Raw genomic sequence first — 144,179 nt, 5'->3', positions numbered from 1 at the left:
CCATCCCTGAGTCAGTCCTTACAACAACATTTCTTCAACTTGAACAATGATTTCGTGTTGTGGGCTTGCCTGCAACGGGCCGCTTTCTATCGACATCAGCACATTATCTGGAAAGATGACTTAGAAAGCGAGAGTACCTTGAAATCTGCATGCATCAATGGCAGGGTTCTTGCCTTTGACGACAGTTTACATCATTGACTTTCGATCAGAGGATTCCATGACGTGTTCGACATCAACTAATTCATTCACATTTCATGGATTGTACTGGGTACTTTGAGAACCATTGACATCACTGGTGGTCTCTCTCACACTTGTTAACGGTTTACATCATTGACTGGTAATCAAGTGGTTTCTACCATGTTCGACATCAACTCATTTATTCACATGGATAGAATCGTACCAATTCGGGAAGTATAAATGAAGACCCTGGATCTAGTTTCCACCATCCAGGCTGCGAGGAGTTTTGTATTCATTATACAGTAGACTAATCATAAACAGATGGCTGCATCCATACTGGGTCTACAAAAGTCTATGATTGTGATGTACTGCAAAATCATTCTTGTATCAGAGCAGTAGTTAGATCATTAGTTAAAGTTTTCAATCTGAGTATGGGAATGCCTACCTCAGTGATGATATCATCTTATATATGTATTTTGTGTTGAATATTTGCAGGTTCTGACCGGGTCCTCCACAAGATACTCCTTGAAATGATAAAGTACTTCACCCTTCCTAGATCATAAAAACCCTAATCTACTACAGGCTTTGCACTTTAGGGGGCAATCTGTTACACTAAAAAATGTCACCATGACTATTTGTAGTTAGTATGGCTCCATCCACTGTCATACTATCCTCCTTGGCAAGTCTCACGCCTGTGCTTTCCATGTCAAACTTCAAAAAAGAGAGAAAAGTCATTTAAAAGTCAATTATCTCTGGTACGCAGTTTCTCTTAGCCTCACCTGCGGGTACGCAACCCAAGTTCACAATACCTGCGTACTTGTACGCTCTGTATGTAAAGGGATGGGTGCGTACTCCTGTAAAGGTCAAAAGGCGCAAGTTTCACTCCAAAAAAGTTACTTGTGGTCATTTCTAGAGTCTTCTAGAAGCATGTTTGACGTGTATGAAGCGCCTCCAGATGGTTCATGTACCCCTACCAAAGAGGAACTTATCCCATCAATAGGGGATCTATCCCATCCAAAGAGGGACTTATCCCATTGATGGTGGACCTGAATAACTTCCTCTAGAGCACTATAAATACAGGCATTGGGCCAAAGGGAGGGGAGGTTGAAAGCTGAACATTCTTAAGGGTAGATGCTGCTGGAATTAGGACTTCCTTGTAGAAGCTTGTGAGGAGAGATTACCATCTTTACTTGCTTCCATTGGGAGGTGGGTGAGCTGATCAGAGTAAGGGAGAACTCTTGTGGACCCTGGGAGGAGCTTGCACAACACCAAGGCTCAGGTTGTAATGGTTCCTTTTGTTACCTTTTAATACAAATTAGTCCATTCTTCTCAACAATTTGTTATTAATGAGTTGTTTCATGTACTCCTTGGTCTACATGTTAAATATGTTTTATTTTATGTGATATTCAGGTGCTATTTAATCGTTTGATTGTTGGTGAATGCAGGTTTCGAAGGGAAGGAGGAGCTCATCCGGATCAATGAAGCTGGACTACTACAACAGCGTTGGATTACAGGTAGGATCTAAACACTTGATTTCTCATACTGTAAAAGCATATTTAGAGAAGGATTGCTCTTATTTGTCTTGTTTGTCATTAGAGAGTCTTAGGCTTTCTAGGAAGGTCGGTTGTGTCCGCACTAACGACTCTTTCCGCGTGACACAAACAAAACATTGCATGGTAAAACAAATCTAACACACATTAGATTTGTTTCTAGCGCAAACTATATTTGCTTCTATCACAAACACAAGGATTGTAAGGTAAAACGAATCTAGTGTAAGGAAAATGCAAAAGAATTGCAGGGTAAAACAAAAGCACAAATACAAGCATTGAAGGGTAAAACAAATATAGTGTGTGCTAGATTTGTTTCTAGCACAAACATCAATATTGCAAAGCAAAACAAATCCAACACATGCTAAATTTCCTTTTAGCATAAACACATGTATTGCAAAGTAAAACAAATTGAGCGTGCCACTAGATTTTCTTTTCGCACAAACACAAGAACAATGCATGTGTTAGATTTATTTCACCTTGCATTTTTCTTTTGTTTCTACTAGAAGGAAATCTAGCATGCATTGGATTAGTTTTACATTGCAATGTTGCTATTGACAACATGCTTGTGTTTGTGCTAGAAGTTAATATGGCATTCACTAGATTTGTTTCACCCTACAATATTGTTATTTACTTCTGTTTACGCTATAAGGAAATATTACACGTGTTAGATTTATTTCACCTTGTAGTGTTGTTATTGGCAATGTGCTTGTGTTTGATTTAGAAGGAAATCTACAATGTTTTGGATTTCTTTTGCTCTAAGGAAATCTACAATGTGTTGGACTTCTTTTGCTCTAAGGAAATCTACAATGTGTTGGACTTCTTTTGCTCTATAATGTTGTTGCTAGCAATATGTTTTTGATAGAATTAAATTTAACACACATATTATAGGGACTATTCCATGTATAAAATACAATCTTTGTCCAATGTTGGAGTTTATGAATAAATATATTATTGAAGTATGTTATCTTTTTGCTTTCAATGCACAAATATGCAACCATAAAGTGACAAGCATAATTTTTTTAGCAACGTTTATTGTTTTTCTTTCATCTCTAATATATAGCTATGAACTTCCAAAATCAATTTCACTAATTTCTAGATGCATAAGGCCACTTTTTCTTCATCGACACACACATCTGACAAAACTCAAATTTACACCTTTTGGGGACCTAGAGGTGTTTAACATCCCTATGTATTCATCCTAAATAGCACGTCCTCATATATGTAATGGTAGGAGGTCCTAACATTGGAACTAATGTTTTGAAATGTAATTTCAAAACATTCAAAGAAAAAATGAGAATTATCTAGTATATATGGTACTAAAACTTTTATTTGGAAGAAAACTTCTAGAATGACTTCCAAATATCAAGTTTATACATCAAATATCCTCACTAAGTGAGATATAAATAGAATTTATGTTTCACTTAGGACTTTTAAAAATCCTAGGTAGCATCAATTTCAGACATTCTTTGATGTTATGAAGGACCATGTTGTAGTTCTCCAACAAGTTCTACAATTTTCTTAGGAGCATTATTTGTACACATACATCAATAATACAAGTGCCATTTCCAAAGTCAAATAGGAACTTGGTGGTTTGATATGAGTTAATATCTATCATTCTATAATGCTACATAGATATCTAATTGTTAGGACTTCACGCACACAACACACATATGTAAAGTACATTTTTGCACCAAGCATTAAATGATAGAGAACAATGTTACAGTGAATACAAAATAGCTACCATAATATATTAAATTATTTCATTCATATTAATTTTTTTGAAAGTTGTGTTTTGACTAAAATATAAAATCACACTTTACATAGTTTAACCTTAATTACAAACTACAATTGATTTTTTACATAATTAATAAGAATTACAATGGAAAAAATAAATTTTCGTTGACCTCTTAATTAGTGGTCAAGTTATTAGGCTTGGAAGGGTTGAATCTACATAATTTGGAACTTTTTATGCATGAGAAATGGTTAATGTAGACTATGATACAATGTTGATAATTGATGTCACTCAACCACCTTTGATTGTGGAGGATGTTGATGAAGGGTACATTCATCAATGGGAGATCATGGGTTTGAGACCCAACATAGGTAAATCAAAATATTGAAGCATGTGTTAATTATTATCGAGAGTATACTAAATGTTTTGTTTGAGAAAATACTAAGCTTATTTACTTTGTTCTACAGGTGCAAATGGTTCTTCTACACTTTATCTTGGAGGGAAGGTAGATCATTAGCAAGATGGAGTGGAAGTGGGTGAGGGCCACATATTCAATATAGAGCTGGTGTATAAGGTGCATGGAAAGATGGTAAATAAATGACGCATAATGGTTAGAATTGAGAAGGTGTTAAAACATGATGCTTTTATAGCACATCCAACAGGATTTGAGCATACACTAGGGGGTGTATTGGAATCTTATCAGATTTAGCCAGAATTAGATTGGGAACCTCATTTTCATGATTATGCCATAAATATTCCCCAAGATAGGGTTACCTTCATATGCAAAAATGTTTATCTTACACATGATTGCAAAGAAATAAGCATGTGCATTGCCAAAGGAATAATAGTTAATGTCTATGAGGATGACATGGTTGAGGGTGAAAGACCATGTGAAATGGAATTTGGTGTTTTTGTGGAAGAGATAGAAATTTCCAAATATGTAGGATTGGGGATATGTATAAATATTTATTGATTAGATCTTTGGTAAATTTCTAGAAGATCTCTTCCAAAAAACACTAAATTTCCAAATATGTATAAAATTCTTGATCTACTTGAGAGAATATCTTGAGGTTAGGTGGAGATGATTCATGAATGTAATTTTATCTTTTGAATGATCTATTAATATATTTCAGAAATAATTTTCAATGCTTGTTGTATATCAAATATTCCATTCTTATTATTTTTTGAGGGTTTTTATATTATTTAGTACACATGCGCATTTTGGTTCAACTTCTATGTAATCATGTGACCATACTTTATGCAAATTACATGACAATTTCATTCAAATTTTACATATAAATTTTTTTTTTTTGGTTGGAAGGATTTATTGAATGCACTAGATTTCTTTGTTCTTGTGCCAAAAGGAAAACTATCAAGATTTCACCCTCACCAAGGTTAGTACTCTGATATTGTTCTTGGTAGTGCATTTGTGATTATGCAAGAAGGATACCTAGTAATTACTAACTTTCTTCTAGACACCATTACAGTTATGCAACCAATGCTCTAGGAGTGACATTGTCTCAATAATCACAATGGTTAGAGTTATATATTTTGATGTGCCCTTTTATTGAATTTGGAACAATTTCTGAAGATAAATGATAGTGCAAAAGAAGTGTATATAAATATGCGATGTTGTTGGCACTACATTTGTGCTTGAGTTGGAAGGAAATATAATTGTATAGCTTTCCTTTTGGCACAAACATAATAATCCAATCATAATTATTTGTTCCATGGAGAGTAATGTGATCTTTGAATAATTTTGAAGTTTATGAATAAATGTATTATTGAGGTATACTATATTTTTCTTCCAATGCAATTTCTTTGCTGTTAGAATAAAAATGAGAATTATCTAGTATTTACAGTACCAAAAATTTTATTTGGAAGGAAACCTCTAGTTTGGCTTTCGATTATCAAGTTCAAACATCAAACATCCTCACTAAGTGAAATATAAATATAATTTCTCCTCATGGTGATTTTAGACATTATGTAGCATCAATCTTGGAATTTCTTATATTTTCCAAAGGACCATGTTTTGGTTCTTCAACTTCTACAAATTTCTTATGATCATTATTCATACACATACATCAAAACTACACGTGTCATTTCTAAAGTTAAATAGGAAGTTGGTGGTTTGATATGAGTTGATATTTGTCATTCTATGATACTATCTACATCTCTAATTTTTTGGTCTTCATACATATTTTTTTTTGTGTAATTTGTATGTAAAGTAATTTTTAGTAGTAGGTACTAAATGGTGGGAAACAATGTTTCATTACATACAATATGACTACCATATTATTTAAATTATTGCATCTATATTACTTTTTCGTAAGTTGTGTGTTTTTGTGAAACTATAAAGTCACACTTTACATGGTTCAACCTTTTAATTACAAGTTACGATTTAGTTGTTGTTACAGAATTTATACAAGCTACAATGGAAAATATAATTTTGGCAAAAGGGGACTATGTTGATCTCCTTATTAATGATCAATTCATTGGGCTCGAAAGGGTCGAATCTACAGAGTCTGGAACTTATTATGTCAGAGAAAGGGTTAATGCAGGTTCATGTTACAATTTTGATAATTGATGTCACTCAACCACATTTGATTGATGAGGATGTTAATGAAGGGGACATACATCCATGGAAGATCATAGATTTGAGACACGACATAGGTAAATCAAACTATTGAAGCACGTGTTAAATATTATTGATAGTATAATAAGTGTTTTCTTGAGTAAATACTAACCTTATTTACATTCGTTTATAGGTGCAAATGTTTCTTCTACATTTTCTATTGGAGACAAGGTAGATCTTCTGCAACATGGAGTGAAGGTGGGCATGGGCTCCATATCCAATACAGATCTTGGGCATAAAGTACATGGAAATATGGTAAAGAAATGATGCATAGTGGTTAAAATTGAGGTGGTGTTAAAACATGATGCTCCTCTACCACATCCAACAGGATTTGAGCATACACTAGGGGGTGCATTGAAATCTTATGAGGTTTGGCCAGAATCAAATTTGGAGTGTCACTGTCATGATCATGCCATAAATATTCCCCAAGATAGGGTTAGATTCATATTTACAAAGGTTTCTCTTACAAATGAATGCATGGGAACAAGCATGTGCATTGCCAAAGGAATGCTAGTTAACGTCTACAATGATGACATTGTTGAGGGTGAAACGCTTGGTGAAATGGAATTTGGTGTTTTTTTGGAAGAGATAGATGGAAATTGTGGGATATGTAGAATTGGGGATAAGTCTATACATTGTTTGGTTATATGGCCAATAAATAAGTTGGTGGACAAAAAAGGTGTGATATTAAGGGTCAAGGAAAAGTTCAAGGAGCCACCCAAGGAAATGGTGATATGGGATGTTATAGAGGACACAAATCCCTTAAACAAATGGGATGGGTATCTTTGTAATGAAAAATATAGAAACTCAATTGATATGCATGTAACAAGGTCATATAAAAGGATTAAATGAGTTATGGCTATAAAAAAAAATGCAAAATGTCAAACAAAAATAGATGAGAGAAAGAAATTCGACCTTTGGCAGCAAATGTATGTTGTAGAAAATATTGTTTTCAACATGTGGATAGGAAGTCCATTGCAGGTGCTAGAAGGGATATGATACAAATAAATAAAAATGGTATTAGGGAATTTGCCTTGAATTCACTCATGTCAAAGGGCCATGGCCTACCACCTATTGCTAGAAATGTAAAGGACATGAGATTAAATGGGAATATTATTTGTAAGAAAGCATGGTATAAGATACATAAGATTCCTCAAAGCACATTCTATAACTACCAACATTATTTCCAACATGGACATATCAAAGCTATTCATGGTAACACCAACACATGCAAAACACGAGCTCACACAGTGGCAACCATAGAAATATTACACAAAATTGTAATGGATAATTCAGATTTTTCACCAAACCAAACATGTCAAGTTGAATAAGATGGAACATATGCTCCTTTAAGATTGCTTCCTTCGACTTATACACAAAATTCTTTGTTAAAAGAGATCAATGAGGCTCTTCAAAATCTCAATTACCCATCAATATCATAGTCAACAATGAGCAAGGTATGGAATACTAAGTTTCGAGATATGGAATTTTCAAAGAACACCAAATTTAGTAAATGTAGTGAATGTATTGCATTGAAAGCACAAATGAAGTCAGCAACTACAAAATAGTTGGAAGAAAAGGCATGAGGTAGGCTGAACAAACATAACAAGATTGTTATGTGTGGAAGATATTGCTACTATGCCCATAGAATTATGTCAGAGCAATTTCCAAAGGAGCATTTGAACATTATGCATGATAAAATGGACAAAGCAAAGACTTCGATCTCAAGGCTACGAGTCAAATCAAAATCTATTGTAGGAACAAATTTAGGTTTGCCATTGACACGCATGCTTACACATGAGCATAAGACAAGAGTTTTTGGTAATTTCTCCCTACCATTTGTAGATATGGGATCAAAATTTACTATTACATCCCTTGCAAAGTGCTTAAGGGATCTTGAAGACACATAAATGGATATGTATGGTCGTCTACTTTATGAAAGTGGAAGTTCAAGAAACCCACTTACAAATGCATTACTTGACACCTCTATTTACTCAAAATGTCAAGTGCACAAGGATGATTTTATATCTAATGGAAGATCAAAAAGTCAGAATGTTGATTTTAAACCTCTTCCTCCACATTTTTTGTTCCAGTTGGACAATGCAGCAACTAATAACAAGAATCAATACCTTTTCATGTTTCTATCACTTTTAACTACACTTAGTGTCTTCATCACTATTGTGGTTGGGTTCTTGCGTGTGGGGCACACCCATGAAGACATAGATGGAACCTATGGAAGAATGTCTTCCAACCTAAAAAGTAAAGATATTTATTCTTTATCTGAAATGATGGATACATATCGCATAATTGAAGAAAATCGAGTGTTTCCGCCTACACTTATTGGCAAGGTCTATGACTTCAAAACTTTCCTTAATGGATACATAAAGGAGGGAAAAAATGCACTAGTTGGACATCTTAATGTCCAATAATTCAAATTTCTTGTACTCAATGATGTTCCAGTACTAAGGTACAAAGAATCAATTAGAGATATTAAGTGGCCGGAACCAGTTGAGTTATGGAATATAGATGATGAAGGTCAAACTATAATTCCCATATGGAAGCCATCTTTCTTAGCTTCCAAACATAATGATGTCTCTTTAAAAGAACTAAAGGAAGGGATAACATCATACATAAAAATGTGGAAATACACTATTGGGAATGAGGATTCACTAATTGTTACAAAGGAATGGAAAAATAAAGTAGTGTATTGGGAAAGAGTTCATGATACATTAGATGGAATCTATAATGACCATAAAAAAATAAATGGAAGTGATTCACCTTCTGAGGATTTCTGGCCCAAGACAAGGCACATTGTTGATGTTGATCGTAATACACTCAAAGTAATATCAAGTATTATGGATGGAGATTTTGATAATGCGATAGATGAACCAATATATGTTGGACCCAAATGCAAAAAGCCAAAGCCAACATTCAATCTGATGATTGATGTTGAGAAAGGAAAGATGTTGCTAGTTAGATCAAGAAATGAGGATGCAAGAGAGATGATTTGGATGGAAAAATCCTTCTAAGATATCTTTACGGATAATGAAAGTGAGAATATTCATGTAAAGGTTGACTGGTGGAAGCTTATGTCAGGGAAATACAATGGAAATTTTTTAGAGCAATATTGGGTACCAAATCTTAATGACACAGAACTTGGCTCTATTCCAATTAATACCACAATGTGGGCATGGATGCCAAAGAAAAAACATTGCAAGAAGACCAAGATAAATAAATATGGTGTAGAAGCCATTCTTGATCTACTTGAGTGAATATCTTAAGATTAGGTTTATATGATTCATGAATGTAATTTTTTTTTTGAAGGATCTATTAATATACATGTAGACACACTTTTCAATATTTGTTGTATATCAAATATTCTCTTCATATTATTTTTGGAGGAGTTTTCTATTATTTAATATTTCAATGTAATCACGTGTTGATACAAATTACATGATAGTGCCATAAAATATTTAAGTTTTCAAAGCTTTATTTGACTAACATGACTTGTCACCATATCAAATATGCATAATCATATTCAATAATGCACTTAAAAACATATTCTAAACTTGGTCTATTAAAACAATAGTGGAGTACCTAACTAGTATTCTATTTAATATAAGCCATTTAAACACTTAATAAATAAATGCTAGACACTTGTAATAATGTTTGAAGTGAGTTTTCCTTAATACTCCTTTAATTGTTATAAATCAAATTTGCTATTTTGTTGCACCCTAATTTATAAAAAGATTATTTTGATCATTGAACAACACAACTAAAATTATAAAATATTTCCTCCTATAGATTTTGAAGTGGTGCCAACATTGTACTCGTATAATATACTTGTACTCAACGTAGGAAAAGTAGTTAGTGTCAATTTAAAATGGTCAATAATAGTGAAAAAAAAACAATATTAATATATTGTTAAATAACTTTATTGGTAAGAATTTTTTTACAAAATCTATTATTCATGAGTCAATTTAATACATAAATATAAATATAACTATTAATTATAATAAAATTAATGTAAGGAATCTAAGTTTTAGATTAATGTTAATATGTTATTTTCAATACAATATCCTTAAACACTACATGCATAAAAACTAAACATTTGTAATAAATAGTTTAGTCAATTTTCTCTCTTTCCTTTTGTATTTGAAAATAATCAAATTGTACTACTTTGTCACTATTCTAATTCATGATTGATTTTGATCATTAAAACAATTAGTAATTGAGTTGAGAGGCTCATTCTACAACCCAGTATGAGGGGGTGTGTAAGTTTGTCTATCCGTCTGTGCCCCTTTAAAATAAAAATTATGTTCTAAATAGAAAAATAAAAAAATAATATGTTTTAAAGTAATTAGAAGTAAAAAAAATGTGTGAATTAGATGTTTGAATCTTATACTTTTCAAAAATATTTCACCTATAGATTCAAATAAACTATTTGAAGATCTATGTTAACTAATTTATGTCAATGTCAACTTCATATATATATATATATATATATATATATATATATATATATATATATATATATATATATATATATATATATATATATATATATATATATACATATATACATATACATATATATATATATATATATATATATATATATATATATATATATGGTTAAAATTCTTATTTGGTCTTATATATACTCTATCTAGCATTCAAAAATACAGTTTGAACAATGAAAAACAACACATTGTATTTTGGACTCTAAAAAGTTTGCAGGTGAATAAATTTGCTCCCTACATCTGCACTTAAGATGGATCTATGATGGTATATATTGGACACATTACTATGATCATTTGTCATTAAATAACTTTATACTTAATATATATCTTGCATATTAATTTATTATTCATTAAGCCTCAATAAACTTAGTTTTTAACATAAAAGTACAAATAATAAATAATAAATAAATTATGCTACTACTAGCATTGAACATTTAATTTGATCCTAAAAAAATATTTTCTCCTCAACTCTAAAATGGTGCAAAATTCCTACAATAGTGTGTAATGATGATGATGATAATGATGATTATCATCCACTAAGACCAAATATGGTATATAAGAATGGCAAAAAGATATTACTCAAAATTATTTCGAATTTTATTGTTATGCTCAAAAAGAATTAAAAGAAGTGTTTCAAGAGCATCATAATTTTGTTTAGTTAAAATATCAAGAAGGTTGGTAGTGTCACAAATATTTTGAAATTTAAATCCAATATGAGCATAAACTGGATGATCTATGAGAGTTTTTTAATATTCAACCAAGTTAATAGTGTTGCAAAGGTGATAGACTTTTAAATTTTGCCAACATTATCTTAGTAATAATCGTAACTTAACAGATACATGATATTTACTGTATCGGATTATAATTAAATGGATTAATAATAGTAAAATACACATCATTATTTTCATAAAATAACCTTAACAAACTTATGTTTTAAAGCAAACCATACAAATATTAAAATAGATAATGTAAGGAATCCAAGATTAAGATGTGAAATATTTTCTCTTGCAAGTTTATATAAATTTGGGTTATAAAGTTTATCATGATAATTTTTACACAAAAAATGGTGAATATATACATTAACATTAGTGAACTAAGTGACTTTCTAATTCCTCATTTTGAAAAAACTTTATCTAGTTAAAGTTATAAATTCTATATCCACTGACTACTTCCAAATTTAATGAAATATGTGTTCTATGCGTAGTAGTCCTGCTAGACCCAGCCGAAGGACTACGGATGGGAGAATCTCGTGGGAGCGCAACAACTCCTGCACTTTGGATTTAGACGAGGAAGTAGAGCCCTGGCAGAACAGGTTACACGAGGTGACAATGCTAAATTGAAACATGATGATTAGATCATTTCACTGCGTGACAATAGAGGCGAGGAAACTGCCAACATATGATGGAGTGATAGCGGTAGATGAATTCTAGAACAAATTTGACAGCGCAGTGTCGAAACATCAACGGTTCGATGTGCTAAAATTGGCACGGCCTGCAACACCTGCACGATGGTGGAGTACACATCAGGAGAACTTTGTAAACTAGCACAAATGTAAAAGGTGGGTGTGCCTACGGTTTGGAAGCATCCAACGTCAAACAAGAGTTGGGTAGCCATACTGAAGTAGCTTGCGCACCTGCCTGTGTCGAGGGGTGCAAACATGTTCTGTGCAATCCACACAATCACACCCCAGACTAAGGATCGACAATCAAAACCAGTCGCAGCAGCAGGAAAAGCGATGTGCACCACAAACGTTCCATGTAGAAGCATTCAAGAGGGTATATCAGATCCTGAGCAAGGTTCACCAGGCCAGACGAACTAATTGGGACATGTGTGTACCAGCGGTCCGATGGGCCTCTAGAGCCATGTACAAGAATCTAAGCATGGAGATGATCTCGAAGATGATGGGCAAAGTCGACGCCATAGTTTTGGGAGGAAGAAATGCTCACATAATTGGAAAAATATGCAGGGACTAGGACAAATGAATTATGCAGCAGTGCGAAGTCAAACATATGCAGTTACAGGAAGCCATTCGGCGAGGGAACTTGAAACTTCCTGAACTCGAAGAAGATTAGGTATGCCTGAGGAAGAAAAGTAGGTTATTGGACGAAGAAATCAACAAACTAGAAATCGAAATCACACAGGTATCCTACGCTGAGAAGCTAAGCACAACAGGAGAAGATGTAGGTAGCCATACTACTGCATTAGAAGAATTTGTGGCTCTGCTACCATGGTTGTGACCGCACCTTACTAGACAAAGTAACCTGGGGAGCACACTGTATAAGGAAGAATGCAAAGCACTGATTGACACGAAGGTAAATGAGGGGTGCCCATAGACTAGGTTGGAAGGTAAATTGAAGCCTCGCATAGGTGGTGCGTCCACCCAACTATCTGTAGAGAGCACAGTCTCAACGCTCCAAGTAGTTTAAGGAGAGCGCATGACTATAAACGAGTCTATATGGGAGCTGCACAATAAGGAGGTTGCGCGCAGGATCAGTATGTCACAGGGGTCATAGCCACGCATAAGGGGTTGTACTGCTACGTGAGTAGGCTGGGAGGTGACCGTTGGTGTGACTGTTCATGACAAGAGGTCCAATTTAAGGCAAAAAGGAGCAAGCAACAAGTAATTAAGACACGAATTAAGTGCTAGATTTGGGATGATCTACTGCCAAGAAGGTATTAATGACTCAGAAGTGGGGGGAAGGGTCGAATGAAAATTCAAAAGTTGCTATAAAACCACCAGGGCTCACCACAAGGCAACACTTGGTTGTTTGAGAATTGAGCAAGTACTGAGCATTGAGCCTCGCGTACTCTTACCACCCTCAAGTGCAGCCACAATGACGACTGTGAAAACAAGAGTGCGATTCGCCGAAGTTATCGTGAAGCCCCGTATGGCCCATGAGGAGATTGGAGAGGTGGAAGCTGCACCAGAAGTTCCAAAATCACCATGCAGCCGTGGCCATAGAATGATAAGGAAACGATGGGGCCAGTCTGTGTATCCCCAAGAAACCCACAGTTTGTAAAATTGTTAATGGCAGAGAAGGGAAAATTCGTCACCATTGAAATAGAGGAGGAGGAGGAAGACTTGCAAGCTCTGATCGCCCAAATTGAGGCACAAGATGATGAGGCGGAGGGTGTTTACCAAATGCCTTCCGCGACAAAGTTACCTCCATACGTCCCCCCATGGAAGGGGAAAGCCAAGATACCAAAGGACAGTGCGCTCTAGACCCCGCTCCTCCCCAATGATATAAGTTTTGAAGGTCCACCATTGGGACGAGTAGCTACCATGAAGTTTGAATATTGGGACCTTGTGGATAACGAGAAGTTACCACAGTTGGCTGTGAAGAGGTTAATGAAGCAGAAATGGTTGCGTGGTGAGGAGAGGGCGGGGTTACTCCTTCTGCGATGGGTACCCCACTACCACCACATGCCCATCACCATTTTTGTCATTAGGCAACTATTGTGCCTAGTGCATGATGGGTATCTCTGGCTGGAGGAGCTGATTCCCATCACGGCCGATCTAATTCACCAAATTTCGCGACTACCAGTAAAAGGAAAGGACCCTGCGACCATAGCAGGAAAAAGTGGCGACTTGGCCCTCGCAGAAGTTATGAAGGCCAAGTATAAACTAGAAAAAAAAGTGGGGGTACGCAATAGCAAGCATTAAAGACCAAGGGATGCGCGTAGCCACCTAGCTACTGGCCAACAAGCTACTGAGGAAATGTCGTGCCGACGAAGTACCAGCGTTTGTGATTGCGTTGGCAGAGCAATCCGCAGAGGGGGTCTAATTCAACTGGGCGCAGTTACTCTGTGGCGAGTTTTTGACAAATTGTAGGGAGGCCCATGAGCAGGGTAAGACCTTCCACTCTGCGTGGTTTCTCTTATCCATCATGTTGGTTGTAGGGGAGCTACTAGAGGATAGCTAGTTTCCCACTATTGAGGGTGACCTGCCCGAAGCCACGAGGTACACCTCGCTCTGGGCTACAAAAGATGCGAAGAGGATTCACGAGATAAAGGTGTTCTAGGTGTTCGTGGAGGCGAGCATCCAAACATGGATCAACCACAGGCCGCGCTTGTCCCCTACAGTTCATAACATCTTTCAAAGCGCGGTAGAATTCAAGGTGGATATGCATAACCTGTATATCCGGGCACGCAAGGATCCAACACGAAAATGGGTGAAGCTTCCATTCATCACAACGGATGATGTGATCTTCACAGTAATGGAGTCATGGCCTTCAAAGTGGTGCGCCCTAGACTTGGCAGAAAGGGAGAAGGTTGCAACTCACAAAGAAATAAGGACACCAATTTGTGCATCGTGCAGTTGGCTAAGAGGAGGCACCAGGAACAAGAAGCAGCAACACAGCAGAAGGCAGTTGATGAAGCAGTAGCAGCGCAAACGGAAGAGACCACAACTGCACCAACTAGAGAGCCCAAGGAGAGCCAGGAGATGTCCACGGGGCAGCAGACCAGGGAAGGGGACAGGACAGAGGAACGCGTGGACCCTGGTTCTGCATCAACCCAACTCAAGTGGTCGGGCGGCCCTGAGAAAAAAACTCCTAGGAAGAAGGTAAAACCCACAAAGATGTCTGTCGACCCGATCACGCTCACAGAAGGTGATCTATTGGATATCAGTGCAACGATTTGTGAGGCCACAAAGGACACACTCAAGGAACTGAGGATGGAGCAAAACATTGTGTTGGGGGTGCTCAACGTGCAACTACAAGGCTTACAAGTACAGGCCCCCCAAACAAGTACAATGGCATAGTACACCACAGCAGGAACGTCGAGGCTAAACATACATTGCGCACCTATATGGCTAACACCTTCGTGTTGCCCAAAGGCATGCTAGCATCAGCAAGCGAGGGTGATCGAGCTGCAATGAGTAGCATGAAAGGCGTCGGCTTGAACTTGGCCGCCCTGCCACATGAAATTATGTACCAGCTGCAGGATGGGGTCATCGCAGAGCTTTGCGCCTAGGAAGACCAAGTGATCCAAGTCCTACATGAACAGAAAATCAACATGGACCAACTCAACATCCAGCTGGACGAGTTGGTTGCGTAGGCTTGCTAACTGGAACAGGCTATAGAGGATGCATGCAGGAGCATTCTATAGTTGGCCATGTCGGTCAAGCTCCTAGCAGTAGAGAGGTATATAGATTGGTGGCCAGAGTCTGTGAGGCTTGGGAGGAAACGACAAAGCTTTAGTTGGAATTAAACCTATAGGTCGCTGAGCTACAATTGAAGGCATAGCCCTCCATGGCCCTTGAAGTCAGAGAGTAGCACGCCCGAACTATACAAATGGGATTGGAGCAAATTGGCTAGGCAACATAGGATTGCACCGGGCTATTGGAGTAAGCACTCACCATGCTTACGCACCTGCAGGAAGACCCGAATATGCAGTGCCTAGAGATCGAGGCGTGCGAGTTGCAGCAAGAGTACGACAGTGTCTGTGGCACTGTGCAGATGGTTGTCCTTACTCAATGACTCGCTAGACTATAGCAGACAAGGGCACTGAAGGACCAATTAGATGTCGTGCGCCAAAAAGAAGCCTTGCTTAGAGAACGCATCAAACCATGGATCGATGAAGCTTTCGTAATTACAGCTACTATTGAAGGGAAGCTGGCGCAGATGCATGAACTTTATGCGATTGGACAGGAATGTGACCCTGCTCATGAAGGTTCAGAGATATGTGTGTAGTAGATACAACAGAAAGTCGAGCAGCGTGCTGCGGACACCCAAGTTACGCGGGACCTCCTGGATGGACTTTACGCAAAGATCGCCGCACCAACAGAGTGACTCGGGATGAGTCACGATGATTGTGTTGGGGGCCTTTTGGGAAGCAGATCCCCCCATAGCATGTTTTTGGGGCTTAAATCCCACGTTTTGGTCAATGTAATGTAAAGACCCCGCGAAATGTGGGCGGAGAGCGTTAGAGTCTAGGGTTGTCCACCCTAAAATAATGTAATTTAATGTAAAGTTTGTCGGCCTACCCATCGTCCGCAGACCATGGGATCGTATAAAAAGAGCAAGGCTCTAAGTGTAAGGTCTTAGTTTTTGAAAAAGCAAGCAATAGATAGATGTGAAGGCATGGTTAGAGGATAGAAGTGGATTTGAAGTTATTGGGTCATAGTAGTAGGTAGAGGCTCTGCAAATGAGTGCGCAGAGTCCTAGTAGAGTCTGTAGTTGAGTGCACAGACCCTTGCAGTTGAGTGTGTGGGGCAGAGTAGGTTCTGTATTGAATTGAACTTGAAAAGGATCAATAATAAAGCTAAGATGTTTCGGCATATTGTGCATCTGTTTCAAAGATCTATATTTTGATGTTCGGCATTAATGGTACCTGCTTATTTATATGTGCGCACTTTTATGTATGTTTATGTATGGAAAATTTCTAAGTAACTAACGAAAAGAACCTAACTAAGGAAGACTTGTGTAATTAATACTGGTTGCACTGTGGCTGGATCTGCATGAAGGCAGTCCCACAGGATGTAAGAAGCTCATTGGCGCACGTAATTTAGGAAGCATGAAGGTTGAATCGAATACCTATCGCCCATATCAGACATCCCCAGGGTGGAGAAACCTGGTTCCAGCACCCTCCCATACTACTTCGGATGAGACCTCAGTCCACGCTTCATGGAATGTTACCAAAAGGGCTAGTAGTGCTGGGAAAAGCAGATATCTGGTGGGAAGATGTGAAGCGTGTCAGAGACATCAGGGTATAGGAGCCGAGTTGGCTTAAGTTTAAAAGAATCTTCGAGAAGAAGTACTTGTCTGAGTAATATTATTATGGAAAGGCTAAGGAATTCTATAAGTTGAATATGGGTTCCATGATAGATGAAGAGTACATGACCAAGTTCTTGGAGTTGTTGAGGTATGCTCCTTTTCTTAAGGGTGAGAAGGAAAAGGTCAAAAGGTTCATAAGTTGATTTCCTTTATCATTTAAATATCGGATAAGGTATGATGGGCTTCAGTCATTGGACGAAGTCATCAGGAAGCTAGATCATTGTCGTGGGCAATGAAAACGCAAGTCTAAGCCTAAGTGGTATTGGAAATGTAATTAGTAGACTAAAGGAAAGTGGGATAGGAAGCAAGGAAGACCTCAAGATGCAAGTAATAAGAAAAATGTAGCACCTTATAAGAATTCCAATGCAATTGATAGAGGACATGGATTTAAACCTTAGGATCATAATAAGGGAAATGGTAGGAAGCCTTGGAGGTGTTAGACTTGTGGTGGAGAGAATCACATGACTGAGTTCCCATCACACCAGGGTGGTAGGCCTCAAATTTATAGTCGCAGGAGGTAACTGTTGGAGATGTTGGGCAGAGTGTTCCTTGGATTTATGTAGCGGTGGATAATTGGTAGGCTGATCATCAGGCATCCATTATCGAGATGGAAGGTAAGCTTCATGATCAAGATGTTTCCGTTTTGATTGACCTTGGATCTAATTATAGTTATATTAGTCCTAACCTAGTGGATAAGTGTTTCTTAAATAAAGAAGTGCATGCATAATCTTGGTTGGTGCAATTGACTATAGGGACCAATTGAAGAGTTCATCAATGGTTGAGATATTGTGCATTTGAGATGAATGGTATGACTACATCAAACACATCTAAATGTGCTTCCTTTGGGTTCATATAGTATGTTTTTTGGCATGGATTGGTTGTTCATTCAAAAAAATAAAGTGGATTGCTATGATAAGGCTATTGAGTGCCTCGATGATGATGGGGAAAGGAGAATTCTTCAGGGAAAGAAGAAGCCAGTGAGAACGGTTACAACTGTGCAGATAAAGTGTAGTTGCCAAAAGGGATGTGTATTGTTTGTATTTTACATTTCTAGCGATAAAGGGAAGGATGTTGAGGATGATGAAGTCCTGAAGAGTTATTTTTTTTACAACAGTTTCAGGATGTGTTTCCTGCAGAGATTTCAAAGTTTCCTCCTCATAGAGAGGTGGACTTTTCTATTGAGTTGTTGCCAAGAGAAACACAAAAATCTAAGGCAGCGTACATGATGAGTACTCAATATTTGGTGGAATTGAGGTTGCAGCTTAAGGAAATGATTTAAAAGGTATACATAAGGTTAATTTTTTCACCTTGGGGTGTACCAGTATTATTTGTAAAGAAGAAGGATTTTATTCTCAAGTTGTACATTTATTACAAGAAGTTGAACAAGGTGACCATCTAGATCATGTATCCACTGTTGTAGATTGATGATTTGTTTGATCAATTGAAGGGAGCTGCAACGTTTTCGAAGTTTTATCTGAGATCAATATATCATCAGGTGCACATCAAAGAAGAAGAAATTTACAAGACTGCATTCCATATGAGGTGTGGTAATTATGAGTTTGTGGTGTTTCCTTTTAGTCTTACTAATGCTCCAACCACTTTAACGTTTTTGATAAACAATGTGTTGTGTCCTTATGTGTAAAGTTTGTGATAATGTTTATTGATGATATATTGATATAGTCCGAGAATAAGGAAGAGCACGTAGAGCACATGTCAACAATGTTGATATTGTTGAGAGAATATCAATTGTATGCCAAGGTCAAGAAGTGCAATTTATTTTAGTCTCAAAATCATTACTTGGTACATGTCGTTTCCAAGGAATGTACAACACTGGACTCGGAAACTATTAAATCTATCATGGAGTTGAAAACTCCTAGGAATGTGGATGAGGTAAGATCATTCACGGGACTAGTAGGTTATTACAGGAAATTCATCTAGAACTTCTCAAGTATTGACTATCCTATCACATATTTGCAAATAAAAGGGAAGAAGTTTGAATAGATTAAGGAGTGTGCATCTAGTTTTGAGCAGTCGAAGAATTTGCTTAAAAATGCTCAATTTTTGAAGATTACAGGTCTTAATAAGGAGTTTGTGATTTGTACAGATGCTTGTAAGGAAGGACTTGGTGGAGTCCTTATGCAGGAAGGACATGCAGTATGCTATGACTCAAGGAAGTTGAACTACCATAAGTGGAACTATGTGACTCATGATCTTGAGTTGGTAGGTATCATTCATGCATTGAAGATGTGGAGACCTTATCTTCTTGGCAAGAGGTTCATCTTGATGAGTGATAAAAATGGGTTGAGGTACTTGTTTGACCAACTTAATATGAATGTCAGACAAGCTATATGGTTGGATACACTTAGTGAGTTTGAATTTTAGATCAGATACATAAAGAGTAAGGAGAAAAAAGTTGCAATGCTCTCAATAGGAGAGTGCAGGTGAATCACATTTCAACTGCAATTTATTATGGGATATATTTACATGAAATTTTTTTGCATGTAGGGCAGCATGATGAGAGGTATCAACAACAGAAGCCGACATTGTAGGAGCAGGGTGAGGGTGACAAAGATGAGGAGTATCAACTTATAGTATATGGCTTGGTCATATTCAGGAATAGGATTTATGTGCTAGACAGTAGTGAGATCAAGAAGCTTATTTTGAGGGAGTTTCATGTCAACTTGTATTTAGGACACTCAGGATATCAAAAGACTTTGAAAGTTGTTAAGAAGTTCTATCATTGGAAAAACTTGAAGAAAGAGGTGGCTGAGTTTGTTGCAAGATGTTTGGATTACTAGTAGGTGAAAGCTGAGTGTAAGCATTCAACTAGGTTGTTGCAGCCTATTCCGATTCTAGAATGGATGTGGGAGGTCATTTCCATGGAATTCATTACAGGTATTCTAAGGACATCAAGGCATCATGATTCCATCATGGTTGTGGTTGACAAATTGAGTAATGTAGCTCACTTCATTACAATGTACTAATTCAACTAGTGAAGTAGTGATGAGCGCCAATATTGCAGCAAGGATGTTGCAACTCCTAGGCTACCAGCTTTACTTATCAACCCACGATTCGTACAAACTTGGAGGTGATGGCACTGTATACACAAATAAAAGTGATGGTCCTACCTATTGTCACTGTTTAACCGACGAGAGACCACTGGGGTTCCAAGCTATACTTCTATAGAGTCAAAAGAAGCTTGATTCTTTGATGGAAGAAGGGAAAATCTACTCTAAGAGAGCTACTCTATTGCAGTAATGAAAAAAACAACATGTAATGCTAAATCACACCATACCCTAATTAACCATTTAAGCAGCTATGCTAAGCAGAATTGCTAAATCAACACTAAAAAAATTCTACTATCTAAGTTGTAGAAGTAAAAAGCATCAAACCATACTAATGTGCAAGCAAAAAAACTAAACTAAATCTGTTTTCACTTTTTTGGTTTTTTTAGGAAAAATCAAGTATGAAAACTAATTGTTCTTGTGGATGTGACAGGTGGATGGAAGGTGTTTGAGGATGGATAGAAGGTTTATGAAGTGTTTGGATGGTGTGGAGGGGTCCTAGGAGGCTTTTTGTGACTTCCTAGAGGTTTCCCATCAATTCGGCCTCAAAATAGGCCGTTTCAGGAAAACCTATAGGATGTACTAGAAACCTACAGGATGATCCTGTAGGAATTATAGGAAACCTATAGGATACAATCGAGAGCTAATTGTGAGGTGTTGGAGGTGTTGGGAGGCTTGGGAAAGGTGTGTGATGATTGGAATGGGGTATTAGAAGGTCTAGGAGCACTCATCTGTAAATATCCAAGATAAGAGATGGCTATATTCGCTCAATGTATCTAGGGGAATTTCAATGAAAAATGATGAAAAACAGGTGAGGGTGATGGTGAAACAAGAGATGGCTAAGGTGGATGAAGTGGAAGGTGGTTGCTGGTGATGAAGTTCGGGTCTCCTCATGAAGTACCTGCTCTGCTTAAAACATGTGTGTCTTGCAAGAACTATCACTATAAGAAAAAAGGTCATTGGTGAGGGTCATGCCTGTGACAGACCTTTAAGGTCAATCACCAATGTGACATATGGTGACGGTCTTTAAAAAAGTTTTGTTGTAAGTGTATATAGTGATGGTCCTTTAAGTTTTGTCACCAAAGCCATTTTCAATGACACTTTTGGTGAGGGTCATTAAAGGCCCGTCACTAATTCTCTCTTTGGTGACACTTTTGGTGAGGGTCATTGAATGCCCATCACTAATTCTCTCTTTGTTGACAATTCTAGTGACGATATTTTATTGACTGTCACCAATGATATTTTTGGTTACTTTTGGTGACGGTTAATAAATGCTCATCATCATTGATCATTCCAATGAGTTTTTTATGACGCTTCATTCTTGTAACCGACCTTTAAGGTCCATCACCAATGTTGCATATGGTTACGGTCTTTAAAAAATCGTTGTTGTAAGTGTATATAGTGATGGTCCTTTAAGGTTTGTCACCAAATCCATTTTCAATGACACTTTTGGTGAGGGTCATTAAAGGCCCGTCACTAATTTTCTCTTTGGTGACACTTTTGGTGAGGATTGTTAAAGGCCCATCACTAATTCTCTTTTTGGTGACACTTCTAGTGATGATATTTTATTGATCCTAACCAATGCTCTTTTTTCTTACTTTTGGTGACGGTCAAAAAATGTTCGTCACCATTGATCATTCTAATGAGTTTTTTATGAAGCTATGTACTTGTTACTATATTTTTTGTCAAAAGATAACGATTTAAGACCATTGTTGTGGATTATTTTTTATTATGTGTCCATGGTCATAGTGGTTATAATAGTCAGTCAATTTGTTAAGAATTAATTAGTGTGTATCATTTCCCTCAAGTCATAAGAATATAGTTTTCCTATGAGTCAACACATGATTTATCTCTGTTAGGTTTATTATCTAGCAAATTTCCTTTAAATAAAGTTCCACTAGTGTGTCTAGGAACTATATTATTTAATACATAATCAAGCTCTATCAATTCTATTAATGAGAGAGACCTAGAACTCCTCAACACTCATGGCACACCTTAACATGCTTTGGAACAATACACTAACATTCCTTGGCACCTCACATGTCTTGGAACATCTTTGTACCTAGAACATCTTGCCATGAGTAGGACACCCAAGCACATGTTAGCATGCCCTAGCATAGCATAGCACTCCCACATCATGTGTTAGCATTCCATGGAACACCGTGGCATAATCTTGCATTGAAAATCATTAACACTTGGCACACATTGGCACTTGGCATGTATTGGAACATATTATTAGCGTGCCTAGCTTTCCCATTTTGAAAAAGATAAAGTCTTGACATATTAACCCTCTTATGTGTTCATTTCCTTGCATTTTAGCTTGTTTATTCCTTTTCTTTCCTTGAAACTCCTTGATGCATATTGGCATACTATGGCACCATGCACATCCTAGCATGTCTTAGCACCTAGAATGCCTTGGCAGTATTTGGCACATGCTAGCACACCTCGAAAATACCTAGCACACTCTTGCACTTCTTGACATTCCCTGATATTCCCTGGCATGCCTTACTCATGCTTAACATACCTTGTCACTCCCTCCTTGGCATGAAAACTAGCACTCATTAACACTCCTTGACACACACTTATATTCATTCACTTCCATGAATTTTGACCTAGTGCTCCCTTGTGTTGTCCTAGCACTCCCTAACACTCCTTAGCATGCATTGGCACTCTCTAGCACACCTTAGCACTCTTCGACATGCTATTCCACTTCATAGCATGCATCACACTCCCTGACACACATTGGCACTTGGCACGTATTGGCACTTGGCAAGTATTAGCATGTTTAGCATAAGTTGAGATGACGGTATGATTTGGCATGGTTTAATATTAAAGTTATTTGAGATCAATTATTGAAAACTAGATGAGAAGAAACAGATGAAGATTTGACACTTAGAATGCATTCACAATTGGCACTTGGTAGCTATTGGCACCTAATGTTGATTTTCCTAGCATGCCCCTCATGGAAAAGGTAAATTTATGACTTATTAACCATATTATGTGCTCATTTCCTTGTAGTTTAACTTGTTCTTCCCTTTTGCTCCCTTGAAAATCCCTGGAATGCATTATCACACCCTTGTACATCTTGGAATTCCTTAGCACTTGGCATATCTTATCTTTTTTGACATGTCTTCGTACTATCTGGCACATTTTATCATGCCATAACATTCCCTAACATGTAGAATTCCTGCAGAAACTCCAATAGATCTAGAATTCTAGTTCAGTTAAACACAAGTAATTTGTTGATATTCAAGAGAGGAGAGAAGAATTCTCTCCATAAAATCAATGTATTAAATTATTGAACAATAGTAATTCATGAGAAACCAAACCTCTAATCCCAAAGGGAGGTGTTTATATAGAAATTGTTGAATCTAGAAAACTAGGAAAAAACTAGTAAAAAACTAGAAAAGGCTAAGAAAAGCTAAAGGGAGGCCTAAAATAGCAACAATGACTCAAGACAACCTATGAAAACTATTAGCCATGAGGAAAACGTCAGGAGGGGTGCATTTCCCAAGGAAGGCAACTTTAAAACATGCTAAAATGGTTCGGGGGACAAAATCCATTGATTTAAGGGGGAATCTTCATGTGGGGCACCAATCCTTAAATAGCCCAAGTGGATGAGGTGTGGTTACGTGTGAAAATGAACTTAGATGTCTAAATGGTTTAGGAAAGTGGTTGAACCAATATTTACATAATATTAAGCCTTTAAAGGAAAAAAACAAGGGAAGGTTTGTCCATCGAGCTAGTTTACCAAAAACCAAGTGTGAGCATGTTAGGATTATATTCCAACACCCCCTCTTCATCCTAACTCACTTATCTAAACTAAGTCCCCGCTAAGATGCCATGTTAGGTACTCAGGTACAATAAATAAAAGATCCTCATAAAATGAAGAAAGAGGGAAATCCTCGTGGGAAACCACCCCCCCAAAAGAGGAAAAAAGGGCTAAGTGGCCAGAAGGGCCTACTTAGCTGTCCCCACCACTCCAAGCATAGATCTTAGTTCTAAAAATTTCTTTTCAATGAAAGACTTGGTGAATATGTTTGCAAATTGTTGCTCAGTGGGGTAGTGCTACAGTGATCTGGCTCGGTCATGGATCAACTCGCAGATGTAATGCATGTGAATCTCGATATGCATGGTCCTATGCCTCTGAACTGGATCAATCGATATCTGAATGGACCCTTGATTTTCACAAAATATGACAGTTGGAAGTGGATACTGAATACCAAACTCAGAGAGAAGCCCCTGCAACCAAATAGCCGGTGTAGCTGCATTCACTACACCTCTATTCTCTGCCTCGGCTGTAGATAAAGAAATCGTGGATTGCTTCTTACTAGACCAAAAAAAAGGCCCTGAACCAAAGCTAAAAACATAACCAGAGGTGGACTTGCGGTCTGTACCATCGCCGACCCAATCAGAATCTGTGTACCCAATCAGTGAAAGTGCGCAATCTACAGTGTAAAAGATACCAAAACGGGAAGTACCTTTCACATATCTAAGGATTATCTTTGAAGCTTTCTAGTGAAGCTCATGGGGCTCCTACATATATCTAGAACAAACTCCTACTGCAAAAGAGATATCAGTTCAGGTGTGACTAAGATACAAAAAACTCCCAACCAATTGTCGATACAATGTACTGTCCACGAAAGGTGTAGTATCGATATCCTCAAATCTGATCCCTGAAAGAAAGCGAGATTTTGTTGGCTTGAATTCTGTCATTTGAAAGTGGACAAGTAGATCTGATGCATACTTAGACTATGCCATCTTTATCCCTAAAGTAGACTGATAAAATTCAAGACCAAGAAAATAGTGAAACAGTCCCAAATCTATCATAGAAAATCGATCGTGCAACACTGATTTTATCGAATCAATAGCTGAGTTAAGGTTCCATGTCATTAGTAAATCATCTACAAAAAGTACTATCAGAAAAAGGGAATCATCACGTTGCAGAAAATAAACATTTGGATCAGATTTGCATCGAATGAATCCAATGGAAAGCAAGAAAGAATCCATCTTTGCATACCAGGCTCTGGGAGCCTGTTTTAGGCCATACAAAGATTTCTTTAATCTGAAAATGAGGGAAGAGTTCTAAATGTTTCCATGTGGCTACTCCATATATATCTCCTTGTGTGGTATAAAATGCAGATGCAAATTAGAATTTAATTTAATGTCAACCCGGGAAGGTAAACTTAGAAGTGCTTATCTAAAATATATAGATCTAGAAAGATTCCTAATAACTAATCAAGCCTAGATCTAACAATTGTTTGAGATCTATGATTCTCTTACAAGAATACTTTCTACAAGATCTCTTCCAACATTAGAACATCTAATAAGAAATTAAAAGCTAAAATGAAATAAACCTAGATCTAATAATTGTATGAGATCTTACGGTTCTCTTACAAGAACACCTTCAAATAAGACTCTTCCAATATTAGAACATTTAACAAAACTTGAAAGCTGAAATCAAACAAAAACATAAAATACATTATAAACAAATAAGCGTGCAAGTGAGGCCATGGGGGCCCTCCATAACTCCACAAGCACACCACTTCAATGGAGACTCAGATATAGAAGCAAAATTGAAGTATGATCCTTTATTCCAAAATTCTAAGATTACAAAAACTTTCAAATTACAAATGGAGGAGATTGTACTCCTATTTATACAATGGGATGAGTAACAACTCATAATGATCATCCACTAATATACTTTCCCATTATTACAAAATATGATCCCACAAATCTCTCAAGCATTTTTAACTACTTTCCCATTATTACAAAATATGATCCCACAAATCTCTCAAGCATTTTTAACTACTTTCCCATTATTACAAAATATGATCCCTTTGAATCCTCCATAAATCTCTCACATATCTTGGATAAGATATGCCAACCAAATCCTCCATGATCTTCTCCTTAGGAATTGGATAAGATATGCCAACCAAATCCTCCATGCTTTTCTCCTTAGGAATTGGATAAGATATGCCAACCAAATCCTCCATGCTTTTCTCCTTAGGAATAGGCTTGCATAATTATCTCCTTAATATGGTGGAGGAGATATGGATAAGTCTCTTGGAATTAATTCTTCACATATTTCCTACACATCACAAAACTCACATATTCTTGAGATATATATAAAAATATGTATATTTTCTAATAATTAATCATAAATTCACTTGTAATACAAAAATGAATAAAATGGAAAATAAGAAGGTGAAACCCAAATGTATTTATGAAAATGATAAGATAAAAGGTTAATGGGATGATGAAATGTAAGGAATAGTGAAGAAAAAGGTGGATGAGAATATGACATTTATGAGTCCCAACACTCCTCCTTGATATCTCCATGAAGAATTCACTCTTCACATCCATGTAATGAAATTCCCATCAACGAGAAGTGGCAATGGCTAAAACTAGTCGAATGGAGTCCATTTTTGCAATAGGTGCAAATGTCTCTGTGTAGTCTATGCCATGTACCTGTCAGTATCCTTTTGTAACAAGTCGAGCTTTGTACTTGCTGATCTCACCATCTGCAGCAATATTTGTTTGATAGATCCATCGGCATCGAACAAGCTTTCTTCCTTTCGGAAGTGGAACCAAGTCCCATGTGTTGTTTGCCATGAAAGCAGAGTACACTTCATCCATGGCAGCTTCCCAAAGTGGGTTTCCAATAGCCTCAGAGTGTGACTGTGGATCTGAACCAAGTGTCATATAGCAATGTATGGGAAGCAATGGTTTAGTGGTAGCCGGGGCTTGAGGAGCCCCAAAAAAAAGTGATCTAGTCCTTCTCGCATCCGCAGGATCACTGACTAGTTCACCCACATTTTGCAGGGTTTTCTCTACCCAAGTTGGTAGATAAGTTAGAGCATCCATAACCTGCTCCTCATCCTCTGAATCAGACCCAATATGCTTCTCTGATGGATTCTCTGAAGTTCTCAAGGAATTTTCAGACTGCTCCTCATCAGTGGCAACAAGTGGTTCCTCGGCAGGGTCTGCTGAAAAATCATGCAGTGATTCTTCTTCAAACTTCACACTTCGAGCTACAAGGAACTCTTTAGTGTGAGAGTGAAAAAATCTATATCTTTTGACACTATCAGGATATCCAAAACTCAACACTTTGAGGCTCCAAAGACTTCCTCTTATCTATCGAAATGTAAGCCCATGCTCGTGCACCAAAAATATGAAAGTGAGACACTTTCGGTTTCTTACCGGTCCAACATTAAAATGGAGTTGTACCTTTGAGTTCTTTGTGAGGAATGTGGTTCTAAATGTATGCTGCACAATTAATAGCTTCAGCCCATAGCTTAGGAGCTAATGTTGGACTATAGCATACAATTTTCCATCTCTTTTAACGACCGATTTTTCCTCTCTGCGACAACATTTTGCTGTGTTGTATATGGCACTGTATGTTGTAGTTGTATACCTACATCAATACAAAGTTGCTACACATTTTTTTTGACATAATTCCCCCCATTATCAGTATAGAGTATCTTAATCTTACACCCAGACTCATTCTCAGCAAGCGCTTTACATTCTATAAGGCATTCAAATACTTCCAATTTTAATTTCCGAAAAAATACCCAAGTAAAGTGAGAGAAATCATTTACGAAGGTGAGTACATATCGAGCCTTAATTATTGAAGGCTGTGGGAATGGGCCCTTGATGTCACTGTGAATCAGACCAAGAGGTGAAAAAGCCCTCTATGCCTTCCCTTTGTCAAACTTTTGCTCTGGATGCTTGCCAAGAATGCATCCTTGACATACACCGCTTGTGAATTTAATAGCGCGCAATCCTTCTACCATGTTTTACTTGCTGAACTGATGAGAGCACTTATAGTTTAGATGGCCAAATATTTCATGCCATAACCTGTTGATATCATTAGATTGTGACAGAAATACAGCGCTAATAGATTTAGGAACGAAGCGGGAGAAGAAATAAAAACGAGAACTGTGATCTGCAATTCCATGTGCAAGCTGTGAGCCGATGGAAATGTCAGTGATCAGTGCAGAGTGTGGAGTGAACTCCAGCTTCCTTCCAGAGCCAGAATGAGTGATCTGATATATTGAGAGGGTACATTTTCGCTACTGTAACCATCAAACTTGGCGAAAGTGGCAAAAGTTGAGACTTGCAACATGATATCTTCCACTTCATCTGACTTAAGGGAGATTACCAATAGTTTTGAAGTTGATAGTAATAATGAAATCATGCCGCTAAGCCCTATTGAGCTTGCATAGAAATTCATATTTTTGGCTTGTGCGGTGAACCCAAATCCATATTCACCAATTGTATGGGTAGATCATTTGTTAGAATATGGTACTTCCTCTGATCCTTTTTCACGTATATTTTCTACCGATGGAGGAATCATCCAATCAATGATGATGGAAGAAGAACTATGGGAAGATTATCATCATCATTCCCATCTTCTAGATTACATAGAATATTTTTCAAATGAACTTAATCACCCTTCAGTTGTTGATTTCCTTTCGAATTCTGTTTTCATAGATCTAGTAGATTTCGAGCGAAACCTGTCAAATATAGAAGAAACAATTTCTATCAATATTTCGACCAAACCTAACATTGTAGAAAACATTCATGTTGGCAAATCTTGTTCTCCATTAGAACTTGATATTTACCATTCTCTCTTTCGTGAATTCTGAGATATATTTGCATGGTCATATGAGGAGATGCCAGGAATTGACTCTAGTATAGTTGAACATGAAATCAAAATGTATCTTGATGTCAAACCAGTGCAACAACGCCTCCATCCTGTTCATCTGAAGAAGGCTGCTGGTATTAAAATAGAAGTTGAAAAATCTTGCATGTTGGTTTCATTTACCGTATTCCCCTTACTGATTGGGTTTCCAATATTGTTCCTATCATGAAGAAATAGGGGACAATACGAGTGTGCATCGATTATAAGGATGTTAATCAGGCTTTTCCAAAAGACAATTATCCCACCCCCTTTATCGACTACATTATTGATGAATGTGCCGGATGTGAAATATTCTCATTCAGGGATGATTTTTCTGGCTATAATAAAATCAATATCTGCCCAGAGAAAAAATCTAGAACTGCTTTTATTTGTCCATGGGGCACATTCGCTTACAGGAAACTTCCTTTTGGTTTGAAGAATGCAGGGGAAACATTTAAGAGGGTCATGAATTATGCCTTCGATGGCATCAAACATATTTCTCAACCATATCTTGATGATTTACCTGCTCATTCACGAAAGCGGACTGATCACCCGCAACATTTGAGAGCTATATTTTTACAGTGCCAACACTACAAAATATGAATCAATCCACACAAATGTGTGTTTTGTGTTGGTTCTGGTCATTTTCTTGGATTAGTAGTGTTTAAGGAAGGAATTCGACTCGACCCGCCTAAGGTTCATGCAATTCTTGACTTGCCTCCACCTTCAAATCTACTTCAGTTACAAAGACTCCAAGGGAAGGATAACTTTTTGAGGAGGTTCATTCCCAGTTATGCTGAAATGGTTAAAGGATTTACTCGATTATTGAAAAATGGGATACCCTTCCATTAGGATTAGGTTGCGCAAGCTTCCTTTAATGCTCTTAAAGGTACCTTGATTAGAGCTTCATTAATGTGTTCCCCAAATTATCAAAACAACTACTTCTTGTACCTCGCCACTGTAGGTACAACTATTGGAATGGTTTTAGTCCAAGAAGAAGATGGGATTGAACATCTGATATATTATTTGAGCTGCAATCTCAATGATACAGAAGTTAAGTACTCTTATGTCGAGAAGTTAGCTATAGTTGTTTTTGAAGCTGTACAAAAGTGAGTCCTCAAATTCTTCTCTCTTCACAAGATTCTTTGATGAAGACATGAAGAAAGACTTATTCAACATGATGGATATGGTGAGAGAAATGTATGAGTTGTTATGTTCCTATACCAATAGGAGTCATAATTTTTGAATGACCAAGACTAAACCTATAATATGTACATACCTTTGCTTTTTACAAATGTTTTCCATATTATAAAAAATAAAAAATGTAAAGAGGGTATGTCCTAAAAAGATAAATCAAAGGACAAAAGGAATAAGAGAAGATCAAAAAAATGAAAGAATATGAACCCCCAAAACAAAAAGACCATGAAAGTTCTCAAGTCCAAATGCCACTACTATTTACTTTTCTACATAATAATGATTGTGTGCAACTTGTTATTCATGCCACAATCCATGGTAATCAAAAAGTTTAATCTTGGTTATTACATGTTTTGAATTTCATGTTTATAGATAAAGAATGAAAATCTGACCAAACTGTTTAACCTTGGCAGATAATTAGATTAGGTAGAGTGAATAAAAGGAGCTCAACGATTTAATCTCAGCCCTTGGATGTAATAGGGTTAGATTTAGTTAGAATACCATTGTAAAAGAAAAAGAAAAAGGTTTTGATAAGGATTTGCCAGCTTAAGTGCACCCTAATAAAGAGAAGTAAAAATGGTAGGATGAGTAGGTGGGTAAGTAGAAGAATGGTTGCATAATTGTGATGATTGTTAGATAAAAGCATGTTGATCACCTTCATCATCAAAGTTCCAAGTATGAATGATAATTGGGCATGTATCAAATCCAAAAAGTCAAATTGATTAACCTCCCTCACTCATTACACTTTTCACTTAACTAATTCCCAAGAAATGTCTTAAGTACCTAAAATCTTAAGTCAAAGGGGCTCAGAGCATTTCTCTGACTTCAGGAGGGACTAGACCCTCAGCCTAATGATTTATAGATGTTAACCACAAAAAATCACCTCATAAACATTTACCCCCTTCACTCTCCCTCATTCCCCTCATAAAACCCCTTTTCCTAAGGTTTACACTCTATTTTCCTAAGGGAAGGCAATTACTCCCATGTAAACCCTTTTTCCTAAAAAACCCTCAAAAATTACCTTTTTGCCTAAGTTACAATGTTTTTATGAATGACAAATGAATTAGATACATTAGACTTAGCCCTAAAACCCATTATCCGCCATCTTCATATTAATTTTTAACACTTATATAGGTATTAAATCCCAAAAATAAATATAAACCCTTCCCATATATATATATATATATATATATATATATATATATATATATATATATATATATATATATATATATATATATATATATATATATAGATATATATATATATATCAATAAAACCCTTATATTAATACCCTGCCCCGAAATTTTGAAATATAAACTTTATGAATAAAACCCTACATAATTAGTCAATCTGTGGTTAATTACAAGTCAAACCATCTGCCAATTAAATCATCCCTGATGCCCTTAATCCACCATAATCCGTGATTAATTAAAACCCACAGCTTTTAAACCCTTGCCAGTCCCCCCAACTACGTTCGTTCATCTTCATGAACCAACCACCATCTGATCTTCCCCCGTCAAATCTAACGATCCTCGTTGATTTCGCAAGGGCTTTGAAGACCAACCTTTACGTGCCCGATATGGGTGGTTTCTTGTTGGGCCCCAATGTTACGTGGCCCCCGATGAATGGCATCGGGTGACCTCCCCCCAATACTGCCAAGCGCCCAAAACCTATGTGAAACAAACCACTTACCGCTTGCTCGCTACGCGACAAACTGTCTACTATTCAGTTCGCACCATATTTTAAAAAGTCTACCCATTAAAGTTCAAACCCCAATAACCCATGCTTTCTTGCCCTTTGCCCATTCCACTGTGTAAACTTATGAAACTATTCTGCTCCACCTGGAGCCTCTTCTAACCAATTCAAGCATGGTTTACCTCCTGAGTTCACTTTGGACTCACTCCATAGACCTATAAAGCTTGATAAATCCATTAATGACCCTCCCTGTCAAGCCAACGTTTTCCTAATAGTTTGTTTTATTTTACAGGTGATCAGAAGACCGTAGTCTTGGATAAATAGTCTTAATACTAGTCATAAGACTTGTTTACTCCAAGATTGTTATCAAATCTATTCAAATAGAGATGGAAAGTAAAATATACAGTTAAAAGACAAGCAAAGGAAACATGAAATTAAATGATTTACTGTTGAAATAGACAGTAAAAACCTAAAATATACATTGAAGGGAAAATGACACAGTAAAATGTAGTCAAAGTGTATTACGGTTTAAAAGTATCAGATTGAAGACTAAGTCAAGTAAATCAGCTAGCATGAAGATAAACAACAGAGAAGACAATTACGGAACATGTATATTCATGTCAAAGTGAAGACAGATGAAAAAACATAGCGTTAAAAGTAAACAGTAAAAGTAAACATGTAGGCAGTAAGGGTTAAACAAAGATAAAAACACTTTCACCAGCAACAATGAAGTTTATCCAAAGAAAAAGTGAAAATAGCTAAAAGAAATTTAGCGTTAAAAGATGAAATCAGAGCAAAGATGGTACATTCTTCAGAAACTTCCTGTTTAAGTAATAGTTTTTCAGAAACTATTGTGGCCAATCCAAGAAGTATTTTGAGATACTGGAGGAAGTTTGTGTTCCTAAGAGGCCGATCTACAAAATCCTTTCTCACTTTTGAAACATATATTACCAAAAGTGATATAAGTTCATGTCTTCACAGCCTATTTGTCGGACTGTGCAAAGTCTTGTTTTTGACATCTTTTTGCAGAGAATATTGTGAACAGTTGGAGCTGAATTTTGGGAAAGAGGTTTATCCAAAAACATACTTATCTACAATAATGGCTCTAACTTTTTACATATCTATCATGTATTGAGATATACAAAGGTATCAATGGATGCTAATTTCGCAGAATTGCTGTAGCAGAATGCACAAAGAAAGGATGCAGTTAGTGACTAGGATGCCTCATCATCAATTAAGAGTTTCTATCAAATTCAACTTTCTCTTCTTTGTCACGATAAATCCATAAAAATAGTTCCAAATGGATTCATGAGTTCTGAATGTCCTTTATTTAAGTTCTATTAGTGTAAAACAGTTTGAGATATTTGTAAAACCAATCTTGATATTTTTTCAAGATATTTCAGTTTAGAATTTGTATAAATACTTCTTCATTTGAAGTATTTTGGATGTATTAAAATACATTTTTGTAGACATTTTATATTGAGCCAAGGAGCTATTGTACTCAAGACTGAACTAGTTTTGCTAAGTCACGAAATAAAGCTAAGGACATTTCACTGGATTCTTGTGCACAGTTGGAACCAAATAAGTATTATCTCTTCATATATTAAATATTGTTTTCTCGTCATGTTATAAATATTCACATGTGTCTCTTACGAAATCTAAAAAGTAAACAAGGAATGATATCTCAGAATTAGCTTAAATTCTCCTTGTTTTAACTGTTTACTTTCTATATGTTTTCTACTAAACTATCTTGGTCTGGGAATTCTTAATTGCTCCCTTACCTGTAGTTCCCCCCCCCCCCTTTGGTCCACAGTAAAGGATTCTTAGTTTCCCTTTGCTACTGATCATCCTTATTTTCTTCATCTTAATCTCGGTTAAGGACTCTTGATTTCCCTTTGCCCTGGTTAGGACTACCTCATCCATTTGAGCCTGCCAATTTGCTTTTTGTTGTGCTAGCCTGCCCTATGAACTCTTAATTTAGTGATTGATCTGATCCAGTGAAGCCACTCTTTGATTGACTCCATAGCCCAATGGCTTAAATACTTGCTCTGCCCATTTGTTTTATTAATTCCACCACCCAATCAAAACAAAACATGATGAGCACTAATAACTAGCCTGAAATCCTACCTAAAACAAAGTTAAATTATAAAGAGAGAGCCCTCTCTGGACTTAGGTTGGCTAGAACTTGAGTCTAAAAGATTAGGTTTGTGATTACCTTGGATTATTCCTTATTTTATAACTTCTAGGGAAGACTTCTGAGTCATAACATAGTGGCGACCATACTGGGGAGAACTAACATTTTCTTCAAAATTGTTTTACAATTTTAGATCTGATCTATGATGGTGGACAGTGATCAGACACACAAAGGTTAAAATCATCCACCTAGCAACTCCAAAATCAATTCTACAATGAAGAATCCACTGGAGGAATGAACCTGAAAGAACTATGTGAAAAGACCATGATTTTAACTTGGATTGTTATCCAAGACATTTTGTTCTTTCTCATCAAGAAAATTTTCAATGTATATAGTATTTTAGAGAAGATCTTAAATTAGTTTTTAATTATTTTCCTTTGAAAATTGTAAATATATATCCTCCTTATCCATTTAAACAAACGCCCTTCTGAATCTTATGATGATCACTTTCCAATCAAGAAGCCTCAAATAATCAAGACTCCACTGGTAAAAGAATCCAGAGCTGTTGAGAACCTATGGTTACTCCATTCTAGCATTAAAGTGTTTTCAAGATGTATTCAAGAATACAACGCAGGTGTGCTCCTTTGGACAGGTCAAAGGTTCCAGGTTTTCGAAATCCTATGCCCAACATTGATTGGTCAAAAAATCTTCCATTATTTGAAGATGAAACAGGAAATGATGTTGCCTTACATTTATTAAGGTTTCATATGCACATCCAAAAGTTTAAAGTTAAATTCCGTGAAGATTGTCTTATGAAAATTTTTATGCAACTTTAGAGGAAAAGGCTAGATCTTGGTATGAAAATTTACCAGCCTCTAGCATATGTTCTTTAAAGCATTTTCATATTGTATTTCATGACAAATACAAGGAAAGTTATTCATCTCTGTTGCTAATTCAAAACTGTTGTGACAATTTTGAAAGTTTTATTCAATATCTGGAATATTACTATGATGATGATCAGTTCATGGATTATGAAATATTAGAGGCTTTAGAAGAAAAGCCTTTTCAAAAAGTAGAAGCCTTGCTTGAATTATCTTCTCCTCAGGAAGAAAAAGATGATGTATGTTGTTTAGAGGTCCATGAAGTTTCCCCACAAGAAACAATTCTTGCAGCACAACAAACTGATTAGTGTAAAGAAGAAATTTAGCTCCTTGAACTAGCTCAAGTAGAAGACAGCAATGAAAATCAAAAGCAGACCAGTGATCTGGAGATAGAGGTGGTCGAGCTTAAAAGTATTGATCCACAAGAGCATATTCAGCAAGTAGTGGTTTCTTTAGCAATTAATGACCAGTCAAATCTATTTGATGAAAACCATCTCTCAAATTTTCTCTCTTTGGATATAAATAAAATAATACAACATAATTTAATAGATCATGATCTTTCATCTAAAATTAATGAGAGTTTGCAACTCCCTTGAAAGCTTCCACATGACAAAGATAATGATAAATACTTCCCTGTTGTATATGATATGGTTGATGAAGATCAAGAGCAATCGGAAGCTAGTTTGGGGAATAAGGAAATTCAGTTTCAGCAACTTCAAAAGAGTGATCATTTTATCCATATCAGCTATGAAAGTGAAGAAGAAAGTGCAAAAAATTTGGAAATAAGTGAAGCTTCTTTGCCTCTATGTTTTGAATCATTTCATTTTCTAAAGGAAATGTGGTATAACATCTCTAAAGAAAAGGATGATTAGCTTGTATAAATCTATGAAGTTCCAATCAAACCTATGAGTGATAATTTGTAGCAATCCTCCCAAGGTTTTCATCATCCCATAACTAATGTGTTGGATAGTGAATGCAATCAAAAATTTTCTCCATTAATATACTATGAGAGTCAAAATCAAGATGATAAAGGTTTCACCAGATAGACATTACAATTAGTAAAAGTATCATCACAAATCTCATCTGAAAGTTTGCAGGATGTTAAAGATAAAAGTGATATTTCAGTTTCATGGCATGGAAGCCATCCATAACAAGTGTGCAGTTGCTAAAATCAATTGAACAATAGTGTGTATATTTTGTAAGATCCTTTTGTATAGTTTTTAGAGTCTACAAAGGAAAGAAAGTATTTCCTTATCTTCTCATTGGTTGACAAGGTTATGTTTGGCTTTAGAACCTTAGTTTTAATCACAAACAAGCCCAAGCAACAAAATCCATCAATGTATATAATGCTTGAGTGGTTGCATTGGTTGTTGATTTCACCTAACCAACAGTTGGATAGCTGATTGGAGTAAGTAGGTAGGATTTTAGTTTGAATAAATTCAGTTTTCAGCAACAACTTTATGTTAGATCAGATTTCAGTTTGCAGAAAAGGCTACAATTTTAGTTCAAGATTTTTAGTCACAAAGATTATACAACAGAGCATACATATGTGTAGGATTGGCCCAATGGATCAGGCTACTAGTCGACGGTGTTCCTGACATTTCACAAGGAAATGCCATCCCCAAGTGGAGCCACCATTAGGTTCCTATACCAATATGAGTCATAATTCTTGAATGACTGGGATTAAACCTGTAATATGTACATACCTTTGCTTTCTGCAAATGTTTTCCATATTATAAAAATTAAAAAATATAAAGAGGGTATGTCCTAAAATATAAGTCAAAGGACAAAAAGAATAAGAGAAGGTAAAAAAATGAAAGAATTTGAACCCCAAAAACAAAAGACCATGAAAGTGTGCAAGTCCAAATGCCACTACTATTTACTTTTCTGCATAATAATGATTTTGTGCAACTTGTTATTCATGCCACAGTCCATGGTAATCAAACAGTTTAATCTTGGTTATTCCATGTTTTGAATTTCATGTTTATAGATAGAGAATGAAAATCTAACCAAACTATTTAACCTTGGCAAATAATTAGATTAAGTAGAGTGAATAAAAGGAGCTCAACTGGTTAATCTGAGCCCTTGGATGTAATAAAGTTAGACTTAGTTAGAATGCCATTGTAAAGAAAAGAAAAAGATTTTGATAAGGGTTTGCCAGCTTAAGTGCACCCTAATAAAGAGAAGTAAAAATGGTAGGATGAGTAGGTGGGTAAGTAGAAGAATGGTTGCATAATTGTGATGATTTTTAGATAAAAGCATGTTGATCACCTTCATCATCAAAGTTCCAAGTATGGATAAGAATTGGGCATGTATCAAATCCAAAAGTTCAAATTGATTAACCTCCCTCACTCATTACACTTTTCACTTAACTAATTTCCAATAAAAGTCTTAAGTACCTAAAATCTTAAGTCAAAGGGGCTCAAAGCATTTCTCTGACTTTTGGAGGGACCGATCCCTTGACCTAATGACTTATAGACCTTAAGTACAAAAAATCCCGTCATAAACATTTAACCCTCTTCACTTCCCCTCATTCCCCTCATAAAACCGCTTTTCCTAAGGTTTAAACTCTATTTTCCTAAGGGAAAGCAATTACTCCCATGTAAACCCTTTTTCCTAAAAAACCCTAAAAAATTAGCTTTTTAGCCTAAGTTACAATGTGTTTATGAAAGGCAAATGAATTAGATACATTACACTTAGCGCTAAAACCCATTATCCGCCATCTTCATATTAATTTCTAACACTTATATATGTATTAAATCCCAAAAAGAAATATAAACCCTTCCCATATATATATATATATATATATATATATATCAATAAAACCTTTATATTAATACCCCGCCCCGAAAGTTTGAAATATAAAATTTATGAGTAAAACCCGACATAATTAATCAATCCATGTTTAATTACAAGTCAAACCATCTGCCAATGAAATCACCCCCAACGCCCTTAATCCACCATAATATATGATTAATTAATACTCGTCGCTTTTAAACCCTCACCAAACCCCCCCCCCCCCCCCCCCACCAACTACCGTTTGTGAATCTTCATGAACCGACCACTACCTAATATTCCCTCATCAAATCTAACGATCCTTGTTGATTTCACAAGGCCTCTAAAGACCAACCTTTACACGCCCGATATGGATGGTTTCCTGTTGGGCCCCAAAGCTATGTGGTGCCCGATGAATGGAATCAGGCGACCTCCCCCTAATATCTCCAAGCACTCAAAAGTTGTGCAAAAAAAACCGCTTACCGCCCACCCGCTACGTGACAAACCATCTACTGTTCATTTCATGCCATATTTTAAAAAGTTTTCCCATTAAAGTTCAAACCCCAAGAACCTAGTTTTTCTCATCCTTCGCCCATTCTACTGTGTAAACTTATGAAACCCTTCTGTTCCACCTGAAGCCTCTGCTAACCAACTCAAGCATGGTTTACCTCCTGAAATCACTTTACACTCACTCCATAGACCTATAAAGCTCGATAAATCCATTAATGACCCTCCCTATCAACCCAACGTTTTCCTAATAGTTTGTTTTATTTTACAGGCGATCGGAAGATCGTAGCCTTGGATAAATAGTCTTAATGTTAGTCATAAGACCTGTTGACTCTGAAATTGTTATCAAATCTATTCAAACAAAGACGGAAAATAAAACATACAGTTAAAAGAGAAGTAGAGGAAACATTAAATTAAATGATTTACTATTGAAATAGATAGTAAAAACCTAAAATATACAGTGAAGGTAAAATGACACAATAAAAATTAGTCAAAGTGTATCAGGGTTAAAGAGTATCAAATTGAAGACCAAGTCAAGTAAATCAGCTAGCATGAAGATAAATAACAGGGAAGATAGTTACAGAACATGCAGATTCATGTCAAAGTGAAGACAGATGAAAAAATAGAGTGGTAAAAGTAAACAGTAAAAGTAAACATGGAGTTAGTAAGGGTTAAACAAAGATAAAAACACTTTCCCCGGCAATAATGAAGTTTATCCAAAGTAAAAGTGAAAAAAAGTTAAAAGAAATTTAAGGTTAAAATATAAAATCGGAGCAGAAATGGTACATTCTTCATAAATTTGTTATTTAAGTCATAGTTTTGCAGATACTATTGTGGCCAATCCAAGAAGTATTTTGAGACACAGGAGGAGGTTTGTTTTCCTAAAAGGTCAATCTACAAAAACATATCTCACGTTTTAAACAGGTATTATGAAAAGTGAGATAAGTGCATGCCTTCACAGCCTATTTTTCGGACTGTGCAAAGTCCTGTTTTTGACATCTTTTTGCAGAGAATATTTTGAACAACTGTAGCTGCATTTTGGGAAACTGAGAGAGTTTTATCTCAAAAATATACTTATCTACAATAACCGCTTTCACTTTTTACATATATATCATGGATTGAGATATACAAAGGTATCAATGGACCCTAATTTTGCATAATTGCTAGAGAAGAATGCACAAGGAAAGGATGCAGTTAGTGACTGAGATGCCTCATCACCAATTAAGATTTGCTATTAAATTCGACTTTCTCTTCTTTTTCACCATAAATCCATAAAAATAGTGCCAAATAGATTCGTTAGTTTTGAATTTCCTTTATTTAAGTTCTATTAGTGTAAAACAGTTTGAGATATTTGTAAAACCAATCTTGATATTTTTTCAAGATATTTCAGTTTAGAATTTGTATAAATACTTCTTCATTTGAAGTATTTTGGGTTGATTAAAATACGTTTCTGTAGAAATTTTATATTGAGCCAAGGAGCTATTTTACTCAAGATTAGACTGGTTTTTCTGGGTCATGAAATTAAGCCAAGGACATTTCACTGGATTACAGTTGAAGCAAGAGTTCAGGCCATCCAATTGTTGTCTGTGATCTTGCTATTGTTAACAGTTTTTGTTGATAGTATGTCAAAAAGGTACAAATGAAAATTTTGTGAAGCATATGTAACTTCACATTGGTTTGAGCCACCTTGGATCAATGATCAAGGAAGAGAAGTTCAAACTACCTTTTGTGATCCTTTTAGCAAGAGCTCTGCAGGAAGTCAAGGAGGAAGACAGTTCTTCCTAGGAGGACCAGCACATCTAGGAAGGAAAGGGGTCAAAGGCTTTGGTTCAAAGGCACTATGCAAGGCAAGTGTATGAAGGCTAAAAGAAGAGTGTGATGTTACTCTCATTTACTATTCAGATCAGTATATCGGTCTTTTGGAGACCAAAATCTTTTTAGTGGGAAGGCGTGATCCAAAATGGATCTAACATAGACTTTTAAGTCTATGAATTTTCCTCACAGAGGAAAAATGAAAGTCAAAGGATGACCTTGGAAATAGTTTCATTGCAGAGATCTCTTCATTCTGAATATAACGCAATTTGAATGGGTGAAAATGGACTTCGGATGAAGAAGTTATTGTAAAAAAAGATTGCCCATTATCCTTTGAAAATGAGGCATTTTCTTATATAAATGATACTTAAGAGAAATAAAGGCTTTATATGCAAATATCGCATCGCAATGGTAAAGGGCAGACCCAAAATATTACATTCCATAGCCTAAACCCTCATCGGGTCGGAGCATTGAAGGGATAAAGGCCTGGCCGGAGGACAATGCGACATGCGATTGTGCGACTATGCAATATGCGATAGCACTGATCAGCTGTTAAGGGACAAATTCCCCTAGGGTCTTTGGGTTGATACCCTAGCAGATCAGAGGTTGTCTATACAGAGAAACACACATTCCATACAACCATAATGCTAATTTAAGAAAACTATATGATAAGGGGTGTACCTGGGGGTCGTACATTTGAGAAGAGCCTTCTAGGGTCCAAACCCTCTTGGAGTTCCTTTTGCTCCTTGAACCTGCAAAACAATCAATTCCAGAAAGTACAGCAGTATATGGACTAAACATCATAAAGAAATCATCTTCATAGTATATCGAAAAGTAGTTAGTTATGCAATTAAACAACCATTCATATATGAATCATAACATAGATATCATAAACATGAAGAAGATTTATATCAGGAACGAAGACAAGTGTTTCTTTTATTATAGACAAATAAAGTACAGAAAGGAATAATTTCACCTGATTCATCCTTTCACAGGCTCCAAGTGGAACCGTCCTCTGGATTCGTCCAGTCTCAAGCCTTTAACAAACTCCTTCCATGACTTACTCCATGATATCATGAGTAGTAGATAGACATCATCACACAAGGAAACAAGGGTTTCCTGAAAATGGGGGAAGTGCAGGAAGCACTAGGATCTTCAGACCTGGTCAGGGAAATCTCAGCATAGTAACCTTTCTCTCTCTTCTCTCCTCCCTTAGGCCTTCCCATTGAAGCCTTTTTATACTTCTACCAAAGTACTTTTTTAGTTGGGAATTTGTTGGGAACAGTTGGGCCATGGGCACTAACAGGTAATCAGCGGGTAAAACCCGCGATTTGTGCACGAAATTAAGGAGATTTATTTTTTTTAAGTGTTTTAAGACATATACGCAAGCTGGGTATACACAAACATGCGTACACACATGTTTAGCTTAGGGCAATGTCGTGTATAGGGAATAAAACACTATTTTTAAATTTTGGACCAGGTTTGGAAGGAGGGGTTGCCCTGGGCCATGATTGCAGCATCACAAACCTCAAGAGTGATATTTGGAGCTGTAATAGATGCCCCCTAATATATGAGGTCAAAAGGGGTACATGATGGTCGAAATATATTAAGCAATTACATGGAAAGGAAATCTGCCAAAAACTGAGAAGGACTTCACCAGAGTTCAGCATGCCAAGCCACAAAAGGAGATCAGAAAGAAACACTATCTGAGGCGGGCATACCCATGCTCAGAGAATGTAAAGCATGTCTATATATCAAGTACAAGTGGATGCACTAAGTATACAAGTATAAAGAACTGGAAAATATCACATATAAGAATATCTGAATATAAGAATGTAAATGATGCTGAAGAATGAACCGGATCATTGATATCAAAGACTAATCACAAAAGGTACCAAATGAACATGATGGAATAGGATGGTACTACACTACAAACTTAGGTGCTATCTTATAGAATGTTGCCATGAATAACTGCAACATATAAGGTGGAGTGGTATCAACTAGCAGCAACAGGAGCAACTGTCAAGTGAACTAATGAATGCTGATGCAACCTGAGGTCTTCACCGACCGCCGTGGTAAATTTCTGTGCTATGGGAATAAATGATCTGGAGTTGACCATGTGAGAAATCATTTTATTACTGGTCATTGATGTATACTGTTAACAAACGCGAGACTACTCACCGATAATGATAATGAGCATCAAGGTACCTAGTACAATCTAACAAGTGTGAATAAATGAGCTGTAGTTGAACACCTATAAGAATCTATCGATCAGGAGACAATGATGGTTTCCCACTATCGATAGTGAAGAATCTACCACTAATGACTGCAAACCCCAAGGTACTGCCAAATGGACTCTAGATCTCTGCCCTAGAGCAATGAGTCGTAGTCGATGGGGAAAGATCCACTAGAAGGAAGGCATTAAGGCATACTTCATCAATCTAGCGTGAGTGTTACCCATAGGCCAATAATGTGGAAGGAATCAGATGAAAAAGATGTAGTAACCCGACCGAAGTATGTTTCCGGTGTACACAAGATGTGGCTAGCACATGACAGAAACCCTTTGAACCAACCAATAATGAAAGCTGACACAGAGGCGAGGTATCCACCAATAGGGTCAAATGGAAACCAAGGTACTGCACGAATCCTAATGTGTGATAATGTGAGCTTATGTTGAACACAATGGAAACCACTCAGTCAAAGACCCATGATACTGATCAATGCTGAGCATAAGGTGACCTATCAATAATGAAAATAGGGCCAGGGTGCAGCTCTAGGCCTGTCCTCAGAGCAAGATGTCATTGTCGATAAGGACAAGACCCGCTAGCAAGAAGCCAATGGGGGCCTTCTCAAACTGGCACGAGTAAAGAACCAATATAGCTGATGTGATGATAGACATGATATTGACAACTAGGGATGGCCGACTAAAAAATGAGTCAAGAGACACTGTAGAGAGGCTGACTCAGGCTAACTTCCCTTGAACAAAAGCATGACTCAATGTGACTATGTGGTAGCATATGATGGCTCTGTATAAGCTCGTTGTGTAGGAGGCACAAACGAACCCTCCATATGATTGGAAGAGATAACCAATCGGGGGAGAACTGACTCAATAACAAGGTTAAGGTGAACCTAAGTCAAACTAAGTCTCGCCCAAATGGAGGAGACTTTTTTTTAAGTGCTTTGTTCAAGGGCGACACGACTGACTCTAGCTGCCAACAATAAGTGCAAATATTGTCCCTTTCCTGCTTTTTTTTGGAATATATAATTTTTTTTTATTTTTGTTTTAAGCTGGAAAAAGAATAAAAGAATGCTATAGTATAGTGGAAAGAACGAGTGTCGGTGAAACAGATGCTCTAGTTCCTAGGATGGGAACATTCCTATGCTCAATGCAGGGAGGCGAAAACTGGTCAATGACAATCAAAGTTGTGTTCCTTCCATGGGTCAACGTGTGTCAAGTTGCAGAAGTCAAGGGTATGCAAGTTTGATTTTATAGTCGTTATGGTCAAAAGTTGGCTTAAACATGATTCAAAGTGAAGTCGGCTTAAGGCCAAAAGGGTGCAAATGGTCAAAATACAATGCAGTAGTACAACTCAACACAAAGGAGCCTCTAGGGTATAAGGCTAGAATGAAGCGAAGAAGCAAAGAGGAATGAGTCTTCATCGCATAAGTCATGGCGGGACTACAGAGGACTCCCAAGCCTAGGGACCAAAAAAACAACATGAGTGCCATGTGACAACAAGGTACTAACTAGGGCACCCATGATAAGGTAGGCTCTACCACACAAGTCATGATACTTTTAAGCAATGAGAAGGTTCCGTACCATAACTTGGTGGGGTCGATCCTAAGGCCAAAATGGGAAAGGAAACTGATAAGTGCACAATGCACGTAGAAAAACCTAACCTATATGCCAGTTTCGAGAACCAATACCTGTCAGAACGGACCAACCATAAACTTCTAAAGGAGAAATCTTCCAAGTTCTATAAACATAAATAGGAACACCAGACAAGAAGTTAATACATCCCACATATAAACTTCATATAAAATCTTGTGTTATAGAATACAAAACTTGAAAATGTGTACCTTATATATACAATATGGTACAGGGAACCACGCAACCTTGTGGCTTACGTATAATAGCTCTTCTGGACAAACCCCTTGCAGGGATCGGACCAAGGACTCCTTTGATAGTCAAAACTCATGGCTTCAAAGAGTTCCTCCTGTGAGGGCAAATCAAGTTCTAAGAAATCATGAGAACTACAAGGATCAAAAGAGGGAATTAAGGGGTCCCATATCCCTATAGGAAGAATCTCTCGGTCAACTGCTGGGATCAAGTCCCAAGAAGGAGAACAATAGGTCCAAGGATCATTCTCAGAAGCGATTGAACATTGAGGATTCAATGCCACATAATTGACCCGTGGCGGGGTAGAGTCTATTTGAACACTTGGAACAAACCAAGGGGTATTCTGTAGTAAAGTCGAATTAGGGTGGTAATTATCAGATGCAAGCTGATCAATAGTGACAATATTCCAATTATGAGGAAAGCACATTACTCAAAAGAGTGAAGACACCACAAAATTCATAGCATAGAAATAATCACGCCCAAGTAGCATATTAAATTCTAAAGGGCTATCAACCACCATCATATCGATTAAGACAATCTTCCCACCTAAAGTGATAGGCAATTGAGGAAGAACACCCATAGATTCACCAGGCCTTTTGTCATAGGTCAACAACTGACTCTGAGCTGTCAACAACTTTGGGGAACCCAAAGCTTTCCAAGTCAAAGAGGATATAGTACTTTCGGAGGATCCTTCATCCACCATACATCGATAGACATTTGTGGAATTAACCCTGACCTTTATTTGGAAAGGTGCAGCGGAAGGAAGACGAGGCTCAACAAGATTATCCCAATCAAAGGAAACACTTCTAGAACTTGGAGGGGGAACATTTGAAGAAACCGGAATTCCCCCTATACTAGAAGACTCAGTACTAGAGATCAAATAGACTCTTTTGTTAGGGACTTCACCCCCCAAAAGAGGAGTGTAATCGACCAGCGATTGCACTGGCTCTACCACATTATCAACCAATGGTTGATGGGATTGATGAGAAACCATATCAGATCTAGGAGTAGAAGAACTTTCAGACTCATACCATATCCTTTGAACCTCTGGAATGCCAGGGAATAAATGAGTAATATGGTCTCCCTTACATATCTTACAGGGGAACTTAGGTTTAAAACTTCTACGTCTAGGTTTCTTATCAACCTCCAATCCACCAACGTGAATAGCAGTGGTTTGTGGAGAGTCCTAAACATGACTTGCAGAGGTCGGTGACTCTTTGCTAGTATGATCTACAGTGACTAGATTTATGCCCCCAGCATGACTTGCAGCGGCTGAAGACTCATCTTCAACATGACTCGCAGAGGTTGATGATGAAGTGCTAGTATGACTTGCAGTGACTAGACTCGTGCCCCAGCGTGACTAGCAGCGGCTGAAGGCTCATCTCCAACATGAATGGCAGAGGTTGAGGATGAAGTGCTAGTGTGACTTGTAGTGACTAGACTCGTGCCCCCAGCATGACTAGCGGTGGCTGAAGGCTTATCTTCAACATGACTAGCAGAGGTTGATAATGAAGGGATAGAATTATTCTTCTTTTTTGACTTCCTCTTTCTCCTCTTTTTAGATTTCGTATTACAACAAGGAGGAGAAAAAGGAATCCCAGATTTCTCTTTGAAAGAAGATGAATAATTAGCACCCATGTGATGCCCCTGAAATAAAGCATTCAACTGAGAAGCTTCAAGATCATTTGAAATATTTGGAGTGGACCACAGCCAAATTGGTAGTCTAACATTCAATCTAGGAATATTCAAAGTGGCCATCAAGGGAGTACCAACGTTTCCAAAGAATGGGAAAGCACAAGAATTGCCTTTTGGGAGGGTACCTTGGGTGGTTTCCACAGGAATATTGGCCATATCTAACTGATTCACAGACCCTTCCCTTATGGGAATGTAGAAATAATTTTTCAAGGAATATAGATAGGCAATCAAAACCTTTGCCCTTGAGGAAGCAACAACTCCACAACTTCTGAAAGAATGACCAAATGTCTTTCAAGATCGGCGGAGTGGCAAGTCAGTTACTCAGGATACAATGTCCAAAAAGTGACCAGACAAAAATACCTAAGGCCAACTATATACAAGGAGCAAAGAGCACTCAACTATAAAGTCCCTAAAAGATGTCATCTAGTCAAACAACTTCCAAGTATTTCCGCTCCGCGTGATTAGGACCGGACACCAAAATATAAGAAATTGAAGTAAGGGGCCTTCCGAAGATAGTCTGGGATAATGACGACCCCTTCCTATCGGTGAAGGTAACAGAGGAAGTTACGCTGACCTCCTAACAACAACCTGTGCCGGTGCAAGCCCCCAAGCTTCGCAAGGTTGCCCTCCAGTAGTACCGGTGAGAGTGATACAACATCAACCTCAGGTGCCACAGGATTCCCTTCCGCAGCCACCTGTGTAGATCCCTAGGAGTAGAAACTAAGGTTACCAACTTGTATCAGAAGCCAGGCGGAACAGTCGTGAGGTTAGATCCGACAAGTAGGAGAGGGGGTATCTCTCTTCCCTATCTTCAAAAACCCTCGTGCTTAACTCCCAGATCCGGAGCTTTCCTGGTCTCCCTAATGCTATTGGATTTTCACTCACTATTCATACCCATATGTTTGATAGTTTAAATGGCCTTGGAGAGTTATCTCTCCACTCACCTAATCCAAGGCCCTAAAATATCCTAAAACTTGTTGGTGTGTCTAACTTGACAATTATAAAAAGTTATAGTATATTTTAATTAGTGCTTGTTTTTAAATGGGTTGTTCTTTAAGTCAAGGGATAAGCGGAAGTGAAACTAGTGGTGTTTTGACGCAAAAGAAATTAATAAAAACCAAACTACATGCAAATGCACTTGTTTTCATTTTTCGATGAAAGAAATTTCTATTGGGTTCAGGGGAACTTCAAAAAAAAAAAAAAACAACAAATTTTTCTTTTCTTTCTTTTACTCACGCTTCACACTCACAAAAGTTAACAAAACTATAGATGCCTAAAAAGATGTGCAACTCTATCCTAATGCAATAAGTATATGTTGATGCAAGACTTAAGAATACTCTAAATCAAGAAATGAAAGTTACTTGTTTATCAATTTTTAATTTTCCATTAAAATGTTTAGAGGGAATATGAGTTGCTAACATTCATTTCGTCTAAACACTAAAAACAAGTTTCAAGACAAACAAAAATGCACTTTCATTCACTAAAAGAAACTCAATCAAAACAAAGTTCAAGAAAACAAGACCAAGTTTTTCAAAAAGTTTTCTTCAAAAGAAAAAGCAAAATCGTCTTTTCAAAAGTGCTCTAAACAAGACTGAAACTTTATGATTGAAAAAATCGGCACCAAACACTTTGCAAGCTGACAACACAAAATGGATGAAAACTCAACAACAAAGATGTGTTTCGAGATGCTTTTAACAATCAAAAGCAGCAATGAGAGGTTTGGCAACAAAGACCAAAAGATCAAAAAGACAATTTTCAAGAAAGTGTCAATCAACAACTTTCGAAAGCAAGAAAAGTAGATGGTCACAAAAATGTAGTTTTAACAAGAAAACACAAAAGGTCACCAAAACAAGATTTGACACAAAGACTGAGATCAGCCTTTCTGCTCTGGAAAAATAGAGCAGCCAAGACTCCTAACAAGAAATCTTGTGTGCTTAACAAAACGATGACTCTTGCAATAAAACCAATAAGACCAACACTTTCCAAAATCAGAGAGAATTTGAAATCAGATACTTGTTGTAAAACTAAAAACTGACACAGAAAAGTAACTGTTCAGGACTAAATCAAACCAGCAGACAAACCTTCATAAACAAAATTGAAAATTACAAGATATACGCAACTGTAATGATGTACAACTACGTGTATACGCGACTGAGCCTAAGGAAACCTACGTATACGCGGGTTAACTTAAGGAAACATGCATATATACGCTTCTGTAAACAAGAAAAACAACGTATATAAAAGATTTCAAGAAAAAACAAAAAACAGTCTGAAGAAACTAACCAAACTTACAATTCAAGTTCATACAGGAACAGAATACACATCAACAACAAGCAAACAGACAGCTGAGCCCTGATTGGCTTGATTAAACCCAAACTAGGAACAACAATACTGTTTTCCCCAGTGGAGTCGCCAATTCTGTTAAGGGACAAATTCCCCTAGGGTCTTTGGGTTGACACCCTAGCAGATCAGAGGTTGTCTATACAGAGAAACACACATTCCATACAACCATAATGGTAATATAAGAAAACTATATGATAAGGGGCGTACTTGGGGGTCCTACGTTTGAGAAGAGCCTTCCAAGGTCCTGTTGAACCCCCGAAAATCGGGTCGACAACAAGGGGGATACCCGCCCGGTCCGGACCTTGGTTGGCAGCTCCTTATCCGTTTGGTATAGCGGGTCCGACTGGGGATAATGGGACCAGTTTCCCAATCTATGTGTGTGTGTGTGTAGAATTCGATGTTGCTGATCTAACAATCCCTATCTAAGCTATTCTAATTCAAACTTTAATCTAATTCTATGCTATTGTAATCTAATAAACAACACATCTAAATCTATGCTAACCCGGGATGTAATTCTTCTATTATGCGATCTAAAGAAATTTCAAATAACAACTGGTAATAAAGATCATTCAGCGATTATAAGAAAGGAAATCAATTAAGATGAACTATTTCGCATAAAAAGTTAGATGAAACAGTTGTGAACAACATATCGCATAATGAGCTATTCATACATGAAACATAAATAAATAGCTACCACCGTACAAAATTGCCAAATGATAACTCAAGCATTCATGCAATAACATATAAACAACTAAAAACTGTATATCACTTTAACATATAAGCAGAAATGGTCAAGAGATAAAAGTACCATTTATGACTGGTCCTACTCATAAGCTTCAAGCAACAATGATTTATCTCTCCTTGCTCTAACATCTACTAAGAGTACAAAAGTGCAACATCAGTAGCATATATCAAATGCAAACATCAACCAATCTTGATCCATTCCTTCACCAAAAACTCCTCTGAGGGTGCAAAAGTGCATGTTCTGAGGACAAGTTTTTGATAAATTTCTGGACCCTTCTCTAAATGCATGAGAAGGGTTTAAATACTACTAACTAAATAACTTAATTACACAGATTCAGGATATGGTTTAAATGACTGCCCTTTTTCTAAGCAAAACTATTTCTAAAAATTAAATCTAATATCTAACTATTTTTTCATTTTCTCCTTAATGTTGCGAGCATTCAATATTTGCCTGGGTAGAGTCGGCTGACTGTCTTCCACTTTTGGTTGAGCTAAGCAAACAGAAATGGCAAGAGCTGGCACCATCTTTTCAGCAAAATAGAAGATATACTTGAGAATCATCCTCTAGCTATGTGGATTTACTGTGTATGCTCAGTAATAATCCAAATTCCACTTGGTTAATCCTCAAATTGCCTCTGCCTTTGCTTTCTTGTGTTTTCTGGGCTTATGAGTGACTGAGCAGTTAGGGACTTTGCTTTTTGAGCAATTTTCTCAGCGATGCGCAATTAGCGCTAGGCGCTAATCGCGCATCAGAAACTGCCTCCATTCTTTGATCCGGGCCTTTCTGGTGCGTTTTTCGCCTTTAGCGCCTTTTCCTTCACCGGGTATAAGCTTCAAAATTTTGTAAACATACTGCTTTCGTGAGCTTCTGACCTTGAGCGTTAAATCGCCTGTTGATATCAGCATTGTTCAACTACTCATTCAACCATGCCTCTGATTGAAAGATCTATAATGGATAACTCAGCAGCGTTCTGGAATTTGCGGCTCTGTTGCATGCGGTATCTGTTTATGAGGGCATCTCTTCTCTGTTTCTGAGTATTTGGAGCTTTACCCTTTTCCTTTATCACTTCCTGCACATTGCTTCATGTTGTTTCTGTTTTTCGTTCCTGCAGTTCACACATGAGGAGAGAGTAATGATAATAAAAATCGACAAGAAAGCTCTGAGCTCTACGGATGTACAAAAACATGCCACCTGACGTGAACTAACTCTTCGAAAAACACAAAATTGTCTTTCATTAACACTTGGTGTATCATTCATTAATTTTCATTAAAGCGCATATCCAATTTTTTGGTTTATGGACAACTTTTCTTGAATGTTGAGCCGAGGAAAATTTGCGATGGACAATTTCTGCGATTCGCATCGCAGCATCGCAATGTCACGTATCGCATTATCGCATTTTTCATTAAGATGTGTTATCGTAGGGTTGCCTGATCATGCTTATCGCAGAATCGCAGATTGTTGTATCGCGCGATCGCAGATTGTATTGTCGCGTTATCGCAAGATCGTAGATTGTTACAATCGTTAAATGGTTATGTGTTTTTTATGCGATATTGCGATATGTGATATCGCATATCGGCCATCGGCTATTTTTTAAGGTTATTCCAATATGAGTGTTTCTTAATGCATGCGATGCGATGGAATTCGCGTCGCACTTTCACAGTTTATCATTTTACTCATACGGAAATATCCTATCTTCTTCGAGCGATGCGATGTTTTCTTAAGGAGTAAAATACATGAGTTTTAATTGAATTTTTTGAATTTTTACTAAGGGTCCCCACTTACCTAGTGTTATTGCTAATACTAAATAAGGAGGGGGGTTGTTGGTGGCCACAACAATTGGCGATTCACTTGGAAAAACCAGTTATCTCTGTTTTTCTATAGAATTTTTCAAACTTCCAAAACAGAAAAATTTTCAGAAAATTAAACTTTGTTATGGAAAGATAGAGTGCATTATGCTCTAAACTGTCAATGATATTTTGTTTCAACCACTTTCTACTCTAATTATTTTCTTCCTCAGGCTAGTCCTTATGTTTACATCATCCATTACTTGGTCTTGTAAAAATAAAATAAAGTCTCCTGTGTAAACCAGTTTTAAATATGCTCATTTGTCGTAGGTAGAGCCTCTGCTGCTAGCAGGCATTTATAGCCTCGACAGGGTTACCTGTTACCCAACAATGATCCTGTATCCTACTTAAGGTGACCTACAATTTTTAAAGAAAAATCCATATCCACACTTATTGCTTTGATTTTCTTTTTTATTCTTAAAGAACAATGTCTTGGTTTGGTAGCCAAATTATGACACAGTCACTCACTTGATTCACAACTTTGCTGAACAAGCTGGCTCGTGATGAGACCCCTTGTCTTTTGATTTCAACAATCTTGAGTCATTTCCTTGTTGTGGTGGACAGTATTGGCAAAGTCAGCAAGTTATAATATCTGTGATCATGATAAGCCGGCTCGTGATGAGACCTCTCATTCTTCAAGATATAGTGTATCCTTGGATTATCCCTCTGAAAGCTGTGATTTTCCTTAGCAGGGAGGAAGTCATTGTTTCCTTAAGATAGCTCTGGATGACAATAATAGAGTTTTTTGGAAACAGCTGTTCTACAAAGAATCTTTATTTTGTTATTGATACCTTTCATTGTACTGAGATAAAACAATTTCTTCACTAAAGGTTGCTTTCATCAAATTCTTTGAAGTTGAAACTAGTATCATATCTAGGCTAAAGTTTTTTAACTGTATCTGTCAATAATAAAGATCAGTTTTCCAAAAGATTTGCTATTTATACAAGCGAAAAGTTCAAAATCTGAAAGAGAATTGGTGTCTTTTTCGTAAATACCTAATGTAACCACTCACAACTGGTTTTATTATGAAAAGAAAAACTATTCTACAAAAATAGAAGAATAATCTTCTATGGAAAATATTTCTTGAGAATTTGTCCATTAACAGGCAAAGGATCCCTCTTGCCTGCTAAATCCTGTAACACAAATGTTGATGGACCTATGACTTCAACAATCTGAAAAGGACCAAGCCACATCCTTTGAAATTTTGTATGTTTGCCCTTTTCTTCATGAGCCTTATCCCACTTTAAAACTAAATCTCCCATCTGAAAATCTTTTCTGGTCATTATGTTTGAATCAAAAGAGGATTTTACTAGTGCTTGATGATGAGCATGCATTTTCTTAGCTTGTTCTCGTTGCTCTTCTAACTTAATTATTTCCATTTGTCTTAGCTGTAAGGAGGACGTGGGTACTTCATCAATGTATTGTACTAAAGACAAAGAGGGAATGGCTAAGTGAGTTGGAAGAACCACTTCTTTCCCATAGACTAAATTAAAGGGAGAAGTGCCGATAGAAGCTTTTTGCATTATCGTATCTACCCATAAAGCATATATCAAAGCTTTGTGCCAATTCTTTTGATTCTGGTCAATTGTTCTTTTAATAATCCTGATTAGGTTTTTATTTGTTGACTTAGCTAACCCATTACCTTGCGGATAGTAATTGGCCGAATATTTAAGTTTGAATTCTCTTTTAAGTGCAAATTCAGTCATTGCATTTCCAGAAAAGTATGATGCATTACCAAACATTAAAGCGGATGGCAATACAAACCTGGTGATTATGAATTGATCTATGAACTCAATGATATTTTTAGAATTAGCCGTCTTGAGCGGAACTGCTTCTAACCATTTAGTAAAATAATCCGTTGCTGTGAGGATGTATCAATGCTGGTTAGAAGAGTGAGGAACGATCTCACCTATTATGTCCAAGCCCCACTGACTGAAAGGTTGCTCAATGTTTACCGGCTGTAGTGGCAGGGACGACATCTTTTGTCTTCCAGCAGTAGTTTGGCAGACTTGACATCTTCTCACGTAACTGTGTGAGTCTTTGAACAGCGTGGGCCAGTGATATCCCGCGCGTAAGATTATATGTGCAGTAGCATCTCCAGCGTAGTGTCCACCTACTGGCCCATCGTGGAGTTCCTGCAAAACTTTTTCAGCTTCAGCTTTCTCAAGACACCTAAGAAGAACAAAATCATAATTTTTTCTAAAAGGAATATCATTTATGAGCTGATATTGCTTAGCTTTCAACCTTAGGTCTCTTTTCTTAGTATGATCACGGTGTGAAGGAGCATACCCGTTCTTAAGATAATAAATGATATCATCATATAGTGATTATGCATCGTTTAGGCTTACCTAACACATTTATACCTCTTTAGATGGAATTTGATAAATTTGTGATGCTCCAGCCAGCATTTTGCAGAAGCCTTGACCTCTTACAATGTTTGCTGGTTTGATCTGAAGGTCATATTCCTATAAGGTAGTAACCCAATTGGCCCTTTTCTCACCCACATCCTTCTGTACTAGAAGATTCCTTACCGCCGGAAATGGTACTATGATCTTAGTATGGGTTTTAAGTAAGTAAAGTCTGAAGTATTTGACCACTTTGAAAACAACATAAGCCTGTCTCTCCACGTCTGAATAATTGAGTTCAGCACCCTGTAAATTTGAGCTAAAAAACGCAATTGGAGCTTCCACTTTTTCTTTATTTGCTTGAGTTAGAATCATAGCATATGACTTATCTGAGGCAAATGTGTATAAAATAAAAGGTTCTGGAAAATTCGGAGTTGCTAAAGATGGAGCATTAATAATAGCTTGCTTGATCAGGTTGAATGCTTCATGTTCATCTTGACCCCATTTAAAATTTGAATTCTTTTTAATCATGGTTTGCAAAGGAGACATGATTCGTGAAAAATCTGGAATGAATCTCTTTACAAAATTGATTTGACCAAGGAAATATTGCATGGCTTTTTTGTTATGAGGTAGGGATATTTCAGAAATTTCTTTGATTCTGTCGGGATCAATGTGAATACCGGATTTTGACACTATGAATCCTAGAAGTTTCCCTTCACTTAGTGCGAAAAAAGATTTTTTTGGGTTAAGTGAAATTCCATACCTTAAACACCGTTGAAAGATTTGTTTGCGGTCTTTGAGATGGTCGCTTCGCTTCTTCGAGTAGATTGTTATATCATCCAAATAAATTACTACAGATTTATTGACTAAACCTTTGAATGTGATGTCCATGGCTCTCTAAAATGTGGCACCAGCATTAATCAAACCAAATGGCATCTTCTGATATGCATATGTGCCCCATTTAGTTCTGAATGTGGTTTTCAAATGATCATCAGGATGTACCAACACTTGATTGTATCCTGAAAATACATCCAAGAAAGACATTAATTCTGAGCCTGCCACCGCCTGCAGTATCTGCTCCATAGGTGGAAGAGGAAAATTGTCTTTTTGACAGGCTTTGTTAAGGTTCTGAAAGTCAATGCAACTCCTAATATCTTCGTTTTTCTTTCTAACAGGTACCATATTGGAGACCCATTTGGAATGTCTGACGGGAAAGATTATTCTGGCTTTCAATAACTTATTGAGCTCAGTTTTTATCTCATTTTCTAAATTGGGGTGGATTTTTCTCAACTTTTGTTGGATAGGTTTTTCGTTATCGATCATGGGAATAGTATGCTGGATGATATAAGTGTCTTATGTTTTTAGCTCATCATAATTCCAGGCAAAAACATTTTTATATTGTCTCAAAAGACGAATATACGCTAGTTTCTCTTCAAGGGCTAGGCCGAGGCCTAGAATAATGTTTTGTGGTTTAGCATCGGTCCCTAGGTTTGCTAATTCGTAGTTCAAGGTTGAACTGTACAGTTTTGAATTGGTAGACCTCTTAAACCGATCTTTCAAATCGTATAAGTCTTCTAACTTGACCACTGACTTAGGTATAGCATTATTAGTGCTATTTTGTTGCAATTGTCGATCGTGCTGGTCTTCATCAATTATTTGATTGGAGTAGGATCCTTCAGGTGTGAGGAAATTTACGATATCAGGATCGTCATTGAATACTCTCCGTGATGTTGTCAGGAATGGATGGTCTAAAGATTAACTCTATTGAGAATATATCTGGACTAAAATCTTCGGAGGGAATAAGCTTAGAAGCTATGTTAGCCAAAAGGTCTGCACTTGCGTTTTGGAGTCTAGGGATTGAAGAAATATTAAATGCTATGAAATGCTCAGTCAGATCTTGTACTAAGGATTGATAGTGTTTTAAATGACCTGATAAGAAATGTATAGTGTTACGTACCTGCTTAACCACAATCTCAGAGTCTCCAAAAACTTGAAGATACTTGACATCTAACCTGATTGCTTTGTACAGGCCTTGAACCAAAGCCTCGTATTCTGCTGTATCGTTTGTGCAATCGAATTTGATTCTGCATGTGAGCATGATCTTATCTCCTTCTGGACTAATCAGAACGAATCCTGCTCCTGCTCCTTTGTTAGATCTAGAGCCATCAAAAAATAATTTCCAAAACAAAGATTTATTTACAGGTTTATCTAAAAAATTGATACATTTCGAACTATCAGTTCGAGAAAAATTTTCGACCTGGGACAAAACAGAGTGTTCTAAATAGGGTGACACATGAGCATTGAAATTGCCAAGGAAAGAATCTACCAAGTAATTGCCAATGATGCTGCTGTTATACGCTACTGGTTCATTTTCTCCCTCTAACTCCGTTACTATGTACTTCTGGTGTAGCTCTCGTTCAACTTTTATTTGATTCGGTTTACCGTTGTAGGGAAGCCACATATGCGACCAGTCAGTTGCGAAGTATCCATGAAGTTTTTCTCACCAATCCTTGCTAAGAATTAAGCCATAGAATTCTGGGATATCGGCAACTAGAATGTCAATAACCTGACATACCTTCGGGTTGGATGACAATCTTATGGTTACTTGATTTAGTTCGCCAATCACTTCGACTTGAGATCGATCTAGCTGAACTATGCACACTGCGGATTTCTGTGGTTGAACATTTAATTTGGCACATATAGATTTGGGTAAAATATTCGATGAAGCACCGGAATCTACCAAACAATTGTGCACATTTTTATTGAAGATTTCATAAGTAAGGAGAAATGGGGGAGTGTGAGATCTTGATCTTCCTCCAATTAAGGCGATGTCATTTGGATCAATCTTATTGATCATGTTAGTTGGAGGTCTTCCCATGTTGTGGGAAGCTTGAGAAAGTACAACGGCAGGCAAAGGTGCAACTGGCACGGCATGTAATTCTTTCATCATTATCTTCTGTTGATGTTTCAACTTGCTCAGTTCGTAAAGGGTGATATTAGCCCTAGTCTTCTTCATGTCATCAATAATATTGTACTCCATTTCATCCGACACTATCAGTGTTTTCGATGGAGTCATTTCATCTGCTTGGACTGGGCTAGTTTGAGTCGCTTTAGATGTCGTTTTCTTTGTTGCGACTTTATCCTTTGTTGCAGAGCTTGCGCTCTTCGGCTTAGGGGTAGTTTGGGGAGGATCAAGCTGATTTTTGCTTTGTGTGCTAACTGGAAATACTTCTTGATCTTCTTCTTGTGGGAGGATGAAATCCCACATTCCTTGTAATTCCACAACTTCTTCGTCATCGGTCTGCCCTCAAGTGGCAATTTCCTGTTCCTCTTCCTCAAATTCAGCATTTGAAATGGCATTGGGTGGCTTTCCATCCGTCGAATGACCTCTTTTAAAAGCTCTGTAGGGATTTTTCAAAGAAGTTTTTGCTACTTGCTTTTTTATGTCGACCATCTCATTGGACATGGTCTTCAGAACTTTCTGCAATCCTTCCAAATCAAAAGGATCTTTTGCTTGTTTCTTCTTGGAGTCTTCCTTGAAGGTGACTTTTTTGGACTTCCGTTCCTCTATCGCGGATCTCTTTTCCTGGGCTATTATTCGTTTCTCTACTGCTATCACCTCTTTCATGTTATCAGCTAAGGTTATTTTATTTGCCCTATCCACGAAGATTGCTATGTTCGATGGCAAAGTGGTAATATACCATTCACATCGTACTTCTTCGCTGGGTTGGGAAGCAGTAGGAATTTTGTTGAAAATTTTGTTGAACCGTAAATTGAAATCCTTAATAGGCTCTCTAGCTTCGGCTTTAAGATTGGATAGGTCATTGATTAACGTTGTCGTCAACCTGTCATCACCAAACTTGGTTAGGAATTGGTCCTGGAAGATGTCCCAACTTGTGATGGATCCGGAGGGTAATGAAAAGTACCATGACCCGGCTGTTCCTTGCAGTGTATAGGGAAAAAGCCGAACAACAACATCTTCATTAGTAACTCCATTGATATTAATGGAAAACATGAAGTTGTTTATGTGCTCTTTTGCTAGCATGCCTGCCTCGGGATTGAATTTAGGCAGCCATTTCTCAAGATGGGCCGGTATTTGACTCAAGGGTGCAGGCATTAAGATTGCCCCAAGGTTGTTCCATGGAGACTGGGCCATTGTTGAACTGCTAACAAAGGAAAGTGCAGAAGATGATCCCTGTGGTTGGGAGGATGAGGATACTACGATTGTAGATGATTGAAGAGGGGTTGTGGGGGTTCCAGTGGATGGATGGACGATGATCTGGAGTGGAGGTGTGGATGGTTGACTTTGCGGTGAAGTAGGTGAGATGGATGATGTAGACGAAAGAGTCTCACTGTCAGACTCTTGTGGTGATTTCCTCGCTCTTTTCCTGGTGCTAAGAGGTAATTCGGTTGGCTGGACGCCAAACTTTTCACTCTTTAGCCTGGTCAGGGGATGAGCAGGGTTGTACTGCGAAGTCACGCTGCCTTGAGATTTATCAGACCTTTGAGGAGAAATGGAAAATGGCTGAAGTTTGTGAATCAGGGATTCGACTTCAGGAAGTTCAACGGTAGATTGTTCTGAAATATCAGGGTGTGTAGCAGCGGTTGATACTCGAGCGACTTATGACTCTGGATTTAAATGTAATGGGGAAGTCAAGGGAGATGATGAGGGCGATTTAATCTCAGAATGGTATTCAGATTTAGATTTACTTTCCATTCATAGTTCAGGCCCTCCTTCTAGCGCCAAATATGTTGAAGCCCCGAAAATCGGGTCGACAACAAGGGGGATACCCGCCTGGTTTGGACCTTGGTTGGCAGCTCCTTATCCGTTTGGTATAGCGGGTCCGACTGGGGATAATGGGACCAGTTTCCCAATCTATGTGTGTGTGTGTAGAATTCGATGTTGCCGATCTAACAATCCATATCTAAGCTATTCTAATTCAAACTTTAATCTAATTCTATGCTATTGTAATCTAATAAACAGCACATCTAAATCTATGCTAACCCGGGATGTAATTCTTCTATTATGCGATCTAAAGAAATTTCAAATAACAACTGGCAATAAAGATCATTCAATGATTATAAGAAAGGAAATCAATTAAGATGAACTATTTCACATAAAAAGTTAGACGAAACAGTTGTGAACAACATATCACATAATGAGCTATTCATACATTAAACATAAATAAATAGCTACCACCGTACAAAAGTGCCAAATGATAACTCAAGCATTCATGCAATAACATATAAACAACTAAAAACTGTATATCACTTTAACATATAAGCAGAAATGGTCAAGAGATAAAAGTACCATTTATGACTGGTCCTACTCATAAGCTTCAAGCAACAATGATTTATCTCTCCTTGCTCTAACATCTACTAAGAGTACAAAAGTGCAACATCAATAGCAGATATCAAATGCAAACATCAACAAATCTTGATCCATTCATTCACCAAAACCTCCTCTGAGGGTGAAAAAGTGCATGTTCTGAGGACAAGTTTTTGATAAATTTATGGACCCTTCTCTAAATGCATGAGAAGGGTTTAAATACTACTAACTAAATAACTTAATTACATAGATTTAGGATACGGTTTAAATGACCACCCTTTTTCTAAGCAAAACTATTTCTAAAAATTAAATCTAATATCTAACTATTTCTGCATTTGCTCCTTAATGTTGTGAGCATTCAATATTTGCCTCGGTAGAGTCGGCTGACTATCTTCCGCTTTTGGTTGAGCTAAGCAAACAGAAATGGCAAGAGCTGGCACCATATTTTCAGCAAAATAGAAGATATACTTGAGAATCATCCTCTGGCTATGTGGATTTACTGTGTATGCTCAGTAATAATCCAAATTCCACTTGGTTAATCCTCAAATTGCCTCTGCCTTTGCTTTCTTGCATTTTCCGGGCTTATGAGTGACTGAGCAGTTAGGGACTTTGCTTTTTGAGCAATTTTCTCAGCGATGCGCGATTAGCGCTAGGCGCTAATCGCGCATCGGAAACTGCCTCCGTTCTTTGATCCGGGCCTTTCTGGTGCGTTTTTCGCCTTTAGCGCCTTTTCCTTCACCGGGTATAAGCTTCAAAATTTTGTAAACATACTACTTTTGTGAGCTTCTGACCTTGAGCGTTAAATCGCCTGTTGATATCAGCATTGTTCAACTACTCATTCAACCATGGCTCTGACTGAAAGATCTGTAATGGATAGCTCAGCAGCGTTCTGGAATTTGCGGCTCTGTTGCATGCGGTATCCGTTTATGAGGGCATCTCTTCTCTGTTTCTGAGTATTTGGAGCTTTACCCTTTTCCTTTATCGCTTCTTGCACATTGCTTCATGTTGTTTCTGTTTTTCGTTCCTGCAGTTCACACATGAGGAGAGAGTAATGATAATAAAAATCGACAAGAAAGCTCTGAGCTCTACAAATGTACAAAAACATGCCACCTGACGTGAACTAACTCTTCGAAAAACACAAAAATGTCTTTCATTAACACTTGGCGTATCATTCATTAATTTTCATTAAAGCGCATATCTAATTTTTTGGTTTATGGACAACTTTTCTTGAATGTTGAACCGGGGAAAATTTGCGATGGACAATTTCTGCAATTCGCATCGCAGCATCGCAATGTCGCGTATCGTATTATTGAATTTTTAATTAAGATGTGTTATCGTAGGGTTGCCCGATCGTGCTTATCGCAGAATCGCAGATCGTTGTATCGCGCGATCGCAAGATCGCAGATTGTACTGTCGCGTTATCGCAAGATCGCAGATTGTTACAATCGTTAAATGGTTATGTGTTTTTTATGCGATATTGCGATATGCGATATCGCATATCGGCCATCAATGATTTTTTAAGGTTATTCCAATATGAGTGTTTCTTAATGTATGCGATGCGATGGAATTCGCGTCGCACTTTCGCAGTTTATCATTTTACTCATAAGGAAATATCCTATCTTCTTCGCGCGATGCGATGTTTTCTTAAGGAGTAAAATACATGAGTTTTAATTGAATTTTTTGAATTTTTACTAAGGGTCCCCACTTACCTAGTGTTATTGCTAATACTAAATAAGGAGGGGGGTTGTTGGTGGCCACAACAATTGGCAATTCACTTGGAAGAACCAGTTATCTCTATTTTTCTATTGAATTTTTCAAACTTCCAAAATAGAAAATTTTTCAGAAAATTAAACTTTGTTATGGAAAGATAGAGTACATTATGCTCTAAACTGTCAATGATATTTTGTTTCAACCACTTTCTACTCTAATTATTTGCTTCCTCAGGCTAGTCCTTGTGTTTACATCAGCCATTACTTGGTCTTGTAAAAATAAAATAAAGTCTCCTCTGTAAACCAGTTTTAAATATGCTCATTTTTCGTAGGTAGAGCCTCTGCTGCCAGCAGGCGTTTATAGCCTCGAACAGGGTTACCTGTTACCCAGCAATGATCCTGTATCCTACTTAAGGTGACCTACAATTTTCAAAGAAAAATCCATATCCACACTTATTGCTTTGATTTTCTTTTTTATTCTTAAAGAAAAATGTCTTGGTTTGGTAGCCAAATTATGACACAGTCACTCACTTGATTCATAAATTTGCTGAACAAGCTGGCTCGTGATGAGACCCCTTGTCTTTTGATTGCAACAATCTTGAGTCATTGCCTTGTTTTGGTGGACAGTATTGGCAAAGTCGGCAAGTTATAATATCTGTGATCATGATAAACTGGCTCGTGATGAGACCTCTCATTCTTCAAGATATAGTGTATCCTTGGATTATCCCTTTGAAAGCTACGATTTTCCCTAGCAGGGAGGAAGTCATTGTTTCCTTAAGATAGCTCTGGACGACAATAATAGAGTTTTTTGGAAACAGCTGTTCTATAGAGAATCTTTATTTTGTTATTGATACCTTTCATTGTACTGAGATAAAACAATTTCTTCACTAAAGGTTTCTTTCATCAAATTCTTTGAAGTTGAAACTAGTATCATATCTAGGCTGAAGTTTTTTAAGTGTATCTGTCAATAATAAAGATCAGTTTTCCAAAAGATTTGTTATTTATACAGGCGAAAAGTTCAAAATATGAAAGAGAATTGGTGTCTTTTTCGTAAATACCTAATGTAACCACTCACAGCTGGTTTTATTATGAAAAGAAAAACTATTCTACAAAAATAGAAGAATAATCTTCTATGGAAAATATTTCTTGAGAATTTGTTCATTAACAGGCAAAGGATCCCTCTTGCCTGCTAAATCCTGTAACACAAAAGTTGATGGACCTATGACTTCAACAATCTGAAAAGGATCAAGCCACATCCTTTGAAATTTTGTATGTTTGCCCTTTTCTTCATGAGCCTTATCCCACTTTAAAACTAAATCTCCCATCTGAAAATCTTTTCTGGTCATTATGTTTGAATCAAAAGAGGATTTTACTAGTGCTTGATGATGAGCATGCGTTTTCTTAGCTTTTTCTCGTTGTTCTTCTAATTTAATTATTTCCATTTGTCTTAGTTGTAAGGAGGAAGGGGGTACTTCATCAATGTATTGTACTAAAGACAAACAGGGAATGGCTAAGTGAGTTCGAAGAACCACTTCTTTCCCATAGACTAAATTAGAGGGATAAGTGTAGATAGAAGCTTTATGCGTTATCCTATCTGCCCATAAAGCATATATCAAAGCTTTGTGCCAATTCTTTTGATTCTGGTCAACTATTCTTTTAATAATCCTGATTAGGTTTTTATTTGTTGACTCAGCTAACCCATTACCTTGCGGATAGTAATTGGACGAATATTTAAGTTTGAATCCTCTTTTAAGTGCAAATTCAGTCATTGCATTTCCAGAAAAGTGTGATGCATTATCAAACATTAAAGCGGATGGCAATCCAAACCTGGTGATTATGAATTGATCTATGAACTCAATGATATTTTCAGAATTAGCCGTCTTGAACGGAACTGCTTCTACCCATTTAGTAAAATAATCCGTTGCTGTGAGGATGTATCTATGCTGCTTAGAAGAGTGAGGAACGATCTCACCTATTATGTCCAAGCCCCACTGACTGAAAGGTTGCTCAATGTTTACCGGCTGTAGTGGCAGGGACGGCTTCTTTTTTCTTCCAGTAGTAGTTTGGCAGACTTGACATCTTCTCATGTAACTGTGCGAGTCTTTGAACAGCGTGGGCCAGTAATATCCTGCGCGTAAGATTTTATGTGCAGTAGCATCTCCAGCGTAGTGTCCACCTGCTGGCCCATCGTGGAGTTCCTGCAAAACTTTTTCAGCTTCAGCTTTCTCAAGACACCTAAGAAGAACAGAATCATAATTTTTTCTAAAAAGAATATCATTTATGAGCTGATATTGCTTAGCTTTCAACCTTAGGGCTATTTTCTTAGTATGATCAAGGTGTGAAGGAGCATACCCGTTCTTAAGATAATAAATGATATCAGCATATAGTGATTCTGCATCGTTTAGGCTTACCTCACACATTTGTACCTCTTCAGATGGAATTTCATAAATTTGTGATGCTCTAGCCAGCATTTTGCAGAAGCCTTGACCTCTTACAATGTTTGTTGGTTTGATCTCAAGGTCATATTCCTATAAGGCAGTAACCCAATTGGCCCTTTTCTCACCCACATCCTCCTGTACTAGAAGATTCCTTACCACTAGAAATGGTACTATGATCTTAGTATGGGTTTTAAGTAAGAAAGGTCTGAAGTATTTGACCGCTTTGAAAACATCATAAGCGGGTTTCTCCACGTCTGAATAATTGAGTTCAACACCCTGTAAATTTGAGCTAAAAAACGCAATTGGAGCTTCCGCTTTTTCTTGATTTGCTTGAGTTAGAATCGCAACATATGACTTATCTGAGGCAAATGTGTATAAAATAAAAGGTTCTGAAAAATTTGGAGTTGCTAAAGAAGGAGCATTAATAATAGCTTGCTTGATCAGGTTGAATGCTTCATGTTCATCTTGACCCCATTTAAAATTTGAATTATTTTTAATCATGGTTTGCAAAGGAGACACGATTCGTGAAAAATCTGGAACGAATCTCTTTACAAAATTGATTTGACCAAGGAAATATTGCATGGATTTTTTGTTATGAGGTAGGGATATTTCAGAAATTTCTTTGATTCTGTAGGGATCAATGTGAATATCGGATTTTGAAACTATGAATCCTAGAAGTTTCCCTTCACTTAGTGCGAAAAAATATTTCTTTGGGTTAAGTGAAATTCCATACCTTAAACACCGTTGAAATATTTGTTTCAGGTCTTTGAGATGGTCGCTTCGCTTCTTCGAGTACACTGTTATATCATCCAAATAAATTACTACAGATTTATTCACTAAACCTTTGAATGCGATGTCCATAGCTCTCTGAAATGTGGCACCAGCATTAATCAAACCAAATGGCATCTTCCGATATGCATATGTGCCCCATTTAGTTCTGAATTTGGTTTTCAACTGATCATCAGGATGTACCAACACTTGATTGTATCCTGAAAATCCATCCAAGAAAGACATTAATTCTAAGCCCGACACCGCCTGCAGTATCTGCTCCATAGGTGGAAGAGGAAAATTGTCTTTTTGACAGGCTTTGTTAAGGTTCCGAAAGTCAATGCAACTCCTAATATCTCCGTTTTTCTTTCTAAAAGGTACCATATTGGAGACCCATTTTGAATGTCTGACGGGAAAGATTATTCTCGCTTTCAATAACTTATTGAGCTCAGTTTTTATCAGATTTTCTAAATTGGGGTGGATTTTTCTCAGCTTTTGTTAGATAGGTTTTTCGTTATCGATCATGGGAATAGTATGCGGGATGATATAAGTGTCGTATGTTTTCAGCTCATCATAATTCCAGGCAAAAACATTTTTATATTGTCTCAAAAGACGAATATACGCTAGTTTCTCTTCAGGGGCTAGGCCGAGGCCTAGATTAATGTTTTGTGGTTTAGCATCAGTTCCTAGGTTTACTAATTCATAGTTCAAGGTTGAACTGTAGAGTTTTGAATTGGTAGACCTCTTAAACCGATCTTTCGAATTGTATGTCTTTTAACTTGACCACCGACTTAGGTATAACATTATTAGTGATATTTTGTTGCAATTGTCGATCGTGCTGGTCTTCGTCAATTATTTGATTGGAGTAGGATCCTTCAGACGTGAGGAAATTTACGATATCAGGATCGTCATTGAATACTCTCCAATTTGTGATGTTGTCAGGAATGGACGGTCTAAAGATTAATTCTATTGAGAATCTATCTGGACTAAAATCTTCGGAGGGAATGAGATTAGAAGCTACATTAGCCAAAAGGTCTGCACTTGTGTTTTGGAGTCTGGGGATTGAAGAAATATTAAACGCTATGAAATGCTCAGTCAGATCTTGTACTAAGGATTGATAATGTTTTAAATGACCTGATAAGCAATGTATAGTGTTACGTACCTGCTTAACCACAATCTCAGAGTCTCCAAAACCTTGAAGATACTTGACATCTAACCCGATTGCTTTGTACAGGCCTTGAACCAAAGCCTCGTATTCTATTGTATTGTCTGTGAAATCGAATTCGAGTCTGCATGTGAGCATGATCTTATCTCCTTCTGGACTAATCAGAACGCATCCTGCTCCTGCTCCTTCGTTAGATCTAGAGCCATCAAAAAATAATTTCAAAAACAAAGATTTATTTACAGGTTTATCTAAAAAATTGATACATTTCGAACTATTAGTTCGAGATTTTTTTTTGACTTGGGACAAAACAGAGTGTTCTAAATAGGGTGATGCATGAGCATTGAAATTGCCGAGGAAAGAATCTACCGAGTAATTGCCAATGATGTTGCTTTTATACACTACTGGTTCATTTTCTCCCTCTAACTCCGTTACTATGTACTTCTGGTGTAGCTCTCGTTCAAATTTTATTTGATTCGGTTTACCATTGTAGGGAAGCCACATATGCGACCAGTCAGTTGTGAAGTATCCATAGAGTTTTTCTAACCAATCCCTGCTAAGAATTAAGCCATAGAATTATGGGATATCGGCAACTAGAGTGTCAATAACCTGACATACCTTCGGGTTGGATGACAATCTTATGGTTACTTGATTTAGTTCGCCAATCACTTCGACTTGAGATCGATCTAGCTGAACTATGCGCATTGCGGATTTCTGTGGTTGAACATTTAATTTGGCACATATAGATTTGGGTAAAATATTCGATGAGGCACCGGAATCTACCAAAAAATTGTGCACATTTTTATTGAAGATTTCATAAGTAAGGAGAAATGGGGGAGTGTGAGATCTTGATCTTCCTCCAATTAAGGTGATTTCATTTGGATCAATCTTATTGATCACGTTAGTTGGAGGTCTTCCCATGTTGTGGGAAGCTTGAGAAAGTACAGCGGAAGGCAAAGGTGCAACTGGTACGGCATGTAATTCTTTCATCATTATCTTATGTTGATGTTTCAACTTGCTCAGTTCGTAAAGGGTGATATTTCAGAAATTTGGTGCCAACAAGGAAGAAAACTGGTGAGATCGGACTTTGTGTTGATCTCAGAAATCTTAATAAAGTTTCACTCAAAGACAATTACCCTCTCTCTAAAATGGATCATATCTTACAAAGGGTAGTATGGTCAACTAGAATCTCATTATTGGATGGGTTTTTTGGTTACAATCAGATTTTAGTTCACCTAGATGACCAGGCTAAAACTGTGTTTACTACTCCTTGGGGCACATTCATGTATGTGAAGATGCCTTTTGTATTAAAGAATGCAGGGGCCACTTTCCAAAGAGCCATGGACATAGCTTTTGCTAAGGAAATTCATGAATTCTTAGTAATATATTTAGATGACATCACTGTATTCTCAAAATCTGATAAACAACACTTAGATCATCTAAGGCAGGTTTTCATCAAATGTAGGAAGTATGGAATTTCTTTGAATCACAACAAATATTTATTTGGGTTAGAATAGGGAAAATTATTAGCCCATATAATCTCTAAAGATGGTATCCGAATAGATCCTGCAAGAATTGAAGCCATCTTATAGATACAAAATCCTAGGAGCATTAGGGAATTACAAGCCTTTTAGGGAAAATTAACTTTCTTAGGAGATTTATTTCTAACTTAGCAAAATTAATTAGATCATTAAACAATATGTTGAAAAAATATTCTACCATAAAATGGACCATTGAGGCTAAGAAATCCTTTGAAGATATTAAGCTAGCCTTAACAAAAACACCAATTTTGATTAGTCCAAAGTTTGATAGAGATTTCATTATATTTTCCTTTGCTTCAAAACACACAATTGTTGCAGTTCTATTGCAAAAGAATGATCAGGGTTATGAACAACCTATTTCCTTTTTTAGCAAAGCCCTGAGAGATGCACCCTTAAAATGCAATATAATGGAAAAGAAAGCCTTTTCTTTGGTCAAATCTATCAAAGATTTTAGAGTTTACATTTTGTATTCTCATATAATAGCCTATGTCCCTAATTCAGTAGTCAAGGATATCCTAACTCAAGATGGTCCAGATCGAACGAGAGGGAAATGGATTGCTACTATATTAGAATATGACCTAGAAATCAAACCAACAAAGTTAATCAAAGGCCAAGGTTTAGCCAAGATCATGGCTGAATCAAACTGTCAGGCCCTAGACATAAATTTTATTGCAGAAATGGATAATGAAGAGGAGATGGTGACTCCACCAATTAGCCAGGCCTTTATTGAATCACCATGGCATGTTGACATTATATATGTTTTAAACAATCTACAAGCTCCTCTTGAATTATCCAGGACCAAAAGCAGATTTTTAAAAATGAAATCTTTAAAATTTTGCATAATTGACAATGCTTTTTTTTGGAGGAATCATGAAGGTATCCTTCTTAACCTTTTATTGAAAGAAGAAATTGACAAGGTGTTACAAGATTTTCATGCAGGTGACTGTGGAGGACATCTTTACTGGAAAACAACTGCTAAAAAATTATTAGAGCTAATTTCTATTGGCCTAATTTGTTTTCTGATGTAAAGAAATTTGTAACCTTCTGTCATAAAAGTCATATTTTTGAAGGAAAGAAAAAGCTTTTACCCCTGCTCCTAAAACCAATTTCTATTGAAGCACCTTTTCAACAATGGGGTCTTGACTTCATTGGTGAAATCCACCCACCTTCCTCTACCCAACATAGATGGATCCTCACTGCCACAGATTATTTTACCAAATGGATAGAAGCCATACCATCAAGGCAAGCCACTGACACTTTTATAATAACCTTCCTTGAGGCCAACATCCTATCAAGGTTCGGGTGCCCAACTAAAATCATCACTGATAATGCAATAGCTTTCAAATTGAGAATAATGATTGATTTCTGTAATAAGTATGATATAGCCCTGGGCCACTCCATAGCTTATTACCCTCAAGGAAATGGACTAGCAGAGTCCTCAAATAAAAGTCTGGTAAATATCATCAAAAAATTGTTAGAAGATAACAAGAAAACATGGGACAAAAGGCTAGTAAATACCTTATGGGCAGACAGGCTAACCATAAAGAAATCCATTGGTACTAGTCCTTAACAATTAGTTTATGGAATGGAAGTTGCTTTCCCATCTTCCTTAGGAGCACTAGTGATGAAGTTGTTCCAAGAGTTACAGGTTGAACCAAATAACATCCAAAGAAGAATCAATCAAACAATTCACTTACAACAAACCAGGGAAGAAGTGTACATCATATCTCAGGTCGTGCAAGAAAGGATCAAGAAGACGTTTGATAAAAGAACTAAAGCAGAAGATTTTTACCTAGGAGACAAAGTTTTAAAATGGGATTCAAGGAGAGAAGATAAAGGTAAACATGGGAAATTTTATTTACTATGGAAAGGCCCATATATCATTTATGATTTTAGAGGTAATAATGCTTTCTTCCTCAGAGAAATAGATGGCACAGAAGCAGAAGGAGGACCAATGAATGGTCGAATTCTCAAACACTATATTGAACCTAGGTACCGATTTCACTGATAATTTGTACATAGTTTTCTTTCAAAAAGTCTAGAGTTGATTGGATGGTGATTTTTGAAGTTGAAACCCAAAGAGAAGGCCCTAAGATTCAAAATTTTTACTGTCATAAATAGTAAATAATGCAGAAACATGAAAATGAAAAATTGCAGGGTAACATCATAGGAATATAGAATGCCATTGGTCTACAAAGTTTTTTACATTTCACCATGAAATGCCATCCCGAAGTGGAGCCACTGTTAAGCGCCTATACCAATAGGAGTCATAATTTTTGAATGTTTGAGATTAAATGTGTAATATGTACATACCTTTTCTTTTTGCAAATGTTTTCCATATTCAAAAAATCAAGAAAATGAAAATAGGGTATGTCCAAAAAGAAAAATCAAAGGAAAAAAATAATAAGAAAAGGTCCAAAAAGTGAAAAATATGAACCCTAAGAAAAGAAAAAAGACCATGAAAGTGAGCAAGCCAAAATGCCACTACTATCTAATTTTTGTGCATAATAAATGATTGTGTGCAGTTGGTAATCTTTGCCACAATCCATGATAGTCAAAATGTTTAAACCTCGCTATTTCATGTTTTAAATTTCATGTCTATATATAGAGAATAAAAATCTGACCAAACTATTTAATCTTGGTAGATAATTAGATAGGTAGAGTAAATAAAAGGAGCTTAACTGTTTAATCTGAGCCCTTGGATGTAATAAGGATAGATTTAGTTAGTTCACTATTGTAAAGAGAAAGAAAAATGTTTGATAAGGGTTTGCTAGCTCAAATGCATCCTAATAAAGAGAAGAAAAAATGGTAGGATGAGTAGATGGGTAAGTAGAAGAAAGGTTGCAGAAGTATGATGATTGACTAGACAAAAGCATAATTATTATTTTCATCATAAAACTTCCAAATGTGAATGGGAGATCAAGTAGCAAATGGATATCAAATTAACTTCCCTCATTCATTTCACCTTTTAATTAACTAATTTCCCACAATAAGGTTCAAAGTACTTAAAAACCCTAAGTCAAAGAGGCTCAAAGCATTTCTCTGACTTTTGGAGGGACTGGACCCTCGGCTCAATCACTTATAGGCAATAAGTATTGACTCCCCCTCATAAAAAATTCATCTCCCTTCATTCCCCCTCATTTCCTTAATAATACTCTTTTCCTAAGGTTAAAATACTTTTACCTAGGAAAAGTATTTATCCCCCCACATAAATCATTTTCATATCAAAAACCCATAAAAACACCATATCCTAAGTATTTATGTTATTATGGGAAATGCATTAAAACATGAAAAATCATATGCTTAGGGTATTGTGCCCCTTTCCACTCATTTTATTAATTACTAATTTTATTTATTAAATCCCAAACAAAAACCCTTTTTCCCCGTATATATTTAACTCCTGCATATTAACTAGCCCTATACCCTAGTTTAAAATATAAACTATAATTTCACCCAAAAACCCTGAAAACACACTAACTAATCAGTTTGCGATTAAGTTAGATAATCCCTTATTTAAACTCATCGCTAATGACCTCGACGCCTTAACCCCGCCTTAATCCCTCATTAACTCAAAAACCACCGCACTTAATCACCCGCCAGGCCCCCCCACTACTCTCCGTGCAACTTCCCCGCTCGATCACCGTACGATCACTTCTCTCCACATCTGACGACCTTTATCCATTTCTGGTGGGCCCAATGTCTGAAAAATACCTACCCAAGTACGTCGTTTTCCGTCGGGCCTCCGATGCTACATGTCATTCAACGTATGCAATCGGGTAGCCTCCCTCTAATACCACCGAACGCCCAAAAGAGGTGCGATGGAAACCACTTACCATCCGCCCACTACACGACAAAATAGTTATTGTTCACCCCACTACATGACAAATAACCATTTTTCACCCGTACACGCCAAAATTGACTTTCGTGCATAAAGCCAAAAAGCCCCAAATCATTTGTTTTTATCGCTTTACAACTGTAAACCTCCATGCATGCACCTGCGAACATCGAAGTTGTCAACCTACGTCCAATTGCACGCTAAGGACACCACAAAGCACCCGATTCACTTTCTAGCCTACACAGAGCCTTTTCAACCATTCGTAGTTCCCAGCTACCCTATTCAGAGCTAGTTTTCCTTAAATTCCAGGTATTTAAGCCATAATTCACTGGAAAACCTATCAATTTCAGAACCAGTTACTGAGTTTTATTAGTTAAAGTAAAAAATTAATTAAAGAAACTCAAGCAACTTAAGCTTACTCTGTATTGAACCACCATTTCCCTAAAGGACTGAAAATAACCTCCCCCACTCTCAAATCCACAAGAACTAAGAATGGTTGCCCCAATTTCCATGGATGTTAGACCTATTTCCACTCCTCATTTGGACCTAGACCACCTCCCCCTTGCTGATAAGGATTTCTAGATAAAGGACACCTCTGTCCATGAATCCCCTCTCAAACTATACTACTGATACAGAGACCAATACCTGAACCATGCTGATAAAATTGGTTTTTGGGAGTCCAATTTGCCCAAGTACCAATTCCCTGAAGTTCACATTTTCCCAGAAATTTTCCATTACTACCATGCAAATTATATCCCCAGTAAAAGAGTAGTGATGTCCCCTAACCAGACCATACTTTTCACCATCATTGCTGAATCTACCAATGAGAGCTACAAATCTAGCCTGGCAAAAACTTGACTCCCCTCTCCATTAGAGATCTGTTGGACTTATTTCCCAAGCTCAGCCCTGCAAGATTCGCCCAAATAATCGAAACCTTCATCCTAGAAGAGAAGTATACCCCCAAAGATCCTCCTCCATATGTGTATGCCATATTTTCCCCATTTGGCCAGGACATTTTCGCAATGATATCCAATGTCCAGGGTTATACCACCGGTGAGTATATAAATGAAATCATCCTGGCTTTCATGTCCATCCTCACTCCAGGATAGCCTCCTGCTGTCATCTATGATTATGCCAAGTTTATATCCGATAAAATGCATGACTAGTTCCTTAGGATGAGTAATGAGCGAGTCTTCAAGCACTCCTCTGTTTTTGTATCACCTTTTTCTATACTACCAAGCAAAGAAGTTCCCATTTACTCTCCAGAAGCTTGACACAAAAGGTCACCCTAGATTAGTAATTTTCTGGACTCCATTGATCCATAATATCATTCTCCATATTCATATGTAGACTTCATAGACCTATTTGTGCTTCCCATTGTGACAATGCTGATAGGAAGCCTTCCTCCAAGAATCAATTCAGATATAAAGAGGATCCTGCAACTCTCAAAACAATCCAAAGTAGGGGATTGTTACTTGTACCAAAACCACACTGAGATCAGGATTTATGGCTGTGAGTTGGCCCCATACAAACTACCTAAATACCTCCCAATGAGGTTATTTTCTCTAGAGTACTACAGGTAGATAATAAATTCAGATGAGGTACACTTTGTTAAAGACACAAAGAAAGCCCAGCTCAAGATCAAAGACCAATTGGGCCCCTTTATTTGTAATAGCAGAGAAGTTGGAAAGGAGGCAGATCTAATTCTTCAAAGATTAAAACTAAAATAGAGCTTCATATGGAGATATGCTCCCTTGGATTTCATTTGCAAAAGAAGGCAGAAAAATAAGATGGCTCCCTATATTCGTCACCGCATCCCTGAAATAGAAAGGTATGCCAACCAATTGCAATGGGTGGAAAACACTTTAGAGGACACGGATAATATTGAAGTTGCTGTGGAAAACACCTTAATTGATCTAGAGAAATAACTTGATGAGGGTTCTTTCCTACAGGTGCTAGAAGAATCACAGGTACTAGAAGAATCACAGGTGCCAGAGGGATCAGAAGTTCCAGATCAAATAGACATACCAGAGAAATCAAATAGACCAGAAACCACCATGAGTACCCCTCCAGTTCTACAGACTCCTCTAAATGAGGAGAAAATCCTCAAGAGAAATAGGGAAGGGGCCACTACTTTAGAAAGAGAAACATCACAAACCTATGCAGAGACAAGCCAAGCTAAGAGACAAAGAGTGAATCCTGTCTCTGAATAGGAATATACATAGGAGATAGCTGAGATTACAAGCACAGAAAGATATGGGAGTAGGTTTTCCACTCAATCTGGAGGCACTCTAGAACCTTCCACATCACACACTCAGATGTTTGAAAGGAAAAAAAGTGTTGAGGTATCTTCTTTTAGAATGCCAGTAGATAAAGACCAAGATGTCAAGGAGAGATACAAAGAAATAAAAGCTAGAAATGAGAGGTTGAAAGCCCAAACCTATGCACAATATCTGAAGATGACCCCTACCAATCAAACAAGGCTTATGTCAGCCTTTGATGTCAAAGAGGGGAAGATGAAAATGACCTTCATCAAGCCAACCACTCAGCAGCCAAGGACAACAACATATTTTAAAAGAGTGGATTTTGAAGTACTTGCAAGGGATATTCATCCCATTGACTAGATTGAGGTGCATAAGAAAACAGGTGAGATGATTTATTCTACATTGATAGGGAAAGCCATAGCAACTCACCAATTATAGAACTCTTTAAAAAATATGTTAGCACAATTTCAGTTGGAGAAGGCCTCCTCACAAGCCAAAGATACAAGAATCAAGTCCTTAGATTACTTAGTGATAGAATTGGGACATGATCCCAAGCACGTGAAAGAAACATAGAAACTAATTAAAAAGAAAAATGATGACATTGTTGCACTAAAGAAGCAGCTCAAAATTCCCCAACTGCATCACCCTCAAACAATTGAAGTCCTAGAAGCACAACAAGGACATGAAGAGCTTATGGACCTAGTCCTAAAGCTAAATGATCAGCTTAAATAAATAGAGAAGGAGTTTGACACTTTGATTTAGTCGAAGCAAAGTGACCTAGCCACAACTTCCAGAAATGTCATCCTCACAGTATCAACAATAGTTCCTTCCACAATGGCACCATCATTGGCACCTACAACTCCATCTGCCACAAGATTGCCTATTACAATTGAGTCCACTACATCAACACATACATCAACTGAGAAAACAAGAGAACTGGTAAAATCCATGGAGGAGATGTCCATCTAGGCTACAAAGCTCAAAATATTAAAGGAGAAAGTGGTAAACTTAGAAACTGATTGTAAACTTGCCCAGATTTAGCAAAGAGAAGAAACATAGAAAGCCCAAAGAATGGGTGAGAAAATCAAAGTCTTGGCGAAATATTTGACACTGTAGAAGCCACTAGGACAGACTAAAGAGATGCTCTGGGCCAATATAATTGACTCTGTCAATGATATTTGGCCATCAATCCAAGTTATATTTGAGGAAAATTAATTGGTGAAGGTAGCCACTGAAACCATCCAGAAAGTAAGGGAAGAATTAGGAGATAAACCTAAGGATTCAAATTGACTCATCCACTTCCTGAAAAGTAAGAACAGATATGAGATCCATGATCTTGGCATAGAGGATAGGACTGAGGCCATTCTAGAGATTAAAAAGGTTCTTTCCAAAATAAACTTCATGCTCAACTTAGAAGAGACATGCCATAACATGCAGGTAGCCATTGACAGGTTTATGGCTAAATTTCAAATTTTAAGGGACAAATGCCTTCCCAGTCCTATGGTTAGAAATGACAAACTCATGACCCAATTGGACTATAGTGATAGACTCAGAATATTTTCCAAGGAACAAGCTAGATCTTCAGGCATTAAATCTTTTCCCACTAGCAAAGTATTATATGATACATTGGAGAACCCGTTTTTCCTAGAACATGAGGTGAAACATTTGTTTCTCACCAAGCCCAATTTTGAAAAATACATAGAGGCTAATGAAATTGATAGAGGAATGCTGAAGGTGATATTTCCTGAGGCAGAATGGTGGGAGAAATGACAGATTTACTATGAAAAAGTAGTGCATCATAAAGTTACCACAGTAAATCTGAAAGCAGCCAAGTGAAACAGGTAAAAGACAGATCAGCAGGGTCAAAGAGTAATAGAGTCAAAGAGTATCAGTGAAATATCAAAGTAAAGAAGATTCCAGCGTAGAAATACTACAACTATCAGCCAGCTTAAAGGGCTCAAAACTCAACAAAAACAACCAGCAACACCACAATAAAAGGGACAACAAGAAGCAGTTTTACATCTGTCTCTATCTTCATGCATGAAGATATTTTATTCCCTAGATTAAATCTCAAATTGTTATGAGATATTTTGTAATTATTTTTTGTATAAATACTTCACATTTCGATGTGGATTCCAAGACATTTCTATAGACTTTTTCTCTCAAATCAAAGTTCTATTGTATCAATGACTGGATTGGCTTGCTAGATCAAGGAATAAAGATCAGATATTTTACAGGATTCTTGTGTAAAGTGAAATACAAATAAGTATTCTTCCATGTTCAATGTTGTTTTTCCTTATGTTTTTTCCATAATATTATTTGTTTCTCTAAAATCTAAATGTATAACAAGGAATGATATTTCAGAAATTTCTTGAATGCACTCTATCTTGACTGTCTTACATTCTGAATGTTTTCTCCTAAACTATCTTAGCTAGGGAATTCTTAACTGCTCCTTAGCTTCTGTAGTTTCTCCTCTAGTCTATAGCAAAGGATTCTTAATTGCCCTTTGTTCATGATCACCCTATGTTCTTCATTTTGATCCCAGTCCAAGGATTCTTAAGTTCCCTTTCACCCTAGTTAGAATCAATTCACCCATTTGGCCTAAAGATTTGCCTTTTTCTTTGCTAGCCTGCCCTGTGAACATTCCCTTTAATGATCTGCTCCAATTATGCTATCCATTTATTGACTCCATAGCCCAATTTCTTGAAGACCTATCTCTATCCATTTTCTCCAAGAATTCCACCACCCAACCTTCAATCCAAAATCAAAACCCCATGAACACTAAGAACTAGCCTAAAATCCCATAAAAACATAGCTAAATTATAAAGAGAGAACCCTCTCTAGACTTGGTTGGCTAGAGCCTAACCCTAAAATATTGGTTTGTGGTTACCTTGGATGCTTCCTTCTTTTGATAACTTCTAAGGAAAATTTTTGAGTGATAACAGGTTCAATGTATTTTGATGCATGGATTTGGGTTTAGGATTAGGTTAGGGTTTTAAATAATGTTTGTATGTCATAGTTTTAGCACTAGGGTTTGACATTAGATTTTTAAAATACCCATTTACGATCTAATGTCATAAGGAAACATTAGCTAACATTTTTCACATGACAACAAACCTGTTGATATCAAAACCTGTGAGTGGATGACGAAATCCACGTCGACACAAAATCTTGCAAAGTGGATGACAAACTCATGTCGACAACCCAAATCCTGTGAGGTGAATGAAAAACACATGTCGTCGACAAAATCCTGGAAAAACTGATGACAAACACATGTCGACAACGAAGTACAAAACCATATCAACTGAACACCATGAAATACCATAGACATCACCTCTACAACCTAAACCATAAACAACACTATCAAAATTAAACAAAACTAGACTGAATTGTTGACGACAACACTGAACACTGACAATGAACCTGTGCAACTGATCTGACGATATCCTCATGGATCAATCCTCTCCACTTGAAAGCTTTTGGACCAAAAAATTTTGACTAAACAAATAGTCGATGAGGGTAGAGCTCCCTCATTTTCCACCTTGACCTCATGATGTACCAATACATTCGATAAATCACCTGCAAGTGATGACCCTGATGATGCTAATCATGGAACGTTTTGAGTTGATGACCTGTTCCATCCATCTGCAAATGAACAACTTGTGACAATGGTCAAACAACCTGTTATGAACATGGAAATTGATTTATTTCCATGAATAACCATGAGTTAGTGATTCATAATCATCTTTGAAAACAATCTCTACAGGATATTGTTTAATACCATCAACATGTATTAACAATCTATTTTGTAGAATGATAGAGGCAATCAATAACATTTTTGACATCAAATCGGCCACTTGACTTGACATTCTTTCTTGCTTCCTGAATACTAAGTGAACTTGCTGCCATAAACCCATCAAACTGTAATATGGAAATCACTGCAACTTAGTTAGATTTTGAAAGTATTGAATTATCTTTTGATTTGTTTGAATCACTTTTTCTACATTTATTAAATGATGTTTGCATTGATTTTCACTTTCCCCTGATGCATAATTTTCCCTTAGATACTTTGACACTACTTTAGAAAAGGATTTGAATGAAAACAAATAGGTTTCCTCTCCACTTGAAAAGAGGTTTCCAAATTGTTCGAAACATGAAATAGTGACACAATACAAGAGAAATTGAACACTGACTTTCCCCAATACTAACCTGTATCACTATAACTGTTAATTTCCAAACTTGAACTGAATTAATTCATTCTGACATTAGGAAGAGGAGCTTTAGGCACAAATTCTATTTCATCTGGTATTCCCTACTTATGAGTAAGATGTTTGGTTTTACATATAACTAGAATAGTTTCTATCTCTTTGATCAAACTATCTTTAAGGTGAGTCTCATAACTTAAACAAGCATAATGTTGATTGTTATGTTGCTCCTTTACACACATGATTACAAATCTTTTATTTGAACTTATTAGTTGCTTCATCTAATTAGCATTAACTAAATTCAAGTGTGCTTTTTTTATGTGCCTTGACAATAAATTCAACCCCATCTTTCTTAAGGTGATAGTTATGTTCTCTCCTGTAAAATGCTGCATCACGATCATAAATATAAGGACTTCCTAAGAGAACTCCACATATGTCTACTAGAACCACATCTAATTCCACTACATCAATGTAATTAGCTGTTATGGCAAATCTCAATCGACATTGTTTTGTGACTTTTATCTAAGTTTATTTATTTAGCCATCCTAATGGGTAAGGTCTTGGATGATTCCGTGTTTCTAAACCCAAATTCTTAGCTAAATATTCAGAGCTTTTATCCTCATTTGAAGGATTTATGTTTGATGAAGATGCAATAGTATTTGAACTTGAACAAGTGTCAGAAGTTTTACCTGTCGTAACCATAGCAGTTATCCTCCTTTCATCACTTGTATCTAAACCTAGATCTTGTTGGACTGCTACAATTTCCTTTTTTTATCCTTCTCCTTAAGGAACATTTTTGGCTTTAGTTCTGGATGAAGCTTCCAACACTTAGATTCATCATGACCGATTCTTTGGCAATGATAGAAAGTAGGTATTTCCTTCTAAGCTATCTCTGATTTCTTTCTCTTCGAATTGTTCTTCCCTTTACTATCATTGGAATTTTTGATTTCCAAATCTTTGGATGATTGCGATGAAAACTTGAATGGTCTACCACCTGATTCAATATGTATGGACTGAACACACACTTCATCAAAATCATCAGGATTAAACATCAATAATATATGCTGCAAATATGAATGTAAACTTCCGATGTGTTTTGACAAAGTTTCATGTGTATCCAATGAAATACCAAGTGCTAATGCTTTCTTTCTAAACTCCTGAGTAAACTCCTGAAAACTTTTCCCTTTACCTTGCCTCAGATGCTGCCAATCAATAACATCTTGCTACATGTATCCTAAATGACAAAATTTTTTCCTAAGAGCTTTTAAAAACTTAGACCATGAAGAGATGACTTTTCGTTTACGCTTTACATCTATCTAAGTTTTACTTTCCCACTAGATTAAAGTTGCCCCCCCATTCTAAGTGTAGCTAACTGAATTTTCGTTTTATCATTAGAGATTCTCTGAATACAACAATACACTTCTAACTTCTTAATCCAGTTATCTAACTTTTCAGGATTCATTTTTCCATCATAAATAGATAACTCAAATTTTACATCAAGTTTCAAAAGAGATGTTTTGTGAGGTTTCTTTTATGTTTCAGATTCTGCACTGGAAGAAGAAGAAGAAGAAGATGATGATGATGGAGATGATGGAAGTGAAGGTGGTTTATCAGCCTTGCCTTTACCTTTTTCCTTCTTCGATGTCTTTGAAGAAGAAGCTGCATCTCTCACCTTCTTGGCTTCATAGAGTTCTCCCAACATCTGTTGCATAGTCAAGAATGCTTGCTGAAACTATTCATCACTCACCTTAGTTTCAGTATTTTCACCTGCATCAGACCTTGTCATGGTCGACTTATGAATGGCTCGTCTTTTTCCAATCTCTAGATCGATCTGCTCAAGGATTCCTTCTCCTCGTTGCCACTTTGACCTAGTTAACATTCAATGGAAAATTCTACAAATGCAACCTACTCTGATACCGAATTATATGATCTGAAGTGATCATACGTTAAAACTGATGTAGAATTTATTAGCGATTAATGAATTGAATATTGCCTAAAAGTGCGGAAACCGAGAGAGCTGCTTGAGAAGAAGACTTTACGACAGTTGATTAAACATAAGTAAGATGCATAATAGAGGTGAAAATAGAACAAGCATAGTGATACCAGACATCAAAGTTGATTACGGAGTTTGTCCCTGATGGACTACGTCTCCAGGTCCGCTTTGAAGATGGGCAACCGATTTATTAGGATTGAAACAGAAGAGGTCGATTACACAAAGATTTGACCAAAATGAATATGCATGTAGGCATTTTTGGTCACTGTCAAAGGACATCTCTCTAAACTAGCTTTCCAACACCTATCACGATTCCCAATTCTGACTACGGATGCTCCTCTTACACTGAAAACAAAACTACTTATAACCTCCAGAATCTGCATACAAAAACCAAAATCACTCTAATATCTTTCTTCATGACAAAAAGGTGAATTTATAAGTTTTAAGGTTCACTCGAACTCCTGATGCCAAATTAGGCATGAATGTGCTACATTGAATTTTTCATTGGCCTCAGTCTGGTCACTTTGTGACACCTAATGAAGAGGTTACATGGTGGTTGATTTAATTTAGAGCAAAAACATAACAAAACCCAAAAAAAAAGTTTGGATAAGGTCATAGCCGCTAGAGGCTTACTAACCGAGCGGAGGAGGTTGACTGCCCAAATGTGAATGGGGCGGTCCAACCGTTGTTTGACATCTAGTGGCTATCCCAACAGTTGCGGTCAAGGGTTCCCCTTCACGGTTCCTGTAGCTTGTTCACATGCGATAACTCCGTGTGGTCAGGCCGAATGGTTATACAAACCACAGCGGTTTTCACATCTCCGCTCACATGATGTGTTACTCTGCTGTAGTGAGGAACTGTGTTATGGTTGATGTGACGGTTTCTGTTAACCCTGCCGGTTGAATCTGCTCACATGAGTCACGGTCCCGTTACAGTTACAAGTGGCAGTTAGGGCCTATGGTATTGTTTTTGTAATGTAATTTGATATATTACATAGGCCGAGAGTTGTATGTGTTAGGTTTTTTTTTTTTTTTTATGTGTAATGCAAAACACACAGTTTGTAATGCAATGAGGCCGATAGGTATAGGATGAGGGTTAGGCCCCTTTTAGCATAGGTTCAATGTATTTTGATGCATGGATTTGGGTTTAGGATTAGGTTAGGGTTTTAAATAATGTTTTTATGTCATAGTTTTAGCACTAGGGTTTGACATTAGGTTTTTAAAATACACATTTACGATCTAATGTCACAAGGTGACATTAGCAACATTTGTCAGATGACGAAAAACTTGTCGATATCAAAACCTATGAGTGGATGACAAAATCCACGTCGACACCAAATTCTGCAAAGTGGATGACAACCTCATGTCGACAACCCAAATCCTACGAGGCGAACGATAAACACATGTCGTCAACCAAATGTTGGGGGAACTGACGACAAACACATGTTGACAGCTAGGTATAAAACCATGTCAACTGAACACCATGAAATACGATAGACATAACTTGTACAACCTGAACCATAAACAACACTACTGAAACTAAATGACACCGGACTGAATTGTTGACGATGACACTGAACATTAACGATGAACAGATACAACTAATCTGACGAGATCCTCCTGGATCATTTCCCAATTTGACATTTCCTAGAGTTCAATAGCATCATGTGTCCTTGATTGCACATTTGTCCAACATTGAGCAGATTGTGATTCATATTTTCAATCAACAACACATCCTTCTCGAATGCATTCTTTCTTCCAAGTGTGACCATACCTACTCCTATGACGTTTGAAGACCCATCATTTCCAAAAGACACTATTCCATCCTTCTTTTCCTTGAAGGATATAAAATTATTTCTATCTCTAGTCATATGTGTTGAACAACCGCTATCAACATACCAAATGTTTCTATTGCTTTGAGCCTTGAGAGTGAGAGCACACTTTTCAGTCTTCTTTTTCCATACTTGTTATTTATAATTTTGTGAGAATTCCTTTGAAGAACTTACAAGTATACAATCTTTAGCCAGGTGTCCAAAATTGTTACATTTATAATATTTGACATCATCTCCCAAATGATCAAATCTGTTGATATTTTGTTGAGTTCTAGAATATCTATTTCTGAAATATCTCTTGGAACTATATTCATTCCAAACATATGTGCGACATTCTACAACTCTATGTCCAAACCTTCCACATGAATAAAAATGACCATAAAATATAGGTTGATACCTGGGAGGAAATATTCTTTGAGGAATTGTCTTCCAAGGTTCTTCCTATGAGTCATGATCTCTTGATTTAGGTGGGAGGTCTTCCTACTTTGTAGATTTTGCATATCCATCATCTTTTGTTTTCATAGAAGGACTTGACTCCTTTTTAGATTTTTCTTTGTAACCAAGACCAGTCTGTTGTGGGGGAAAGTATCCAACTCGGAATGACCCTAACCCACTCTAAGGGTGACAGTTCCTTAGCAACAGCTGAAAGCAAAGCTATCTAAAGTTTCTTCTTTATGACATGCAAGAGATAAAAGGGAGAGATCCACTTACCGATGTCTTGCGCAAATGGTCGATCCAATCTCCTTTGTTTGCCGCTTGCTCCCAGCTCCAAGTCTTTTCACGGGCCTAGCTACATGAGATCCTGCAAATAAGACAAGAAAAGGAAAATACAAGAAGCATGCATTCATAATCGATTCAAGGATTAGCATAAATCAAAGACGCAAGTAAGACAATACACCATTGAAACACATGCGAATAGAAGAACCTCAAATGCTTTATTAATATATGGAAGTAAGGTTCAGGCGGTGATACAACCATGAGAGGTCCAATCCAGCATCACCTTCTCGACGGAGAGAAATCTCTTCTTCACCTCCCTCAAGCAATCACCCAATGCTCTCAACTGTAAACCAACAGCAATTCTTCGCGCTAAATTCCGCCCTCCAGATCCCATGGGATGAGATCCTTATATAGAGTTTTGGAGTGAAGATAAGTCAGCTTGATGTGTGACTTGTTGTCCTCTTCAACTCCAGTTGTTCTTCAGTTCTTCATTCGGAGTTTCTACCTTCCACTTGGAGTTTTAGAAGCTCTTAACTCATCATTAGGCGAATCTTATGATCAAGTGTCTTTTTGGAAGCTTCCTGGGCACTGACACATTGAGAGAAAGATTCCTCCACATGTCAAAGTACGCCCAGCGCAGGTAGCCTTTGTTGCACTTGCTATGCAGCGTAGGTACACCATAGAGCTTTTGACATTCAGCGCAGATGCTTAGTGGAGCAGCTGCTTTGATCCAAAACTGACCTGTTTTTGAGTGTTTTTCAGTGGAGAACTGATTTGCAGTGCTGTGGTTTGCTGACCTTGTTCCTCTAAGGGTAAGAACAACATGTTTAGGGACTTTGGATCCCTTAGATTATTGAGATTTCATGCTCTATGCTGTAAGGCACAAAAATGTCTATGACAGTTGCCCCCTAAAGTATGAGGTCGTTTATCGGGTGAAATGCTTTATTAGGAGGATCCGAAGTTCATTCAATCATCGAGAGGTGACCTGTAACAAAATACAATACAATACATTATCTTTTCATACTTTCTTTTCATGATCTAGCTGATGCGGCCATTTCCCATGCTCAGCTTTATAAATACATTTGCTGTACATAAGCATACGATCGTCTGATAATAGACTGATAATTCTCTGCTTTTAATTATCATCCTTTTTTAGTAGGATGATCATTTGCTGCACATGTCTATGTTTTTATCTCCTGAATATATATCGCAGCCCGGATGGATGAAACTAGATCCGGGGTCTTCAAACTTGTCCGATCTTCACTCTAGTACAAGTCGATCCATGTGAGAATTTCTTGAAGTCGAACATGGAAAGACATCGCTTGATTACGAGTCAATAATGTAAACTGTTAACAAGTGCGAGAGGAATCACCGATAATGATGATGACCCTCAAGGTACTGCAGCACAATTCACGTGGTGTGAATATAGGATCTGACGTCGAACACCACGCAAAGTCTCCTGGTCGAAGGTCATTAATGTATACCTATCGCGGGAAGTGATAAACTTGCCATTGAGGCATGCAAGCTTCAAAGTACTGGGGGGTGTTCCTAGATCAACTTCTTGGATAGTGAGCTGATGTCGACAAGAAGTGATCCGTCAAAGGAGGGCCTTAATGAATCCCACATCAGTGACACGGAACGGAGCTAGTGATGATGGTGAAAACGATCTGTGAAATATGATCCAGGGTGGCGGTCATGGAAGGATGAAAGATGATGTATGGTAGTGGATGGGACCCGGATGACACTTTCTGAATGACATCTCTTGAACATATACCGACACTGATGTGATGGATCGGTAGCATTACCCCATGTATGGATGGTATGGCGAGACCATGGTGAAGGGGCCGGTGAATGATAATAACCCAACCCGATATTTACGGAGGCAAAAGTGTCATGTTCAAGAGCGACTTGCTACCATTAAGCTTTGAGGTTCTTCCCAATTTTTCCCCAGTCATTTCTGACCAGTACCTCTTTATTTTTGTCAAGCTTGAGGAGGATAACATATGCTTGTTCTATAACCTGCCCTTCGGGCAAGCCCATCGCTATGTTTTAATGAGCTTGGCGATAGGGAAACTCGTTCTCGTCTAAAGACAAGTTTATCACTATCAAATATTTTTAACGAGCCCAGCGACAAAGACAACTCGGTCCTTTTCGTTTTTAGAGAGTCTGAAAGGGATACATAAAGTGGACTCCAGGGGTCCTTTTTCGTCATCTAATCCCTTAAGTCCGAAAAAGTATAAAACAATACAGAAGGGATGAATGTTCGATAGCTTTATCAAGCCGAACTAGACAAGCGCTCGATCTTTTTGTGCAATAATCCCTCAGGTCCAAAAAGATTAAAATCTAGAGGAGGGATAGCTCTTCTGGTCCTTTTAACGAGCTGGAAGGCCAAAACTCGGCAAACTTTTCATTTTTTACGAGTCAGTGAAAAGAGCTCAAAGAAGACTCGTATTTTGAGGAACGAGTGATAAACAGGGATAGCAGCAGATTCCAGGTACAGGTTGGAATTTTCCAATCACGGCAGTATTACAAGGATGGCTAGGCGGGATCACTCTTCGCAGCTGTTCCTCAAAATAGGTAAACAATCAAGTGGATGTGAATGATCGGCCAAATGAAAAGTGGAGGTGATGGTGCACAAACACGACCAAGGCTTTTATGGCTGATGAATTTACGGTCTCAAATGGTTATTTACCGGTTCATTTTTTCTGGATGAGCTTGAACTCTGGGGGAAGCCTGCTCACTAGCTTATGTTTATTTTTTAACGAGCATGAATTTCCGCATTAAAACTGCTCGGATCTTGCGTTTATTTTTTAACGAGCATGAACTTTGCCAAAATTGCTCGTTTTTACCAGTCATAAAGTAGTAAGGTCTCATGGAAGATCGCTATTTTTTAAAGAGCTTCATCTCCCTACGTATTGCTCCATATCCTCTCTTTGTGCAAGCCGGGTATCGACTTATCTACGGGTTAGCGGGGTTAGTCCTACCTAAAACTAAAAGTCGCCCGTGCTTGCATTCCAAGAGGTTTGCATGCCCCCAGGTGTAAGTCTAATTTCAAGGCTGCCCCTACTTTTCCGTTAAAAACCTTTGTTTTCAACAGGTGAGGCTTACCTCTTTCAGGTTACCCAAAGATTGTTCTGCTAATCCTTTCAAACAGAACTTTCTTCGGCGATGTCTATCATTAGGTTATCCAAAGATGGTTACAATTTGTTGCAGCAATAGAATCTCTTTCTTTGGAGGCTGCCCCTACTTATCCTTTAAAACATTTGTTTTAATGGGTGAGGCTTGCCTTTAATCCAAAGATGGTTACTACTTGCTGCCGCAAACGGATCCCCTCCTTTAGCAGAGCCTACTTATTTAGACAAAGGTGAGTAACGGGCCCCCGTCCTCCCACATAACTTTAACAAAAGAATCCTATTCCAGAACAACCCCATTCCTAACTGCCCCTTCTTCCGCATGAGAGCTCTTGCCGGCTCTTCTGTCTTACGAGGATGAAGGAGGGGACGGGGTACGGACTAGTCATATTTTCCCGCGGAAATTCTACTTTACACCCAAGGTTTTTTCTGCCTCCAGAGCAGACCAAGATGCATGCCCCCTGGGTTCCGACCTTCCTTTCCCGAATTACTCGCATTCATCGGGAAGAAGAACCGGAGGTAGAGACCTTTCTTGATCAAATAGACCATTCAGGATAGGTATGTGACTACTTGCAATGCGTGATCCCGGAAGTGAAAGCTGGTCTACGAGCTTGACCATTCTTCCTTCGTATGGAAAACACATTATTCGAAAGAGTGAGGAGACTATTGCTTCCATGCAATATATGTAGTCTCATCCAAGGAGTAGGTTATAATCCAAGGGTCCTTGGACGACCATCAAGTTCATCTTGACAGCCTTCCCTTTCAAGGTAATAGGCACATTAGGTAGAATCCCTAATGGTCGACTGCTTCCTCTGTCAAAACCCGAGAGATTCCTTGTCTCGGGCAAAAGCGCCGGGCAACCCAGTGCTTTCCAAGCAATAGAGGACAGGATACTCACAGATGCCCCTTCATCAATGATAGTTCCAGCCATCGCCATTTTGTATATTTGGACTATAATTCTAAATGGTATACTGGCTGGTAACCGGGGTCTGCCTAGTTGGTTCCAATCAAAGGACACAACTAGGTTGCTTGGTGGCGGGACCGAATATATGGCCGGATATGATCCTGACGATGCTCCTTCCTGCGATAAAGGAGTGGGCACATTGCCCTGACGTTCATCAGAATCGGTGTTGATGAAAAGAATCTGGACGGTGTCATCCTTACTCTCTTCGGTAGGGGTGTCAGCTGAAGATGAATCCTCAGTGACTGTGGTATTTGAAGATGAAACTTCTGAAGGGAGAACCGGGTCAACTGCCGTTTCGACCTTTGGACTTTCGTCCGGTCCGGATTCAGTAGGTTCACTTTCAGTGACTGACACTTCAGCTGGCCCTATGAGCGGGGCAGCTGTATTTTCGACCAATGAAGGACTTGGCGCGAGTTTTTGGTATCCAGGAGGAAGTAGCAACGGTGCAATCGGTTGATCTTCCAAAACTCTCTTTGCTTCGTCTAAAAAGGGACAACGGCGAAGGGTGTGATTGCCTTCACACAGTTCGCAGGGGGATCTCATTCCCCTTCGTCGTCTAGGACCTTCACTTTCGTTGGTCAACGGTAAGCATTCGACCTGGTTGTCAGAGGTTGACGCTTCCGAACTGTGCAAACGAGGGGACCAGTCCCTTAGTATCCGGGGAATACTGGGACAATCACGATGGAGGTGGTCTCCTCTACATATGACACATGGCGATTTGGGCCTGGTCCGTGCTGTGTGTGGGTTTTGCTTGCCCCCAGGCGCCTTTGGCTCCTTCTGCTTCTTTTCTTTCTTCTTCTTTTCCTTCTTCTTTTCTATGGGAGCCGCGCTTTTGGCGGCTTGACCTTTCGAAGAAGAAGGATCGAAGGAAGGCGTATAAGAAGTGGAAGGCTGGAGGGTAGCTCTAGACTGGTCTAACTGTTGACTCGACTGTTTAGGAACCGTGGTGGTCTGAACTACAGCGGTTGAGAATAGCCAAACTGGCAGGCCAATTGTCAGCCCTGGAAGCGACAATGTGGCCATGTGGGGCGCACCAACTTCTCCCCAAGAGGAGAAAGGGCTAGGGGTCCCATCATGTGGAATCCCTTTGCTGGTGTGTTCCATGTTCTCAACCTTAAGATCAACGTAGGAATCAGGGGTAATTATGTTCCGTTTAAGATGAATTTTATATGACGACGCTTTAGACACAACTTGCTTTTTCACTTTTTAAGAGTCGAGAAAAAGCTAAAGATGACTCTAGTCTCCTTATATGTATTAACGAGCCCGAAGTGACAAATGCTCGGATGGACTTTTTCAGTTATAGAGTTTGAAAAAGGCCAAAAGAAACTACTCTGGAGTTCTAGGCATAGGGTGTGCCAAACCTTTCGCGAAACCACAGAATACGTTTTACGGTACGAGTGGTCGATCTTCGTGAATGTTGTGTTCACTGCATCACGATCAGTAGGGCGGCCGACACGGCTTCCTATGGATAAAGGCTTTGTTCCTATAGGGGTCCCCCAATATACGCGACGGTATGCGGGGGCACAAGTCCGTATTAGTGCTATCGTCCCTCAGGAGGAATCACCCACCTTCGTAGAGATCGACAGTCACTATGTTTAAAGACGCTGGTTCACATCTCTACCTAGACCTCTACTGTGTTTCGTTATGTTTCAAAGCGTTGTTAGATAAATTCAGTTCTTTTTAGGTTGATCTTGCTTAGCAGTTTGCCTTTATGGATCACCACGGGATGTATGATACAACTCCTAAATGCAGTCTAAGAATGATAAGCAAGCTTTTTCAATTCTTTCAACTTATGAAAATCTTAACTACTGAAGGAAAACAAAGACACCATCTTTTCAAACAGATCATAGAGCACACACTGATGCACTTTTGCTAAATCGACATGCAAACTGTCAAAATGCACATGCACAATGCAAGTATTTCTTTTCTTCTTTCTTAATGTTGATGTATTACAAAAAGAAAGTTGTTGTATAACTTCGAATTCAATTTCAAGCGAAAGCAAACAAGTGTTTGTCCAATAATCAAAAGAACACCTTAATATTCACTCGTTTCAACACAAGAAATACTGAAATTCGAACCATATAACGAAAGCAAATGCTCAAGCATCTATGAACAGCAATAAACTAGCTCCTAAAATCACAACGACACTTTCTTATAGGTCTAGATCCAAGAGGTCATAGCAAGACTAGTTCACTTTCGCTACGGGAAACTGTGAATGACAGCAAGAAATACAATAAGAACAATCACGGTTTCTTCCTACAATTGAGGCGGAATGAAGGCAAAGAGAAGTGGTTTCAGCTGGGTATACAGGTTGACAACAGGCTGCAAAAACAATACTGAAAACTGGGCAACAGACAGTGGGGAATCCCAGTTGCACAAGGCAAAATTGGATCAGCGCAGGTGCTGCACTGTCAATCTGACATGCAGCGCAGGTAGCCCCTTCGGGACCTGCGTTGCAGCGCAGGTAGCCTTTGCTGCAGCTGCACTGATGAGACAACTCTCGTCTCTCTCAGATTCCGGGTCACAGTTTGCTCAAAAATAAATGGTTTTTGGCCAAATCAGAGGCTATCAGTCAAGTATACACTAGAGGATGATTAAAGGAAGATGAACATTATCACAAAAGAGCTAAAAGAGTCCTTGTGGATTAGCTCCTCAAATCATAAACATGCCCAGCACTGGGCTAGAGTAGCTGCCCTCTACTTTGCATTCGAAGGACTCGAATGCAGTTCGATTCGGTACTCCCTTTGTTTAAGAAATGAATAGCAAGAAACACAAGCTACCAACAAGACACGATCCCCAGTGGAGTCGCCAGTCTGTTCTGGGGGAAAGTATCCAACTCGGAATGACCCTAACCCACTCTAAGGGTGACAGTTCCTTAGCAACAGCTGAAAGCAAAGCTATCTAAAGTTTCTTCTTTATGACATGCAAGAGATAAAAGGGAGAGATCCACTTACTGATGTCTTGCGCAAATGGTCGATCCAATCTCCTTTGTTTGCTGCTTGCTCCCAGCTCCAAGTCTTTTCATGGGCCCAGCTACACGAGATCCTGCAAATAAGACAAGAAAAGGAAACTACAAGAAGCATGCATTCATAATCGATTCAAGGATTAGCATAAATCAAAGACACAAGTAAGACAATACACCATTGAAACACATGCGAATAGAAGAACCTCAAATGCTTTATTAATATATGGAAGTAAGGTTCAGGCGGTGATACAACCATGAGAGGTCCAATCCAGCATCACCTTCCCGACGGAGAGAAATCTCTTCTTCACCTCCCTCAAGCAATCACCCAATGCTCTCAACTGTAAACCAACAACAATTCTTCGCGCTAAATTCCGCCCTCCAGATCCCATGGGATGAGATCCTTATATAGAGTTTTGAAGTGAAGATAAGTCAGCTTGATGTGTGACTTGTTGTCCTCTTCAACTCCAGTTGTTCTTCAGTTCTTCACTCGGAGTTTCTACCTTCCACTTGGAGTTTTAGAAGCTCTTAACTCATCATTAGGCAAATCTTATGATCAAGTGTCTTTTTGGAAGCTTCCTGGGCACTGACACATTGAGAGAAAGATTCCTCCACATGTCAAAGTACGCCCAGCGCAGGTAGCCTTTGTCGCACTTGCTATGCAGCGCAGGTACACCATAGAGCTTTTGACATTCAGCGCAGATGCTTAGTGGAGCAACTGCTTTGATCCAAAACTGACCTGTTTTTGAGTGTTTTCAGTGGAGAACTGATTTGCAGTGCTGTGGTTTGCTGACCTTGTTCCTCTAAGGGTAAGAAAAACATGTTTAGGGACTTTGGATCCCTTAGATTATTGACATTTCATGCTCTATTCTGTAAGGCACAAAAATGTCTATAACACAGTCTTGTGATTGCATGATCACTGATTGCTTATGAGTTCTTCCAATTCCTTGGAGCTACTAGCGTATTTTTGAAGAGTTTTTCCATTTTTTACTTCCTTTCGTAGAGAGATTATTTTAGCTCCAATGCTTCTCTTTCATTATTTCTTTCCTTTAGTTATTTCCTAATCGATTCTTCAATTTTTTTCTATTCTTCAACCTTGATTTTAAGATTTAGGACATGTTCCCTTTCTATCTTTAATTCACGTTCAATAGTGTTGACATGCCTCTTCTCAGCCTTGAGCTCTTTGATAACCCTGATTACTTCGTTTTAAAATTAAACTGCAGTCTTCTCTTCTTCTTTGTCAACTTCTTCGTCAGCTCCCTATTTCTTATTATGCTTGGCCATAAACAATAATCTTTCATTGATTTCTTATTCATCATCACTGCCTTCATTGGATGAGGAGCTATCTTCTTTGGAGAAGAAACTCTTCTTAAACCATTTCTTCTTGCCTTGCTTGTTGAACTTCCTAGGACCTTTCTTTCCTTTTATAACAACCTCATTTTTGTGAGGACACTTGGCTGCAAAATGCCCAAACTCACCACAATCAAAACATATCAATGGAAGTTTACCTTTGAGTTTTCCCGTACCTGTTCTCATCTTTCATGTGAAGTAGGAAAATTATTTATCTAAAAATTCTTCTTCACCTTCTTCCTTTTCTTCTTCTTTACAACTGCAAGTTTTCCCTTTCAAAGTCTGCTTGTCCTTACTTGTCTTCTTGGATGTGGAATTTTTTTTTCTAAGTGAGATGTACCAACCCCTTATTCAATCCTCATTTCAGATGTCATGAGAATTCCATGCAATTCATCTATGTTGGGATTGGTCAAATCTGATCTATCTAGCAAGATAGATACCTTTGTGTTGATTTTGTTGGCAAGGTTCTGAGGATCTTTTGGACAACAATTTTCCTGTCGACAAGCTCTCCCAAAACTTCTAATGTGTTTTTTGTTTCATCAACAAGCTAAAAATATGCAACAATATTTTTATCTTCCTTCATGTTGAGTTGCTCAAATTTTTCTCGGTAAATTTGAAGCTTTGCTTCTTTCACCTTTGAGTCACTCGCATATATATTTTCAAGCTTGCCCCATACCTCTTTAGCAGTTTTTCAACTCAATACCTTAAGATAGATAGAGTCAATAATCCCACTAATAATAAGATCTTTAGACTTTGCATCATATACAATATTTTTCTTACCTTGTATATATGAGGTCAGTGTGAAGCCCTTGTCAACGATTTCCCATACTTTGTATCCTTGTATTAGCAAATGAACCTGCATTCTTCCAATCCAAAGTGCATAGTTATTTCCATTGAACAAAGAAATTATATTCTTAGTATATTCGATGATCTCCTTCCAGTTGTTAGACTGTTATTGAAGGAACCAAGCTCTGATACAAATTGTTGGAAATATTGGGAAGGGGGTTGAATCAGTATTCCTTAGAAATTAGCACTTTTAAATCTTTTTAAGAGCAATAGTTAATCTTAAATTATTATTAATATTTATCCAGTAACAACAATAATCAATGAAACATAGTAGGCACAATAATGTTAGGTGGAAATCCCCCCCCCCCAGTGAAAAACCACTGAATGTTTTTCTAATAAATTCTTTAATCTTCAGTCCTAACTCAAATGAAAGTTAAAACTTCCTAATATTCTAGAAAAGAATTCTTCTACAACTCCCACTAGAAGGATGCCCCAACACTTTGGTTTCTTCAATAGTCAACTGAATGGATGCGCCAACATCCTAGACCAAACTACCACCTTGAAGTGTTCACAAGATCCAACCTATAGGTGACTTCATGCACCTACCTAGCACCTCCCTTCCACCCTATAATGATAAAAATGAGGCAAGAGTGTGGACTCTCGTACCAAGGATAATGATCCACGACACAATATGTTTTACAATGATTTTATTGTACTTGACCAAACACGCAATCACACTATGACCTGCAACCCAACCATGAAATCATCCCAACAATGCCTCTTCAACTCTATGCAAATTGACTCTTTTACAATAATGACACTTTTACAGTCTTACAATGATGATATTTTACATGATCGACTCTTGACAAGAATCAATTCTTGACTTGACATGGTTTCTTGGATCACTTGCAGCTACTGAGGTACTATCGTGCCTGCTTCAAGTAATTGTACTTTGGCACTGCACATCCTTCTAGTATGTGTCTGAGTTGTCCTAAAGTGTTCTCCTTCTTGCACATGCATTAACAAGCAAGACCCAAACAACTACAAAAAAATATACTTACGTTGTCCTACAAAAACAAATGTCATATATGATATGCAAACTTCAAATGCAAACACTAATTATACATACCTTGCTATAGCATGCTTACCCTTAACTGTTGATGTGTGGTCCTTAATGCAATGATCCTTGAATGCATACTTTTTCTTGCCTTCTAGGAGCTCGACATTGGATCTGTTGTATCTAGGTACTTTCAAATCTCCAAGGTCTTAAATTTTGTCCTATGGTATCCCTTTGAGTCCTATTTCTAACCCCACAGGTATGATCGAGATTGAATTCTTCAATAATGATTTATGACAAATCTCCCACGATGATCTGATTGTAGACTACTTCAGTAGAGCGAACGTATATGAAGTGCCAAGTGTCACTGTTTCGACCTTTGGCCCTGAAAATGATACCCAATAAAAATAAATTTTGTTTCCTTTTTTTCAATTCTTATGAAATTTGAATCCAATTCTCAGAGAGAAAGTTATGACGATTTTCCCAAGGTCACCTGTTTGATATGGAATTTAGGAGCCTGCAAAAACCCTAACTTCCTCATATTATATCTCCAAAATATAGCAAACCAAGATCAGAAATTCGATCACGTAGTTCATCCCAATTTTGGCTCAAATGGGTTTTAATTTAAGCTTCTTAAGTTTCGTACAAAAATAGTTGTAGCAAAAAGTCCATAATGACTTATTTGAAGCAGTCAAATCCTAGAATCAAAAGCTCTAAACTTGCTTCAAAACAAACCTTCAAACTTGATAATAATTTTGTGGCCTAACTAGAAATCAAGAAAAACTTAAACTCCCTACAACATATCCTATGTTAGAATCTGATGAGGGCCAAAAAATTACAGAGGTCTTCTCACAAGATAGTTCATTGAAAAGTGCTTCCATGAGGAGGATATGAGGGTCACAATTTATAGAAATGTTATAGGATGAGACAATCTTCAACAAGTGAACGTTGGAGGGATTTTAGGAGCTTAAAAACATTATTAATTATTTTATATTCAATGACCACAACAAATGATGAGTGCCATGCCACAACCCCATGGGTTTTAAGTCCACTAACTAGGGTTACTAACTTCAAACATGAATATCTCTCAAACCGTGAAGAACTACATGGCATGCCATATATCAATAGAAACATCTCAACAACCAGAATTCATATAGAAGTGTATTGGCTCAATATGGAATGATTTGTTAGGCCAAAATTCCCATACAAGATCGAGGTAGTCCCTAGTGCTCCTTGGGTTGACATCAATGACAACCACTGATCAACAAGTTTGATGAGCCCTATTTGACATGGAATTGAAGAGCCCACAAAATCCATAACTTCCTCATATCATATCTCCAAAAATATAGTGAACCAATATCTAAAATTATGTCACAAGGTTCATCGAGATTTAGGCTCCAATGGGTTTTAATTTCATCTTTTGAAGCTTTGTATTAAAAACGTTATAGTGAAAATGCCACAATGACCTGTTTGAAGCAGCGAAATACTAGAACCTAAGGCTCTAATCTTGCTTCAAAACAGACCTTCAAACTTGATCATAATTTTGTTTCCTAACCAAACCTCAACAAAACCTTAAAATCCCTACAACATATCCTGATTTATAAGCTCATGAGGGCCAAAAAATTACAGAGGTCTTCTCACAAGATAGTTCGTTGAAAAGTGCTTACTAGAGGAGGATATGAGGGTCACTATTTATAGAAATGTCTTGAGTTGAGAGGGTCCTCAACAAGTGAACGTTGGAGGGATTTTAGGAGCATAAAAAATTATTAATTATTGAATATTCAATGACCACAACCAATGATAAGTGTCATGCCACAACCACATGGAGTTTTAGCCCACTAACTTGGGTTACCAACTTCAAACATGAATAACTCTCAAACCATGAAGAACTACGTGGTGTGCCATATATCAATGGAAGCATATTGACGCGTAGAATCTATCTAGAAGATCCTTCACTCAAAATAGAATGATTTGTCAATCCAAAATTCCCATAAAATATCAGGGTATCCCCTGATGCTTCCTGAGTTGACAACAATGACAACCACTGATAAAACATCTCCCTTTTGGCATTGACAACAACACAAGTACTCCCCCTGTGATCATGACACCTCTTCCTACTACCTTCTCTCCCCCTTTTTCATCAATGGAAAAGGTTAACTCCCCCTATCAAACTGTCATCCTGCAGACCTGTACACACCTCCGCTCCCCCTTTCTACTTAGTTATACAAGAGAAAGAGTCTAATGAGAACTTGGGATAATCCCAAGATTTTGGCGAAGATACTCAAATGCTTCACGAGGTAATGGTTTGGTAAAGATGTCAGCAATTTGTTTCTTTGTGAGAACATATTCAAACTTGATATTCTTTTTGGTGACCTCGTCTCCAATGAAATGATATTTGATCGAAATATGATTTTTTTGGAATGCATCACAAATTCTTGGAGAGGTTGATGGCACTGGTGTTATCATAGAAGATGGGAATATGCTCATCAAACTTGACTCTAAGATCTTGCAAAGTTTTCTTCATCCAAAGAACTTGAGTACCACAAGTTGTTGTCGTGATATATTCTGCTTATGCTGTGGATAACGAGATTGAAGACTACTTTTTACTTGACCATGAAACAAGGCAACCACCTTGATAGAATGTTGCTCCACTGGTACTCTTACAATCATCAACAGTTCCTACCCAATCTACATCTGTATAAGCTTGGATAACTAGATCATTTCCTTTTGGATATTTTGTTGTGCCCTTAAGATATCGAAAAATTATTTTGATGGAAACAATGTGAGATTATTTTGGTGCTACTTGGAATCGTGATACTTGTCCAACTGTGTGCATTACATCTGGCCAAGAATTCTTCACATATAGAAGACTGCCAATCATAGATCTATACAATATTTGGTCCACATCGTTTGACGAATCTTCTAAACTTAACTTGCAACCTGTTACTATTGGGGTAAGGACAAGATTGCAATCTTCCATCTTGAATTTCTTGAGCATTTACTCCATGTACTTTGTTTGATATCTAAATATTCCTTTATCCTGTTGAGATATCTGAAGCCCTAAAAAGTATGTCAACTCGCCAAGTAGAGACATTTCAAAATCACATTGCATCTTTGTTTACTTAATCTGTCATCATTTCTTCCAAATATTATATCGTCCACATATAGCTCAATAATTGTTAGGTTATATTGATCAACTTTCACATAGAGATTGTTGTCGACGCTTCCTTTATCGAATCCTTGTTGATGTAGATGTAGAGCTGTAACTAGGGTCCCTCACACCGCTAATTATCCCACATTAATAAGTCAATTCGGGAACGTTTTGTTATTGCAAGGAGTATCTCAATCCGAGGCTATTTGGTCGAGTAATGCTCGGTAGTATAGTGTCCTAATGATTTGAAAGGAAACAGATGCTAAGTTGTAATGAAACTAACCCAAAAGATAAAATCACGCAAGGCAGTTGATCAGTCAAGGGTACGGAAACAATAACCCATCCCTTTAGAAACTGATAAAGAAAGGAAATCAGAGCATGGACTTATAGGTCTGGGGCTAAGTAGCGTCTTGCTGAGGCTCACTACAGCCTTAGGCCTGCTCTCACACTAAGAACAACAAAGGCAGGTAAATCAAGCAGCAAAAAGTAAAATAGAACAGCATTCTGGAAATGGAACAGCAATAAAGAAATGGAACAACAATAACGAAATGGAACAACAGTAAAGAAATGGAACAACAATCCTCAACCGTATGTACACGTTCTCTACTACTACAGCAATCTGACAGTAATGGATGATATGACTATGTTTCTGAATGAAGTAATATTGCTCTCTAGTCTTACAAATACTATTTCACATGGATCTGATAACAATAACATTCATACCAACATTCCGCTACAGAAATAGCTGAGAGATGCAATTTGAATAGATCCACTTATACAATGCAAAGACATGAGATAAAGAACTCATTCAGATATCGGTTATAATGAAGCATAGTATATCACATAAAAGATGTATCAGATTACTTAAATAATGGAAATAAACAAACCAAACAGTATAATAATACAAAAGAAAGTGTCCTTCGGAGCTCGGCCCTTGGCTGCCAATGGAACACTGCCTTAAGTTACTCCAGATGCAGAGACGAAATGAACACCAAGTCTTTTATATTAAACGCATCAACAAAAGTATAAAAAAGTCAGGTCTCAGCGAGACTCAAAGATTACAGTTGGTTCTGAAACTTAGAATTACAAAACAGTCCCCCTCCGCTCAATGGCGTAGTGCCTTTATATAACAGAAATGACAGAGGTATCTAGATAATCAAAAGATAAGTTAAAGCAGTGATCCCTCAGGATCAAAGATCCTGATGGATTTGCTAATCGTTCGATTCTTCTCTTTTCCTTCTTGCATTCTCCGTCTCAGTATCCTACATTCTTTCTCTGGGCTATTCGGCTCTAATTTTACTTGATCTTGTCCGCATCTGGTTCCCCGTTGGAGGGACAGTAGTTATTTTCCCTTTGCTTCTTGCTTTCAATCGCCAATCCCTTGTTCCCACGTCTTCCTGCATAGAAAACGTCAATCATTAGCACTTGAGCTTCCTTTATCGATTGTTGCACATTTTATCAAAACCCTTTATCTTCTTTGAACTCATAATGCAGAAAAGGTTACAATTATTATTGAAAAACCACTAGATTTCTAGTCAAAAGCATACCTTCCAGGTGCTCCACACACCCCCCTACTTACCCTGTTTCATGGCCTCATGAAAACATTGTAGTTGAGATGCAAGGTGGTGAGAGAATAGGCCGGAGAAGGGATCTCGTGAGGAGGCCGACAACCGTGATGAGCAACTAGATGGTCAAAGAACTGATCTATTTGATCTGGAGGCATCTCATATAAGGCCTGATATCCGGGTGCAGGGTGCCAAATAATTGGACTGCGAAATCAATACCCTAACCAGGATGGCCCTGCTTGCAGAATCCGTTCCCCATAAAGGTTCAATCAGCTAGTAGCCAGCTCAAAATTCTCATATTTGAATGGTTCCCTGAGCTGGATGCTTGGACTAGAGGCCCGGTATCAAAATTTTGCAGCATCGAGGGCAAGATCTTTAATAGTCAGGAAATATTCCAGACCATTTCGGATCAAGTCTTCGTGCATGGGTCCTATTATCTTAATGACACCTGGGGTCCTTATAAGACTCCTATGCTTTCTCCATAGCGTCACTGGGTCTCTAGGTTCAGCTTGTATCCACAAGTCTAGGCTATTTTCTTGTCTCTGAAAGGTGTTATAAGCTCTGAGCCATTTCACCTGATTAACCCCAAATGAGATGAAGGCTTGGAATTGTATATCGCCAACAAAATGGGCAGGATTTAAATCAGTTTCCTGGTCTAGCACAATATTGTGCAGGTAAAACTCGCATAATAACCTTTGAACTCTAACTCCATAGTGCTTGCAACAGTCTATAAAATCATTAACAGTGTTGATATGGATAGGTGCTCCTGCCCTAACGGCTTTTATTTTTAATCTCAGATATCATTCAAGCAAAAATAAAGCATAATTTTTAGCAGGGGCCCCACAAGTCAAAACGTCATTATATAAGGAACACACGGTGTCCATCTGCTTGACAATATTATCTAATCGACGAGTTACCTTAGCAACCTTTTCCTGCTCCTTCTGCCATTCTTCAAAGGCCTGGCTCTCAGACTGACTGATGTCTCGAAGTTGCTGTTGGAGCTCTTCGTATCTTTCCTTGGGGACTGTCTGTTCTCGCAACTGCTCGGCTTCCTGCTAGGCTTCCTTCATCATTTTATGCAAGGTTCTAGTTTTTGGGTCCTTCTTCCACACAGCCGTAGAGGCTGGAAGTTTAACCTGGACCTTCCTATTACGTTGCTTGGAGTTTAGGACCCAAATTACGCCCGAGGGTGGTGCTTCTGTTTGGACTTCTTTGTTTTCTATTTCCTTCTTAATGCGAATGAAGGGTTGCTGTGGTCTTCCTGTCATCGGAGCCTCTTGCTATTCCATTGGAACATCCATTCGTTCTTCAAGGCCAGATGGAACAGCAGTCTGTCCCTCCGTGCTATTTGGAACAGTAGTTTGTTCCTCCATGTCATTTGGAACAACACCCTGTTCCTCATTATTATTTGGAATAGCAGACTGTTCCTCGACAGTAGGTCTCCTGATGGGGTTTCATCCATCAAAGCGAATTCTTTTCCTCGGGGTTCTTGCTACCGTGGTCCTCCTCCTTTTCCCTGCAGTCTTTTGTATTCTCAGACTAGATTTCAGCATTCGAATTTGCTACCAGAGTCTGGCTATAGTGCCCAGCAACCTCTGCTGCTTCTTTCTTAATTTCTTAATTTCCCTTGTCTCGGCAGAGGGTTTGGTTCTCAAGCTTACTTCTTCTTTATCTATGCTATCTTCCGGCATCCTGGGGACAGATTGTCCCGGATTGTTGTCTTCCATTTCACTATCATAACTAGGCAGGTTTTCTTCCCCTGCCTCTTCTGCATGTATTTCCTCAGGTAATTCTTCTTCCACCTCACCTGGAGGGTCTTGCAATGGGCTACCCCCTGGCTGTGCAATTTCTTCTTCCTGATTTCCCTGTTTGGTGGCCTCTTCCCCCTCAGAGTGTTCATGTCCTTTTTCAGTTTCTCCTTCCGGCTGGTCAGTCTCGGCCTCCGATTGCTCAGCATTTCCTTCGGAGGGTCCTCCCTCTGATTCTGGAGGTTCATCCACAATTTCAATTGGCTGGGCCGTTGTTCCCTGAATTCTTTCCAACCTTCCTCGTATCCGGGCCAGCCGAGCTCACTTCCTTGGCCTCTCAAGTTGGTCGGGTGTATCAGCAGGTTCTGCGGGTTTCTCTGGTTGTTCTGGCGTATCGGGAGGTTGTTTCCGTTTTGAAGCGGCATGTCTTTCTGCTGCTGACTTCTTGCGTTTCTCAACTCGTTCCGACGTGCTAGAGGGCTGTTCAGGTTTTGGGGGTGGTGGAGCTGATCCTCCTTCGACTATTGCGACCAATTCCTCCCAAGTGCTTTGCTGTTGAGTGAGACCGTGGCTCACTATCAACCGAATCAGCCCATGGTGGCTGACGACTGTATCTATGTGCTGGGCCTTTTTCAGGCTCTAGGCCACGCCATGTAGTAACGAATTTAAAAGTGCAGGGAGATTTACAGAACATTTTCCTTTTAAAACAGCTAAGAGTTTCAAGTGACGAGGTTGTACCACGTCTTTTCTCCCTTCGCAGGTGATATAGCTTTGTACTGTCTTCGCTAGCTCAGTCCAGGGTTCCCCTAGTGCTGCCGGCAGAACTCCTTTCCCTTTGACTGTCAAGCTTTGGCCTTCATCCTGGAAAATTTCCATAGCTTTTTGTAATCTTTCCTTCTTCGGCATCCATATCGGTCCAGCAGCTGGTAATCCTGAGACTTCCGCGATGATTTCCTCTGTAACCTCTATCCGCTTTCCTCCTACTATGGAGTAGTTTTCCTGCAAATTCTGCAGGAATTCCAACGCTACTGCTTCATTTGATTCTTACAGGCGGTTGAAGTAATTCAACCATCCTGCGTTTTCCAGGATTTTGCGAGCAGCAGCGGAAACTGTCAGCTTGTGAGGTTCGCTCCGGACCGTCTTTCTGCCCATGATTCAACTCAGAAATGGAACTCAGAAATGAAACAGCAACTGTTTGCGGTATTTGCGACGCAGAGAGGATGATCGATGCCAATTTTGGAAAGGATCACACAGGGCATGCAACAAAAAGAAAAGATCGTGGACGGCAGTCTCCGTGGGATGGAAGCATCATACCGTTAAATCATGCCATTCCTTTGTACATTATTTTGCCCGAATGGTATGCAGCCACGTAATCGATGGAGTAATGAGGTTACTCCCCCCCCCACCCCCGCGATCTGATAGGCTGCCCACAGCCGTCAAAGAGAGGAGCAACAGCCAGTCGGGAGTGCAATCATCAAGTACATCATATGAAATTATGCCATGTCGTAAAAAAACAACGAAATGCTGAAACCGAGGCAAAAAGGTGGATCACGTTTTATATAAGCCTTCGTGATATAATGAGGAACCGGGGAATTGGACGTCTGTCAATTGTACGAAGTCTCCAGTACTCATTGTCAGTTCCGTTGCCATGATTTGTGGTAATATTCATGCGATAGATATATCGGGGTGTGACATATGATACATGCAAAGGATATAAGAGTCAGAAAGATTTAATATCATACCTGTTGGTGTAAATATTACGACTTCAATGCCATTAACAGAGCTCTGCTGCCAACAGGTGTTCATAACCTTGGCAGAGTTGTTTATCTCACCCTCTGGAACCATGATCCTTTGTGTATATTGTGAAGAGTGCTTTGTCAAAATGCAGGCCGTTATGCTGGCTTGGTGACCAGATAACCATAATGTCATTCACAAGGTAGGCGCGAAACGTGGTCAGGCCGGCTCGCGATGAGACCTCCTGTTCCAAGATTTGCTTGTTAATTTACCTTTGGACCATATCCCTAGTGTGGTGGCCATTATGGGAATGCCACTTCGCTTCCACCCTTATGATCATGGTAGGCCGGCTCTAAATGAGACCCCCTATCCTACATTTGACAACTTTCATATTTTGTTTTTGTTTTCTTTTACAGAGCACCTCTCTTGTTTATTTTCACATCAGGGTGTTTCCGAACTCCTTAAGAGCGGGGAATAGTGGAAGAAGTATTACAATCCCAACCGATAGATATAAATCGTTCGTTCTTACTCCCAAGTAGTGATAAAAAAAAGAATTTTAGGGAAATCGTCATGATAAAGATCACCAATAACAATGGTACCGGTAAATGACAATGACAGCGAAGATGAAAAGTTCACGTCCCTCCTCTTGTCCTTTTATACATACAGGCTTCATAGTGATAGCGATTTATGATGTGCTGATTTCGGTATCTCATGGTTTATGTTCACCGCATAAGTTCATTGTTGTATCTAAAAGATTGAGGAGACCATGGTCACAAAGCATCCTCCATAAGGGCGAAAACATGTCAATGGCATTCCTGAGAGAAGAATTCATTTGTAGGATACCATTTCTTTGGGAGGAACAACCGAAAATCGCAAATGTTGTTCCTTTTGAGAAAGGAACAGCAAAGGCACTCGAATGCTGTTCCTTTTGACAAGGAACAACAGATGCACTCAAGTGCTGTTCCTTTTCACAAAGGAACAGCAGGAACTCACAAGTGCTGTTCCTTTTCGCAAAGGAACAGCAAAACACACAAGTGTTGTTCCTTTTCGCAAAGGAACAGCAAAACGCACAAGTGTTGTTCCTTTTTGCAAAGGAGCAGCAAAACACACAAGTGTTGTTCCTTTTCGCAAAGGAACAACAAAACACACAAGTGCTGTTCCTTTTCGCAAAGGAACAGCAAAACACACAAGTGTTGTTCCTTTTCGCAAAGGAACAACAAAACACACAAGTGTTGTTCCTTTTCGCAAAGGAACAACAAAAAGAACACAAGTGTTGTTCCTTTTCGCAAAGGAACAGCAAAAAGAAAAAGTGTTGTTCCTTTTCACAAAGGAACAACAAAAACACTCAAAAGTTGTTCCTTTTGAAAAGGAACAGCAAAATCACACAAGTGCTGTTCCTTTTCACAAAGGAACAACAAAAACACTTGGAATACAAGTAAAAATAAAATCAAGGAAACATATATACAAGATGTTATGTACAAGTTATGAAATGAATTTCTTAAGCTATAGGTGAGGAAGATTTCGCTTCCTCTCCTAAAATTTTCATATCAGTATCGTGTCGCAGCCGTTGACAGAAGGATTCCCGAGTGAGTGGCTTTCGATAAAGGCAAACTCGGTGGCCATTTACTTTGAATGCATATCCAGAACCGTCAATTGTGATCAGGGTAAGGGTCCCATTATCATGTACCTTCTGGATTTCGTATGGTCCTAACCATCGAGTCTGGAGTTTCCCCGGGAAATCCTGAAATCGAGAGTCGTATAACAGAGCCCAGTCTCCTTCATGAAAGACTTTATTCTTGATAAGCGCATCGTGCCATTTAGCTCGCTATTGTTGAATCAATGTTGTATTTTGTAATACAGAGAGCCTGATTTCGTCCAATTCATTAATCTGTTGTAATCGATTGATTTGTGCCTCACTCAGATCTAGGCCGACTTCCTGTGCAGTTCGTAGCGTTCAAATTTCGAATTCTATGGGGAAAATTGACTGCTTTCCAAACACTAATTGATAAGGTGAATAGCCTGTAGTACTTCTCCATGTGGTTCTGTAGGCCCACAGTGCCTCAGGTAGTCGAGCGGCCCAATCTTGTCGATGCGATGCAATGGTCTTTGTTAAAATTGATTCTATTACCTTATTACTACTTTCTACTTGCCCATTTGCCTGCGGATGGTATGGGGTAGTGATCTTATGTTGGACATGGTAATTGTTAAGTGTTGCAGCTAATTTATTTCCAACAAATTGTGGTCTACCATTGGTGATTAATTCTCTTGGAAGTCCGTAACGTACAAACAAATGGAACAAGAATTGTATCACAGAGTCTTTTGTAGCCCTAGGTAATGATTCGGCCTCGACCCATTTAGTAACATAGTCTATCGCCACCAGAATGTATGTCCTCTGGTTTGATGATGGATTGATGGGCCCAACAAAGTCCAGAGCCCATCGTTCAAATGGCTCAATGACCAATTGTGGTCTCAGAGGCATTTCATCGGCTTGGCCAGGTTTTCCTGCTCGCTGGCAGCTATCACAGGCTTGTGCAAATTTTTTCGCATCCTTGAAAATTGTAGGCCAATAGTATTCGGTCTGCAATACTTTATGTGCTGTTCTTTTTTCAGCGAAATGTCCCCCGCATGGCCCGTCATGGCAAGCTTTTAGAATGTCGAAGATTTCGTCTTCTCGAATACACCTTCTGATTTGCATGTCTGCCCCTGTATGGAACAAATGGCCTCCAATCGATGAAAACCGAGTGCTCTTCTGAACAATATGCTTGCGTTCCTGAGGGGTTAAGTGTTTTGGTAGCTTACCGACTGCGAGGTAATTGGCGACATCTACATACCAGGGTGTTCGAACAGCAACAGCAAAAAGGTGCTCGTCAGGAAATTGATCTTCCACTGCTGCTGTTTCAATTGGTTTCGGTATCCGTGAGAGGAAATCAGCTACAGGGTTCTCCTTTCCAGGTCGATCCTTGATTGTGATGTCAAACTCCTGCAATAAGATCAACCACCTGGTTATTCTAGCATTCATAACAGGTTTATTTGCCAAATATTTGATAGCAGAATGATCTGTATATAACACAACAGGATAGCCTGTAATATAATGTCTAAATTTGTTAACAGCATGTATTACAGCCAGGAATTCCTTTTCAGTAACAGTATAATTGAGTTCGGCAGAGGATAAATTTTTGCTGATATAGTAAATAGCATATGGCTTCTTATCCTCTTCTTGCCCCAGGACTGCACCAATTGCTGTGTCTGAGGCATCAGATGAGATTTGAAATGGCAAATTCCAGTTGGGTCCTCGAAGGACTGGAGCTGTTGATAACAGGTTCTTCAATTCCTTAAAAGCCTGGTCGCATTTCTCTGTCCACAAGAAATCAACATTGCCAGTTAAAGCATATAGAGATGCAGCAATGTGTGAATAATGTTCTATAAATCGTCTGTAATATCCAGAAAATCCAAGGAAACTGCGTACCTCTGTTTGAGTAGTGGGAGTAGGGATGAGCAAAAGAATCTGAATTTTAGCCGGGTCTACCTGGATGCCAGCTGCTGAAATATGGTGCCCTAGAATGAGCCCTTCCATCATCATCATGTAACATTTTTTGTGGCTTAGGCAAAGTCTGGTAGCGATACAACGTTGTAGGACTTTTTCCAGGGTATCCAGAGCTGGGTCAAAATCATCTCCATATGGTGTAAAGTCATCAATGTACACCTCAAGTCCGTCGTTTATTAGGTCTACAAAGATGCTGAGAACAACCCTCTGGAATGTAGCAGGGGCATTGCATAGGCCGAAGGGTAGTACTCGATAGGCAAACGTTCCCCAAGGGCAAGTAAAGGTAGTTTTATCCTGATCTTCAGGGGCAATTTGGATTTGGTTATATCCACTGAAGCCATCCAGGAAAGAAAAAAATTTCTTCCATGCTAAAGTGTCCAGTACTTGATCTATAAATGGGAGGGGAAAGTGATCCTTCTGTGTGGCCTTATTCTACTCCCTGTAATCCACGCAAATCCTCCATTTCCCATTTTTCTTGGGTACCACCACTAGGGGAGAGACCCACTTACTGTCGGAGATGGGGTAAATAAAATTAACATCTAAAAGTTTTTGAAGTTCGGCTTTTACTATTTCTTTTAGATGGGGGTTGAGTCTTCTTTGTGGCTAACGAACAGGTCTTGCATCCTTCTCTATATAAATGTGGTGGGTGCATAATTGAGGATCAATCCCCTTCATGTCAGGGTAATCCCACGCAAATGATCCCTTATATTTTTGTAACAGATTAACAAGCTTCATTCCTTGATCTGGTGTAAGGTTGACGTTAATATTTAGAGTCTTACCAGGTTCAATTTCCACTACTTTACTATTGGCAACAACAGTTACTGGTATTGTTTGGTCATGTGGATCTTTTAAAGGGTCTTCTTCTAGCTCACTATCAAATGCTGCCTCTATCATAAAACACTGTGTGTGAGATCTGGATTCAGTTTGACTGATGAAGTTATTGATGGCATCATCTTCTATTTGATCTTTAAAATATAAAGCCTTCTGTACAGTCAATGGGGCTCTGATATTGTTAGTAAGGTATGACACAGGATACTGATTGGTTTTGATCATTGGCAGGCTTGGCTGTGCTGGAGGATATAGAACTAGATTTTTAACTTCTGGTCCTTTAGTTATAGTCACGTTTCCCTACCGACAACCAATGTAGGCGTCAGCAGTAGCAAGCCAAGGTCTTCCTAATATTAGCGGATGTCCATCTAGTCGGTTTTTTGGATTAGTTACCAGGAAATCAGTTGGATATTCCCAGGAATCTACGGAAACCATGACATCATATAGAGTACCTTCGGGTCGAACTACAGATCGATCTACCAATTCTAACAAAGTAGAAGTAGGTTCTACTGATGTGATGCCAAGCTTTTGGCAGGTGGAAGTTGTCAAAATATTGATTGCAGCTCCCAAGTCGACTAAAACGTTAGTCAAGGTTTGACCATAGATTTGGACAGTTACAATTGGGTTCCCAGGATCTTCATATTTGATAGGTGTCTCTTTTCCTGATAACAGGTCGGATAAAGTTCCAACTACTTGGACTCTAGGGTTAGTAGTTATATTCCTCCTTGATTTTTTTATGCACAGTTCTTTTATAGTTTTTGCGTATATGGGAATATCTTGAATGGCCTGGAGGAATGGAATTTTTATATACAGGTTTTGTAACTCTCCCAGAATGTCAAAGTCTGGATGTTGCACTGGTCGTGGTATGACTAATCGTTCCGGGAAAGGAGGAGAGGATGTATTTGTTTGTTGATGGGTCTGTTCCTTATTTACACCCTCTTGTTGTGGTGGTTGTTCTATTGGGAACTGATTTTCAATGTGAACTGTTTTGTCTCCCTCTGTTTCTATGATACGTCCAGATCGTAACTGAAGGTCATTGCACTCCCTTAGGTCAAGTCCAGTTTCTGATGTGTCTATGATTTGGATGGATTGGACTGGTCTATTATTAGGATTGGGATTGGGTTGGGCTGGGAGTTGCGACCTTAAATTAGACTGGGGGTTTTGTTGTAAGGCTGGCAGAGTTGGTTGAGGGAGTGGAATAGTTCCTGTTGACTGATATGTCGATCTTGGCCAATTGGTCTGCCAGGGTGAACCTTGTGAAGTAGGGGGAATCCATTGCGGAGGGTATGAGTTATTCTGCCAATATGGTGGGGTGTAGGGAAAATTTGGCCAGCCCAATTGGCTTGTCTGATTCATCCATGGATTTGGAGAAGGAAACGGTTGTGATGACCAATTCGGGACTGGGGGTGTAGACTGGTTTTGCCACATACCATATTGTTGAGCATTGTATTGTGGAGGTTGAAAAGAAGAAGCTGGATCTGAAAACATACCTGATTGCCTAGGTTGCCATTGGCGACGTTGGTTAACAAAGTATGTTGGTTCTGATTCTTCTTCTGCTTCCTTGTATACAGCCTTCAATCCAGGAAGTGAGGGGCAGCTTTCAGTAAGGTGGTCTTTCGTACAGATAGCACATGCTTGGACTGTATCTAGCGTACATTCTTTGTGGCTGTGTTTTCTTCTGCATCGGGGGCAGAAAATTTCCAGATTTTGCTCTGCCTCCATTTGCTTTTGTTTAGCCTGGACAATATCAAGCTGAGTAGTTAATGTCCCTAGGATATCAGTTTTAAAATTTTCTAATAAATTCCCAAGTTCTACACGTGTTACCCCTTCTGTTGATATTTTGTTATCTCTAACAAACCTATCATATTCTATTCGTTTTATCCTTGTGCTACCTCTTGAACGCCTAATGCATAAATTAATGATATCAGCAAAATTCTCTTGGTAAATATCTCCTTTTCCCATGATATTCAATGTTTCAATCCATTGTTCTTTCATACCTCTAATTAATGCAGTTTTCAACACATTATCAGGTAGAGGTAATGATGCATAGGGGGATCTCTGTAAATTATACTGGAAGTGTTCTACATATTCCTCTAGAGTTTCATTTGGTCTCGCCGTCATTTGGAAGATTTCGTCTTTCAGTTCTCTTGACCTACAGTAATCCAGATATTTCTTGAGAAAGGACTCTTTCATTTGCTCCCAATTGTTTATGACTCCACCTCCTAGACCCATAAACCATCTCAGAGCTGCTCCCTTCAAAGTAGAGGGAAAAAATTTTAATTTCTGGGGGTCAGTGGTGTAATCATACCCTCTACATAACACATCGAATTCAAATAAGAATGCATCAGGGTCCTCCAATGTGAGTCCGTGAAACGTTGGGATGTGTTGAAGAGGAATTGCCTTCATGGGGGCATTTGAAGCAGAATCTATTATAGGATATTGCAATGTAGAAGTTTGGGTATTTAGCTGATTCTGCGCCATGGGATCGAATATGTGCCAATAACCTTCTGGAATTTCTAGGAGGGTGTTCCTAGGTTGAGGAGGGGCGGCCTTGGCAGGGGCTGTCTTAATGACACTTCCCTTATATGGGATTTCTATCTGAAGGAATGGGGTGCCTTCAGTATTAATTCTGGCTGCGCTTCCCTTATCTGGGCTGTTTAACAGCTGGATTATCCTAGAAGGAGATTTCGGTTACTCTATTTCCCCTGTTTCCCCTTCTCCTTCACAAAGGTTGCTTAAGTTCCCTTCTTGCAGCCGTTCTGACACAGGATTTTCAACTTCTTGGAAGTCCTGTTCAACAGTCTGACTCTGACTATGCACCTCAGTGTAGGCTCCAGATGGTGATGTTGTAGCCTGAAGGGAACTAGTAGGCTGCTTAGAATGAATCTTTCTGAGGCCTACTAACGGCTGAGATTCAGTTTTCTTGTAGATTTCGTCTATGAGGGTCGTTCGGCCAAGGGTCACTGGTCCTTTGGCTTTCTCAGGTTTGCCTGGGGGTTTGGTATTCTTTTCTAGCTTTTTCTGCTTAGTCATGCACTCTAAAAACTACTAAATCCTATCAACCAGCAATTCTACTAAGAGAGCGGATGGTGGAGTAGGGCTTTTACATGCTCCGTACGCAGGTTCTTACCTTCTGTTTTTAAAATCCAACTCCCCCCTAGCAGATTTGCGCACTACTCTGTAAAGGGCAAATGGCTATTACTCCTCCCCGGCAACGGCGCCAAATGTAGAGTTGTAACTAGGGTCCCTCACACCGCTAATTATCCCACATTAATAAGTCAATCCGAGAATGTTTCGTTATTGCAAGGAGTAGCTCAATCCGAGGCTATTTTTCCGAGTAATGCTCGGTAGTATAGTGTCCTAATGATTTGAAAGGAAACAAATGCTAAGCTGTAATGAAACTAACCCAAAAGATAAAATCACGCAAGGCAGTTGATCAGTCAAGGGTACGGAAACAATAACCCATCCCTTTAGAAACTGATAAATAAAGGAAATCAGAGCATGGACTTATAGGTCTGGGGCTAAGCAGCGTCTTGCTGAGGCTCACTACAGCCTTAGGCCTACTCTCACACTAAGAACAACAAAGGCAGGTAAATCAAGCAGCGAAAAGTAAAATGGAACAGCAGTCTGGAAATGGAACAACAATAAAGAAATGGAACAGCAGTAACGAAATGGAATAGCAGTAAAGAAATGGAACAGAAGTAAAGAAATGGAACAGCAATCCTCAACCGTATGTACACGTGCTCTACTACTACAACAATCTGAGAGTAATGGATGATATGACTATGTTTCTGAACGAAGTAATATTGCTTTCAAGTCTTACAAATACTATTTCACATGGATCTGATAACAATAACATTCATACCAACATTCCGCTACAGAAATAGCTGAGAGATGCAATTCGAATAGATCCACTTATACAATGCAGAGACATGAGATAAAGAACTCATTCAGATATCAGTTATAATGAAGCATAGTATATCACATAAAAGATGTATCAGATTACTTAAATAATGGAAATAAACAAACCACACAGTATAATAATACAAAAGCAGGTGTCCTTCGGAGCTGGGCCCTTAGATGCCAATGGAACACTGCCTTAAGTTACTCCAGATGCAGAGACGAAATGAACACCAAGTATTTTATATTAAATGCATCAACAAAAGTATAACAAAGTCAGGTCTCAACGAGACTCAAAGATTACAATTGGTTCTGAAACTTAGAATTACAAAACAGTCCTCCTCCACTCAATGGCGTAGTTCCTTTATATAACAAAAATGACGGAGGTATTTAGATAATCAAAAGATAAGTTAAAGCAGCAATCCCTAAGGATCAAAGATCCTGAGGGATTCGCTAATCGTTCGATTCTTCTCTTTTCCTTCTTGCGTTCTTCGTCTCAGTATCCTGCATTCTTTCTCTGGGCTATTCGGCTCTAATTTTACTTGATCTTGTCCGGATCCGGTTCCCCGTTGGAGGGACAGTAGTTATTTTCCCTTTGCTTCTTGCTTTCAATCATCGATCCCTTGTTCCCATGTCTTCCTGCATAGAAAACATCAATCATTAGCACTTGAGCTTCCTTTATCGATTGTTGCACATTTTATCAAAACCCTTTATCTTCTTTGAACTCATAATGCAGAAAATGTTACAATTATTATTTAAAAACCACTAGATTTCTAGTCAAAAGCATACCTTCCAGGTGCTCCACAGTAGATATCCATCAAGAGAAGCATACCAAGCTGTAGGCTATTGTTTGATACCATATAGTGCCTTTTTTAATCTATAGATGTAGTCTTTCTTGTAAGAGTGCAGAAAACCTTCGGGTTGTTGAATTTAAACTTCTTTTTCCAATTCACCATTTAGAAAGGCTAACTTAACATCCATTTGGTACACCTTGATTTTTCTCGAGCATGCATAAGCGAGAAACATACTAATAGCTTCCATTCTGGCAATGGGAGAAAATGTTTCTTCAAAGTTAATTCCTTATACTTGTGCATATCCTTTGTAGACTAATATTACCTTATTCAAGGTAACTTGTCCATCCTCATTCAATTTTTTTTTTAATACCCATTTAATTCTAATAACATTTCTATCCTTTGGTCATGGAACCAATTCTCAAGTGTCGTTCTTCTCAATTTGATCCAGTTCTTCATTCATAGATGCTACCCAGTGTTCATATTGATTAGCTTCCTAAAATTTGTTAGGCTCAAAAGTTACTAAAAAAGCACGGTGGGCTTGTTTTGATGAACGAAGTTGTCAAATTCTTTTGGTTCTAATTCCTCCATTTATGTTGCCAATGATTTTATTTGAGCGATGATTCTTTTGACACCATTATTTTATAACGTTTGGAGAAGTTTCTTTGTACATCTTGCTATCATTTCTTATTTACTCTTGGTTGAATTTTGTTTCCTTATTTGATTGGTCTTGTTCTGGAGCTTCTTCTTCATCCTTCATAGATTCTACCTCAAGCCCCTCATAGATGATCTCATTTTTATCCTTTAGAACATGGTCTTCATCAAAAGTAACATTTATGCTTTCAACTATTTGTTTTCGCCTCATATTCGAGCATCTATAAGCTTTTATTTTTCATGAATAACCAACAAAAATACCTTTGTCAAAATGAGAATTGAAATTGCCCAATTTTTGGAAAAGAACCACTAATAAAGATAAAACCTACTCTCAAAATTAAGGGAAATAGACCCTTGACAAATTCTATCCCCCTCGTCAAAAAAATCCTTTCCCACATTGAGAGCATGTTTATGGCTAATTATTTAATGTATAAATAGAGGTTAAATAACATTAGAGGAAAGAGGCTACCTAAAGTTGTTTCAAATTGTAGTCAAACTCACCTCTTACTGAAGCAAGGATGGCATAAGGATTCCTAATCTTGGCTAAACAATATTAGGATAAGGGAAAGATCAATTTTCAAAAGAGGAATAAAATATTGAAAATATTATTACATTAATATTTAAGGAGAAAATGTGGTGTAATAAAGAGATAGAGAAAGAAAGGAAATTGTTAGTTTAAGGGGGCTTGACTTAGCTTCAGAGTGTTCTGTGCACCAACAAAACCCTCAACCACTGGCCCTTTCGGCAATGACCTACAAGCAGATCGTAGTCTCACCCAAAGTGGTTATGGGAGGTTGCAGAACCAGGTTTCCGCAACCAGAGGGATATGTGAGTTTTTGCGCTTGTGTACTTACTTATGTTTTCTATCTTCCTACAAATTCGCGTACATAAATAACTTCGCATTGATGATTATATTTACAGAATTACCCTTATCACATCAAATAACTGAAGGCAGTATAACACAGAAAGATACACAATACTTTGCCAAAAAATCTTCTTTATTGATAATGATCTTAAATACATGTTATTTTTCAACCTGCGCACCCAACTACAAGTGGTCTACACACTTAGCTGCAGACTCTTCTAGGCCTCTGCACACTCTGCTATAGAGCCTTCCCAAAAACTATAGACTACAGATGTGAATATAGAGATTCAATTCACCTATGATGACATGATTTGATTACAAAGTATTACATCTTCTTATATACATAATATCATGACAAATATCATGGTCAACATACCATGGATCCAACAAAACAATGACTAATACCTGAAACCCGTTACAAAATAAGGGGCTTTAAGCCACCCTAAAGCCCCTAAAACACTGCGCAATGAATATAACTTCGTTGGCTCCATGTGCTCCACTCCTCAAAATGTGGAGTCTTTGACCCTAAACTTGGACCAAGTTCGGTTGTGCCCAACAGGCCCCCAGCACTCACCCTTGACTCGTCTCGAGTCACTTAGCTTCGATTCCCTTGATCTTCTCTACAATTTTGTTGTATACTGCATTATACTACTAGGCTGTCTCTTCCATCTGTTTCTCTTGTTTGCACATCTCTTCCCAAAATGCCTCTATGGTTAGGCCAGTAGCCTTCTACAATATCTCTGCCTCTCTTTTCTTCAATCCTTTAAGCCTTTCATCCACTGCTAAAGACAGTTTGAGCACCTCATCCTACCATGGCTATTTCTGTGTTTGTAATATCTTCTCCTTCCTTCGAAGCTCATCTATCTGCTTTTGGAGGTTCTTCCCTTCAGTAATGTTGGCGAGTCTCTGTAAGACTGGTAAGGTATTTATAGTTCCTAGGATCTCGTCGCGTTGCTTCTACTTTGTTAGCACTTGAAATTTCACCTAGGCTGAGATAGACAAATCTCAAGGCTACATCAAACCATTCAGCCTCGTAGCTAGCCCTACGAGGCAGGAGAAGGCTCTCTCCGGTCAAACTCGGTGGATTTTTCAATAGGATGAGCTGACCAATTAGAAACACTGATATTAGGCTAGTAAACTGATAATGAGGGTTGATTTAAAGTTTTTGGGGTTTTTGGTGGCAATTGGAGGGAGTGCAATTCAGGGTGCGGGGATTGAGCTCAGGTTTTGCAGGTGGGTCTTTGGGGCAAGGTAGGAGTTTGTGCTGATGCCTTTAGCTGAGATGGATGATCAAGGAAGAAAAAAGAGAAGCTAAAGAGGGCAAACACGGACTTTGAATCCTCTCTAGACAGTGGAAAACATAAACATTAAACAAATTTGAAAGTTGAGCATGGCAAGCATGAATTCAAACTTTATCACTTCATTTGTTTAATAAGCTGCAGTAAAGAAAGAGATGGAACACATAAACAAACTTATAATCACAATAAGAGAACACACCATCAACACAAGAGTCCACAAGAATCCCAATGATGTCTGCAAAACCCTGGTCTTCCTTTTCCTCAAATTGCAGAGATACAAGTAAAATATACAATAGGAGCTTCTCCCTCAAGAGTCCAACCATGAAAATGAGCAAGAGAAGGCATAATATAGATGATCTAACTCCTTTCCCCACCTCTAGGGATCGAGCTCATCTTCCTAGGAGCTGTTTCAACTAATTCTAAACTGAGCACGAGATAATAGGCAGTCAAAACAACTTGCCTCTAAAACTTAGGAAACCTATCCATGCATTAAATTTTTACCATTTACATTCAAGAATCTTCTAGAAGTGATCAAGGAGAGTAAAAGCATCAAAGAGCCATGAAAATTACACAAAAATCCATCATTTACATGCCCAAAACATTAAACCAAGTGAAAACAGTGTTTTTCTGGCCGAACTGGTCAAAACAGGCAAAATTCCCTCACGGGTCGCGCACATGTGCCTGACGGGTCGTGCACATTGAGAGGCCCGTTTGGGGGCCTTCCCGGTGTCCAAATCAGGTGCATGATAGCTCATTGGAAAGGTCTGCGAGTCTACGTTCCAACCCCACCAGAATTTGTAAATTTGGAGTTGATTTGACCCCTCAAAACGCAATTCTCCCAAGACAGCTTTCTGCAACTCAAAATAGGGGCAGAAAGTCAAAATTTGCATGTATTTTGACCTTTTGGAGGCCCAAATATCCATAAAAACTGAAGTCCATCCACACGTAGGTGTAACTTTGCATGAAAATTCCAAAAATGCTGAGTTTTCCCCGTTCTGAGTTTCCCCCATGTAGGGTCGCGCGCGGGGTGAGACCCGTTAAAAGGCCAAAACCTGTCAATTTCCCAAAAATGCCAAAAATGCCTCAAAACTTTCAAAATTTCTTGTGCTAGCTGCTAGGAAGAGGCTAATGAGTATCATGGTGAGTGAGAGAAGCCTCGGCCAAGATACGGAGTGGGTTGGTCTTCTTCTTCCTCTTGCGGGCCTCGGACAACCTTCTTTGGAACATTTTCATCTTCGCCTTGCAAACATGCATCCTCGCCCAATAATGATTCTTCATGTTCCTTAGCAGCCTCTTGTCCTGGTTGGCCTTCTCCAACAGCCTCTCCAAGCGAGCATTCTCCTGAATGAGCAAAGACTCCTGGTCAGTAGGCAATGGGTCATCGAGCCTCCTATGGTTCAAAGTTCGATTACTGCGGATCCTCCATAGCTCATCAAGTTCTTTTTCCTCTTCTAATTGTTTGTTGCGCTGCTCTAGATAAGTGATGGTCCATTGATCCATTTGGAGCTTTTGCTGCAACACGAGGTTCTCCTCCTCTCTCTGTCTGATAATCTCATAAAAATCTGAAGAAGGAGAGCGGGTATCAAGGTCAATGAAATCATCATGTGTATCACCAGCTCTCTCATCCTCAACCATGGGCTGCTTGCCCTCCCGTACTGCCTCTGCTGATGAAGAATGCGAGGCCCCTTCCACCCGGTGTGGAGATAACACTCGCTGCCCTGAAGATGATGACGAGGCCCCTTCCACCTGCTGTGGAGAAAGTACTCGTCAAGCTGCTGCAAACAAGGCCCTGTGGCCTCTCTGGTAGGTGACCTGAGGTGAGGAAGCAACATGTCTCGGAATAGTGATCTCGGGCTGGTGAGATGGACCTCCCTCCTCATAAATGACCTCTGGCTCCGGCTGTGGCTGTGGTGGCACTGTGAAGAACTCATGGGAGATGAACTCTTCCCATGGAATGCCCTGCTGACTCAACTGATGGGAAACAATGAGCTGGATGAGACCATAGTGACATAAACTCCTAAACTGCTGGGATGGGGTCTTCCTCTGTAACATAGGCACCATCCTCTGAATATTCTGGAAGAAGAAAACCGAGATGTTCATCATCCTCACTCGGGTAAAGTGCATCAACAGGCGGATGTGATAAGAGTACACCTGTGAAAACCTGCCCTCACATGTAAAGTAATGCATAATGAGTTTCAAGATCGGAGCATACTCCCTCCGGAGAAATCTGAAAGGAAAGACCCTCGACAAGTGTCTCATGAAGGGTGGCATGACATATGGCTCAAAATGAACAAAATCCAACACTTTGCGCTTGGGCCACACCTCACCCACATTTGGTATCCCGGTAGCCTCTGAAATCACTTCCAGAGACAACACAAAGTTCACTCCTGCCAGAGTGACCTGCCCATCATGAAGGTGCAAAACAAATAAGTGGGCCAACTCCCTGTGGTGCTGGATCTGAGCAAGCCTCTCGCAAAACTGAAAACATGACATATACCGAAAGCAATTCACTGCCAAAGGACAGGCCTGCAATTCTGCCAATGAGGTGGGCTCCTTTCTCTTATGATGACCACCTTTGCCCCCCCTACAAGGCCTCCGCTAAACCTCAACCTCTGTAGAAGAATACTGGTCATCACCTTGCTGATAGGTCTCGGTGGTTGACATGGTGCTTTTGAGCAAAGTGGAGAAAATAGACAAAGTAAATTGCTGCCCTTGCCTGCAAAAATGCTGAGTTGTATGTTGTTTTCAAGGGGAAAAAATCATGAAGGAAATGTTAGGGGAGTGGATTTTTTAATAAGGAAAGGGAAACATATGAAAACAGGGAATTTTCAAGGGACAATTCACAAACTGTCAAACATATAATCTCATCTTAATCAGCGGGAAATCATTTGCAAAGAAATGTTTTTATTAGGGAAACATGGATAATAATAACCAAGGGAAATGACATGTATGCTCAACAGGGGGATGGGACAGCATAGATAACTTGCTCATTTGATTTCTACCTTTCAATGTACATCATAAGGCACACTCTGTTTTTTCAAAGGGGTTCATGTACATTTGATGCTAGGGGAAAGGGCTTCATTGACATTTTGTCAAAAGGGAAAAGGGGTTTCATTGACAAAGATATTAGGGGATAGAAGGGAAAACATGGTTTTTTCTTTTTAGGACCACAACAACATTACTTTTGATCAAATATACATAGCAATATTTCCTTTGCTTTTGTTTATATACACAGCCACATTTTCTTTATTTCTTGTTTTGGCATTTTATCATCATATTGCTTTCTTTTTTGCATAACCATTTTGTTTTTCTTTCATAGCATTTTGTTCTTTTTGTTGTGTGTGTTTTTATATCACAATGGAGGGTATTAGGGTTTTGGGAATGTGTTTAGGGAGGGATAGGGTTTGATACTTGGAAGGAGGAAAATTTCATATTCTTTGCAAATAAGATAAGATAGAGACATATGATGACAATTGTGAAATCAATGGGGAAACATGGAGGGAACATAAATGGGAATTAAAACCTTGAAAAAAAAACACCAAACCCTAGCATTATGCCTACAATGACAAGCAATCACCAACATCTATTTTCTTTGCATTCTTAGTGATAAAAACATATAAATGAAAGCTCATCATTCACCATTCATCAATTCATCAAGTGTATAGACCCTACCTCGCTCGATTTTGCAACTTAGAGGGCGATTGGACAAAATTTGGGACGGTTTTGGTGTCAACAACTTGACGGGTCGCGCAGGGCACCCAACGGGTCGCGCACAGCCCGACGGGTCGCGCCCGTTACAAATTAACACTGCTGGGAGGCGCCTGACGGGTCGCGCACCGCCCAACAAGTCGCGCACAACCTCTGACGGGTTGCGCACCTGAAACTGGTTCAATTTCTCTGCACTTTGCCTCCTTTCGCCTCTTCGCCCTATCACTTCTTCTTGCAAGCTCTTTGGATGCACAATGAGGGTATTGACAGGGAATTTGACTCTTTATAAGCTCAATTTGAAAAAATTTACTTACCAAACCCACTTTCTAATGTTTTTCCTTGACACTTTCTTTTAACATTGTTTTGAGTTTTCTTTTGTTCTGAATTTGACTTTTTGGGTGCTTTAGCTCCGTTCTTTTTGCAGGTAGACCATCTGATGGACTCTGGCGAGGAGACTAGGGTTATTGCCGGTATTTTGAAATTTTTTTGAAATTTCCTTATTATTTTACAAAATTGACATGACCTTGGGTTTAAAAACAGGGTTTTTAAATCCAAGGTATAAATAAGCTGTACATGATGAAAAATATCAGTGAAACATATTTACATACCTCCTTCTGGCTTGCTGGGGACTCATGGACCTCTGACTCATTATCTTGCAATGTCATTTGACTGAAACCCTAGACCTAAGACTTTGGACTTCAAGACAAAACAAAACAAGTGTGACACAAGCTCATTAACTGATATGACCTGATCCAGCAAAGCCAAGAAGGGAACAAGGACCAGCTCCTCCATCAGTTTTATGGCATGCCTAATGGAATGCAAAACTGACATTGATGAGACACCTACTTATGCATATGCAAAGAGTTTTTTTTATCACTGATGGAGGGCATCATGACCGACACTAACATGCTTCACCTCTAATTCTCCCTATATTTTCTAGATGTTTGAATCCTCCTGTAATGAGGTCCAAATCTGCATCATGTCATCCAATAACATCCCTCAGTCTGCAACTATGTCAGAGATGAATTTCAACATTGCCTTTAAATCTTTTTGTCTTAATTGTTGTGCTTTTGGTGGCATGGCTAGCTGTAGCCTTATTTGTAGCTCTGATATCTGTACTTCATTGTCAAATTTGAGCTTCACCAATGTGTTCTTCGATTCCTTGATTGCGAGGGTGAGCTTTGCAACCTTTTATGTTGGTCGTTCCTCATCACTGATCTTCACATCTGGGATTGTGTTGCAACTCTCTTGGATGGATTTTTCCAACTTCTCTTGTCAATGAATTACATCATCTCTATGCTTAGCCACCTCTTCTAGCCACTTCTTTAGTGCAACTTTCTCCTTCTCTGTCTACATTGTCATCGTCGAGGTTCGTTGCTCCCGCTCCTTTAGCTCAGTTGTTAAAATTTGATGGAATTCATGCAACATTTGAATTGGCAATGCAACGATATTTATTTTGACATTATTCCATAACTTAGCTTGCTCTTTGTCCTCCAGTGAGTACTAGTGAGGTGCCCCAGCTAGCACCTGCACAATTCTAATGCTAAATTGCATTTCTATTATTTTCTCTCCCTGCAATGACTGAGTTCTTTGTTCTAGTTATTTTTCTACTTGCGGAAATGCCTTGAGCTCCATGATTCCTTTCTATACCTCATTCAAGATCATTCTATATCAGTCATCAATTCTGTCCCAGGTCTCCACCATGATCACCTAGACCTTTTTCTGATCTCATCGATGTCCCCACTAGTGAGGACAAGCATTTCTACGCCCTTGGGCTTAACCGCCTTTTGTTTTTTCCTCTTACCTGATGCAGTTGTGTCTCGCCTTCTGACAATGAAAGGCGAATCCTATGATACTCCTGCATCACTGAGGGTTTCTCCATGCTCATGATTTTTTTCCTCTGTTTCCACCTCTATATCCTTTCCACTTGTACATGCGTTATGCAGGGTAACTATAGAGACTCCAAAATGTATTCAAAATATCATCCACTTTCACCTTTATCGCCACAATTTCACTCACATGTCACAACTCCATAACCATATAACCTTTCATTAGCCTCCATTTCATAATTATATGGGTTCCATTTGCATTTTCTAAAAGTTAGTGATTTCTAGTATTAAAAGTGAATTAAATGGTTAAAACTTAGAAAAATGGCATATACTTGCTAATACTTAAAAGTGGCTTGAGTTTCATGACATGTGTAGGTCATTTCAAAGATTCCAAGGCACCCTTATGTGGCCTCCAATGCTTAAATTCGAATTCCCTTCGAGATATGGAAGAATATTTGGATAAAGGTCAAAGAGGATATGTGTCTCATCATTATCTATTTGAGCTGTAACAATATGAGATTTTCTAGAGATCTAGGGAGAGAATAATGGACCTTCATTAATGAGGTAGCTTCTTATGTTTTTGTATAAATAGGAGAGCCTTCTCCTTTCAAAGGCATGTGAAAAGTTGGGGAAATGTTCTTGTTTTGAATATAGAATTTGGATTTGGCACCATACTCATGAGTGATATTCACTTTGATTTGGTTATGATTGTATTTGGAGCCTCTCAACTTTCTAGCCCTCATGCTTTTGGATTGGCCACCTATAATGTGTGAGCTTTATTGTTTTTCATAGATTAAGATTTATAGCTTTCATAGATTAAGATTTATTTCTTCTATGTCTTTTCCTGTGTGAGAGGTTAAGAGTGATTGTTTTTATTTGCTTTCATATCTAGAGGTTAAGAATGATTGTTTTTGCTTTTATTTCATATCATGTGGTTTTGATTATTCATTTCATAGGATCCTGATTTGATAATGCACATATGATCCCTTAGAGTAGATTTCATTCCATGCAATTTCATTTCTGAAAGAGTGGTCTGCTTTTCAATTCCTGCAAGTGTGGTAGATCAAGATTTCAATTCCTGCAAGTGTGATAGATTAATATTTCAATTCCACACATTGTACTATAATTTGTTTTGAATTGATTGTTGAATTAGAATAGGTGAATCTGGTTTTTCGTTATTTGGTTTTGTAGCTAGGACATTGATCTAAATTGGAAGTTAATTTCTAGCATATACAGTGCACGCATGCTTCACAAGTTTTACAAAACCCCCGGGTTGACAATTAAATGATCGGTAATTAAATCACCTCAACATTTTGGTGCCATTGTCGGGGAAGTGTGCATAGGAACTAGCTTTCAGTCTCGAGTTTATTTTTTAGTTTTTTCCTAGATGCATGATTTAAACATTTAGATGCATAAATCATTTAGCTACATATCATTCTTATAATATATATATATATATATATATATATATATATATATATATATATATAAACATTCAACCACCTACCAACCCCACTATAGCAGGTGGTGAAATAAGAGCCACACATCCACATCATGAATTCTTATTTTTTTAGGTAGAAGAGATGACAAAAGAGGATGAAGAAATGTATGGATATCCTTTTGGATTTCCCATTCAAGAAACTGATGTCAATGGTCAAATGAAGAACATCCCTCCATCCATACTTCCTAACTTCAAAGGTATGAGATTAGAATCCCTGTAGATTTTTCTTTTTGAATTTGAAATCATCTTTAGATCTTATGGCTACTCATTACACATTCAAAAATTGAATCTGTTTCCAACAACATTGAAGGATAAAGCTCTTAGATGGTTCATGACTTTAAGAACAAATTCTATAAGGACATGGGACGATATGAAAAGAGTATTTTTGGAAAAATATAAAAATCATTACAGACACCGTGACCTTAGAAATAAAGTCTTTAAGATGAATAAAAAAGAGGATGAAAATCTAGAAGACCCAGTGGAGAGATTTTCTTATAATATCAAAATATCTAAAATGCATAATTTAGAATCAGACATATTAAACACTCTCCTGCTAAATGCTACAAAGGATGAATGGATTGATCTTCATAACTTGGTGGGAAAAGGAGATGTTTATCAATTGTCATTTCAAGAGATTTGTGGCCTAGGCAAGAACATATCAATAGTAAAAGCAAAGTATGGAAGATCTCCTCAAGATCTAGTTACAACAAGGGAAAGTAAGTTGACAACGAGATTGGTAAGTCAAACTGCACTTAACAATTTGCTAAACATTCTTCGTAATTTAAATGAACAAATTGATATGCTAAGAATGCAAAACAAGCAAAAAGTTTAAAATTTTGCTTTGCATGAATGTCCACTTGATAACATTAAAATTTTTAAAATTTGTGCAGGATCACATACTACTAAAGATTGCCCATCATTACCAAGGTTAAAGGCAGTTTACCAAAAGGATAATGGAGTGAATCAAGTCCCAAGAGGACCGTGGCAGCCTCATCAACCCAATATGATGCAATCTCCTTGTGCACAATTTCAGGGTTATGCACAACATAATTGGCAAACACCTTTGCCTTGGAAACCTTGGTCATCTCATTCCCAATCTCAAAACCAATCTTGGAAATGAGGTTGGGCAAAGCCTTATAGAGGAAATCCATCATATACTCAATCTTTCCCTCACTATCCTCAATACCAATATCAATGTTATCCATACCATTCACCTCCCCCACAACATCAGTTTCACCCTCAGTTAATCTCAATTCAAACTTTCCCATTACCACACACACAAACACCCCAAAGATCCATTCCCATGCCATTACCTGCAGAACCATTTCGAATCCCCAACAATAAAACACCTCAATTCACTTACAATGTTGAGGTATTGCAAAATTATTCACTAGTTGTCATTGAAGAACAACAACTAGTAGAAGAAGATTCAAATAAGATCCAAGAATCATGGATGCCCGTCGATAAGAGTAGTTTTTGGAACCTAAGATTGAAAATTTTCATGCATGTTTATCACCAAATTCTATGAATGGAGATCACATATGTGAGGACTAGCATGACATGATAGAAGGAAGCCAAGGAAGACAAAATTATATTGAATCTTGCTTCAAGACAATCATTGGATCCTAGTATTCCATTCTTCAGTATCTTCTAACATCATCTCAATCAAGACAATTGGTCTCTCATGCACAGGTATGTATCAAAGAATATATTTCAAACCTGCATATGAGCATATCTACCATTTTGTTACACACATGGCTCCATTGGAAACATTCATATACTTAAAAATAAAAAAATTCAAGTAGATAAATTAGGAAAAATAAAATCAAACTTGATTGCATTTTTATTTAGAATTTATAATTTTTAGATTATATTTCTTTTCTTGCATATTAATGATTTGAAACACATATATATAATAAAAATAAATAAATAAAATCAATGGAGTGTTTTTTTTTTAATTTATATATGTATATATTAAAAAAATATAACATATCAAAAAAAGAATAGATTTGTTTATCTAAACAAATTTAAATATATATATATATATATATATATATATATATATATATATATATATATATATATATATATATTTCACAAAGAGATTTGTCTATTTACACAAATTTGAAATAGAAAAAAACTTTAATTTAAAATACAAAAACAACAAAAACATTAAATACAATTTAAACAAATAAAAAACAATAAAAAAAAGAGACTATGCATAATAATAAAAAATAAAAAATAAAAGAGCAGAACATTACTGAAATATAAAAACAAAATCCATGCAAAAACAATTCAAGGAAATGGAGCCTCCAATGAAGAATGGCATGAAGGTCAAAACGAAGAGAATGGCACGAAGAGAATGGTCAAAACTAAGAGAATGGCATGTCCTATAGAGACTTCACATGTGCAAACCAGAAGTGTTTGCGAAATTCCAAAACACGTTGAGTTCATGTTTTCTCCTTCTGTTCGATAATTAAACTTCTGTAACAGTGCAGGGATCCTTCTTTGAATAAATTAGAAATGAACTCTTTCAGTCGAGGTATGATTTTGCCCATTCTTGTTCCAAAACTTGAGCAACACTTTAGATACAGTTGAAAATGAGCAAATTTAAGAATGCAACTGATGAACAATCCGGTTGGGAAGAGACAAGTCGTACCAAAAATGCTCAGGGACAAGAAGGACCATTAGATCCAACCCCTATGAGATCAACATAGCTCTGCATTCTCCTCATTTTGAAAAAAAAAATGAATTTGACCTAACAGTTCTTGAGTAGAGGCCAAATGTGTAGCAGCTTAAAAACATGATTTCTGGCCAAATGAAAACGTATTTCAAAAAAATAAAACATGGGTTTTTCTTAGAACGGGGTCAATTATAAAACTAGGAATGATTTTGTGAGCCTCGTCTGCCAGATTTCATGAAAAAAATGGCTTGCAATTATTACACACACAGTAGTTGTAGTGGCCCTGATCTAATTTTCCTGTTCTACATGAGGGAGATCCACCATGGAGATACTCAAGTGTTGGTGGATCAGATCTTGATACACATCATGGCTTTTTTGTCAAAGTATAGTGAGGATTGAGATTGTTGAGAATGGATCAACCCCAGACTCCTCTGCCTCAAGAACATATGTCTAATACTCCTGTGACTGTTCTAGCTTCTCAAATGAGGGATCTTGATATCAGTACTCAAGAGCCTTCTAGGGTACTTTATATCCTTCCAGCAGAGGCTCCTGCCGCAGCTGAAGCCAGTTGTTCTACATCTATGGCTTCTGTGAAGAAGTCCGTTGAGGGATTTAGCAGTGTCCAGATTTCTTCGAGCTTAGTTTCATTCAGATCCATTAAGTTAGAAAGCAAGTTGGAGAGTTGACTTTGATAAAATGGTTTTCATGGCAATTTCGTTTTATTTTGATTACGTTGTTGTGTTCCATTTTTGTTATGTTGTATTTTTAAAATTTTTTTTTTTAGAATGTTATATGATATTTATGTTATATGTTACATTTTTTTTAATGTGTTTAATGTATAATGTTATGTTTTTATTTTCGTTATGTATGTTATGTTTTACATTGTACATTTATGTTATACGAATTTTTTTTTTAATTTGCTTGTATATATATTTTAGTTTGTAGATATATTTTTCTTGTTATGTTTTTCTTTTATGCATATTTATTTTTATTTTTTTTAGTTTTGAAAGTATTTCATTAATTTTTACACTGTGTTTTTTTTTTATTATTATTATTATTTAAGAAAATTGCCATGGAAAATTGTCATAAAAAAAATTGATGTAAAATTCATCTAGTAACTGGAGCAAATTGAGAAAAATATTGTTGTGATGGTCCACTCAAACACACCTATCAAAAAAATAAATAAATAAAATAAAAAATAAAAAATAAATAAAATTGTTCTATTTGCTAATTTTTCTGGAAGAGGTATTGATCAATTTGAAGATTAGAATGGTTATTTGTTCATAATAAAAATGCATAGCTGTGTGTACTTAACTGTATGTTCAAGATTTTAGCTACAGAAACTGCATAATTCTGCAACTGAACCACAATTATGTAGCTATGTATTTAACTCAATGATCTATTTGTCAACAATGCATTCTAATTAGAAAATCATGTTCAAACTTTATTGGTTTTGTTTAATGATGATGTTTTCAAACATGATGTAGGAAAGAGGAAGAACTATGAAGGCACTTTATCTGCAAGATTGATTGATGAATTTTTTATTGAGGAAATTGCTTTCTTTTAGAAATTGGATTTATTATCACAATTGTGAAATTTGACTAACTATTTGAAATAAAAACATGTCATGCACCTGTAAATGATGCAAATTTTTCGCATATATCAAAAAGCATTTGATCACTTCTCTTTGAACACACTTACATTTTATTGCAATGTTAGTGCCATGTTTATTTTCAGGTTCCAGGGCGATCGGAGAATTGAAGGAAGACAATTATGCATTATTAGTTTTCTACGACCAATTTCAAGAAACATGAACCAATTGAATCCATTTCTATCATCCATAAATGCCATCATTTTTCCTCTCCAAACTCACAAGTTATCCAAGCATTTTCTCTAAGCGTCATCATCACCACTTTCCTCGCAAAGTGTCGCATGATTTCCCTTTACATTTTCCATTCACATTTTTTGTAATTTCCATTCATAGTGACATTCGACACACTTACATGTTGATTTTTCCTTTTGCTTTCCATTCGCTTGTTTACCCTCTTGTTATTTTCCTTTCCATTAAATAAACCTTGGTCCACTGCAAAATTTTTCATTCATAGTCCTTCCAAAATCATAATTTCATACTCGTGTTAGATGATGGAGGATTCATTAAGGCTCCCTTATAACAATTCTTGGCCTATCAACATCAACACATTATCTAGGTTCAAGGCTAGAGTCCTTATTAGTACCTTGAAGCTTGTATGCATCAATGACAAGTTCTCTCACCAACAATCATGGGAATACATCAATGTCCCTTGATTATTGGATCTTTCAAGTGGCTCGACATCAACTCATCTATTTGCACTTTGCAAGACATACTTAGGTACCTTAGCAATCATTGAAATTAATGGCGAGTTTGCCTCACATTGGTTATCGACATTCATCAATGGCCAGTAATACAATGACTTCTCTTCATGCTCGACAACAACACATTCATTCACATTACTAGAATTGTACCATCAAGTTTTGTAGCAGGTGAATACTATATCATTTCAATGTTTTCCAGTAGATACAATAGATTTAGCAGCAGAAATAAAGAATCCACTTTCACCACCTCATCCACTATTTATGCAACCAAGAAGCATATGAAATTCTACATTGTATTCCATGATCCAGTAGCAGTTACAACTTCTCTACATATGCATAGTTTGTCCACTTCCTAAGTAAGTAAAGGTATGTCCTTTTCTAGCTTTTAATCATAGAATTCCTTGAATACTGAAATTTATAATTTTTTGGAGAATATTATATTTCCTTTCTCAATTGAAAAAAAATAAACCGTAAGCACCTTTAGTTGGGTGGGGGGGGGGGGGGGGTGGGCGGGAGGGGAAGAGACATACATTTATTATCAAATCCATATCACTTCATTTCATTCTAACATACTTTTCCTAATCATTATAATTTTATTATGGTTCAAAATTTATGTGATTTGCAAATAAACACCTAAATGATGAACATATTATGGGGTTGATTTAAAGATTCATTCTTAAATATGTTCAATGAATCTTGTTATAACAAAAAGAAAAAAGGTATTGATACACAAGAACCAATACCAATTAAGATTTGGTTGTCACACAAGAACCATCCAAACATGTTGCAATTCAATGTATGACAAGGAATACTTTGTAAAAAGAAATGAAATTTCCAAATGAAAAGTTTAAGGACAATTGATATAAGCCAAGCTCATTCAAAAGCAAATCATGATTAAGAAATTCAGTAGATTGCATGAGGACATGCAATAACGTTAGTTGGGGGGTGTGTAGAGTGTCCAAAATGTATTCAAAATATCACCCACTTTCACCTTTATCGCCGCCATTTCACTCACATGTCACAACTCCATGACCATATAACCTTTCAGTAGCCTCAATTTTCATAATTATATGGGTTCCATTTGTGTTTTCCAAAAGTTAATGATTTCTAGTATAAAAGTGAATTAAATAGTTAAAACTTAGTAAAATGGCATATACTTGCTAATACTTAAAAGTAACTTGAGTTTCATGACATGTGTAGGTCATTTTGAAGCTTCCAAGGCATCCTTATGTGGCCTCCAATGCTTAAATTCGAATTCCCTTCAAGATATGGAAGAATATTTGGATAAAGTTCAAAAAGGATATGTGTCTCATCATTATCTATTTGAGTTGTAACTATACAAGATTTTCTAGGGATCTAGGGAGAGAATAATGGACCTCCATTAATGAGGTAGCTTCTTATGTTTTTGTATAAATAGGAGAGCCTTCTCCTTTCAAAGGCATGTGAAAAGTTGGGGAAATGCTCTTGTTTTGAATATAGAATTTGGATTTGGCACCATACTCATGAGTGATGTTCACATTGATTTGGCTATGCTTCTATTTGGAGCCTCTCAAATTTCCATCCCTCATGCTTTTGGATTGGCCACCTATAATGTGTGAGATTTATTATTTTTCATAGATTAAGATTTATTGCTTTCATAGATTAAGATTTATTTCTTTCATGTCTTTTCCTGTGTGAGAGGTTAAGAGTGATTGTTTTTATTTGCTTTCATATCTAGAAGTTAAGAATGATTGTTTTTGCTTTCGTATCTAGAAGTTAAGAATGATCGTTTTTGCTTTCATTTCATATCATGTGGTTTTGATTATTCATTTCATAGGATCTTGATTTGACAATGCACACATGATCCCTTAGAGTAGATTTAATTTCATGCAATTTATTTTCTGAAAGAGTGGTGTGCTTTTCAATTCCTACAAGTGTGGTAGATCACGATTTCAATTCCTGTAAGTGTGATAGATTAAGATGTCAATTCCACACATTGTACTATAATTTGTTTTGAAGTGACTGTTGAATTAGAATAGGTGAATCTGGTTTGTCATTATTTGGTTTCGTAGTTATATTGATCTAAATTGGAAGTTAATTTCTAGCATATACAGTGCACGCATGCTTCGCAAGTTTTACGAAACCCCCTAGTTGACAATTAAATGATAGGTAATTAACTTGCCTCAACAATAACCTTCTTTGTTCCAACTGATCCACCCAGTGGAGTCATCCATTATTCCAACCATTGTTTTACTATGGCAAGTAAATTCTCTTTAGTCACTAAATATGGAAATGGATGCCATATCTTAGTTGGTTCCTTCATCGCTTTCACATAAGATTTTTGGAATTCTTCTTTGAAATCTGCAATGTAACAATACTGCTTATACAAACTAGGTGACAACCTTGGATGCTGATTCAGCACCATGTGTAGATCCATTTTCATCACCACATAAAATCCTATTTTATGTTGCACGCGTCAAGTCCTTAGTAAACTAGAGGGAGGCATACCTCGCTGCCTCACAAAAATCACCTCGACCGATGGAAACTATAAGTCTTCTGGTTCTTTCCACACTATCTGCGTGATGAGTGTTAACGACCAAGCATAGTGGAATGATTTCCCTTATTCCTGTGTTTCCTTGCATTTTGTTAGTTTAAGGAGGATTGGACCAGGTTCAGAGTGTGCTACACACCAAAAAAACCCTCAACCACTGGCCCTTTCGGCAACGACCTGCAAGCAGATCATAGTCTCACCCAAAGTCGTTATGGGAGGCTATAGAACCAAGTTTCTGCAACCAAAGGGATATGCACGTTGTTGTTTCTATGTACTTACTTATGTTTTCCAGCTTCCTGCAACTTCATGTACATAAATAACTTCGCACTGATGATTATCTTTACAAAATTACCCTTATCACATAAAATAACAAAAGGCAGTATAACATGTATTCTTTCATGTAACTCAGTAAAAAGAATGCATAATGATAACCACAACAACAAAGAATAAACACAGAAACATACACAATACTTCACCAAAAATTCTTCTTTATTGATAATGATCTTCAATACATGCCTTTTTTCGACCTACACACCTAGTTGTAGGTGGTTTGCGCACTCAACTGCAGACTCTTCCAGGCCTCGACACACTTAGCTACAGAGCCTTCCACAAAACTACGGATTACACATGAGAATATAGAGATTCAATTCACTTATGATGACATGATTCGATTGCAAAGTATTACATTTCCTTATATACATTACTGTTGGGTGTGGTTTTTTACCTATTTTTTGCACATTCTTTCCGCAGTTTTGACCCTTCTGTCCTCCAGGTCTATGACTTTACATGATCAATTTCCCTATTTTCTCACCTTTATAACATATTCTATTGTCATGTTATTTTGCTGTATTTTACTAAATAATACGATGCTTTATTCCTTTTTGTGGCTAACTGGGGGAGTATTAAAGAAATATTTTGGGAAGCTCTTCTTCTTTTCAGGTGATTTCTCGTGAGAACAAAGCTATGAAGCAGACAAACAATGCCGATTAACTATAGAGAAGGGTAGAACAGTTCACTGTTACACCCTGGATGTTGTCATAGGTTGTTGTTACACATTGGATGTTGTTATAGTCTGCTGCTGCACATTGGATGTTGTTACAAGATGCTCTTACACTACACATTGATACAAGATTCCACTATCACACCAAAAGTGTTGTCACCAGTGATGTCGTGACATCTCGAACCGCTATTCACTCGATGTTGTTGCATCGGAGCTGGAAAATGTGGGTACTATTCCACACAACAACTGTTGGTAGTAGGGATTGTATATTTGGGAAGCAAAAGACCCAAATGGTTGTAATCCTAACTACTCTATATTTGTGTTTAGAAATAGGCTATAACTACTTTTATTTTTTATCAGCATGAGAATCGTGATATTCTCATGACTGATCTTTTTCTAATTTCGGGTATGTAATAACTATAAAGGGACTCAATATTTCATGTACAAGGATAGGACATATAGAAAAGTATAGTTATTCTGCTTCTGTAATTCTAAGTTTATTTTTAATATTAATCAGCACAGTGATGTTGTTACTTCTCTTCAGATGATTCGTTAATTACTTGTGTGTTATTCCTGCGCCCTGCTGAGGAGGAAGGGCCCTCCTCTTTGGCAAGGACTGCAATGATCAAGGTAGTGTACATTCTAGTTTACCTAATTGATTTATGGTTTCTCGTTGTTGCTGTAAAAATTGTGGATTACATTCATTGTTGCTTCCATTTGTATTATGTTGTTACACTGAGTTAATGGTAGTAACCAGTTGGTGTAGATATTAGTTCATTTGTGGCATGCCTTTACTTTGATAGTTTCAAAGTGTGATTAATTTTGTAGAGTGTTTTTTATGTCTACATGAATGGTTTGATTCAGAAATTTGGTTCAGTGACATCTTTTATTGTTTTCTGCATTTTATTATTCTTGGTTGTAGTGTATCGGCATAGACAGTGCAAACTCCATTGAAACAGCAAGACCTACCCTAGGTTGACAATTAATGTTGTAGTCTCGGTAAATTAGGATTGATTAAAACAACACTACATTTTGGCATCGTTACTGGGGATGGCAGTTGATGATATAGTCAACCAAGTTGTTTGTTTGATGTAGAGTGTTCCTAGTCCACAATTGTTGGGTAGTAAGACAAGAGGTAAGAACCTGCACATCATTCTAACATACCTGGGTGGGCTCACCATTGTGATCACTAGGGAACTTAGGGAATTTTGGTGTTTTGTTTAGCATGTCTTCAGCTCTTCAGTCGCTGGGCAGTAAGATGAGAGGTAAGAACCTGCACATCGCTCTAACATACCTGGGTGGGCTCACCACTGTCAAAGACTGAGACACTTAGGGTGTGAGTTAATACACATAGGGTCCATGTGTGCAACTGTAGGAATTATAGAGATACCAAAACTACCCCCACTCTAATTATTCACAGGAAAAAAGGGTCGTAAAAGAAAAAGGAAGAGTGTAGATTTTGGAAGGAAAACATTCATCCAGGAACTAATCTCTAAGGCAGAAAAAGAACAGTCTAGCTCTCAAAAGGATGTAAGGAAAATAGCGTCGCAGAAATCTATTACTCCCATAGCAAAGGCAAAAAACTCTGATTCCTCTATCTAGGGACCATATCTTTCTAAAGCTAGCACCCATTCCCCCAAGACCAAGAATCCAATTCAGGGGTAGGAGGGGGAAGCTAGTAGCTAGAACTTGAGGACCAAGGGACAAAGGGAAACTGAGGGGGAACATCGAACACTTGAGACAAAAGAACACTTGTTGGTTTATCAATACCCAGATATAGGTAGTGCAGCGAAATAGCCAGCCCCAAGAACATCTGAGCCACTAATCACATCTACGAGACCATCACAAGAACAGTTTGAAGGACGTCTGTTACAACAAGGGTTAGAAGGATTAGTCATGGGGGACAACAATGACAAAAATGCTAAAACATATGCTACTATCACCACCTTTGAGTTCCCAATCAGGGATATCAGAGGTGAAGCTCCTATGAAAAATATTCCTCTATCATCCTTGCCATCCTTCCAGGGGATGACTATGGAAGATCCAGACACCTTTTTATTTGAGTTTGATGTCTTATGCAGAAGTTATGATTATACCTCAAATGCATAGAAATTAAAATTATTTCCTGCTACTTTAAAAGGGGTAGCCTTGAGATGGTTCATCGGATTGGGCTCCGCTTCTATTTAAACATGGAATGACATGAAGGAGACGTTCTTATCAAAGTACCAAGACTATTGCAAAAATAGGGACTTAAGGGGGGAGATATTTAGAATGACACAAAAGGAGGATGAAAGCCTGGAAGATTATGTGGAGAGGTTCCACTATAATCTGCAAAGGTCTAAACATAGCAATTTAGACCAAGAGATCTTGAAGACTATATTTATCAGAGGAATGACAGAGGACTACCTTGATACCCTGAAGCTATTAGGGAAGGGGGATATATCACAAGAACAATTCGCTGAAATTGTAAAGCTCTGTCTAAGATACTCTAAAGGATCGTCTAAAGGGAGGAGCACAATTTGAGATGCCTCTGCCCAGATACAAAAATCTGCAAGAGGGGGAGTAATTAGAGCAAAAATCGGGAATTTGTTTGAAAATTTCAAGACCGATATCCTCAGTACTCTCTCTGCCCATATAACAACAGCGCGGATCAAGAAGACACAAGCAAAAGATGACACACCTTTGGCTATGTTCTGTCTGAATTGTCAGAAGAAACATCCTTTGAGGGAATGCGAATTGAACAACATCAACTTGTGTAATATTTGCGAGCTGGAACATTCAACAGGGCAATGTCCAGAGTTTCCTAGACTGAAGGTAGTACTCAGAGAGTCAAGCGAGGAAGTGCAGTCCTCTTATTTCATCACACCAAGGAGACCATGGCAACCATGACCTCCAAGTATGTATCAAGATTTTTCCTCTTTCAATTTGTGGAACAATGCATATAATACTCAGTAATATCCATAGCAATATCCTACTCCTCCTTCAACACAGTTTCTTTCACCCTAGAACTAGTGGTATCCATCTCCCTCTATCCAATATCCTTAATCTCAACCATATCCTTGGAACCAGAACTAGAGAGGAAATGCCTAAAATTCATCTTTTCCTGGACTACCCATGCAACAAAAACTGTAGTTACCTCCTTTCCAAACCCATGCTCCTCCACCACCTGTGCGGCCCCAACTACCTGTGCAACCTAACCCATCCCCGAACAATAAAGCAACTTAGGGCATAGAGGCTCTGACTACCTTCCAAACCTACCTTATTACCTCCATGGGGCTTAGTGAAATACGTTTGCAATTGAGTAAGGTAATTAAACCAAGTCACTCCCCTATCATTACAGAGGAGGAATTTGAATTATCCAGAAGAGATTTCAGAGGATCTAAGATGGCTACTGTGCCTACAACAACCGATATAGATGAAGTTATTAAATCTGTAACAACCAACCCGAGAAGGACTGTTGTTGATGTAACAGCCAACTCAAGAAAGGCTGATACCCTGGAACAGTCGATTCAACTGTCGTAACTCAAGACCCTTTGTATCCTTAGAAATTGGCTGAACTTAGGATGACTTCACAACCCGAATCTGATTTCATTAAGGAGTTGTAAAATTTGAATGTATGAATCCCTCTGCTACAAGCCCTTCAGGAAGTACCTATTTATGCTAAAACAATGAGAGATTTGTGAAGAAACCTAGGAGGAAGCCTAAAGTCCCTGCCACCATACATGTGATGGGAAAATTATCTGAATTAATGTCTGCTCAGCCTTTCCTAACTAAGTATAATGATCTAGGAAATCCTACGATCATTGTCTACATTAATGATAAGCCCATAGCTGATACATTGATAGATCTTGGGGCTGCCATTAATGTAATTACAAAGGACCTCTTTACCACTCTCGGGCTACAAGGACTTAGACATACACCTACTGTACTTGAATTGGCGGATAGGTGTCATGTCAAACCTGAGGGGGTGTTGGAGGATAGCATGATTACAATAGCTTCCTCGAGGTATCTGGTTGAATTTCTTATCTTGCATCCCAAATCCAATTTGGGGGGACATCCTTTGATCCTAGGGAGACCTTGGATGGCCATCGTGGATGCATTTATAGGCTGCAAATCAGGATTTATGGTGATCTAGGATAGTCAAGAAACAAAGAACCTTAGCCTTTACCCCCCAAAACCAAATAGGGATGTATACAACCCTTGGTGGGATGAGCTTGAGCCTAAGTTAGATCTTTCCCTACCACTCCTCACTCTTGGGAAAGCCCAGTCTTTCAAGGATGAGACAGAAGATGATGTCATTAATGGTTTTATTAGTAACTCGCTTTGTGTCGCTTCTGCTAGAAATGTGAATGAGGAAGAAGAGGTGGAAGATATAGATTTTGAACACATGAGAACCACTTTGAATATTGACAATAGTTCGATTGAGATAGAACCTGGAAATTCTTTGAATATTAACCCCAACTTGACTGCTGAGAAAAACCAACTGTTGTTACAGCTGTTACAGAAATACAAAAATGCATTTGCATGGGACTATACAGATATGAAAGGTATCCACCCTAACCTATGCACTCACTGGATTTATTTGAAGGATGGCTACAAACCAGTCAGACAACCGCAACACTGAATGAACCCAACACTGAAGGAGGTGGTAAAGGAAGAACTACAGAAACTCCTGAGTGCTAATTTTATTTACCCAATATCTGACAGTCAGTGGGTGTCACTGCTTGTCATCATTCCTAAAAAGAATGTCAAGTAGAGAATTTTTGTAGATTACAGAGAAATAAATAAAGCCACTCAAAAGGACCATTTTCCCCTACCATTTATAGATTAGGTCCTTGATACCCTTTCTGGAAATAAATTATTTTCATTCTTAGAGGGATTTAGTGGCTACAATTAGATACAAATTTCCCTAGAGGATCAAGATAAAACAACCTTTACTTGCCCTTGGGGAACCTTCACATACAAGTACTCCCTTTTGGACTCTATAATGCACTAGCAACCTTTCAAAGGGAAATACTGGGAATTTTTTCTGACTTGTTGAATGACCGTCTTGAAATATTCATAGACGATTTTACACCTTATGGAGATTCTTTTTAAAGAGCATTAGTTAATCTGGAAAAAGTGCTAGAACGATGCGTACAGACTAATGTTTCTTTGAGCACTAAAAAATGTCACATGATAATGACTGAAGGGTTCATGCTTGGACACTACATTTATGCTGAAGGAATAAAGGTAGACCCTAAAAAAATAGAGGTAATTTTGAAAATAACAACCACCAAAACGCAAAAGAGGTATGTAGTTTCTTGAGGCATGCAAGGTATTATAGGAGATTTATAGAAAAAATTTCAAAAATTGCATCACCATTATTTTCCTTACTCATGAAGGATGTCGACCTTTTGTGGATAGGGAGGTGTGAGCAGACCTTTTTAAAATTAAAATGTTGTGTATCAGCACCTCCGGTCGTGCAAGGACCTAATTGGGATCTGATGTTTCACATAGCTACAAATGCATATGATATTGTTGTAGGTGGTATTTTGGGCCAATTGGAGGATAATAAACCTTATGATGTTTACTACATAAGCAAAAATCTAACCCTCGCTAAGCTCAACTACACAGTAACCGAGAAGGATTTCTTAGTAGTCGTGCATGCCATCAATAAATTCCGACATTATATCACCGGATATCAAGTATTTATGCACACTGACCATTCTACCATTCGTTTTTTAATGAATAAGCCAATTACCAATGGTAGGATTACATGCTGGTTATTCCTTTACAAGAATTTGATATCACATTTGTCGATAAACCTAGAAAAGATAATATAGTCGCTGATTTTATTTCTAGGTTAACTATTGATAACAATTTCATTCCTACTGAGGATTCTTTCCCAGATGAATATCTTTTTTCTATTTCTACTTACTCACCTTGGTATGCATATATAGCCAATTATCTTGCTGCAGGGAAGTTTCCACAGTATTTGTCCTCCAAGGAGAAAAGAAAGATCATACAACAAAGTGCTACATATACCTGGGTAGATGGGAACCTCTATCACACTGGACTAGATTTCCAGATCAGACAGTGTGTTAGAGAAGATGAGGTCTTTGATATCCTTAAAGCCTATCATGAAGAATCTTGTGGAGGGCACTTCATAGAAAAACGAACATGATACAAAGTTCTTTCAACAGAGTATTATTGGCCAACAATATTTCAAGATGCCAAGAAGTTTGTTAAAGGATGTGATAGTTGTCAAAGGATGGGCCAACCACTGCAATCAGATGAGATGTCATTAGAGCCCCAAATCATCTTAAAACCTTTTCAGAAGTGGCCTCTAGATTTTGTGGGACCAATTAATCCCTCATCTAGACAGAAACCTTACATCTTGGTTTGCACTAACTATGTCACAAAATGGGTTGAGGCAAAGGCACTAACGAGAGCCATGGAGCAGGTTGTCTCAAACTTTCTATTTGAATACATCTTTGTCCAGTTTGGCATACCCAGTGATCCAGGAGGATCTCCACATACCAGTGGCATGGTAAAAAGATAAAAAATTTAAAGTGGTAAAAAGTCGATTAAATTGACATCAAATCGAAGTTCTCGTCGTCTTGATTCCAATGGCATGAACGACACTCCAATCCAAGTCTATATGAGAAATATAGAAGTAGTCAAAGTTTCAGGTTGACTTGCACATGTGGCAGGCTTAACGAGGGCACAATTTGGTAGAAATCTAGCACGGAACCCAGCCAGTTTTCTGGGAAAATTTGTAGGATGCTTAATTTGTCTAATATCCCTAAGGTTCTAGAAAATGGCTAAGGGGGTTATGTAAAAACAAAAAAAAAAAATACAAAAACATGGGGCAGGCGGCCATGACCCCGCTCCCCTAGGTACCCACCGGAACTATCCCAACCAAAATCATATATTAATAGGGCGGGCGGCCATGACCCCACTGCCCCTGATACCCACCACAACTCATATAATATATTGTGTGGGGGGTAGGTTGTCAACCCCACCGCCCCCGGTACCCACCACAACTCATATTATATACTGTGTGGGGGGCAGGTTGTCAACCCCGCTACCCCTCCAATTACCTGTTACATATAACGCGGTGGAAATGGGGGGAGCGAGCCACCAGACTGGTGGACCCGCAACTCATAATAAGCAATGAATATATATTTTGACAAAAACGGGAGAGGTGGGATTTGATCCCCCGACCCCTCATTAACCACACTTATTTTTTTAACCAACGTGCCAATTGTCCCTCTTGGGATATCTGCTTGAAAATAAATATATAAACTCTTATGCACAGTGCATCTGGGAGGAGAATGGCACATATTTCAAGACAGAGGAGTCAAAACCTTGATCAGGACTGTGGCAAGGGGCGGAACCTTGCTTAAGCACAATTTTCCAAAGGGTCAGTTTTGGTCCAGAGATAGAATTGGGCAAGTTTTGTATCGATTTTGCACCTCCCGGCGACGGGAACTCAATAGTGATGCTACTTTCTGCAATAGAGCTCTCCATTTCTTGGCCATTTTCCAGATTGGAGGTATAAGGCTCCTTTTGTAAATGTTGATTGTACTTCTTCTTTCTCATGCCACTTAATGAATGAAGGCCTCCCCGTTGATTGAGCAGGGACCGGAGACGTAGTCTAGTGGAGACAAACTTCATTATCAAGCCTCTAGTCTTCTTTTCATTTTTTTATGTGTTTCTCCTCTTCTCTCATGTGCACATTAAATTTTTATGGTTAAGCATGAAATTTTATCCATGTAATTATTTAATACATCTATAAGCAAAAGATCTTGGATCAAGTGGTATCAGAGTCGGTCTTTGTAGATGTGAATTGCATGTTTGTATGCTAACAAGAAATAGGCTCTGAAGAGGTGAAGGGAAACTAAAGTCTTTCAATCCCGAGGTGGGGCATGTGCATCGAAGGAGAAACATGGCAGATGAAGAGGCTTGTTATGAAGAGGAGCGAAATTACCGCAAAACCTTCTATACAATGGCAGAAAAGGTCAATCAGTTGCTTTCAAGGCTGGAGAAAGTAGAAGAGAGAAATCTAGAAGAACAAGGTTCAGTGCATGGAAATGGTGGAGAAGAACCCCCTCCTTCTCCTTCCATGAGTGAAATTTCCTCTTCTTCTTCTCACCATCATCATAGGAATTCAAGAAATGCATCTAAGAAACCTTTCCTTAAATTAGATGTCAAATTTGATCTTCCCATGTATAACAGTGAAAGTAATGCTGAAAAGCTTAACAATTGGATTAGGCATATTGAAGTCTACTGCAGAATTCAATGGATCGAAGAGGACAAGGAAAAGATCCAGTTGGCATCCCTTAAACTGAGTGGCACCACTCACGTTTGGTGGGAGAGTAAATTGCAAGGTAGCACAAATCTCAGTAACCTTCTCTCCTCATGGTCAAATTTTTTGTCTACATTGAAACAAAAAAAATTACCCTTTGGGCTATAGGAAGAAGGCATTAATAGAATGGAAACACCTAAGGCAAAGCAAAGGTCAAAATGTGCAAAACTTTACTGAAGACTTTAGAAGACAAGCATTGAATTTAAGCATTTCATTAGATTCACCAGAGATTGTAACTAAGTATATCGGTTCTTTACATAGTTACATAAGGCATTCATTATTATTATTTGAACTTGCTACTATCGATGAGGCTAGTGTGAAATCCATGCATCTTGAAAGTAGTGGGATGCATGCACAAAATGACCACCAAAAAAGAGCCATAATAGCTAGGAGGAGAAGGACAAAACCCTCTTGTACACATTGTGAGAAAGAGGGACACGACGAAGATAATTGTTGGAAACTTCACCTTGAGTTGAGACCTAAAAGAAATGACAGAAAGGAGAATCAAAAAACCACTGCCATCATACAACAAGATCAAACATCTGAGTCAGAAGAAGACAAGAAGGCCATGGCTATGAGTTTTGCATGAAGTAGACCCATTGACTTGGGATCAGATTCTGGTGACGAAATGAGGATTGCAGCTCTTGGAATAGCAACAAAAGGACCCATTGATCTAGGTTCTAGTTTAGGTGATGAAGAAAAAATTTCAATAGATAATGTACCAAAGATGGAAAGGGCACCCAATATGGTTGGGCTCCAGAAACGTGAGGAGACCAACCAAAACCTTCAAGCAGAAAATGTTAAGTTAAGGAGGCTCCTACGAGAGGTGAAGGAGGAGAAACCTTAGAGGTTTCTATGCCAGTTACAAGCTAAGAAAAAAGGCCTTGGGAAGATTGCAACCTAACCCCCCTTGAGGTAAAAAATAGTTCTTTAATTCCATGTACTTTTCTTGATGATGGCTTTGCTTCTTTTGAAAAGTATACTATAGGTATCGAGTCCAATCTCTTGAGGAAGATGGGATATCAGTGGAAGGGCCTTGGCATTAATGGCGAGGGCATCATGAACCCCATAAAAGTAGAGGAAATGCCTCATCATGCAGGACTCGGCTATGTCAGGAAGATTGTTGGGGAAAGCTTCAAAGTAGCTAGTTCTCAGTCAACGATGGATGACGAGACTTCCTCCTCTTATTCTAGTGATAGTAAGGACTCCATGAACCCTTATCCAAGGAACACCAAAGGGAAGTGCTTCAAGAAGACCCGGAAGGTTTGGAGAAAGAAAAATCATTGTAGTCACTGCAATGAAGAGGGACATCAGGAAAGCATGTGCTAAATGATCCACAGCCAGAAAGCAACAATAGAGAAGCCAGCCGGTGACAATGCTCAAACACATTCATGGTGGTCTGCTTTATTAAGGAAAGGACATTTTTTTTTAATATAGTAGTTTGTATGGCCTCGGTTTGTAAATCATGCATTTCAAGTAAATGTAAAAGTGATGATCACTTCAAAATGCAACGATGATGTTTTTAGGCCTTCGTGTGAGTAGTTGAGGTATTGATTGTTATTATGTAATCCTTGACCAAAGAGTGTGTGCTATAAACTCTTGGCAAGTGAGGGATTGTTGAGTCATGAGTGGTGGTATATGAGTGCAAAAGATGTATTAGTTTGGCATGCAGATGATTGAAAGTGTGGTTTGGAAAAGACACAGGTCGTATGTTGAATGGTTTAATGCTTTTGGTGGTCCAAAAGCTCTCAATGGGGAGGATTGATCCAGGAGGATCTCCACATACCAGTGGCATGGTAAAAAGCTCAAAAATTTAAAGTGGAAGAAAGTCGACTAACCTGATATCAGATCGAAGTGCTCGTCACCCTGATTCCAATGGCATGAATGACACTCCAATCTGAGTCCGTATGAGAAATATAGAAGCAGTCAAAGTTTCAGGTTGATTTGCACATGTGGTAGGATTAAGGAGGACACAATTTTGTAGAAATCCAACACTGGAACCCAACCAATTTTTTGTGAAAATTTGTAGGATGCTTAATTTTTCCAATATCCCTAAGGTTCTAGAAAATGGCTAAGGGGGTTATGTAAAAACAAAAAAAATACAAAAAAATGGGGCAAGTAGCCATGACCTCGCCACCCCTGGAAGCACCAAATAACAAAAAAAATATTAAATATAGGATAGCCGGCCATGACCCCGCTGCCCAAGGTACCCATCGGAACCATCCCAACAAAAATGATATATTAATAGGGCGGGCAGCCATGACCCCGTCGCCCCCAATACCCACCACAACTCATATAATATATTGTGTGGGGGGTGGGTTGTCAACCTCACCACCCCTCCACTCACCTGTTACATATAACGTGACGGAAATGGGGGGAGTGGACCATCGGAACGACAGACTTGCCACCCATAATAAACAATGAATATATATTGTGACAAAAATTGGAGGGGCGGGATTTGATCCCCCGACCCCTCATTAACCACCCTTTTTTTTAACCAACGCACCAATTGTCCCTCTTGGGATATCCGCCCGAAAAGAAATATATATAAACTCTTATGCACAGTGCATTCGAGAGGAGCATGGCACACATTTCGAGACATAGGAGGTGGAACCTTGAGCAGGCTTGTGGCAGGGGGTAGAACCTTGCCTGAGCACAATTTTCCAAAGGGTTAGCTTTGGTACAGAGTCAGAATTGGGCAAGTTTTATATCAATTTTTCACCTCTCAGCGATGGGAATTCAATGGTGATGTCAATTTCTTCATTAGAACTCTACATTTCTCGTCCATTTTCTAGATTGGAGGTATAAGGCTCCTTTTGTAAATGTTGATCGTACTTCTTCTTTCTCATGCCACTCAATGAATGAAGACCTCCCCATTGATCGAGTAGGGCCCGAAGACTTAATCCAAAGAGGAAAAACTTTGTTATCAAGCCTCTTTTCTTATTTTCGTGTTCTCCTCTTCTCTCATGTGCACCTTAAATTTTTATGGTTAAGCCTGCAATTTTATCCATGTAATTATTTAACACATCTATAAGCAAAAGATCTTGGATCACCCAGGGACATAGTCACAGATGAAGGACCCCAGTTCACATCTCATAAGATCCAAGGTTTGGTTGATAAATGTAAAATCCATAATAGAATCACAACACCTTATCATCCACAAGCAAATGGCCAAGTGGAAAGCACTAACAAAGTCATTGAGGGGATCCTTACTAAGACTGTGGCTAGTCACTAAATAAATTGGGATGATAAACTTCCAAAAGTGTTGTGGGCATATAGGACTACATGGAGGAATACCACTAGATTCTCACCATATGAACTTGTGTATCACAAAAACCCTTTATTTCCCATTGAATTTGAAATCAAGACACTAAGAGTAGCATTGCAGGTCCATTTAGATTTGGGTATGCCATAAAAGAAGAGATTAAACCAACTCAATGAATTGGAGGTGAAACGGTTAGCTGCTATCCAACAATCATAGATTATCCAGTAGCAGAGAGCTAAGTGGCATGATAGATTCATCAAGAAGAAGAAGTTCCAGAAAGGAGATCAGGCTCTCTTATAAGACTCAAGATTTAAAGACTTCAAGGGTAAGCTTTGCACTAGATGGCTAGGTCCCTATGAGGTAGATGCAGTTTTTGACAATGGGACTCTAAATTTGGTGACCATTGATAGTGCAAGGACACCATTGCTTGCAAATGGGCACCGTCTTTGGTTATATCACAAACCTTCTTTAAGGGTGTTATGAAACCATCTCACAAAAAGATAGAAAAGATAGATCAACGCCTTAGAATTCAGCCTCTTCGAAAGGGAAACCTACTTTACATTACATAAATGAACAATTCTTGGATGATACAAATGCCAAAACCTCCTTTCTATATATAGGAGTCTATGGGGTCACAATATAACCAAGCCAACCTAACAATAATAATATAAAGGCACAAAAATAACAATAGAGGGATTCTATGGGGCACAGTAATAATAATATGGGGACAATAGGGGCACATCAATATTAATAAGGGATAAAACTACAATAGTAATGGGGGAATCACTAGTATTATAGCACCTAACATGCCCCTGTCCTTCAAAAAAGTGTTGTCCTCAATGCTTGAGTAGTTCTGTATGCTTCTGTATAAAAATTTCATCCTCCCATGTGGAATCTTTAGCGGATAAGTTCTTCCACTTGATGAGATACTCTTAAATTGATCGATTTCATAGTTGTTGAATTCTTTCTTCTGTGACTGCTTCCGGTTCCAATATAATTTTTCCTTCCTTGTCAAGTTCTGGTAATATTGTTTTAACTGGGAGCTTGTCGCATATAAAATTCTTTAAACATGAAACATGGAAAACTGGGTGCACTCGAGAAGCTGCAAGAAGCTCTAATTTGTATGTCATAGTACCAATCTTTTGCAACACCTTGTATGGACCATAATACTTTGGTGATAATTTATTATCCTTCTTAGCTTGCTTGAGGGACATTTTTTTATATGGTTGTAGCCATGGGAATACCCAATCACCTACATCAAAACTTCTTTCGTTGCGATCTTGATCTCCTTGTTGTTTCATTCTATTCTGCGCCAACACAAGGTTATCCTTTAAGAGTTGGAGAACTTGTTGTTGATGCTCGATGTGATGTTCCACTACTTGAACCTTAGAATTTTCTCGTAAATATGATGTGATGGATGGTGGATGATATCCATAAAGTGCCATAAATGGGGTATGGAAGGAAGTGTTATACCACCATTCAGCCAGAGGCAACCATTTGACCCATTGTGTCTGTTTATCAAATACAAAACAATGAAGATATCCTTCCAAACATTTGTTTACTATCTCAGCTTTCCCATCAGATTGAGGATGATAAGATGAGCTACGAGCTAACTGAGTACCAAGGCAAGAAAATAATTATGTCCAAAAATTTCCAGTGAAAATGGGATCTCTATCACTTACAATAATCTTGGGGTTTCCTTATAGCTTTTGAATTTTTTCCATAAATGCAGTAGAAAATGTATCGGCTTTAAATGGATGTGATAATGCACAAAAGTGTGCATACTTGGGAAGTCTATCAACTACCACCATGATGACACTCTTTCCCTCGGACTTGGGTAAACCTATTGTTACCGGGAAAAGTGTCTATTTAGAACTTCTCTATCCCACTAAGGTGTGACAGTTGCCTTAGAAACAAACAAAGAAAACTACTTTTGTATTTCCTTTATGAATTAAAGATAGAGGGGGATAAAAAGAACCGACCTGTGTCTTGCGCTAATTATTTGATCCAATCCCTCTCTTCTTTGACAGCTTCCAGCTATCTGTTCCCTTACTTGCCCAGCTTCACCAAGTTCCTGTAAGATCACAGAAGAAGAAAACTATACAAAGACATGGATCTATATTCATAAATAGATTAGGATCAAATTTAAGCTAAACATACAAATGTAATGAGCATCAAAGATACACAAGCATGTAGAAGAAACTCAAATAGTTTTTATTGATATAACAAGAAGATCCAGGAGGAGTTACAACCGATGATTCCTGACCCAACATCAACCTCCCAGCAAAGAGGCCCCTCTTCACCTCCAACAAAGCATAAATCACCCAATACTCTGATATCTATCTCAAAACCAACAACAATTCCTTGCAATATACAAAATTCCAGCCTCTGGATCTCTGGGATGAGGGATCCATATATAGATGTATGCAAGGAGGATGAGTCAGCTTATGATTTGATTAGTGTCTTCTCTCTGTTAGTTCTTGCTTCCACTTGGAGAGTGAAAGCCTCTTACTCATCCTTGGTCGAATTCAGTGAGGCAAGTGTCATTGGAGAAGATTCTGGAAGCTTCCATTGTCTTTCAACCTCGCGGAATGGCACTGCCATGTGTCATTTCCCACTCAACGCACCCTGATAGTGCATTTAGGTGCGTTGCAATGCACCCAGCTAGTGTATTTAGGTGCTATGCAACGCAGCTAGCCAGTGGAGCAGCTGAAATGATCCTGTTTTGACTTATTCTGAGCAGTTTTTGGTGGAGAACTTCTGGGAGAAGCTGTAATTTGTTGACCTTGTTCCTTTAGGGGTTGGAACAACACTTTTAGGGACTTAGGAGCCTTTGGTTTATGGACATTTCATGCTTGGTGCTGCAAGGCACAAAAATGTCTATAACAGTTGCCTCCTAAAGTATGAGGTCGTTAATCGGGTGAAATGCTTTATTATGAGGATCCGAAGTTCTTTCAATGTTGGGAGGAGACCTGTAATAAGATACAATATAATACATTATCTTCATTCTGTTTTTCATGATCTAGCTGAGGCGGGAACTCCCATGCTCAGCTTTATAAATTCATTTTCATGTACATAGGACAGACAATCGTCTGATTGTAGACTGATGATTCTGATAGAGCCATCATCCTTTTGGTAGGATGATTATCTCTGCTGCAATGTTGTACATTTAATGTCTTTATTTTCCTGAATATATATCGCAGCCCAGATGGATGAAACTAGATCCGGGGTCTTCAATCTCGTCCGATCTTCACTCGAACTACAAGTCGATCCATGTGAGAAATGTTCTGAAGTCGAACATGGAAAGACATCGCTTGATTACCAGTCAATGATGTAAACTGTTAACAAGCGCGAGAGGAATCACCGATAATGATAATGACCCTCAAGGTACTACAGTACAATTCACGTGGTGTGAATAAAGGACTTGGCGTCGAACACCACGCAAAATCTTTCGGTCGAAGGCCATTGATGTAAACCTGTCGCCGGAAGTGAGAAACTTGCCATTGAGGCATGCAAGCTTCAAAGTACTGAATGGGGTGTTCCTAGACCAACTTCTTGGATTAATGAGCTGATGTCGACAAGAAGTGATCCGTCATAGGAGGGCCTTAATGAATCCCACATCAATGGCACGGAACGGAGCAAATGATTTTGATGGAGGTGAAAACAATCTGATGATATACGGTTCAGGGGGGCGGTCATGAAAGTATGGAGTATAATGTATGGTAGTGGGTGCGACACAGGTGACTTCTCTTGAACATGTCGGCGACACTTTATGTGATGGATTGGTAGCATTAACCCCAAATGTGGATGGTATGGTGTGACCATGGCGATGTGACCGGTGAATGAAACAACCCAACCCGACTCGGACACGGAGTGGAAGTGTCATGTTCAAGAGCGACTTGCTACCAACAAAGATTCTTTGAGTTTTCTTCCTAATTTTTCCCCAGTCATTGTTGACTATTACCTCTTTGTTTTTGTCAAGCTTGAGGAGGATAACATATGCTTGTTCTATAATTTTCCCTTTGGGCAAACCCATCGCTATGTTTTAACGAGCCTCGCGATAGTGAAACTTGTTCTCGTCTAAAGACAAGTTTGTCGCTATTAATCCTTTTAATGAGTTTAACGACAAAGAGAACTCGGTCCATTTCATTTTTAGAGAGTATGAAAAGGTACATAAAGGTAACTCCAAAATTCCTTTTTTGTCATCTAATCCCTTAAGTCCAAAAAAGTATAAAACAATACAGAAGGGATGAATTTTCGATAGTTTTAATGAGCCGAACAAAACAAGCGCTCGATCTTTTTGTGTAATAATCCCTCAGGTCCAAAAAGATTAAAATCTAGAGGAGGGATAGCACTTCCTGTCCCTTTAATGAGCTGGAAGGCCAAGGACTCGACAACCTTTTCATATTTTACGAGTCAGTTGAAAAGAGCTTAAAGGAGACTCGTCTTTTCAGGAACGAGTGATAAAATGGGTAGCAGCTGATTCCAGGTAAGGTTTAGAATTTTCCAATCATGGCAGTGTCACAAGGATGGCTAGTGAAATCACTCTCCGTAGTTGTTCCTCAAAATGGGTAAACAATCAAATGGAGGTGAATGATCAGCCAATGTAAAAGTGGAGGTGACGGTGCAAACACGACCAAGGCTTTAATGGCTGAAGTACTACATTCACGGTGGTTACTTACCGGGGAATAGTTCATTTTTAACGAGTTTAAACGCGGGTGGAAACATTTGCTCGGTCCGGGTTTATTTTTTAACGAGCTTGAACCTCGCGGTAACACTGCTCGATTAATCCAGTCATATGATAAGAATGTCTCATATAAAAACAGAAACTTTTCGAGTTTTGCTCCACATCCTTTCTTTATGCAAGTTAGGAAACAACCAATCCAAAAAACAGATAAATGATCGCTTTTTGCTTGCATTCCAAAAGGTTTGCATGCCCCCAGGTATAAAACAGAGTTTCAAGATTACCTCTTCTTCATTCCGTTAAAACATTTGTTTTACCGAGAGAGGTTTACCTCTTACAGGTTACCCAAAGATTGCTCTATTCACAGTGCAAACAAAACACTTCTTCGGCGATGTCTCTCGAAACAAAAAAAGGTGAGCGACGATGCCCGCCAACTCACATAACTTTGACAAGAGAATCTTTTTCTAGAATAACCCCTCTTCTAATCACGGACGAGGTACAGAATAGTCATATTCTCCCGCGGAAACCTACCCTATACCCGAAGTTTTCCTGCCGAAGCAGACCAGGATGCATGCCCCCTGGGTTTCAGTCATATCCCTCTGAATTACTCGCGCTCATCGGGAGGACGGACTAGAGATTGAGACATTTCTTGCGTGAAAAGACCATTTAGGGATGGTATGTGACTATTTGCTATGCGTGATCCGGGAAATGAAAGTTGGTCCACGAGCTTGACCACTCTTCCTTCGTGCGGAAAACACATTACTCTAAAGAGTGAGGAGACAATCGCTCCCATGCAATAAATATAGTCTCGTCCAAGGATTAGATTGTAATCTAGGGGTCCTTGAACTACCATTACGTTCAGGCGAATGGTTTTCCCTCTCAATGTTATGGGCACATCGGGAAGGATCCCTAAAGGT

Source organism: Pinus tabuliformis, chromosome 3_1 (assembly GCF_031772625.1).
Source record: "Pinus tabuliformis cultivar Carrire ecotype Pingquan chromosome 3_1, CPIR1, whole genome shotgun sequence".
Taxonomy (NCBI): Eukaryota; Viridiplantae; Streptophyta; class Pinopsida; order Pinales; family Pinaceae; genus Pinus; species Pinus tabuliformis.
Note: the sequence above shows the minus strand (reverse complement) of the source record.